Source organism: Mercenaria mercenaria, chromosome 5 (genome assembly GCF_021730395.1).
Source record: "Mercenaria mercenaria strain notata chromosome 5, MADL_Memer_1, whole genome shotgun sequence".
Lineage (NCBI taxonomy): Eukaryota > Metazoa > Mollusca > Bivalvia > Venerida > Veneridae > Mercenaria > Mercenaria mercenaria.
The window spans coordinates 69,313,486-69,457,664 of record NC_069365.1 but is presented as its reverse complement, the minus strand read 5'-3'; the positions used below and the strand labels follow the sequence as shown (position 1 = coordinate 69,457,664).

The window sequence follows — 144,179 nt, the reverse complement described above, 5'->3', positions numbered from 1 at the left end:
TGAATCAAAACTAACATGTGTAACAGTTCTTTGAAAATGGTGAGTTTTTGAAGGCGTTTGACTGCCCGGAAGTGGGTCCCATTTAGGAAGTCTTTTTTTCGGAATTCAATGTTTATTTTAGTATACTGACACTTGTTGTGTTGTTTTTGTAATGATATCGTGTATATTACTTATATTACTCTACAAAACAAGTGTCAGTATACTGATATAAGCATTGAATTCCGAAAAAAGAACTGTTTAAACAGGCCCCACTTCCAGACAGTCAAGCGCTTTTAAAAACTTACCATTTTCAAGGAACTGTTACACATGTTTGTTTTGATGCATTTGTAATAGCGTGCGAATGTTGAAATTTCACATAACTAGGTGGAACACAGTTTTCAGCGATTGTTTATTTTTATTTCTTTACAAATGGCATTCATTTTCAAAGGGGGACAACTTTTTCAGAATATTTTCAGTACGGGACAGTACGGCAGAACATGTAATGGTCAGGTAAAATATCGGTAACGATGTTATTCGTTTATAAAATATTTCTGTGTTTTGGTGATATACTCCTAAACCTTAAGTGTATTCATACATTGTTATATTCTTAAAATAAATTTTGCGTTAGTCACTGTGGGGAAACGGACACTGGATATAGCTAAGTAAATGATAAGTAAACAAACAAATGTGCAGTTGTTTTTCTTTACCAGAGGTAAGATCTTGCTGTATTAACGCTTATCTACCGTATCCACAAATGAAACCAGTGTTTGAACAAATAGCTGAATGCTAAATTTGGACTATGGTGTATTGTATAATGCTTACGATTTAGCAGTTAGCATACCATGAAAAATGTTACTTCAAATCTGAGATGATCACCTCGAAATTGACAGCATTTCGACAAATATTGTTATTTTTCAGATATACCCTTACAGATATTCACAATACTGTACTGGGGATAGGCGTATTATGTACTGAGGATAGTTTCCAAGTTGACAAAATGTGTATTGACGAAAGTATAAAAATTAGGACAAAAACCCTGTATTCTTATCGATAATAACACTGTCAAGTTATGTATAATATATGTTTATTTTGAACTTTTTCGTTTACTCCAGTCTTTAGAAATATTTAACATACGTAGGCTACGTCTAACACTAGTATCCAAATGGTGTGCAAGTTGTAAGCAAGACGTATCACCTTTTACCAGAGGCGGATAGGGCCAGGACAACAACCTTAATGCCATCTTTTTTACCAACTATTCGACTATTGATAAATTATCTACAAAATTACTTTACTTTCAAAATAACATCACACTGTATTCTAATTATGTTAATTTTTTTCGCAAAATGCCTTTTTTCATTGTGTAAAAATCGGGCAAAATCACAAGTTTGGGAAAAAGAAATTCGAGATCTACATTTTATACGGAAACGTTGCGTTTTTATGCACAGATATCCTGAAAGTTTCAAAACAATCTATTCATCAATAAAGTCATCGCTGTTCTTTAAAATTATATATAATATCAATGGTATAAAGAAATCAAGGCAAAACTTTATTACGGAAAAGATTGATAAACAGTAGTTTTTTTATTGCTGTATAGGTGATTAAGCAAACATTTCATATTGCTGGTACTTTCAGAGAAGTATCACTGAAGGATATAGTTTCTTTAAAAAGAAACAAATACAGGGAATCTCCCACAGAACGGGTTTACGGTGCATTTTTATTGTACAAAATGATTTCACTATTTTCCTTTTACTGAAATTATGAAGCTGAAACTGTTTACATATTCTGGCTAAAAGCACCTCGATTTTAAAAGAAATTACTGAGGAAAAACCGTAGTTCTACTTTAATTAACAATGACTTTGATCCATGCTCTCCAAAATCAACGTCTATATGCAAGCTGCTTAAATATCAAGGTTGGTTGCAATACATAATTTCTCTCTATAGTTAAAGAGTAGGGAGCATTTTTCTGTTCTAAGTAACAACATCGTCCCAAGAGACCAAAAACGTACAGCACGGTCTTAGAAAAAGCGTCACGTGTACGAATTTGGTCAGAAAAGCAGACGAAAAGACAGACGAACATACCGAGAGGTCAGAGTGAAACCTTTTTCAAGTACATGCAAATAAAAAAAAAAGCTCTCATCCCTCGAAATGAACAACAATGAAACCATATCCCACGACTTTACGTTGAGGTAAAAAGCCGTAATCATTATCACAGTCTCATTATTCAAAATACATCGTTACTATCCTCAGTCCACTTAATAGCTATCCTCTCTGCAGTTATTCATTTGCTTCGCCTATCCCCAGTACACTTTCAGGTCATCAAAAAGTATGAATATCTCCGTAACAACAAAACATATCGTATTGATATATTACACAATACTGGACGATGTAGTTACAATGAAATCGCTAGATTCAGTTTTTATTCTTATTTTCTATTTGTTGTTTTATGTTTGAAATCCTACCACATTACTAAACATTTCTGGGCAATCAGGCAACTTTCAGTGAGAATTGTGCCACTATATAAGAGGAGACATATTTCCATCATAGATGTATATTGCATAGGATCAAGCCATTCGAAACTCTTCGATTCTGATAAAAATATAACCATAAAATACAAAAAAAATGATGAAAAACTTACTGTGTGTCAGAATCAAACGTTTATTGATTTATCACTTTCTGAGCTATATCCGGTGTACGTTTCTCCACAGTGTTAGTACGGTGTTAGTGCTAAAATGTAAACTAAGTATTACTGTAGTGCAATATGTATAGGGCATTTGTCTGGTTGTAAAGAGTAAAATGGTTTGTAAATTGTTACACTCCGCTGTATTTTTATGTTTCGTCTTTGTTGCACTACTGCAAAAGTTGCAAAAGTTGTAACAAAAGTTGGTGAAATTGTTGGAACAAATGTGAAGTTAAACATAGATGGAGTTCCATACGAAGTTAACCAGTTTCTTGGAATACATTACGCTAAACCACCCGTGGGAGATCTCAGATTCCGGAAGCCGGAACCGTACGGAGAACTAAATTCTCCCTATCATGCTTCCAGCTATGGATATATTTGTTCACAGGTATACAACCCACTGGAACCGGTTTTCGGCACAGAGGATGAAGACTGTTTGCATCTGAATGTTTTTGTACCTGTAGGTCAAGAATCCGATGAAGCCAGTGGAAATGCGGTCATGGTCCGGATACATGGTGGAGCATTCATTCTTGGATCTTCGGAGGAGTTCGATCCAAAAGCGCTGTGTTCAGCTGGTAATGTAATTGTAGTAACATTCAACTACAGGCTTGGACCATTAGGTTTTCTCAGTACCAAGGATTCTAACTTGGTAAGTAATCTAGGACTTTGGGACCAGCATCTTGTGTTAAACTGGGTACGGGACAATATCGGGTCATTTGGCGGCGATACAAACAGAATTACCGTATTTGGTGAAGGCACGAGCGCTGTCAGTGCTGTTATACAAGGAACGTATCCCGGTAGTGTCGGACTGTTTCACAGAATTATTGCCGAGAGCGGATCACCCTCTGTGAGAGCAATGAACTGTTCAAGAAATTCTCGAGGCCAGGTGATGAATATAGCGGATCGATTGGGATGCACGTCAGACGACACCGCCAAAGTTCTTCAGTGTCTGCGAACCATACCATGGAGAAAATACATGGCTGAGGTGAATACAATGACCAAAAACTCCAAAAATATAGACAATATATCCTTTGATCCAGTTGTTGATGGGGATTTTTTAAAATATGATCCGAGAGAAATGACAAAAACACAAAATATATCAGAATTGGACGGCTTCAGATCATTTGATTTTCTTGGCGGGATGAACGCGTATGAGGGAGCCTCATCTGTCCCATATTTTGCTGAAACTGAAGATCCAGAACAATTTGAACCAACCCCTGACGATATGAAAAATTTATTATCGATCGCGACCGGACTGATGTACAACAAGACATTCCCAGACCCAGTTATGAAGATGATTGAATTTGAATATACTGACTGGTCCAATCCGTCAGACTTCCACAACATCCGGTTGCAGTATATGAGGATATTCGGAGACACAGCGATCGCCGTTCCAGCTGTGGAGTTTGGCCGTCTACATTCAACGTCTTTAAAATCCAAGACGTATATGTTCAAGTTCATGCCTGCTCCGACAAACCGGCATGTAATAACGCCAAGTTGGACTCCAGGTGCTGACCCCCGCGAGGAAACGAACTTTGTTTTCGGTGTGGAGGAATTACCTGATGTAACTGAATGGGAAAGGCAACTTTCGAAGCTTATGATGAAGTACTGGACCAACTTTGCAAAAACTGGGTAAATTTATCTATTCATATTTCAAAGTATTTTGTTTAAAATGTTCCGTCTTTCTTCTTTGATACTGAAGACTTTAAAGTCACAGAGACAGTGCAGTGTCATATATCGCTGATCCCATCATTAATACCAGAAGAACTTGGCTTCCGTGTGCTCCCACCTTTTGTTATAGACATGGGCGGGATCTTAGTGGAACCACCAGCTGGCGGCAACCAAGGTCAGCTGAATGGTCATCAGGATTATAGACACTGATTCTGGTATGCAAGGTATGTGGCCTATGGTTTGCGTATTGGCGGTAACGGGCCAATATACAAGACTGGACGATTGATAGACTTGCTTCTGTTTATCATAATAAGCTACTGTATAACTACTGTGCAGTAGTACATAGATTGCATGTGATATTTTTCACCTTTAGCAAACCAGTTCTCACCTTTATAAGTTTAGAAAGCCTGATTAAATAAGGGCTTAACAAAGTGATAAGATTCAACAGTATTTTTTAACAAATCAAGTTTTTTTTTTACAATTATATCTCATTTTTGCTGGATTTTTATAAAAAATAAAAGAAAATGCATTCAGGCACCTTTTAAAATTAATTAATAATTTTCAATAAAATGTATAATTGAATCATGTGTATTTTGAACAATTACACCTGTTTATTGTTGGATTTTATTATACTTGTCCAAATTTCTTTTTTATTTATCAAAAATGCAACAGAACGCTTCTTTAATTTCTAATAAAATCCAGCAATATGTGGCGTACGAGTGATTCGAAACCTGTACCCTTTTAGGAAGGACCGTCCTGATGAAAATCCCTTGGTCAGGTTTGTCTTGTGCAAACTTGTTATGAATCCCAATTCATTAGACATGTTTCATTGAACTAAGTTTAAAAGATAGTTTAAACATAAAGTCTTAACATATTTTCAGAAATCCAAACAGTCCTGTAAAGGCTGAGCCTGAATGGCCAGAGTATGAACTTGACACACAATACTACACATTACCAACTTTTAGTAACATCGATCTATTGGAAAATCGATAAATTTGCCTATATAAACAAAGAAGGAAAAAATCACTTAAACTTCAATAGAAAAAGTTCTATTTGGAAATCAAAAATTCGATACCCCACAAATTAAAGTTTAATTTATTCCGGATATTATGAATGTTTTTTTAAAAAATATTTTAATATTTGGTTGGTCCTTTTTGGCTTTAAATAGACCCAGCTCAGTTCATATAGACTCTGTAGGAAACGGATAAAAAAAATTAACTTTTTCAAATATAACAGATAAAATGAGATATTTTCCGCAAAAAATAAAAAATTCGATACCCCTAAAATGTAGAAAAATTATTAAATTTTCGTTATGTGTAATTTGTTTTAAATTTTATAATGGTTTGTTTGGTCCTTTTTGCATTTTAGTGTGTACAGTGAACATTTCTTAAAAAATTCCGGCATTTTCCGCCGTTATCCGTAAGTACTCGGAAGCTGTTACGGAAAATATTGTCGTCTGCTAGTCTGACTTTGGCGGTACAAAGTGTTATAGATTGTAGGCAACTTCACATTGACAAAAAAAAGAAGATTGTAATGAGAGAATTTAAAACAAAATAATTGTTGAACTCAGAAACGCCGAAACCTAGATCCGCTGTCGTTTAAAATAACACTATGGAGGATTTAGTCTTTAATTCGCAATTATAAATATACAAATGCTTTTTAATTTTCATCGCAAAATATACTTAAAGCAACTAATTCTCATGTGTTTCCGTAAAATATAGTCTGTCAGTAATTGAGTTTCAAAGCAGTCTTAAGAAATATATAACGATGATTAATTTATTAATTTCCAGATACCTATATTATTTTTTGCCGAACGATCTGGAGACTTTTTTATTGCCGTGGCGGTCCGGGTTCGATCTCCGACGCGGTCATCTTTTTTTCTTCATATGGGATTTTTTAATAATTTTTAAACAAAAAAAAAAAAAGAAGAAAGAAAAAAAGAAGTCATTTTCTATTATTCATAATATGACCAAACTTTAATTTGAAAGATAGCTTTGATGAACTGATAATTCTGCTTCTTTCCGAATTCTTTGTATATATTATTCTGTATTCTTAAATTAATGCATGTTTTTGGTACATTCTTTAATCATTCGTTTTAAAAAATTGCGATATCTATTATTTGATTTAATTGTAACAAATATCTTAAAATTACCCTTTGACTTTTATTGTGTATTACAATATTGCTTACGGGTAAACGATATCCGGTCAGTGTTGTTTCAAGGCGGGTCATAAAAGATATGTTACCCCACTTATTATAAGTGAGAGGTATTTTTATTGTTTTATGGGGTTTGCGTTGTAATATATGTTTTTCACTTTCTTCTGTCTTTATATAGTCTTTTCCCTTTCTTTCATGAAATTTGTTTTTACGATTTTTACCCTTATTTCATAAATCGTATGACAGTAGGAAGAATCAGTACAAATTTAGAATTCCCATCGTTAATAGGGTTGTTCCGTAAATATTTACTGAGTAAAGAACCTGGCCCAAATTTCACGAAAAATCTTAAGTTATTAATTAGTTAAGTCTGCTATTCTAAAATTGAGATATTGATGAAGTTATTGTTATTAAATGTTGTATTTTTTTTCTGTAACAATATATATTCAAGTTAAAGTATACTATGGTAGTAGTATTTTTCAGCAGTACTTATTCATGTCACGCAAATATGATATTTCTATTTAGGCACGAAATAAGAAACTAAATCCTTACCATGCTAAATTACAATAATGAACTTGTCTATCTTTCAATTTGGACATTACTATTAATTATGAAAAGGGTGCATACCAAAAAGTTACTGGCTGAATGGCAGACAGTGCAGATCATGATCAGTCTGCACGGATGTGCATGCTGATCATGGTCTACACTGATTTCAAAGGAAGAACCAATCGTGTTCAGCATGGTAAGGGTTAAGTATTTAGTTTTATTTCTATATTTCTTTTTCTTTAAAGCGACCGGCTTCCAGATCGTTCGACAATAAAATACTTTTTAGATGTCTTGAAAAAAAATGCTATATTTCTTATGAAGGCTTCAAAACTTAATTACTGACAAACGTTATGTTTTAGAAATACATGAGAATTTGCTGCTTTTACTACCTTTTGCGATGAAAATCGAAAAACGTTAGTGGTTTAGAATTTTGAAAATATTTTAGAATCAAAAGCTCATATTCTAATGTTCATAATGTGTGAAAGAAAGCGCGTATAGAGCAAAGAGCTATAAAAATAAATTGTATTTTATACCTCTTTGTATAGAGGAAGTATATACGATGTTTAGATAACATATTCATATTCTTGAATATTTATTTTATTTACAGACGGTTTCTTGTGCGTAAATATTTCTTTTCTGTACATAGGTATACGTTAGCATGATGTTTCCTGTATTAAAAAGAAAGTAAATCTATGTGTTCGATGTATAAAATGTAACGATTTCTAAATATTTTAGATAACATATTTATATTCTTAAATATTACTTTTATTTGACAATTTATAAAGTATTATATAATTTTTCGACTTCCGTATTTATAATACAAAGCTTAATCAACTTCATTTTGAAACAAAAAATATTATAACTGCTTAAATTCTAGCAAGGATATCCCAGAATCTGATCTGATTTCCACTTTAATAATTACCAAAACTTCATTCAATTCAAGTACATCATTTAGCAAACCGCCCGCCTGTAAATGCATCAGATAATGACCAAAGATGTTAATTATCGATTTTTCCCTCGTGTTACTACAACAACAACAATTAGTACGGAAATCAACGAATCCGTCCGATAGCGATGATATCGGATTATTGGTTTTATTGATTTTTATGATAGGTAGATCTGTCCCGCTTTATCGGTTACGAGATGTTACTAAAAGTTGGTAATGATGGCGTTAGACAAAGTAATGAATAACGACTCTGTGAAACAATTTCTGTACGCACGAGAATATGAGTTTTGGAACGAGGTACTTCCGGCTGTGGTGTCTTTATTCGATAAATCAAGCAAAGAGACTGCTTCAGAAGAAACACTCGAGAAACATGTACACGTAAGTTAACAAAACGCATGTAATCACTGGTAAACTGAACTCTGTAGCTGTATTCAGTTTCATAAAACAGCAGAAGAAGTTTCAATACAGATAACATTGTATAGGTCGGTCGTGAACATTTATTAGAGTAATTGAACCGTGACAACAATCGGAAATTTCCGCTGTATTACGTAATCTCCGTATGCGAGTTCGGCATTCTCCGGTATGAATGGAAAGCCAGGTGCCCGTATGACCTACATTATCTTCCGAAGAATGCCGAAACGCTGAACAAGGATACGTAATCACACGGAAATTACCGATTGGCATTACGGGTCCACTACCTTAATACGAAGAAAGTTGGCACATGCTGTGTTGAGAAGGAATTACAAATGACAGTGTGGGTTCGTGCCTATTAAACGAGATTGTACTGAATGATGTCCGAAAATACTATGACGTTGCATGTGCAAATACTGCTTTCCGGTTTAGCCAATGTGCTTGCACGTGCTTCAACTTTGAATGTAAATCATGTAATCTTAATTGCTTTCGTCTTTTAGGTTCATGATGACTTTTAGAACTGAACACAGAGAAGATATAATTCGATCAAGGAAGATATGGAAAGGAAGAAAAGTGTTATGACTATTTCTAGCTCGACTATTTCAAATTTTTAAATAGTAGAGCTTTTGTAATCACCCTTTCATCGGCGTCCGCGTCACAAAGTATTAACGTTTTGCAAGTTAGCAGGTTTCTCAGAAACTACTAGGCCAAATAGTTTCAATCTTCATACGTGTTTTCGGATTTATGAGATAACTTCCCAGAACAAGTTACATAATCCTAGCTTTTATTTTGTCAAAACTATGCTCCTTTTTAACTTAAAATTTCAAGTTAAGTTTTGCATGTAAGCAGTTTTTATACGCCCGTTTGTGGCGGGCGGTGTCCACGGACATTGTCCGGAGCATATCTTCTTCATGCATAGAGCGATTTTGATGAAACTTGGCACAGTTGTTCACCATCATGGGACGGAGTGTCGTGCGCAATAACCAGGTCGCTAGGTCTAAGGTCAAGGTCACACTTAGAGATCAAAGGTCAAATTCAAGAATGACTTTTTCTGGAGCATATCTTCTTCATGCATGGAGGGATTTTGATGTAACTTGGCATAATTGTTCACCATCATGAGACTGAGTGTCATGCGCAAGAACCAGGTCCCTAGGTCTAAGGTCAAGGTCATAGTTAGAGGTCAAAGGATACAAGAATGAAAACTTTGTCCGGAGCATTTCTTCTTCATGCATGGAGGGATTTTGATATAACTTGGCACAAATGTTCACCACCACAAGATGGAGTGTCATGCGCAAGAACCAGGTCCCTAGGTCTAAGGTCAAGGTCATAGTTAGAGGTCAAAGGATGCAAGAATGACTTTGTCAGGAGCATTTCTTCTTCATGCATGGAGGGATTTTGATGTAACTTGGCACAATTGTACACCATCATGAGATGAAGTGTCATACGCAGGTCCCTTCTTTAGAATTACTTCCCTTTGTTGTTACTATAAATAGCTTATATTGTAACATTTTCATTACTAGTCGTAGGGAAAAATCGAGACCACTTTTCTGTAGTACAACATGCATGTTACATCCAATTTTGAGGTGTATTTTGACCTATCTCTACCTGGTAAAGATTTTTATGTGGACTTTATTTTTTTGGGGCTCCAGACCACACTGCGCGGATTGTCTATTGAAATTAGAGAAACCATTAGCGAACAGCATGGATCCTGACCAGACTGTGCGGATGCGCAGGCTGGTCTGGATCCATGCTGGTCGCAAAACCACTATGTTGGTTTTCTCATGGCACGGCTCAAATTTAAAATCTAGAAGTACGTAATACAACGCTTTCTGCAAGAAAAGCTAGCATATTCGATGCTGCCATATGTACGTTCATTCAGAAATAATTCGAGACAGGGACACAGTAGGCGAATACTTTGCTGCTAACATTTATAATTTATACTAATTTATGTTAAGTCGATTGTGAAGCAAGTTCTAGCTCTTATATCAATCACTCCCGATACCTCATTCCTGATGGAATCTATCGCCACGACGGTATGAGAAAAGAGAAGCCAGTTGCGCCATTTAATGCTAAGCAAGGGAGCTACTGGTACCATTTTAACGTCTTTGGTATGACACGGCCGGGGATCGAATCTACGACCCCCCACATTCGAAGCGGACGTTCAACCACTTACTTTGTGACTTAAATGACTACTCAGATGTTAATAAATTTAAGCTTTGGTCAATTCCTGCTAATAATTGTACAGTCAAAGAACTGGGCGAAAATGAAATATACTTCTTTCAAAGTGGAGATTCTTTGAGAGCATGAAAATGCTAGTAGTGTTTTATTATTTTACTTAAATCTCTTCATTTCACGTGCATGAAGCATGCAATTGGTGTCATGTGTGACGAAAGTACGGTAGTCAAAATTGAAATCATATAGGTTTATATTTGCTCCAAATAGTCTCTTATTGATTCCAGTTTAAGTATAAATATAAAAACCACACCAAGAACATTTTTTGTGTGATTTGCTTTTTAGGCCGTAGGTACGAAAATACCCCAGTCTGTGCTTTCCGGTGTTGTATACATATAATGCATTTATGAATTGCGTTTCGGTGACTTTTTCGACCGACTATAGCTTTCTGTTAGAGTATTAAAGTGATGTTTATTGAAATATACTTTTATATTCATTGCAGTGTAGATTTAACAACAAAAGTATTGTAAATATAAATCAAAGTGCCACCTCATTCGGTATCGTACACACGGGAAAAATTGCTTGATTCATGTGAGCCGTGCCATGGGAAAACCAACAAGGAATATCTTTTGTGGTGCTGTTCCTCGTTGAAAATGAAACTATGCATCTGCAAAATATTTGAATATTTGAGCCGCGCCATGAGAAAACCAACATAGTGGCTTTGCGACCAGCATGGATCCAGACCAGCCTGCGCATCCGCGCAGTCTGGCCAGGATCCATGCTGTTCGCTAACGGTTTCTCTAATTGCAGTAGGCTTTAAAAGCGGACAGCATGGATCCTGACGAGACTGCGCAGGCTGGTCTGGATCCATGCTGGTCGCAAACACATTATGTTGGTTTTATCATGGCGCGGCTCATGTAACATTTCTGTTTGTTATTTCCTTGTCACTTAATGGATTTTAATAAAATAGAAAATGTCGAAGACAGAAAAACGAGTGCTTTCCTAGGTACGAAATGTCTGCTAGACATAGTCCATTCTGTCGTCGAACACTTCGCCCAACTTCAAGTGTGTAGATTACCTATACAGTTGGTCCATGAAAAAAAAAACATTTGGGCAAAGAGTTTGAGAAAAGTATTAAAAATGTATATCAAACATTTTGTGACGAAGAAGGCATCCGTTTTCTTGTCGCTGATGCTTTTTTTATTTTATTAAGATATGATAAGTAATAAGGAAATTACAAGCAAACATGTTACCTGAAACGAGCGATTTTCCTCGTGTATCCGATATCGAAAAGTCACTTGCGTTGGCCATCTTGTATTCTTACATTTTTTCTCGTTTTTTACTTGTTTAGATCAAAATGCACTATTCACGATAACTGGTAATTTATGAAACGAATTCTGCAATGAATATATCAAATATTTTGAATTATTAAATAAATAGATACATAAAACAGTAAAACGTGTTAAAGGCCATTTTTAAAGTTATTACAAAAGATACAATTTGTTTACATCATTTCTTAAATAAACAAAAACGATGCATAGCACGTAATACTTTTTCAAACAATAAATGAAGTAACATTACCAATTTTGACAAGCAATTCACCATCAATTTCACAAGCATACACCTGATTAACACTCACAATCTTCATTGCATTTGTTCATAGCTACAATTTCAAATTGCATCAACAATACTAATAATATACAGAACGTGCTATTTAAATTTACTTGAATGCATGGACAGCAGCCCATTAATACTAGTACTTACAATCCAGTGAACACTTCTCAGCGAACACTGCACATTGAGAAGTACCCACAGTACCATGAACAATACAGTTCCGTGAATACTACTCAGTGAGCTGTACTCACGGTACCGTGAACACTACTCAGTGAGCAGTACTCACAGTACTGTGAACACCACTCGGTGAGCAGTACTCACGGTAATGTGGACACTACTCAGTGATCAGTACTCACAGAACCGTGAACTCTACTCAGTGAGCAGTACACACGGTAATGTGAACACTCAGTGAGGAGTACTCGCAGAACCGTGAACTGTACTCAGTGTGCAGTACTCACAGAGCTGTGAACACTACTAGATGTAAAATGTTCTGTGAAAAGTACTCAGAGCTATGATCACTCCACACTGATCATTAGAAATGACCAGCGAGAAATTGTAACCCCAGCACACTAGAGTCCTTCCCACTGAACATTTCCCATCACACTAAAAAGGGACACCGTTGTAAAAAAAATTGTGACCGTGCGACCACATACACGCATCACAGGAGTGATGCCCCTTTCTCTAACAAAAAAGGGGCGACAGTTTTGTCAACCTACCAAATCCCTTTTAGGATAGGTTATCAGTCAACTATTTTTGAAACAAGGGGTTTGAAGAAATAGTTTATATATGGCATCTTTTTTTACGTTTAAGCAGGGTAGTACTGTCAATCTGATTTCAGTTTTGACACTTAAAACCGAATATGATTATATCATTTTTTTGCAAGTATAGCGTTGCTTATTTTTTCAACTTCTGTAAAAACTGTTTAATTAGACTTTTAATTATTTCAGTGACATCGTCGAAACGTTTTATAAACGTTTTATAATGTGTCTATCAAGGTGCATATATTGTATATACTCTATTTTTGTATGCAAATCTTTGCTTGAGGCAATACGCGCACAATAATTGAATAGCATTAAAAACCTATGTTTGGATAATACAACATTATCCGTATCCATGATAACAGATATAAATAAATGTACTAATAAGCGAAAGAAAAATAAGATGCTTGTAAGGCGTTTCGTTATTGCTCCCAAAGCATGTAAAGTAAATTTTTTAAAGAACCCTAGATCATACAAAAATTGTCCTATAGACATTATTAAACTTATTAAAGAAAAATGTGACTGGACACTCGATTAACTAAAACTACATATATTCTTGCAGAACTATACCAATTACTGTTGTCAATATTGTAGACCTGAGGACATAAGTTACTTCTTACAAGTGTTTAATTGGTTAGTAGTGCGTACTGGCTTTCCATAGTTTTTTTTTCTGCATATATACTGGTTTTCTTTTGTATCTTAACGATATTTGCATCATTCAGTGATTCTAATTTACATTGGAAATGAAAATAACTATTCACATGCATTTTATTTTGAAGCTGTAAAAAATCCAATCGCTTTAGCATTTACATTTTATGTAACGAAATATCTATAGAGATAGTGAAACTAAAGACTGAGAGAGAACGCGTGATCGTGCAATAATCTTAATATAAAAACAGTTAACTTACCCAGAAAAGAACAACAGCGTTCATTGTTTCAATGGTCAACTGTTGAAATTCCTTAAAATAGAAACATGAGTCGTCCAGCAGAGCGAGCAGCTTGTGCCAAAGCAAACTGTCGAGTAAAATTTTCTTTCATGCCATACCAGATTTATCTAAAATTCAGTCTTACCAGTTCTCCAGACCACAGCCCACTCGAATCATATACAAAATACAAGTAAGCTCTATCACGTGAAATCCGTGCAAAAGGTCCGCTATACTGAGCACGGATTTCTCGCATAGCACACTTTCAGATGCACTTTACAAGAGCAATTTTGTTTTATTTCTACACTTCTTGATCTTGTAAACTTAAAAAAGTCTTAATATGTAATTACTTCAGTAAGATAACCGATTTTGGAAGCTGGCCACTTTCAGTTTCCGAATAAACTGAATTTACTACAAAAATAAGAATAACGAGACTATTTCCTAGCAATCAATGTCTCCTGCTGGGGCAAGTTGTGTTGCTACAGCAACCACAATTTCAGATGTCACAAATTAATTGAATTGCAATGCAGATTCTCTATAATTGCTAAAAAAATGCATCTAAATAAAAGAACTTTCTTATTCTTCATAATATCCGCTATTTACGAAACATCCCAAGTCCATATTTTTGAATTCAAAGCAAGACTAACCAATGAACGACCGAAATATACGCTCCATATTTCCAAATACCTATGTACTAGGTTTCTTAAAAATATATCTGGTTTATTAAAAGATCTGACAGAATCCACATGTTGTGGCGAACGGATGGTCAGACAGACGGGATAACGGACATTAAAGAGGGCACAATAAAATGTGCATATTCTATATCATGCTTTATGAAAAGTCTCTTATACAAAGGGTCCAATTCAGTCATATTTTTAAACGTTCGTTGGTGTGCGAACTAGATTTTTCTGACATAGCAACAAAATAAAAAGGCGTGCAAAAATACCTGATGGCCTTTCATGATCGTACCAAATTCTATCAAAATACATTGAGTACTATTTTTATTTGATTAATTACAGGAATCGAACATTTTTTTTTTTGCCTACCTAGCGGGTAAAGTATACATTTGTCCGAGCACGCACAGGGAATGGATATTGGCTATGGCTAAATAGAGTTGGTGCGCCTGTGATATATAACAGACTCCGGTATATACCGGATTAAATATTGAAAGAAAACATCTTAAATGTATCTATTTTGTAACCATGGTGATACTAACCCTAACCTCTAGTCAGTATTTTATGCATTTGATACGCTAAATGCGTGCGGACATGCCAAAAAAAAGAGTAATTTTGCCGTACGTTCCAATGGATAATAATTCCGCGCCTGCGCTGAACGGCTGCACCAACTCTGCAGTGAGAAACATTCATAGATATTCCTGTCTTTCCTTAGGGAAAACCCTAGTCTAAAGTAGCGTGCACTAAGGTGACGTCACATAGTACTGGGACTAACTATATAGATAATGTCAGGAAATACCCAAATCTATTTGTCTCCAAGATCTATTTTGAACATGATAGGCAAGAAAAATGATCTAACATATCTGCCTGTTTTAAGACAGCTGTTTTCCCAACCCTCGGGACAGCTTGGATAAAAAACCTCGCTAACGCTCCGTTTTCCATTCCACACTGTCCCTCGGGTAGGGAAAACCCCGTCTTACACAGGCAGGCATGTAAGATCCTTATAATAAAGGATATTGTCCTATCTCAAGTAAATCTAAGGACCATGATAACGATAATATTTAAAAGGATTTGGTTATTTTTCGTCCTCTATTCCGTTTAGCAAATCTTCAATTCCCTTATGGAATAATCTTGAACTTGAAATTCTGAATTTACCCTCACTAAGCTGTTTTCAAAGTAGATTATAAAAGAAAAATAATTAACCACCGCCGGATTTTTTTTATCATCTTGCTGGTGAAAGACGTTATTCAGTATATCATGCAAGAATGTAGGGATAATGCATGTTTTTTCATGTTATAACATCTGCAGAATCCCGAGGGAATGGTTGGTACCCGAGCCCGTTGGGGCGAGGGTACCAACATTTCGCGAGGGATTCTGAAGATGTTACAACACGAAAAGAACATGCGCTAACGCTATTCTAGCATAAACGCGTAAAAATCAGGTAAATAAATATATACTCTTCAACGTCGTTAAATTTCCATGAATGCGCGGTAAAGACTACGTTGTTTTGTCACGTTGACGTCATTTCATTTTGAATTATCCGTTTTAGGCCCGTAATACGTTTACGGAACGTGCATATATAAAAAGGTTTTATAACAGCACGCGAGCGCGAGAATCTCTCTGTTAACACACGTTTTCTCTCCTGTTAAAACACCCCCGAAAAGTGACAATGTAGGGATAATACACGTTTTTTTGTGTGTGTGTATTAACGTCTGCAGAAGCCCGCAGGATTGTTTGTGACCGAGACCGAATATTTCACGACGATTTATGTATTGTTTTCATATGTGATGACTTGACGATTCCGGTACATTTTTTATTTACCATTCCTGTTGTTCTTGGAAACGGTAAACATGTTTTAAATATCCATATCCAGGGCCCGGAAATAAACAACACTATCAAAAGCACATCTTAAAGGTTTTTAACTAATTATTTTTTATCTCTCATTATTACAAACATAAAATTACCAATACAATTTGGTGGACTCGATCACAATTTCAAGAATAATAACTTTACATTCGAGTTACACTGAGTACGGACACGCAGTTGGAGTACGGAGGAGTACGAACGTAGTGTCAAGTTTCCAAGCTGTTTATATAAATTCTTGCATAAAAACTACTTTTTTCACTGGATCCGCCCATGTATTAACGGGAGAAAAATCGTGTGCAAACAAGGCAATTCACGTGCTGTTAATACCCGATTTTTTATATTTGAAATGCTTTGCCAGGGGTATATGTATGTATTTTTACGCACACTGATATTTGACATCTATGTCTTGTTTCTTCTTTAACAACCTCATCTTGTAGCATTATAGATACAATGTAATCCATAGTACGTTTAGCTGTATCTGTTTCCAACCCCAAACGTACTGCCCCCATCAATGTACGCACTAGCTTCTCTTAGAGTTCACTCCCTTGTTCGGTTATTGTAAAAAAAACTGTGAATAAATAAGTATCGCGTGTAACTTGTGCTGTTGTTCGTTTTTAGGTATTATATTTATGATTTTGGTAAGTATCAGTCGGTTTGTTTTTATCTAATTTCTCGAAGAATTTATATAAACAGCTTGGAAACTTGACACTATGTTCGTACTTATCCACTCTCTTGCACACCGGTTACATTAGCATTCACAACAAGGGAAGAAACGAGTACGAACAATGTTGGGGGCAGCGCATTTGCCGTTAGTTACTGATACAGTAAATCATTCTATGGTTTAGATTACATCTTTAATGCTTCAAGAAGAGATTTTTATGAAAGAAACAAGAAGCAGATACCAGATGTCAATCTGCGCAGAATTACTTATACGGCCCTGGGAAAGCATTTCAAAAATAAAAATCGGGTATTAACAGCACGTGAATTGCCTTGTTTGCACACGATTTTTCTCCCGTTAATTAATGGGCAGATCCAGTGAAAAAAAGTAGTTTTTATGCAAGAATAACAGCAGTTTTATGCTAGAATGACATCTGGTATCTGCTTCTTTTTTCTTTCATAAAAACCTCTTCTTGAAGCATAAAAGATGCAATCTAAACCATAGAATGATTTACTGTATCAGTAACTTACGTCAAATGCGCTGCCCCCAACATTGTTCGTACTCGTTTCTTCCCTTGTTTACTCCCCTTTTAGAACTCGGCGTCAATTCAGATTTTGTAGACAACCATGAATGTTAAAAAATCGCGTGTTTACCTGTGCGATTCTTTGTTTTTAGGTATCATATTTATGATTTTGGTAAGTATCAGTCCTTATGTTTTTCTCGAAGAATGTAGGGATAATACACGTTTTTTTTTGTGTATTAACGTCTGCAGAAGCCCGCGTGATTGTTTGTGACCGAGACCGAAGGTCGAGGTCACAAACATATCCCAAGGGCTTCTGCAGACGTTAATACACAAAACAAACGTGTATTGTCGCTATTCTTGCATAAAAACATATTTCACATATTTGCCGTTAGTTACTGATACAGTAAAACATTCTATGGTTTAGATTGCATCTTTAATGCTTCAAGAAGAGGTTTTTATGAAAGAAAAAAGAAGCAGATACCAGATGTCAATCTGCGCAGAATTACGTCCCTGGGAAAGCATTTCAAAAATAAAAATCGGGTATTAACAGCACGTGAATTGCCTTGTTTGCACACGATTTTTCTCCCGTTAATACATGGGCGGGTCCAGTGAAAAGGGTAGTTTTTATGCAAGAATGAAAATAATCACAAAATATTTTGACATTTTTTTTTTAATTATTTGATTGCACACAACTTTTATAGATCTTTGTTTGAATAGCTCATTGCGCTAAATAGATTTGGCATGCACACATCTTCGGTGTTGTCATAAATTAACAAATTTAACAAATATCAAATTCAGATCACAAAGTTTTCGTCAATGCACATTAAATTGGTTTTTTCTTTTCTTGTTTTTTTTTTTTTGAATATTTTATTTTTTTTTTTATTCAAAACATAATTTGTGGTTTTTTTGCATAGTCTGTAAAAGTGGTTTTGTTTTGGTTTTTTTTTTTTGTAATAAAAAATTATTTTTATTTCCGAGAGGGGAAATCCTTTTTTACATTTTTTTTTCACTTTTTATTTTTTTACAATTGAAAGTTTCAGTTAAAATACCCAAAGGTAGAAACTTTTTTTGGAAATATGTGAAATTTTACTAAAACGGGATAAAATTTGAACCATAGAAACAAATATGACAAAGTTCAGGAAAAAATAAAAAAAAACAGTCGTTGAAATTCTATGCTGACGGCTTTTCCCCTAATATTTTAAAAGAATTTCCAAAACTTAGACCATTTTTCTATAGAAATGACATTGCGAACCCAAAATTTTGCCCTTTAGTGGTTAGGTAAAAACCGTACACAATTAATCATTGTCTTCAATTTTTTTTAAAACTGATAATAGAAATAATCACTGAGTTAAAAGGGAAAAGGAGAAAAAAAAAAAGTCAACAAAAGGTAACAGAATCTAGTTTGTAAGACAATGTTGTCAGTTGTACTGTAATCTTGAAACACAATCAATAGGAGTACTCCAGGGAAAACAACAACAACAACCAAAAATAGAAAGGGAAAAGAAAATAAAAAGGGAAAGGGGGGATTAGCGCGTGAGTCTTTATCTGTGTGAGGGGGGTTTATTTGGAGGGTTGGGCAACCTATTTTTAAACCTGATACAAACAATATAGAAGCGATCTTTTGATATAAGAGCTTTAAAATAGAAAGAAAGAGCATTATTATAAATTGGTTAATAGTAATCACAATAATTTCTTTTCAAAGAATTTCTAATCTATAAAAGGGCGGAAATGTCTCCATTGACTTTCGAAATTTGTAACTTAAAAGTTTTAACTGCATTGTATTTATTTATTTAAATAAGTATTTAATACACTTTTTCCCGTCCTTCTAGGTTTGGCAAAGCATTTTTCATTTTCCCATGAATAAAATTTAAAATATGATTTACGTTGAAATTTTAGGACAGTGTTAAAAGGCATTTGGAAACGTCTGTTACCAAATAAAATATCAGTATTTGTCCATGTTTGCACCTATGTAATTTGATAACTTACTTGAATCCAATTTCTAACTTTTAACCAGAATGTGGTTTTAATTGGACATTCGTAAAACAGATGTAAAATTTTTCTGAAGCTCTATGAACAAAAGGGGCATTGGTTATTATGTAAAAATCCCATTTTGAAACAAAGATGGTTGGTTCCCCAAAGATTCTGAGATTGATTCAGTACTGAAACCACGGTAGTTTTGAAATCTGTTGTAACTTTAAAGGTAGACCATACATCTTTTGCATCAATTTAACAATATTTTTTTCACATTTTTTCCTTATTGCTGAGATATAACAATTATAATTTAAAACAAATTTATGTTAAGTCGATTGGGGAAGCAAGTTCTTTATATTAATCACTCTCGATACCTCTTTCCCTGATGGAATCTTTTCGCCAGCCCGGTATGAGAAAAGGAGCCAGTTGCGCCTTTTAAATGCTAAGAAAGGGGAGCTCGTACCATTTTAACGTCTTTGGGTATGACACGGCCGGGATGAATCTACGCCCCCCCCCCCCCCCCCCCCCCGCATTCGAAGCGGACTTTCAACCACTTACTTTGTGACTTAAATGACTACTCAGACGTTAACAAATTTAAGCTTTGATCAATTCCTGCTAATAAATGTACAGTCAAAGAACTGGACGAAAATGAAATATACTTCTTTCAAAGTGTAGATTCTTTCAGAGCATGAAAATGCTAGTAGTGTTTTATTATTTTACTATAATCTCTTCATTTCACGTGCATGAAGCATACAATTGGTGTCATGTGTGACGAAAGTACGATAGTCAAAATTGAAATCAAAAAATGGGTTTTTATTTTTGGGCCCAAATAGTCTCTAATTGGTTCCAGTTTAAGTTATATATAAAAACCACACCAAGAACATTTTTTTGTGGATTTGCTTTTTAGGCCGTGGGTACGAAAATACCCCAGTCTGTGCTTTCCGGTGTTATGCATTTATGAATTGCGTTTCGGTGACTTTTTCGACCGACTATAGCTTTCTGTTAGAGTATTAAAGTGAGGGGTATTGAAATATACTTTTATATTCATTGCAGTATAGATTTAAACAAAAGTATTGTAAATATAAATCAAAGTGGCACCCCCATTCGGTATCGTACACACGGGAAAAATTGCTGATTCCATGTGAGCCGTGCCAGGGGAAAAAAACCAAAAGGAATATCTTTTGTGGTGCTGTTCCTCGTTGAAAATGAAACTATGCATCTGCAAAATATTTGAATATCTAATTAAGCCGCACCTTGAGAACACCAACATAGTGGCTTTGCGACCAGCATGGATCCAGACCAGCCTGCGCATCCGCGCAGTCTGGTCAGGATCCATGCTGTTCGCTAACGGTTTCTCTAACTGCAGTAGGCTTTAAAAGCGGACAGCATGGATCCTGACCAGACTGCGCAGGCTGGTCTGGATCCATGCTGGTCGCAAACCCACTATGTTGGTTTTGTCATGGCGTGGCTCTTGTAACATTTCTGTTTGTTATTTAATAAAATAGAAAATGTCCAAGACAGAAAAACGAGTGCTTTCCTAGGTACGAAATGTCTGCTAGACATAGTCCTTTGGTCGTCGAAATTTCGCCCAACTTCAATTTGTGTAGATTACTTATACAGTTGGTCATGAAAAAAAAAACATTTTGGGCAAAGGTTTGAGAAAGTATTAAAAATGTAAAATCAAAACATTTTGTGCGAAGAAGGCACCCGTTTTTTTGTCTCTGATATTTTTTTTTATCTTATTAAGATATCATAAGTAATAAGGAAATTACAAGCAAACATGTTACCTGAAACGAGCGATTTTCCTCATGTGGGCCATATCGAAAAGTCACTTGCGTTGGCCATCTTGTATTCTTACATTTTTCTCGTTTTTTTTTTACTTGTTTAGATCAAAATGCGCTATTCACGATAACTGGTAATTTATGAAACGATTTCTGCAATGAATACATCAAATATTTTGAATTATTAAATAAATAGATACATATGTACATAAAACAAAAAAACGTGTAAAAGGCGATTCTTAAAGTTATTTCAAAAGATACAATTTGTTTACATCAGTTCTTAAAGAAACAAAAACGATGCATAGCACGTAATACATTTTTCAAACAATAAATAATGTAACATTACCAATTTTAACAAGCAATTCACCATCAATTTCACAAGCATACACTTGATTAACACTCACACCCTTCATTGCATTTGTTCATAGCTATAATTTCAAATCGCATCAACAATTCTAATAATGTACAGAACGTGTTATTTAAATTTACTTGAAACTGTATGCATGGACAGCAGCCTATTACTAGTACTTACAATCCAGTGAACACTTCTCAGCGAACACTGCACAATGAGCAGTATTCACAGTACTATGAACAATACTCACAGTTCCGTGAATACTACTCAGTGAGAGGTACTCAGACTAGTGAATACTAGTCAGTGAGCAGTACTCACAGTACCGTGAACACCACTCGGTGAGCAGTACTCACGGTAATGTGAACACCACTCAATGAGCAGTACTCACAGCAATGTGAACATCACTCAGTAAGCAGTACTCACAATACCGTGAACACTACTCAGTGAGCAGTACTCACAGTACCGTGAACATCACTCGGTGAGCAGTACTCACGGCAATGTGAACACCACTCAGTGAGCAGTACTCGCGGTAATGTGAACACTACTCAGTGAGGAGTACTCGCAGTACCGTGAACACCACTCAGTAAGCAGTACTCAAAGTGCTGTGAACACTACTAGATGTTCAATGTTCTGTGAAAAGTACTCAGAGCTATGATCACTCCACACTGATATTAAATGGACCAGCGAGAATTGTAACCCCAGACCACTAGAGTCCTTCCTACTGAACATTTCCACCACACTAAAAGGGGCCCCGTTGTAAAAAAAAATTGTGACCGTGGGGACCACATAACACGCATCACAGAGTGATGCCCCTTTCTCTAACGAAAAAGGGGCGACGTTTTGTCAACCTACCAAATCCCTTTTAGGATAGGTTATCAGTCAACTATTTTTAAAACAAGGGGTTTGAAGAAATAGTTTAAATATGGCATCTTTTTTACGTTTAAGCAGGGTAATAGTGTCAATCTGTTTTCAGTTTTGACATTTAAAACCGAATATGAGTATATCATTTTTTTGCAAGTATAGCGTTGCTTTATTTTTTCAACTTCCGTAAAACTGTTTAAATTTGACTTTTAATTATTTTTCAGTGACATCGTCGAAACGTTTTATAAACGTTTATAATGTGTTATCAAGGTGCTTTTATTGTAATACTCTATTTTTGTATGCAAATCTTTGCTTGAGGCCCAATACGCGCAAATAATTGAATAGCATTAAAAACCCATGTTTGGATAATACAACATTATCCGTATCCCTGATAAACAATATAAATAAATGTACTATAATAAACGAAAGAAAAATAAGATGCTTGTAAGGCGTTTCGTTATTGCTCCCAAAGCATGTAAAGTAAATTTAAAAAAACCCTAGATCATATAAAAATTGTCCTATAGATATTATTAAACTTATTAAAGAAAAATGTGACTGGACACATGATTAACTAAAACTACATATATTCTTGCAGAACTGGTTCCTTCTCCAAATACCAGTTACTACAATATTGTAGACCTGAGGACCTAAGTTACTTCTTACAAGTCTTTAATTGGTTAGTAGTGCGTACTGGCTTTCCGTAGTTTTTTTTCTGCATATATACTGGTTTTCTTTTGTATCTTAAGGGTATTTGCTCATTCAGTGATTCTAATTTACATTGGAAATGAAAATAACTATTCACTTTCATTTTATCTTGAAGCTGTAAAATCCAGTCGTTTGCATTTACATTTTTGTAACGAAATATTTTATAGAGTAGTGAAACGAAAGACTGAGAGAGAACGCTGTTCGTGCAATAAACTTAATATAAAAAACAGGTAACTTACCCAGAAAGAACAACAGCGTTCATTGATTTCAATGTTCAACTGTTGCAATTCCTTAAAATAGAAACATGAGTCGTCCAGCAGAGCGGCAGCTGTGCCAAAGCAAACCCGCGAGTAATTTTTCTTTCATGCCCTACCAGATTTATCTAAAATTCAGTCTTACCAGTTCTCCAGACCACAGCCCACTCGAATCATATAAAAAATACAAATAAGCTCTATCACGTGAAATCCGTGCAAAAGGTCCGTTATACTGAGCACGGATTTCACGCATAGCACACTTTCAGATGCACTTTACAAGAGCAATTTTGTTTTATTTCTACACTTCTTGATCTTGTAAACTTAAAAAAGTCTTAATATGTAATTATTTCAGTAAGATAACCGATTTTGGAAGCTGGACACTTTCAATTTCCGAATAAACTGAATTTACTACAAAAATAAGAAAAAATGAGACTATTTCCTAGCAATCAATGTCTCCTGCTGGGGCAAGTTGTGGTTGCTACAGCAACCACAATTTCAGATGTCACAAATTAATTGAATTGCCATGTAGATTCTCTATAATTCCTAAAAAATGCATCTAAATAAAAGAACTTTCTTATTCTTCATAATATCCGCTATTTACGAAACACCTCAAGTCTTTATTTTTGAATTTATAGCAAGACTAACCAATGGACGACCGAAATATACGCTCTATATTTCCAAATACCTATGTACTAGGTTTCATAAAAAAACATCTGGTTTATTAAAAGATCTGACAGAATCCACATGTTATGGCGAACAGATGGTCAGACAGACGGGATACGGACATTAAAGAGGGCACAATAAAATGTGCATATTCTATATCATGCTTTATGAAAAGTCTCTTATACAAAGGGTCCAATTCAGTCATATTTTTAAATGTTCGTTGACGTGCAAACTAGATTTTTCTGACATAGCAACAAAATAAAAAGGCGTGCAAAAATACCTGATGGTCCTTCATGATCATACCAAATTCTATCAAAATACATTGACTACTATTTTTATTTGATTAATTAGAGGGATCGGGCATTTTTTGTCATAGTTTAAAACTATTTTTTTTTTTTGCCAAAGAAAGCAATATTTAACATACTTTTCAACATTTCGCAAAATTAAGATTTTACAAACCGAACGAATATCAGACGGAGAGACAGAAAGCAAAGATGGATTTTACTTAGTCAACTGAATGAAACAGAAATGTTTTACTTGCATAATATGAAGACAATGTCCTGTCTCAAGTAAATCTAAGGACCATAGTTACGACAAGAAATATCTTTAAAAATGATGGTCGGCGAATTGTAATAAGAAAAGAAGTTAATGAATTTTTCATCTAACATTCATCTTTCATCTAACATTTTTCAAATTGCAAAACTAAACACCGCATTTTAACAATTTAAATGGTTCTCTTTTAATTTTTTGCAAAAGGTTTCGTAGGGTTGCAATTTTTTTCGTTTATCCTTAGACGAATAATTACAGCAGTAGTTTGCATAGGTAACGAATTCGTTTTTAGACGGCGTTCGCCGAATAATATTTAAAAGGACTTGGTTATTTTTCGGCGACGCCGTCTAAATTCGTTTTCGTTTACCTATGCCACGTGACTTCAGTTTGCCAATCAAACTACTTGATAACGCATTATAGATAATTTATCAAAATGGAAGATTTATGCAACACTCTGCATGATTGGACGAGAGTGTCAATTTCTTTCACTCTGTTGATTGTGCTACGCTGAGTGAAATGTAGACAAAGCGTTTATCCTAAATGACGCTGCTCACAGTTTTAAATTAACTTTGGCTCAGTATATTTAGCAAGAATATTGATATATCTCAAAATAATAAGTAAGTTTAATAAATATGATAAAAACCTGTTCAAATACCAACATATATCAAATTAAAGAAAGAGCTGAATACGGTCTGCGTATCACATGAATAAGGGTGTGATAAGAGTCTTTTATGTAGAGAAGTGCTTTTTAAAAGATTTTCCTTGTTACAATTGCCGTCTGTATATGAAAAGGTTTCTTGCTTTTGTGACTTATTCAGTTTGCATATTAAAATGAGTACTTGTTTGCTTTGATATATTTGTTACAAATTATTTAACTGATCTGTTATATATGAAGATTTTTCTTTAGTATGGTATGCAAATACTGAACTCAGTTGAAATCTGTTTCATTATATAAATGCTATATAATGACTGAATCTCATTACACTGAAATGAAGGTACGTTGCATACAGTTTATATATGAAATATTGAAATAATTACAATTGTATGTTTTGCTTGACCTTCACTTTTTATAGGTGTGACGTCATTGTCCAAAGATTCACGAATAGCGAATATGCATTTGTTGAAGCGGGATCAGTTGGCCTATTTCAGAAATAAATAAAATAATAAATAAAAAAAATCCTTTAATTGATTTTTTTCTCATGTATTCTAATCAAACTTGATTTGTAGCATCTTTATTAGGCCCGCAGCCAACTTTGTTCAGCTGGGACATTTGACCCCTTTTAGGGGCTGCTAGAGCTAAAACTAGAAATGCCTTTATACAGCGTCTCATGAACAGCTTGGTGGATCTTTGTCATACTTGGTCTGGAGCATCATTATAAGGTCCTCTTCCAAATTTATTTATATAGGAACTTGGGCCCTATTATGGACCACTATAGCTAAAAGTAGATATGCCTTTCTTCGCATTAACCACAAAAATATAATGGATTTTTATCAAACTCGATGTGTAACAATATCGTAAGGTCTCCTACTATTTTGTTACAAATGGGGATAGGGACCAATTTAGCTAAAAATACAAACACGTTTAATGACCTCTTCTCATGAACCGCTTCATGAATCTTCATCAAACTACCGCTGTAATTATTCGTCTAAGGATAAACGAAACAAAAATTGCAACCCTACGAAACTTTTGCGAAAAATTAAAAGAGAACCATTTAAATTGTTAAAGTGTGGTGTTTAGTTTTGCAATTTGAAAAATGTTAGATGAAAGATGAATGTTAGATGAAAAATTCAAAAACTTCTTTCCTTATTTCAATTCGCCGACCATCATTTTTAAAGATATTTCTTGTTTCGTCCTCTATTCCGTTTACTAGTATCCAATCTTCAATCTCCTTATGGAATAATCTTGAACTTGAAATTTAGAATTTACCCTCACTAAGCTATTTTCAAAATTAGATTAAAGAAAAAAAATTAACCGCTGCCAGTTTTTTTATCATCTTGCTGGTGAAAGCACATGTGTTTGAAGCTTAATCAATTAAAAGTTTAAAACATATGCAGGTTACATCTCTTGAAGAGATCGTAAATCTCTGAAAGTGATCTGTATTATTTCATAGTATATTAGGTGGGTGGGATATGATAATGCATATGAGCCGTGCCATGAGAAAACAAACATAGTGGCTTTGCGACCAGGATGGTTCCAGACCAGCCTGCCCTTCAGCGGAGTCTGGTCAGGATCCATGCTGTTCACTAACAGTTTCTCTAATTGCTATAGGCTTTGAAAGCGAACAGCATGGATCCTGACCAGATTGCGCGGATGCAAAGCCACTATGTTGGTTTTCTCATGGCACGGCTCATATATCTATTGAAACAGCTTCAAGCGCCAGTGGTGGAAGACTTTATTCAGTATATCATGCAAGAATAAGAATTTTCTAAATCATCTTCGTGAAAATTCAATATGACACTGTCACTGTGGAGCTGTATGCGAATATGCCGGGATTTTTTTTCAATGTCCAACTCACCAATCTATTTAGATCGAGACGACATTTTCATCCTTAAAACTTGGACTGTTTGTTATGAGAAAAAAAAGTGCTGTTACCAGAAGAAAATGAAGAACGATTTATCGAAGAGTCAAAATTGTATAAAACATACCAACCGTTTTGAACAGTGATTTGCATATGTATCATTTAATAGTCCTTAATTACATCCCTCTGAATCTTGTTCTTTATCTTTGTGGAAACTGACATCAGCCATTTCAATCTCTTCAAGCTAATTATTTTCTTCTTTTCTTATTAGGTTTTAAAGCAACCAAAACATAAATGTTGCTCACTTACATTGTATTTTGCTGCTTTAGGCTATTTGTCAGCAGATAAACTTTTATACGTTTTTCGGGAGTAGAGCATTCATTAATGTTGGAAGAACCTGTTGCCCAACCCTTTTTGCTTTGTTTCTTTATGCTGTGCATATGTTCTGTTATTGTAAATGTATGAACAGCAAATAAAATGCAAATGTATTTTTAAACAATTCCACCAGGGCATCCCTAGCTTCCGTTTCAAAAATAATTCTCTTCATTTTCTATGCTTACATTCTCACATATTTTAGAAAAAAAATCAACAAAATACAAATATGTCACTTAGGTCGAATTGTGCAGTGATATCATTTTATTCCTTGTCCGACCTCTATCTATCAAAAAAAAAGTCACACAAAAACAAAATGTTACTGAATAAATGAGTCATTTTCTTTTCCAATTCGTTTATAAATTCCAGACATTTATATGACATATCAGTATTATAACTCTACCACACTACCTTCCTAACGACCGTCTATCGTCCGCCTCTCTGTCTGTCAGTCTGTCAGTAATAATAATAATAATAATAATAATGATAATGATAATAACACCTTTATCTATAAATGGAAGCACATGAAGATATAGATCTGTTCAAAGTACAAATGATACATTAATTTTAAATGTGGCAAAAATAACCAAATACAATTTACACTATCACATTACCTAATTATTATCATAATCATCTTTATTAATACATTTGTATTACATTCATTTTTAGACCAAAACCCCTAAAAATAGATATTGCCTTTAAAGCAGTATGCCTCCAGATTTGGCTTAAAAATAATCTTTCTTTCAAATTGAAGTTTTTGTCATATTATGAACATTAGAGTATGAATTTTTGTTTCTAAAATATTTTAAAAATTCCAAATCAAGAAAAATAGATGACCGCGTCGGGAATCGAAGCCCGGACGGCCGTGGCAATAAAGACATTTTCTCGTCGTCGTAACCAATAGCGCTGAAGTAGTGAATAATGTTTTCGAAATATAGATATTTATAACCGAGACAGTTTACCTGAAGTAAAAGCGTGGCAAACGCTTTCGATTTTCATCGTAAAAGGTAGTAAAAACCACTGGCACCAGATCAGAAAGAAAATGCTTCCGTACGTGTTACACCCTACCCCTAGGTATTCTATAAGAACCATGGTCGTGAACGGGAAAATATACTAACCCATTTCAATCGCGTATTTCATATCTAAAACACGCAGTTCAGTAAATGTGTACTATTGATATTAAACAAGTGGTAATTTATCTTCCGTTGTGTACCGGTCACATTTCATCAGTAGTTCTTATCTTAGAAAAATAACGTGTAGTTTACAGTTTTTTCACAGGTACTCAAAAAACTTGCTTGAACTTCCCTGGTGAAGTTCCGTTCTAGTTTATAGACACACTCTGATTGGCTGATGTGAAAATGTATGTCAGTCGTCATTTTACTACAACGTGTACGCTAAAATGTTTATATGCAGCATAAATGTGCAAAATGAATTAAATAAACAGAATAGATGTATAACTATGTATGATTTCAAATTCAAAACCATATACAAGATGAATTTCATTCATCATTTCGAGTCTTATCGTAAAACTGTGAATATATTGCATTCTGTTTTTGTTTGTTTACATTTCGCTTAACATGTGCACACTGTCGTGACCTCTAGACCGGATGTTCATTAGGGAAGTTCACGCAAGTTTTTTCTGTAACGTTGACTAAAGCATAAAATATACGGAGCATCTCTGCAATATGGAATATTTAGGCAAGGTGACTGGTGCACGATTGAAGATAAATTATCGCTTGTTTAATATCAGTAGTACACATTTACTGACCTGCGTGTTTTAGGTATGAAATACGCGATTGAAATGGGTTAGTATATTTTCCCGTTCATGACCATGGTTCTTATAGAATACCTAGGGGTAGGGTATAACATGTACAGAGGCATTTCTTTCTGATCTGGCGCCAGTGGTAAAAACAGCAAATTCTCATGTGTTTCCGTAACATAAAGTTTGTCAGTAATTAAGTTTTAAAGCCTTCTTAACAAATATAGCATTTATTTCAAGATATCTAAAGAAAATTGTTGTCGAACGATCTGAGGCATGCCACTTTAAGTATGCATTTATACAGTTTCCATTTAGGCAATCATTTAGTTATAATGACCAATTATATTATGATGGCACAGTCATAATTCAGCTGATATAAACAAAGAGATTCAACTGTAAAATATACTTTTATATTTCTTTTTAAAAGATGATACAGAACACGTGGAGCGAATTTCATCTGTTATTGAATTTCAAACATTTGCACCATTGTAACAAAAGTGTTTTATTCTAAAGTATGCATAACTACTAGTATGTCATTATGAGCAGCAGATTATGACCATGATATTTAAAAGATTTCTTAGATATTACAGAATGAAGGAAAAAAATATAGACATTATAAAATAGAATTATTATAGCAGTAGCTCGATCTGGGATGCTGTATTCGGCTCGAGTGGATTTTGCCAGGGCGCGGAAGCGCCGAGTGTGATCCGACCATGCAAAATCCACGAAACCGAATACAAAATCCCAAATCTAGCTACTGTTATACTGACCTTTTCATTATATACCTATTTTTACAGAATTTATATAGGTATATAATAAAGTTATTTATTTAGATATAAAATACTTATATTGATTTATGAAATGAATCTTCGTTTGCCCTCAAGCAAAGATTTTCGCATTAATATCAATATATACAACAAAACACATTTTGACAATGCATTATAGAACGTTTTTAGAACGTTTTGATGACACCTTAGATATTATAAGTTTAAAAGTATCAGTTTTAAAAGTATCTAAAATTAATCAGCATCATATTTGACAAAAAACGATATAAATAGTTTTGATTTTTAATGACAAAACCGGAAACAAACTGTCGCTTTATACCTGCGCGAATTTGTAAAAGGTCTGATTTATAAACTAAGCCAAGATTCTCTATTAAACAGTGATTACCAATGACCAAACCCTTTTAATAGGGATTGGTAGGTTCTAATATATTTTATCCCCTTTTCGGTAGAGAACGGGACTTCCCCTGTGATGCGTGTATGTGGTCGCACGGTCACTTTTTTCTAGATGAAAGTCCTTTTTTTTTTAGGTGAAATATGTTCAGTGGGCAGGACTCGTAATACTGAGTGGGCATATCAAACTGACTATTGCTTAATTAGCAATATTCTGTGGTTATTGTTCACGGTGAGTACTTCTTCCTGAACGTTGCTCGTTTTGCAGTGTTCTCAGCACTATCAGAACAACTCACTGAACAGTGTTCATATTGCTGAGAGTAAAACTCACTGCTCATTGATAAGTATTCACGTCAGTGTGAGTACAAATCTCTGAGTACTAGTGAGTAGTGTTCACATCAGTGTGAGAAGTACTCACTGAGTAGTGTTCACGTCAATGTGAGAAGTACTCACTGAGTAGTGTTCACGTCAATGTGAGTAGTACTCACTGAGTAATGCTCACGTCAATGTGAGTAGCACTGAGTAGTGTTCACGTCAATGTGAGTTGTACTAACTGAGTAATGTTCACGTCAATGTGAGAAGTACTCACTGAGTAGTGTTCACGTCAATGTGAGTTGTACTCACTGAGTAATGCTCACGTCAATGTGAGTAGCACTGAGTAGTGTTCACGTCAATGTGAGTTGTACTCACTGAGTAATGTTCACGTCAATGTGAGTTGTACTCAGTGAAAAGTGTTCACATCAGTGTGAGTAGTACTCGCTGAGCAGTGTTCACGTCAGTGTTAGTACAACTCAGTAAGTAGTGTTCACGTCAGTGTGAGTAGTACTCAGTGAGTAGTGTTCACGGCAATGTGAGAAGTACTCAGTTCACAGTATTCACGTTAGTGTATGAGTACAACTCACCGAGTAGTTTTCATGTTTATGGGGTTAGTACTCAGAGAGTGGTGTTCACGTCAATGTGAGTAATATTCAGTGAGCAGTTTTCATGTCAGTGTGAGTACTACTCACTGAGAAGTGTTCACTGCAATGTACACACAGTGTAGTGTTCACGTCAATGTTAGTAGTACTCAGTGAGCAGTGTTCACAACACTGTGAGTACTAGTCATTGGGTAGTATTCACATCAGTACAATTCAGTGAGTAATCTTTACTCTTAGGTGTGAGTTACAATTTAGTGAACAGTACCCAGTGAGTAGTTTTCATGCTACTGTGAGTTACAACTTAATGAGCAGTACTCAGTGAGCATGCGCGGATCCAGAGGTGGGGACTGTGGGTCCAGACCCCCTCTGGAAAATCCTTAAAAAAGGAAAGAAGACAAGATGGAAAGAAAATATTTAAAAAAAAAAAAGCAGATAACATTAGGACCGCATTCAAAGTAGATCTATATGCGGTGGCTGCTACATACGACCCCGACATAATTCCTATTTATATTAATTATCTAAACGAAACTAAGAATTTTACCTATGAGAAATCTTGATTTTATCATTTTCCCAAATTTAACAGGTTAACCCATAAAACACTGAAAATAAGGGGTGTATTGTATATAGAATTGCAGTGAAAAGGTGTTCTTGAATGCTCCTAGAATGCCCCAGAATGCAGAAAATGAAGCGCTAAATTTCAAAATTTTCTGGGGGTGGGGGTGGAGTCGGACCCCCTTTGAAAAAATCGGCTGGATCTGCGCATGGTGAGTAGTGTTCATGGCCAGTTGAATACAACTCACAGAATAGTATTCACTGTGCTGAGGATCATTAAAAATAGTCGCAAAATATTTTGACATTTAAATGATTTTTTTTAAATAAAAAATTTACTTATTTTAATTGGACAAAATAGATGCGCCATACACACATCTTTGGTGTCGCTTATAAATTAACAAATATCAAATTCAGATCATGTAAGTTATTGCGACTTTCTTATGTCATACGCATTTCTAAATTTTTTGTGTTTTTCTGACAGTAGTCAAGCGTATTTTGTCAGATATTCAAGGTTCATGTGCGAACCAATGACAGAACATTAAGACGTCGATTGTGACTTTAAATAATATCACATATGAATGGAGTCAAGCATATTTCTGGTCGTTTTTCTTTTTTTAAATGAGCATGTTATAATGAAAATGAACAAGGCTTTCTTAACCATTGTTCAGATACTTGGGTATTTAACCATTCAGTCAAATGCTCTCGTGGTTTGGTTGCAATGCATCTGATCTTTAAATCATAGTAAATCAGATGATAAACAACGTGAAAACCATTAATATTAATATCCAGTTAAACAAAGAAGGAATTCAAGCTCTGTATATTCTGTGATAAACAACGGTTGATGCGCGGACTATTAAGATAGCATTATGATGTCAATTATGACGTTAAATTGCCGCATGACGTCCGATACATTACTCCTCGGGTAAATGAAGTCCAGCAGAATATTTATTAAAACATGTCAATGAGCATGTCAGAATGAAAACAATCAAGGCCCTCTTGTTATTTATCGTCTAATTTACCACTGTTCATCGTTCAGATGCTTCAGTATTTAATCGCTCGGGCTAACGCCCTCACGGTTTCATTCCTACGCATTTGAACTCTGAACCGTGGTAAACTAGACGATAAACCACTCGAAGGCCTAGATTATTTGTTAAATATGTAATGTCAAGAGATAGACATTTTCACTGATGTTCAGACATGAAAGTCATAAATAAAGTTTCTCCGAATGCAGCTGGACAACAGAACTTTTAGAATAAAATCAGCCCGCATAGCTACTTAGTAGCCTTACTCATTTGGCTTATCGGGATGATTTATTTCATGATCTGATATTTTATAGTTGTCATCCCTCTGGACGGGACAGCGACAGTCGAAAGATAGGCTATCACGCTGTCCTGAAACGACCTATTATTTGGATGAAAGTTAAAGTGATTTATTGATATTTTGATGAAAGAAAAGTTTAAAACTGTGCATGCCGTATTGTATTTACTTCTAACGTCACACTGATAGGTGTATATTATAAATGGTCTTTAACTTAGTGCAGCAATATAGTAATTTAGCAAGATATGTGACTCTGTAGAGAAAATCACAGTAATCACTTTTGTGTAACTTCCCTTGATACACTGACAATTATATTGATACTTGCAAAGTTGCGTCCCTTAGAATATAGCACGCCATTTATGTCAGAACGCACAAAGTTGTAGGAAGGTGTTCATTTTTTGCACACAATTTCAGACAAATATCTATAAAAGAGGTATTTGTTTGCCAAGTTAAACATTTGCAAACACGTCAAATGAATATAGAATCTAGTACGTGTTTTTTTTTGTCTTTAAACAGTGTTTAGCTTCTACACCATGATCAGGTCTAGGAAAGTGGAGTATTTACAGATTATCTGTAAATTTACAGATAGAGCGGGTGTGGGTATTTCCGAACAGTTAAGCAGTAATGTTGAATGTTCGGAAATGCCCACTTATATTGCCATTTAAAAACAACTTGTTTATAGAGTGATTCCAGCTGATTTAGCGTGTATAATTCCGAACTATATAAGAATACAGATATTGTCAGTAGAGTGTATTGAAGATATTACCTATTGGACGTGTATTTCCGAACAGAGGGGGTAATTCCGAACAACAGGGGGGCTAATTCCGAACAGTTCCAACTTGTTAAAAACAGAATGTTTGTTTGTTTACAATGATAAACAAAGACATTCTTTACGGTATTACTTGCATTTTTAACAAAGAAACTTTATAAAACAAAACACATAACTGGAATTTACAGAGCATCTGTATCTAAACCTAAATTTGCAGAGGCACAGCACAACATCTGTGACAACTTTCTTCATGATTAATGTCCGAAACATTTAATATGGTATTAACACCCTTATACATGATGCAGTGTGCAGTGTTAAAAATGTCTAAGTATCTGTGTTTAAATTAACAGTATTTGCATTCAAACGGAAGTTCGTCTGTATAGCCCAATAATTCATCTGCCACACATTTAGGGTGAAATCTGCATCCACAATTGGTGCATGTAGGGTTTTTTCACATGCATAGCAGTAACGTGGACCGTGCAGGGTTGTCTTGGCACCCAAAATTTGCTTGCAACTCTTGACAAGCTCATGCTATTGCTACATGAGTCGCCGCCTCCTCTACCAGAGTCGGATCATATTGCACATGTTTAAAACAAGCCAATATGAATGAAAGGAAGTTGAACTCATTTTACAAAGTAGTAGATTTATTTATTTGTTACTGTTTCTTTTTTATATATATATATATATTTATTTATCAACTTATTTATTTATCTATAATCTAGCTCTAGTTATTTGCTTCAAATATAGTATAAGTCTTTATATATACTTATTTTGGATAAACTGTTCCTCATACATTGATTGTTTGGAATTAGCCTCACATTAATTAACAAGTGTGTCTAATTCCGAACGGCTTCTTTGATCTTTCAACGTTTTCTATAATGAGAAATGCAGTGAACTCCCTTCCCACGGGACACTTGTGATGTAAGAATTCCATCAAAACATTGTCAGCGGTAAAAACCAATACTTTTAGATCCTTACATACTACTTACATCAAAATACGAAAACAGGTAAGAACGACATGCATGCAAGCTGTTGTATAAATTCTTGTCTGTTACTTTGAAAAGGAGCGCGACAAAACTTTGCATTCATTACAATATGATATGGAATTCGTTGTTATCATGTATGTGACGCCGTGGATTAGATTGGTGCCTTTCAAGAATACAAAAATGTCATTGGAAAAATGTGTTCGGAATTACCCCCTGTTCGGGATTACCCACACCCGCTCTAGATCTAATCTATAAATTTACAGATTTTTCAATCTGTAAATTTACAGATCAAGTGTTTGAAAACTGCTAAAATTATAGTTAGACACAAAATTGCAGCTTGAAATTAATTGATTTACGTATGGTATGTATAAATAAAGGTCAATTGTAACTTTCAGTCATTTCTGTTGACTTTGATTTTTCCAAAAATGCCAAAAACTGAAAGTCAACAAAAATGTCTGAAACCCACAAATGACCTTAATTTATGCATGCTGTAAATAAACCAATTAATTCCATGCTGCGGTTTTGAGGATAAATGTAATTTTATCAGTTTTCATACACACAATCTGTAAATTTACAGATTGAAAAATCTGTAAATTTACAGATAATCTGTAAATACTCCACTTTCCTAGACCTGCTGATTGGCGACTTACATTTCATAGATACTGTTAGACTGGCTCCTGTACCATGTTTGTTCTGTCATTTTTCTCATTAGGCAGTAGCTAGAGAACCGGAATCGGTTACATAGACAGCAAACTTATTCGTCCGGAACCGGTTCTCTAGCCAAAATACTGTACATAGGCTGTGGAACCGGAATTTTATTACTTTGCAATTTTATTCCTAGCCACTGCTTTCTCATTTTATGCCCTTTTCTCGTTATTCCGAGCCCCTAAGCCGGTTTTTCAGTGCTGGTCAGTAGAAGATTTAAGTTTCAAAAGAGTTTTTGCTATAGTTTGGTACTCCAACATCTAAACTTATAAAATCCCTATGAAGAAAAATTCTAAGGATTTTGGTAAATGAATAATCTAGGCTTTCACATGATGACCCTAACCCTCTGAAACAGCCAGATTCTTTCTCGTTAAAACCGAGACTTGCAATCATTAGTACTAGCTCTGAAAAATTAAGGCTTTTTTGAAAAAGTTCTTTGTTAAAATTAAGAACAGATATATTATTGTGTTAGAGGACAATTTTTTTTTTAAAATAAGTGCTTTCTGTTTTCTGTAAGAAGGTTATATATTACCCCAATGATTTTAGATAAGCAAATTTTGTGCCAAAATTTTCTGTTGTGTATATTTCTATTTTAATGCAAGTAATTCTATTTTCTTTTTATTTGTGTTTAACTGTCATATGATTTGCTACAACATACATAAAATTTAGAAACAGGAAATAGCTGCAAGTGCAAATTTTCCAAAGGCTCGGATCAATGAGAAGGCTCGGAATTACGAGAAAGAGGCATATATAAGTGTCTTCATTAACGGTTGAAGTAACTCCAGCAGGTAGTTTCTTATTGACATTTGTTACTGCCCCTGGTTCCGAACATAGGGACTGTATAATTTAGCAATCAGATAAAAATTTGCTATTTTAGAGGCTTATTGTTTAGTAATAAAATTTATGCAGTATTTATAAAGAAAATAAACATGCAGCCAGGGAGCCAGGCTAAGGTACAGTCTATATATGGGTATTCCGAACCAGTCTAAAATGTGGATCACTCTGATCCTTTTCTTTGTTCTTACAGCTGATGGTACTTAAAATTTACTTATTTTTTCATTTCACTGATACTGTCAAATTGTCCAGTGATGTATGCAGATAAATAATGTCTATATGGATGTATCACACAAAATTAAGTTTGAAATATTTGTGGTGAAAAAGTTGTTCATATCTAACAAAAATACAATAAATATGGGGTACTCTGAATCACCATACTTCTATTATGTACCATATATCACCATTAATTAATGATTTGTTCCTTAATTATCTTTCATCACACTTAAATATTTACCAAGTTTACCCTGTTCATTTGAAATGGACAGTCAGAGCTCCAGATAAGCTTTAGGTGCAATTGGGTATTTACCCATCACTCTTTGTTTTAATTGGGTATCGGAAATCTGCATGATTGGGTAAAAATAATATTATTACCCAGACTTTTCAGAAGTAATTGGGTATTTGCTAAAACCAATTGGGTTAACATTTAATGTTTTCTGGGATACTTTCGTTCCATCGTGTTTTTTTTTTTCACCTTTAATGCAGTCGGGCTCGGAGATCAATTCATCCACAATATCCCAAACGATGTGTTCACCGTAATACGTTCTCTCCCATAATATGTCGGCCAGTATTGGTGACACTATATCATCACAAACAGATAACTGTCTTTGTTGAACAACAAATTATCCTTCTATTTTGTTTGTTTGTGCTACAACAATGTTTTTTCTGTGAACTCCTAGTACTAGAAGTGGCTATTTTATCGGTGTAATCATTGTTTACAAAGCATCCAAATAACAACGATCAGACTGAATGGTCCTCACAGACCTATGATTTTTCTGATAAATAGCAACCTGTTCTGTCGTAACGTATAACCAGTCTGTTGTCTAGCGCTTAAGTCTCGTACACATTCTATAATACAGAAATGCGATTCACAAGCATTTTGTAATGAATTGGGTATTAGGAATTTTAATTGCGTATCACTATCAGTATGCACACTTTATGAATTCAGCTGGGTTTTCTGCAACTTTAATTGCGTAAATAGGCAAATACGCAGCTTATCTGGAGCTCTGGTCGGTAGTTAGTATGGACCATTTTACATGCGACTATGTGTTACATTGAATAACAGCTTGTATCAGTTTTGCAGTAATAACTTAGGGTTATTATAACAGTAAACAAGTTACAGCTTTCATTTATGGTCTTAGTTTTTAAACTAAACTTAATAGTTAACATAGCATTCTGAAGTCCATTTCACTTAACTAGTGTCCATAGACTGATATCTACTGGCAGAGATGAATAACAGCAATAGTGATTTGAATACCCGGAAATGACTACTAGTAGAAATAACCGAGTTCAACGAGGTCGTGAAACTTTGAATATAAGACAAAGTAAGCCACATTGCATAAGTCAGATATTATCTTTTTGTTGGCAATTCAATTCATGGATAATATATATAAAAACAAATTGTTCATGAAAAAGGCTTAGACCCATTTTAATTTTCTGAAAACTGGTTCGCAATACCCAAGTACACTGCATACTATCAGCAGGACAATGTCTGTCCACGTGATTGACCAATGTTGATACTATTTGAAATTCTTTACATAATTATGTAGTCACTATTAGTATTCCGCAGAGTACATGTATGTAGATCTTTCTCATTGCAAAGCTGGGCACAATCTACTTCCATTGTTATCCAAATACCTTTGTAATAGGATGTTTAGGGACAGCATGATAATTCTAACTTTCAACTGCACTACCTGACCTGGTTTAGAGGGATAGAAAATAAAATATAAGACCATATAATAAACCGGCTTGATTTATTATTTATTAAGCAAAATGAGTAAGGCTACTTCTGTTGATTGAAAAAATGGCACGAGAATTTTTATTATAGTTACGGAATTCTAAATATTTTAAAGAATTGTTTCAGTCGGAAGTTCTTGTTATTAATCGAAGGGTAAATGCGAAAAAGTTCTAAGTGCTTCTTTATTTATATGCACTTAGAACTCTTTCGCATTCACCCTCGATTTGGTGACCGTAATCTGAGCAGTTTGGGATTCAACTCGCAGAGTTGATGTGGCTGTCATAAAATAAACAGCATGTACCAGAAATGTTAGAAGGAACCTCAGGAAGTGTATACCCTCGATATAAGATCCATTTTAAAATTATTTGGTTCTTGTGCTAATCGTTTTTGCAGACTGAATTGATATGGTACACAAAGGCCATGGCAGATATTTTCTAGATTGAAACTTTTTGCTTGGAGTCGAAAGATGTCACAGACACATCATCTCTGCCACCTAGTCGGGAATCAGTATTGGCCAAGAGACCCATGTATCATCGAACTCAGCATGGATGACATCACATAAATTCAATTCAAGAGTTCAACAACTAAACTTATCAGCTCCAGGGGAACAACATACATAGTGACCTGCTGTTTCAAACACAAATACGGTTTGGACAAAAACAGGTTAAACAGAAAGGGCCCCAAAAAGACTGCATGCAAGTCAAATTCATATATCAAGTTGGCGAAGACAAGAAAACTGTTAAGGTATGAAACAGTTGTATTGTTGGCTAATGTTTGTTAAGGGGAACTATTTTCCCTTACTTCATTTATATCATTGCTTGAGTTTTGTCCCTTTGTATCAGAGTCCTTTGCTACATGTACTATTATTATGCTGACAACAGTTTGTACTGGTACAGAATCCAGGAAAACTGGTTGGGTTAACTGACCGCAGTTACATAACTGAAATACTTTTGAAGAGCAGTGTTAAACCCAAAACAAAACAAAAAATTTGAACCAAACGTGTATCAGACTTCTTGTGGTAAGTTCTTTGTTATTTTGCAAGATATGAATATAATATACATACATTTTCAAAACATGTCTATTGGTGGTAGTTGCAGTTGGATGGTGATGATAATTCAAATCATTAAAATTTCATGTTAAAAATTTAATAAAATATTGTTATAAGTATGATACACTTAGGATATTACTCAAATTTTTTATTGATCTTGAAACACATTGAGTCAATATTGCACATTAAAAAGAAATTATGGCCCAAAATGACTGAAATTTATCCAGTGAAAGTAGGAATTTGAAGATACATGTATCTTCAAAACTGCAGGAGATACTTGATTTTTTAGCTTGTTTGATTTTTGAGAAAAAAAATTGAGGTATTGACGTCACTTGATTGTCGGCATTGGTTAAGATTTTTGTTAAGGTCCATGTTTTCTCAAAAACTGTAAGAGCTACAGCTTTAAAACTTTGCACACTTGTTTATCATCATAAGGGGACTTTGTGGGCCATGAACCATAAAGCTGATATGCATTTTGTCGGAATTATGGCCCTTTTTGTAAGAAGAAAATCTGAAACTTTTTTCTTGCATATATTGTCCAGCATTTGCTGATGAGCAATGACACCAGCAGGAAGTGCTCTTGTTTCAAGTTACTATTACCAACCTTGAGGGTGTTTTAGATTGATATATATTAACAACATCATTTTCTAAATTTTAAAGAGCAATCAACAAAAAATTTCATTGTAGATTATTTGATTTTTTTCTTCCGAAGATCTGAAAATAAAGGTTTCCTTGTTATGACTATGAAACTTTGTCATGTTTGTAGCTGTATGAAGCAGGGAAGATGAGCAGCCATGGATTATACGACAGTAAAACTTGATATGAAAATTGTATGATTGTTTGCATGACGATTGTCCATCACGGTTCCGCTAGACGAGGGGATACTAGATACCTCAACAATATGACAATTATTTGAAATCCAACGAGGTAAGCGTTTCCAAGCAACTGCCTTTTGATAATAGAGCTAGCCAAAAGACACTTGTAAATTTTATCCTAAATTAGACGTCAGCCACAGAATGGCAGCTCGGGATCCAACCTTTGACCAAATGGCTTTATTGTTAAAAGTCCAATCAATAGGGGGATAAAGGAATCTCAATTATTATACCCTCTTCAGTATGCAAAAGGCGTAAATTAATTTTCTTCTGCAACCGCTCATATTAAGCCCCGCAAGTTTTATTTGTTTGACATTTGACATGCTTTCGATTGAATTAGTCCTGGAGAGAAGATAGGGGCTGTTTGATTAATATTTTATTTAAGACCGTTTAAAATAGGGTTATGAAAATAGATTAATGTTTTTTATGCATATTCGTGTTTTGCTAATAGCATCCAAATCCTGGTGTTATGGAATTTTTGTAATTGAACAATGATCATTCATTCAACTAGGACTGTTTGCAATTTGCATAAGTAAAAAAACGTAACGGCTTTTTTATCTGGCATATAAGGACAAAATTTAAGTGATATACAGTTGAAACTCGATATCCCATACATAAATGAGCCGCGCCATGAGAAAACAAACATAGTGCGTTTGCGACCAGCATGGATTCATGGATTCCACGCAGTCTGGTCAGGATCCATGCTGTTCGCTAATGGTTTCTCTAATTGCAGTAGGGTTTGAAAGCGAACAGCATGGATTCTGACCAGTCTGCGTGGATGCACAGGCTGGTCTGAATCCATGCTGGTCGCAAACGCACTATGTTTGTTTTCTCATGACGCGGCTCATTTATGTATGGGATATCGAGTTTCAACTGTATATCGCAGGCTGTTCTGGATCCGTGCTGGTCGCAAACACTCTATGTTGGTTTTCTCATGGTGCGGCTCATTTATCATAATATTCTGGCTATTTTGACTTTTCAAATCCTGTCCAAAAAATATGTGCCCAAAATATCATTTTTCAAATTTCAGTTCAGTGAAACACTTGATCCCTTGGAATTCAAAATACTGGTACCGATCGACTTTCAACTGAGCCGTGCCATGAGCAAACCAACATAGTGGCTTTGCGACCAGCATGGATCCAGACCAGACTACGCATCTGCGCAGTCTGGTCAGGTTCCATGCTGTTCGCTTTCAAAACCTATTGCAATTAGAGAAACCGTTACTGAACAGCATGGATCCTGACCAGACTGCGCAGATGCGCAGGCTGGTCTGGATCTATGCTGGTCGCAAACCCGCTATGTTGGTTTTCTCAAGGCGCTGCTCAAATACTGGTACCGATCGACTTTCGACTGTAGTTTGAATATCATTGCCAGTTCCAAGTCGTATTATGATAAAACACAGATATGTTCGCGAATTTGTCATTTCTGCAGGAAAGAAGCGTTTACCATAATGTCCAGTACTGGACAAAGTACTAAATAGAGTATTGCTGTATTAAATGGATGATTTTTCTCAACTTCTTTGTCTGACTGTAACGGGGTTTGTGAATGGGTCTGAACCCCGTTACAGTTATTAATTTTGCTGCCCAGTATTTTGTTCATCCATGGTAGGGACAGCTTTTTTTAATGACCTTTTGAATTTGCAGCTTCCTTGATAGAATTGAAATAAAGTAACTTAAATGTCCCTTGATATTTCGTAAAACAGTTTTGTACCAGTGTAAAAGAACTAAAAAAACTCATATAGAGGAGAGATCTGCTTTACAAATATGATTTAAAAACAGCATTACAACAAAAACGAACTTACTGTTTGTAGAAAAACATAACATACCATATTTAGTGTCATAGAGTTTAATGTCTACATTTCGTAGAGTTTAATGACTACATTTCATTTAAAAGGTACTACCCAAAGCTTTATCCTATTTCAGTATTAATTTCTAAAACAAACCCATAAATTTCAAGGCTTGTTATAAAATCAAAGTTCTTATATTTCTTTTTATTACAGATAGAAATCAGACCCCTGTGATTTCGATGATAAACGGAAAGCATGGGGGCGAAATAGTCGATGGAAAAGGAACACTGTAAATAATGAACCGAAACCAAGAAAGTAAAAAAAAAACTAGTGAAAGACCGTTTTTGATGGGGAAGCTGAAACTGGCTTATGATATTGAGTAAGAATTTATATCAGACTTTGACCCTTGTAAGAGACAGTCTATGGCTGTGCAACGAAAATTTGAACCGTAATTTCCTCCGTTCGTACCATTGTTGAATTACAGTAAATATTTGATTACTTTGATAATTAGTGCAGTTCGAAAACTGATATTAAATTTTATTTAAGATTGTATTTGAAGGTTAGGACTGACTATACTATTGAGTTAAGAGTAGATTTAATGTGGAGGATGAACTTTCTCCCCTGTGTTATAGATATATGAGCAATAGTTGCCATTTCGAATGAACTTTAAAACTGCGATTGCATGATCTGAGAAACGAAGGATATTTTCTTGATGGATCGGAGTGAGCAAAGAGTCAAATCATTTATCACAAATTTCATCTATACTGTATGAAATGTCATCTTACAATGTAAGATAATATTTGCTCTAGTTTACATCCTTTAGGTTTTTTGCTTTTTAATGTTTTCCCAGGATTATAGTAGTGTTTCAATCATTTAGTAAAGCTTTAAGTATTAAAGGGGCATGCCTGATGATTTATGTCAGTTTTGTATTTTGAAAAGTATTTTGTTTGTTAGCAGTTGTAAATAAAATAGAAAAAACAAAGTTATTATATAGTTTCTAGGAAGTGTTTATATATTTATCTAGAAATTGATGCAAAATAGAAGTAATTTGATTTTCATGTTTCATAGATATTAAAAATTTTAATGTACATCTGAAAGAATGCCACTTTAATTTCTATGTTTCAGTAAGCATCTTCCTTGCAGGTAAAACTTACAGGGCTTTCTTGGCTTGTGAGGTTGCCATCAGTTGGCTGGTTAAAGGTAGGTGGTTCCTCTTAGATGTAACAAGAAAAATATTGAGAACGGCACCTTGGGTGTTCATCCGTGGCTGAAGCTGGAAAGTTGTTAATGGAATATATAAACAAATGCTGCTTAACACGTAAGAAAAAGAAACAAACATGTAGCAGGTAAAAGCCAGATACAAAACGCTGATCACACCAATTCGCATGAGGATTAGCAAAATTGCTCCAGTTATCCCAGGTTTTGAGACATCCAAACACAGAGAATACAAAAAATAATGCAGGGGACTGCTTGCATTGCTTGAGCTAGTGTTGGTACCCGAGCTATGGGTGCTGGTACCTGAGCTATGGGTGCTTAAGGGATTGTTATTTCCCTGTACTACAATTTTCCTTGACCCAGAGGGATGGAGAATTAAGTACAGTGTATTTTCTAATGTAGTAGGGTAGTGTATAAGGGTGCACTTATACTTCCTTGCTATTGAGCTAGCTTTTATAGCGACGTGGTAGAGTGTCCGCCTTAGGTGTGAGAGGTCCCGGGTTCGATTCCCGGTCAGGCCTGAAGTATTTTCAGCCTGTTACATTTGGCGCCCAACGTAAATAACTCACGAGTAGATATGAATGGACACCTTGGAACGTCCCACAGAGGTTCAAACTCCTGAAATTCGAGCACGAATTCTAAAATGGAGGGGGTGTATGTAGTAGGGTAGTTTATAAGGGTGCACTTATACTTCCTTGCTATTGAGCTAGCTTTTATAGCGACGTGGTAGAGTGTCCGCCTTAGGTGTGAGAGGTCCCGGGTTCGATTCCCAGTCAGGCCTGAAGTATTTTCAGCCTGTTACACTAATTTCTGCAAATTTTCAGCCATTTGTGTCCATTATAAAAGTCACAAACTTCGAAAATACAGCAGCTTAACAAATCTTACACTTTTCCCGATAAAGAAGATTTTTCCAACAACGTAGGAACAGTTTAAAATGTGAAAAACTGTCTTTACTGTGAAACCTGAAATTTGTAGCACTTATTGTGGTTTGTTTAATTTACAACATTTTTAGCTCATCTGATTTTTTGAAAAAAAAATGATGAGTTAGTGTCATCACTTGAGCGGTTGTCGGCGTCGGCGTCTGCGTCGGCGTCTGCGTCGGCGTTGCCTGGTTAAGTTTTATGTTTAGGTCAGCTTTTCTCCTAAACTATCAAAGCTATTGCTTTGAAAATTGGAATACTTGTTCACCATCATAAGCTGACCCTGTATAGCAAGAAACATAACTCCATCTTGCTTTTTGCAAGATTTATGGCCCCTTTTGTACTTAGAAAATATCAGATTTCTTGGTTAAGTTTTATGTTTAGGTCAACTTTTCTCCAAAACTATCAAAGCTTTTGCTTTGAAACTTGGAATACTTGTTCACCATCATAAGCAGACCCTGTACATCAAGAAACATAACTCCATCTTGCTTTTTGCAAGAATTATTGCCCCTTTTGGACTTAGAAAATCAGTTTTCTTGGTTAAGTTTTATGTTTAGGTCAGCTTTTATCCTAAACTATCAAAGCTATTCCTTTAAAACTTGCAACACTTGTTCACCATCATAAGCTGACCCTGTACAGCAAGAAACATAATTCCATCCTGCTTTTTGCAAGATTTATGGCCCCTTTTGGACTTAGAAAATATCAGATTTCTTGGTTAAGTTTTATGTTTAGGTCAACTTTTTCTCTTAAACTATCAAAGCTATTGCTTTAAAACTTGCAACTCTTGTTCACCATCATAAGCTGACCCTGTACAGCAAGCAACATAACTCCATCCTGCTTTTTGCAATAATTATTGCCCCTTTTGGACTTAGAAAAATCATTTTCTTGGTTGAATATTATGTTTAAGTCAACTTTTCTCATAAACTATCAAAGCTATTGCTTTTAAACTTGCAACAGTTTTTCACCATCATAAGTGGACACTGTACATCAAGAAACATAACTCTATCCTGCTTTTTGCAAGAGTGATGGCCCTTTTTAGACTTAGAAAATCATGGGTAGGACAATATTTCTATTAGGCCACACCAAATTGATAAGTTGTTCATCGGATTTTTTTCTGAAAAAATTGAGGCGGCGAGCGAAAAAATAATTTAAATATTTTTTTAGGTTTTTGAGAAAATCAGGAGCGAGCGAAGGGTGAAGAAATATATTTGTCGTCATTTGGCTCTCGACTGACTAATAAAAACCTTAAAATAGAATGAATAGCCCTTTTAAATTAAAAAGTAAGTCCCCAGGGATTGAGAAAATCTGACCTGCAGACGCACAACAAAGCGAACTCGTGAAAAAAAAGTAATAACATTGTCATACAGTACACTGTAATCAAATAATGCATCCTTTTTAAAATGCTGTTAGAAAATATGTAGTAAACAACAATGCATAACCTTACACCATACTTATCGCATACGTACATATGTGACTTGAATATTTACTGCTATGAAAATGTAGCATTCTTAGCTGACTTTACAAAGTTTTTGATACATCAAATATCTATGAGAGTGTTACTAGATCTATTAAAGCTTCTGATTTGGAACTTAAAACAGTTATTTACTGTCAAAGTCTACACCTGGAGAAACAATACTCTTAAGTCTGAATCTAGATAGAGTTATGCCCCTTTTTAACATAGAATATTTTTAATTAAGTTTTATATAATGACCAATAGCTCTGTACTTTCAAAGCTTCTGACTATTGTGCCCCTTTTACTGGCAAAGCTCTGATTCAGAAAAGTCGAGCATGATGTCTTATGTACAGCTCTTTTTCTAACTTTAAACTTTCATAACATATTAAATTTGTTGAAACAAAGTCTCAATTAAAGTCTGAAATGGAGATACGTGCATTAACATTAGTCTGCTAAATGATTGGAAAATTTGAAAATCGAAACTGTTCTGAAAACAACTCATAATAAAATTTAAACTCCTTACCCCACCAACTTTCGTATGCAAATGCTGATCATTTGGACAGGACAAACAGAAAACAGATAAGTGACATGCATTAATAAGTATTTACACTTACCAAAATAATGTAGATTGGTAAACATTTGAAGAAAATGGCGTAACTGCATAAAAGGGAAACAACTTTAATGCAACTGAATATAAGTGTTATGATTTATTATAGACGATGTGTGCGTAGTATGTATTTATTTTGATTAAAATCCATTTGAGAACAATCTGGGACTGGAATTATAAGCATTTATACACTTTTACGTCCGTAAAAAGTAGCGCACCAAAAAAAATGGATTTTTTTTCAATGGGGCGAGCGCAAGCCAAAAACAAAAAAAAATATTTTTTTTGTGTTTCTGAAAATATACGAGCGGCAAATATGATGAACAACTTTTTAATTTGGTGAGGCCTTATACAAAAAAAATCAGATGAGCGTCAGCACCCGCAAGGCGGTGCTCTTGTTTACATTTATTCTGTTTAACTGTAAATCTTTGGTGATAAAAATGCTGTAAAAATAAGACGAAGCAAGTCTTTAATTGAATTTAATTGATCATAGCAATGATTAGAGGACATTTTATTAAAATCACTTCGCAGTCATATAATGTAGTAAAGGCTCTTTTTTAAAGTTGGTCCAATTTAATCGTAAGCCTTAGTTCTGAAAACAAAAAATAGCATTTTCATATACTTTGATACATTGCTAGGGCATTGATGACTGAAGCACAAGAGTTTTTTCAAGCAATCCAAGTGGTCTGTGGCCTTTTTTCAGTATTTTTTCTGTGCTGCAGTACCTTTAAGTAGTGTATCTAGCAGGTCTGCTGTTTTCTGATCTTGTTGGGAGTAGAGGATCACTGGTCTATACTGCAGTATTATTTTAGTCTTCTTTTGTCTTGTCTATAACTTTAATCTATTTAACTGTATTAAAATGTTACTGGAATTTCACAGAAATGTGAACACAGTTAATTTCCAAATGAATATCTAGATAAATACTTTATTAAAACTGCTTATTAAAATACTTTTGGGAAAAATTTAATCTCTAAACATGCCATATTTTCATATCTTAATTGAAAGTGTAATTTCCAAATATATTTTACTAATTAATGTTAAGAGGTCATGTCATTTTGGTTTAAACCTGATTGACGATTATAGTCTAGTTTTGCAAAAAAGGGATTTTGACATTAAAAGTTTCATTAATATAATCTCTAATCAGTGACAGGATCTTGAAATATATGAGCTGCGCCATGAGAAAACCAACATAGTGGTTTTGCGACCAGCATGGATCCAGACCAGCCTGCGCATCTGCGCAGTCGTCAGGATCCATGCTGTTCGCTAACGGTTTCTCTAATTGCAGTAGGCTTTGAAAGCGAACAGCATGGATCCTGACCAGTCTGCATGGATGCAAACCCACTATGTTGGTTTTCTCATGGCATGGCTCATATACTGACAGAAATCGAGAGTGTGGAGACCAAAAAACTTGGATTTTTCTACGTTGTCACTCTGACTCGGTTCAATATAAATTACAAAACATATTTTGGGTATCTTTTCTGTTTTGACAGTCTTTCATAATTGTTTCTTAAAAGTGAAATATGACATGTATTCAATTTATTTAATTGCTGTCATTTCATACATGAAAAAATTGTTTTAATTGTATAGGGAAATTGAAAGTTTAATGTTAATTGTTGAATTATTAGATTCAATTTTAAAATCACCCCACGAGACATGCTTTTAATTATCTATACAATTTTATTCAAGATTTTGTTCAGAGTGCCAGTGTTCTTTGTACTGACTGTACACGACTAGACATAAGATAGTGCATGGTTTGGCAATCATTGGTTCTGAAGTAATTTATTAAATAGTTTAAATAAGTGATTGTCAGTTTTGATAGTTAGATTTACTTACTGTATAGTTACATATAATGGAGTTTACATAATACTTAATTTCTTTACTTCTCATTTACTAAATTTTAGAAACTTTGCAACAAATTTAAATAGATCCTACTTTAACCGTCAGGACAAGAATACCAATGTGTATAGTATATCTCTTGCCAAGTCAGTAGGAAAGTTTTGACTACTTGGCAAGAAATAATTTCTTGTCATGATTTTATGATGGACGTCAAGTCTACTGTATTTATGAATTATATCAGGTTTATAGTGCATCTTGCAGTCAGAATCATGCCTTTTTAAGATGCAGTCTTGAGGATTACTAATCTTAAACTTCTTCCATTCTGGAAGCCAGCTAGTAGGTTTTTTCTCTCATGGTAGAATCTAACACCTGGTGAGATTTAAACCAACTGGTAATTTATTCAAGTTGTAAGTCATATTTTATCAACAACAGTTTCATGTATAAACTTACCAGGAATTTCAGAAGATTCAAGTAGAATACTTAGTATAGGGGATATGATATGGAATGCCTCGGCGATATATGACCATTTTGTGTCGATTCACTGTAAAACCCAACTCACTCACTCATGATATGGAATGCAATTTTGGAATGCTACGGAACAAGACTTTTGATGTGGTATCTAGAAGAAAATTTCAATGGTATATTTTAAGGTAGTGTAACTTGATAACAATTGCATGTTTTGGATTGAAACTTCACACAATTCTTCCCAGTCATTAGACCAACTAAAATAAACAAGTTAGGTAACTTTTGGTTGAATTTAATTGAAATTAACAGCTCGTTTTCTTCTGAGAAAATTTTGGTTAAAGTTTTTTATGCAACTATAACTGTCAATCTGTATACTGGACTGGACTCAGATCTGCTGAAATAATCAAGTAAGATACCTTCTGGGTGAATTTGTTTCAAATTACCGTAGATACCCGTGTATAATGCGCACCCGTGTATAATGCGCACCCCCGATCTTAGTCCAAAATCCTGGGAAAAAAAAAAAAAAAAAAAAAAAAAAATTTGGTCAATTTTGAGGTGGATGGAAAACGAAAGTAGAGTTTACATCGACACCGGTAATAAATTTTATCTCCACGGCGGAGAGCAGCATCGGTCTCACGGTACTATCGATTTTTGTTTTCTCGAAAATAAAACCAGTAAATTATTGTTATATTTGTTGTTTTACCTTTTTTAATTCACTATTTTGAATAAATAAATAGCAGCTGATTCAATATTTCGGAATGGTATCTTTCAAAATGACATGAGCTTCTCAATTTAAACTGATAACAAAAGGTGTGATAGTCTTTTTGTCACGATCATAAAGCCAGTAATTACCGGCAATCAACGTGTCACCTCGTGTCAATTATGTTGTTCACAGTTTGATCTCGGTTAAAGATAATTCTCGATCTTTAATTAGTAACATAATTTTTGTGATTTATAAACATTTCTTTCGTCAAAATACTTTTAAATTTATATGAAATTAATTTTGTTTGAAAGAAAAATAAACAATTCGATCTTTTACGGAACGTAACGGCAATCTTAGATTTTAGCGGAGACAGTAAGCGCGGGGAGTAGTTTCCCTTTACCAAAATGGCGAACATCGGTAACAAACTTGTTTTGAAGTTGGAAAATTGTCTATACCTGTGTATTATGCGCACCCACGATTCGGGGGTGGTCCCGGTGGTCAAAAAACTGCGCATTATACATGGGTATCTACGGTACGGCCATTTGTTTTACTTGGAAAATTTGGTTGTATAGTTTTACATGCAACTATCTCGGTAACAACAATATGTACTGGACTGTAACTTCAAATTATGACCTTCTTTTGGCATAGAAAATTTGGTTGTAGTTTGGCATACAACTATCAAGTTCTATCTTTAGTAACAACTAAGTGTATCAGACTGAAACTTCACACAATGTTTCCTACACATGGAATGATATTTAAACGCCAGATTTCTCTTCTCTGTGTGTGGTCCAGACTTTATTCTATCTCATCCAGATAAATAATGTTGCACAATGATCTTCATTTATTCAAAGATGTAGAACTACCTTAAACCTTTAGCCTGCTGGCAGCAAGTAATTCTGCCTTTGCGACCAGTGCAGACCAAGATCAGCCTGCACATCTGTGCAGGCTGATCATGGTCTGCACTGTTCGCTATTCAGTCAGTAAATTTTCCGTGAACACCCCTTAGAATAATAAATGGTACTGCCAAAATTGAATGATGGACAAATCCATTTTAGAAATTTAGCAGGCTCAAGGTAAAAACCAGCCCAAAATCCATTGAGTACTTCCTATACTGATATTGTCAGACTAAAGTTTATGTTATGAACATGATCATCCATACATACAGATATATAGTTGAAAATATATCCTAAACTCTTTCATGTAATCATATTTACAAACTGATGGAGAGGAACAAAGATATATAGCACAATAGCCCGATATTATCTGGGCACTCTAGAAAACCTGTTACATGACAATTTTAGCTAACCAGTGATATTTACAGCTGGTACATCCCAGTTTAGATTGTTATCTGTCATTGTATCACCGTACTCATCATAATTTTATGTTCAGCATTAATCATAATTTTATTTCTCGTGATTTTATTACGTTTTTCGAATATGAATATTTTACTGAGTTAATTATGTTATATTTATATTATATATATATATTTACCACTTTTGTGCTTAAAGGGTCTGTGCATCTTTTTTGTAGTTACGGAACATACTCACTTTTGAGTTACTTGCCCTGTACAGTTGTGGGCTCAAACCCTGCTTTGGCCATCATGTAAGGATGCCATCCAGCAGCCTTTCTAGAGATCCTCCCTGGTGCCTTTGCCAGTAATACTGCCTAAAGGGGCACCTGGGTCCTTCCTACACCATTCAAAGCTTGAAAATTGCCACCTGAGCTGAACTGAGTTAGTTTTATTTGAAACCAAACAAAAAAGAATTCTAGCATGACAGTTTAGGTTAATTGAAAAACAGTCTGAGCCCATATTGATCAACATTAAAATTCTGAAACTGAGACTCCAAAGGGGTCCTCTGTGGCCGAATGGTTATGGTCGCTGACTTCAAATCACTTGCCCCTCATCGATGTGGGTTCGAGCCTCACTCGGGGCGTTGAATTCTTCGTGGGAGGAAGCCATCCAGCTGGCTTATGGAAGGTCGGTGGTTCTACCCAGGAGCCCGCTAGTGATGAAATAATGCACGGAGGGGCACCTGGGGTCTTCCTCCACCATTAAATCTGGAAAGTCGCCATATGACCTATCATGTTTCAGTGCGACGTTAAAAAAGAGACTCCAAAATACAAAATTTTCTTTTTGCTTTATAAATTAACACAACCAGTAATGAAACATTGCATGAATATTCATTCTGTAGCTATTGACAGCTTTGCAAACTTTCATTAATTACAGATGTGATAAAAATAAAGTCATATTTGCCATTCTTTACTCTCATTTTCAGACTTTAAATTTCAATGAATATTTTCCAGGTGTCTCCAGTACAGAGTAGATAGCAGGTTCATCTCAGTTCTGACTTAAGTTTATATTTCATTTTTGCATCCGCAGAATCTATCCAGCGTACAGATTAAGTTACTTATATGAACATGACTTCATGGTCTCTCATGCAGCTTTGTGACCAGTCAATCAAGTATAAACCTGTTTCTGTATTTCAGTATATCCCAAGCCAGTTCCCTCTGCAGGAAGCAGGGGTCACTCCAGTGGCAAAGGAGGAGATATTACTAAGATTATATGTCTTTAGTCAATATGCAATGGTGATCAGGCACACAAGGGTTGATCGTAAAAGGTTAGGATCAGAACCATCACACAAGAGATATGCTTCATAGCAGATATATACATCACTTGATGAAAGTAGAACTGCAGAATTTCTGAAGCTGTAGGTGCCATATTTCTTTACAACGCATTTTTTCAGCATATAAATTAATTGTATGGAAACTGAGACATTTTAGCACATAGTAGAACCCCAAAGACCATTTGGAAACACTCTTCTTCTGTCCCAGATGGTCATAATCACAGATTTATATTTTTTTACCATGTGACATAAAACAGATTTGCAGTATTTCTTGAGGTACACTAAAAGGCTTTTGGAAAGCGGCATTATGACATTGTTCTAATGTAGGCAAAATTATGTTGAAATATAGGCAGAATCTCAAGCTTCCTGGATGCTGTAAATATGGGATAAATACATGAAGAGTCCTGTTTTGGGCTGTCATGTGAGGAAGCTATGTCATGTGAGGAAGCTATCTTTCTGACTTGAAGAAGGTCATTGGTTCTAACCAGGTGACTTCTACTGACTGAACTAATGTCCAGAGGGGCATGGGCACCGCGAGTCATTTAAAGTTGCCATATGATTTGAATTGTGTTGGTGTAAGTATAAAATAAAAGTGCAATAAGGAAACTAATAGAGTAGGTGTTGTGTTATACAGGATTGAGCATGTGGTAGGCATATGCAGTAAGGCAGGTGTCTCAAGCCTACAGAGCAACAGAATGACGAGTGTAACCCGACCTGCAATATATTGGTTGTGACAAGCGAGAGTGAATAAAAACTTTACAGCCAGCAACCAGGAGTCTGTGGGACGGTGAGTAGGAGTCTAGAAGATGAGGTGATGGTGTTTGAGGCCGGTTGTTGAACTTGTAATGTCATCTTTTCTGTCACCAAGTTGTTGCTGATGCAGACTATGGCTAAAGTGTTTCTTTTTTTGTTGCAATTAATGTCAGGCCATATTTTTGTTTTGAAAGACACCAAATGTATTTGGACAGAAAAAAGCTTGTAAATTTTGCTCATTAAACAATTTAGAGAGTAATGTGTGTGGTGGCCTTGTCTGTTCTTTTTTATATTAACTAGAAATTATTGTAAAGTTTTGATTTTTGTAGGACCCACTTGCAATGAATTTGACATATTTATCAAAATAGCTGTTAGCTGTATGTGTATTAGTGTAGTCTTGAAGGTCAAGGTCACTTTTTTTATGCCCCCGAAGGGAGGCATATAGTTTTTGAACCGTCTGTCAGTCTGTCCGCAATTTTCATGTCCGGTCCATATCTTTGTCATCCATGGATAGATTTTCAAATAACTTGGCATGAATGTGTACCACAGTAAGACGACGTGTCGCGCTCAAGACCAGGTCCGTAGCTCAAAGGTCAAGGTCACACTTAGACGTTAAAGGTCATTTTTCATGATAGTGCATTGATGGGTGTGTCCGGTCCATATCTTTGTCATCCATGGATGGATTTTCAAGTAACTACGCATAAATGTATGGCACAGTAAGACGACTTGTCGCACGCAAGACCCAGGTCTGTAGCTCAAAGGTCAAGGTCACACTTAGACATTAAAGGTCATATTTAATGATAGTGCATTGATGGGCGTGTCCGGTCCATATCTTTGTCATTCATGCATGGATTTTAAAATTATTGGGCATGAATGTGTACCACAGTAAGACGACATGTCGCACGCAAGACCCAGGTCCGTAGCTCAAAAGTCAAGGTCACACTTAGGCGTTAAAGGTCATATTTCATGATAGTGCAATGATGGGCAAGGCCGGTCCATATCTTTGTCATTCATGCATGGATTTTAAAATAACTACGCTTGAATGTGTGGCACAGTAAGACGACGTGTCGCGCGCAAGACCCAGGTCCGTAGGTCAAAGGTTCTAAACTCTAACATCGGCCATAACTATTCATTCAAAGTGCCATTGGGGGCATGTGTCATCCTATGGAGACAGCTCTTGTTTAGTTCAAGGTCTTGCTAGATCTTGTCCTAATGGTAACTTCATTATGCATGGAGCAAGGCAGAAGTATTTTCCACAAGATGGCTGCACTATAAGACATTTTCCCTATTTTAATGGACATACTCACACCAAATAGAATATCTAGTATTATATTAAAGTTTGATGAAAGCAAAAAACAGTGAGAGATGTCGGTAACAAGATTTATATTAGCTGCTGCTTATGTCTGCTTCTAATGTCATTTGCCGCAGTAGCCTAGTGATAGAGTGTCGGCTTCAAGTGCTGGAGGTCTTGGGTTCGCTCCCTTGCTGGGTCATAATTAAGGTATGAAAAACTGTAGTCATAGCTTCCTTGTTTGGCACTCGGCATTAAGAGGATAGTACTATAACATTCGTTTATACGACTGAAAAATTGTTGAAAAAGACTCTTAACCCAAAAACTCACACTCAGATGCTTCTAATGCTTTTTCCATTAAAAATGTTAAAGTTGTATATTTGTATCTGTGATTTACGGTGTTCCTTTTGGACCATTAAGATGTTTTACCTTGAAAGTCGAAGTCACAAAAATATGATGATGGATGTCGAAACCACGATGGTAATAGTTGAAATCACTATGGTGAAAAACTTGAAACTACAATGGTGAAAGTTGAAATCACGAAACCATGATTACGATAACATGAAGCCACTTCAGCATTGAACTTTCGACTTTCTACTTTCATCATCGTAGTTTTGACCTTCATCATCATGCTTTCAACTTTCGATGTTGAAAGTCAAAACCATGATGATGAAAGTCGTAACTAAGATGTTGAAAGTCGAAAGCATGATGATGAAACTACGATGGTGAAAATGCAAAATGATATTGCATTTTAGTTTTGACTTTCACCATAATATTTTCGACTTTCATAATCATAGTTTTGTGATTTTGACTTTCTAGATAGAGGGTTCGGAAATAAAAATATTGATGGTCCAAACGGAACACTGTACTGTTCTGCTGCTTTGATTTTCAGGATGGCACGTCTATCCCATGGTATTTATACTGGTATATTGGGATGATTGTTGAAAACCATGTTACTTTTGTCAAAGTAAGTAGTATTTAACATAGGACAAAAGTAATTTTACATATGAAGAGACACTCGCCTGAAAGTCGGTAGTTATTAATATTTTGTTGATAAAATTAAATGATTTTACAGTTAACCGTATTTTCTAAAAGTCTGTAAATAGAATTTTTTGTTGCTGGAGTAAGGTACTAAACATACAGGCCTTGTTTTGGCAGTCCAGGACCCAGTTACTGCTCCAGCTTTTAGGATTTGTTAATGGTTTAAATATATGATTAGTTGGTATCAAGAGTTTTGGTCCATTTGCAATGAATTGCATAATGTTGAGAAAATGATTTTTTTTTTTCAAAAAATAAATTTTACTTCAAAATCTTAAGCACGGTTGACTTATATGAAAAGTGTTTTGCTTAGATAAGTTTTATTTAGGAGTAAATACATATGACTGGCTGATGTCCAGACAGTTAAGTGCTCGATGTATTATTGGACAATTACAGTTGTCAGATAAATTTTGTCCATTACAGTTTTTGTGTCCGCTTTATTTGGGCTTAATAAAGCCTGTTTATCGTATATGATAAATATAATTCATTGCATATAGCTAGCGATATGACCCGAAACTGTCACTTTCTCCATTTACTATCATTAACTACCTTTAAGTCACATGACACCTTTGGCGGATTTGATTGGCTTGATTAATTTAATTGTCTCATTTGATTGGTTACAAAGTTTATGCAGATGCTGTTTCAATTAATTGGTATTGTAAAAGGTTTACAAGTACAAAACTGTATAGTAAATGTTTTTTAATTGATTTATTTATCGAAACTTTACAGATATTTTGTATAAGCAGTGATAAAAATTGCTGTTTAAATGTGTGGAAAAATTATTACATTTTAATGTAAGTAAAACATTTTTATTTATGAGAAAATTTAAAATTGGTTAAAATTTTCTGTTCAATTGCACAGGTAATGCATTTTGTCTTTCTGATGCGTCAAAATTATCTATTCAACAGATAATTTCAGACGTCGTAATTATTTCGAAACTGGTAGCGAGCGATTTAAATTTCAAAATTTATGTTTTTTTGTAAAACAACATTTCTTTGTGATTTAACATCTAAAAAGCTTTTGATAAATGGATTAAGTAATACGGTTATAAAAGACTTTTTTGGTGTTTTGAAGTATTATTTGTAATTAACAAAACTGAGTATGGCGACAAGATTATTACTGGCGACAAGATTATTTTGTCTATTTCATTTAGTATGTTTATGTCAGAAAATATACTTATCAGACTGTAATTAGATAGGAAGGGGTTAAAACATTAAAAGGATGGGAATGTGCACAAATAGGATGTGCATTGCATCACACTGAAAGATACTTTATGGGGGAAAAAAATTTATGTATTTTAGATTTTTCAGAGGGATGTGGTTTTTGAGATTGCGTTATATTTATTATTTTTGTGTTTTATGTTTTAGTACATGGCATTCTGAAAGTAACATATAAATTGAAGTTATTACTTTGTTCTCGTCTACTATTTCTATAAGGTACATTTTGTTGTGACATAGTTCATATTGTTTCCTTCAGCCTGTAATCATGGTAACTTTTCTTTATAACATTGAACTGCAGAGAGAGTATCTGATTGCATTTGGGTACCGATTTTTTATGAAATGAAACATGCTTTCTTGTATTTTTCACAGGGGTATGAAATACATGGAACTGTTTAATGTGTGTGGAGACCAAAGGCATACTTCAGAAACAACAATGTTTATCTTACCCCAATGTTATTCACTTGACATGTGATTCATACCTTAGATTAACAGTTTTGTTGCTCCCTGATCTATGTTTACCCTTATCATGCTGGGCACGACTGATCCTGCCTTTGCGATCAGTGTAGATCATGATCAGCTTGCACATCTATACAGTCTGGTCTTGATCTGCACTGTTTGCCATTCCATCAGTATCGTTTTAATAAGCACCCCTTTTAAGGAGGTAGGATACCTTGTTACCAGGGTAAATTCAAATAAGTTGAACCGCAGCAAATTTTTAGCTCGACTATTCGAAGAATAGTCTAGCTATTCTACTCACCCTGGCGTCGGCGTCGGCGTCGGCGTCACACCTTGGTTAAGTTTTTGCATGCAAGTACATACAGCCATCAATTAAAGGCATATAGCTTTGAAACTTATTTTTTCTTTTTCTAGGTCAATTACCAACCTCTCTGGGTCAAGTCCCATAACTCTGACATGTATTTTGAGCAAATTATGCCCCCTTTTGGACTTAGAAAATTTTGGTTAAAGTTTTACATGCAAGTTTCTATCTCCAAAACTAATGCAGATATTGATTTGAAACTTCACATGTGTCTTCGGGTTATAAAACTAGTTGATAGCAGCAAGTCCCATAACTCTGACTTTCATTTTGGCCAAATTATGCCCCTTTTGGACTTAGAAAATTCTGGTTAAAGTTTTGCGTGCAAGTACATACAGCTATTTCTAAAAGGCATATAGATTTGAAACTTATTTTTTCTTTTTCTAGATCAATTACCAACCTCACTGGGTCAAGACCCATAACTCTGACATGTATTTGAGCAAATTATGCCCCCTTTTAGACTTAGAAAATTTTGGTTAAAGTTTTACATGCAAGTTACTATCTCCAAAACTGATGCAGATATTGATTTGAAACTTCACATGTGTCTTCGGGTTATAAATCTAGTTGATAGCAGCAAGTCCCATAACTCTGACCTTCATTTTGGCCAAATTATGCCCCCTTTTGGACTTAGAAAATTCTGGTTAAAGTTTTGCGTGCAAGTACATACAGCTATTTCTAAAAGGCATATAGATTTGAAACTTATTTTTTCTTTTTCTAGATCAATTACCAACCTCACTGGGTCAAGTCCCATAACTCTGACATGTTTTTTTGAGCAAATTATGCCCCTTTTAGACTTAGAAAATTTTGGTTAAAGTTTACATGCAAGTTATTATCTCCAAAACTAATGCAGATATTGATTTGAAACTTCACATGTGTCTTCGGGGTTATAAAACTAGTTGATAGCAGCAAGTCCCATAACTCTGACCTTCATTTTGGCCAAATTATGTCCCCTTTTGGACTCAGCAAATTCTGGTTAAAGTTTTGCGTGCAAGTACATACAGCTATTACTAAAAGGCATATAGATTTGAAACTTATTTTTTCTTTTTCTAGATCAATTACTAACCTCACTGGATCAAGTCCCACAACTCTGGCATGAATTTTGGGCAAATTATGCCCCCTTTTGGACTTTGAAAATTCTGGTTAAAGTTTTACATGCAAGTTTCTATCTCCAAAACTAATGCAGATATTGAATTGAAACTATACATGTGCCTTCGGGTTTATAAAACTAGTTGATAGCAGCAAGTCCCATAACTGATATGCATTTTGGTCAAATTATTCCCCCTTTTGAACTTAAAACTCTTTTTGTATTTCGTGTAATATGATGTTTTTACTGCTACAATCTCAGTTTAGTTTATCTGTGTCCCTTCAAGTTCAGTTTTTAGCCAGGTTTGAAGAACATGACCCTCCAACAGTATTTTATATTGAAAGAAGAAGGAAAATACGGATATTTAACACTTTTCAGTGTATTTTAGTTTCACTGATATCTGTAGAAGTCTGCATAATTGATGATTTTACTTGTATGCGTGTTAAATTTCTATTATAAGCTTAAAATGTATATGTCGCGGGGCTCGTGTTTCCATGGTAACGCATTTTCTCTAATTTTTAAACAACTATGTATAAAAACGGGGTTTTTGACGGCTTCAGTGCAATTCTGTTCATGACCAACATGGAATATTTGGGTAATATTATTAGCAAAATACCAAGCACTTTACATGGTACCCTATTTTTCTTAAAGTTTAAAGTAACCATGGCAACAGAGATGTTTAAAATAGCTTATATCTTGCTCTTTGTCGCAATTTCTTATAAAAAATATTGAATAAAATTATTTTTCTTGTTTATGTAGCTTTAAAACATATTATTTCTAACGTAAGTTATATTTTCGTGTTATTTGCATTTACTTAAACAAATTTCACAGCTTAAAATACTTGCAGCAATACCCTTCGTCTGGCATTTTTCATGGAAAAATCGTTCAGCATGCTGCTATTATTCTCAGAGATATTGTTGAAATGAAAATTAAAAGCCGAAGCTGTGTTCCTTAAATAGACAAGTGTCAACGCTTTTGAATTTTACATTTAGATAATTGGTCACGGGCTTCGTTTCCATGGTAACATCAATTCAGTTCAAGAAACCACACTTTTGTACTGAAATTTGAACAATTTTAGAGCTTAGTTTTAGTATATATGTAACAAACTATCAAGGAAACTGAAAAATCGGTATTTCAATTCAAACTGCAAGTTTTTTATTTGAAAATGGCCGTGACAAGTAACCTTTCACCCAGCTATATTCCAAATTACATTGGTTACCATCATCCATTTTCTTACATTCCACATAACATTTCAATATAACTACATAAAAGAAGCAAAATATTGATTATAATTCAGTGCAAAAGACTCATAAAAATATTTCAGCAAAAAATGGCTGTTTGTAAATAGTTCAGATCAAGAAAATGCACAGAATTACGTACTTTCAAAATAAAAGCTATTGATTTTGGGTGGTAACTGACACGTAACTTCATGACGTCAGTGACGTAATTTTAAGAAAACATTGTTTTGAAGTGTTTCTGTGGCAATTTATTCATCATTTCTGCATTAGTAAACCATAAAGCATCAGATCGGAGACAGGTTCATGAATTGTTTTCAGAAAAATGGATATACAAACGCATTTAGTTTGTCGTAAACGTCGTCGTAAATCGTCACGTTGGCTTCCGGTTGGACATGCGCACATACAGATATTAAGGTAACCTACCTCCTTAACAGTTAATATAGTACTTTCTTGCCTACCTAGCAGGGAAAGTATACATTTATTCGAGCACGCGCCGGGTATAGATATTCCTGTCTTTCCCTAGGGAAAAACCTTGTCTAAAATAGCGTGCACTAAGGTGACGTCATAATGTCAGGAAATACCCAAACCTATTTTTCTCCACGATCTATTATGAACATGATAGGCAAGAAAAATGATCTAACATGTCTGCCTGTGTAAGACAGCTGTTTTCCCTGCCCTCCGGACTGCATAGATAAAAAACCTCGCTAACGCTCGGTTTTCCATTCCACACTGTCCCTCCGGTAGGGAAAACCCCGTCTTACACAGGCAGGCATGTAAAATCCTTATAGTCTAGATTGAAAGATGGACATTTTCCTTATAGAAATTTACCAAGATTATAAGGGTTAATTCTTAAGTAATAGACCTCTTATATGACGAAATCAGCCATAGATGACGGCTGTGTTGGAACTGTGGCCATTCTAAAATCACAGGAATATACTCTTTCTATGAGCAGTATAATGTGTTTAAATTAAAATAAGATCACTTCGATAAACTTTCTTAAAGGAAATGAGTTTGTATTGTAAATTTTGCACTTTGGATAGAGGAGAATGGATTCCAGTGGTGGCAGTGGAAGTTCTTATTAAAACACCTATTGGTCAGAATTGCAGAGGGGCGAGAAAAATGCTTGAATTGTCTGCTATTTTGACAGTCTTAATTTAGAAAATACTAGGAAAACATGATTGTAGGGAACACTAAAATTGCCGAGTTGGCCATTATGTTGAACAGTTGATGCTCAAGCGAGATTTCACTGTATTTTAAGCCGGATGATTTTTTATAACATGCGGATGTTTTATTTGCTGTGTACAGTTAAATGAGTTTCATATCTCATGAAAATCTGTGATTTTTTTTAATAACGTAAATCAGATATCATATCCTTGTTCAACAAAAGTAATAAAACATGTATAATATTTGATAAGCCCTACACAGCATGTTATAATTTCCTTTTTCAAAGTATGAAACCGTGTATATCTAATTTCCAGTAGTGATAGCCAATTTTCTCCTATCTTTAGTTACTAGTAAGTACAATTTATGGCGGTTTTATATTGATTTACCAAGGAACGGCTGCTGGATTCAAAATGATCATTCGTGTCTCGCTAACGGCAAACGTGACAGTTTTGTATTGGCAAAACAGTATTTCATATATATGTATTTTATTTGTAACAAAAGTGGGAATAGAAAGAAAGTACTGATTCTTGTTATTCGTTAAACTCTGCAGCTTCTTTGGGAATACTTTCTGTTGGATAGCTTTTCTTGTTTCTTAATGATGGTTCATATTTATTTACATAAGTATATATTATTTGACTGATACTTTATGTTACTTGATGGAAGAGGACTGATATTTCTGATATTCTGTCCTTATTAATTCTGTCTGCAAGGTAACTTGGAAAGTACTGACTTGCAGGAGAGATTTCGGTGAAATATGGAAGGTCAGATAAATAACAGTGGGAAGAAATATAGAACAAAAGAACCGTTAATAGCTACCTTGAATAGTTTTTAAAATTTTCTCCTGTTTTGTAATTATTTTTTTCTTGCCCTTAATACTGAAGACATTTAAATATGAATTACAAAATAGATGACAGTGAGAGGGAATGCAGGGCACAAGAACCGTAACTCTTTTACAAAAAGGTTTCAAATTATCTCCCTTTTTGTACTTTAAGATTAGTGTAATGTACAAATATATGGACAAATAATGTGATATTCCTTTATGACTTTTTAATGTTTGGTAGATTTACCTATCCTTTACAAATTTGATTTTGTGGTGTATGTCCGGAGGCAAGCCCCTTTAATAATTGGTAAAGTAAGTACAGTGTGTAACATTAGTTAGTAACATATGTAACAGGATTGGTTCAATTAAGATAAGAGATGTTTTTTGTAAGTGTCATTTTAATCTAGAATATATGTATCTTTATTGATGATTTATCAATCATAAAATCACTCGAACATAAATGTATTGGTTGTAACAGGAGGTTAATGTAACAATATCTCATTTGTCAAAATTTATGAAAAATTGTTTGCATTTCTTTTCCAGTATCTGTGTAACATCTTTTTTTTTTTAACAAGAAGATGTTATAGGTATAGTCATATATGATAAGAAGATTGAAATGAAATGAAGAAGTGTGTGAGTGCATTATTGAAAGGTTACATTTTGTAATATTAAATGATAATATTTTACTTCATTTGTAGATTTTCCTGTTACAACATCATTGTGTAATGACCAGCATCATTGTTATATGACTAGGAGTGTGTTTCAAAGTGTGCTTTTACAATGACACTGGCTTGATATAGTATTTAGACAGCATTGATACTCATAAATAGTTATGAAAACAAAGATCTTTATTTTATAAAATGTTACACAACACTTCTCTATAGTGAAGCTGCAGTATACTGCCTGGGCAGTGATATATACCGACTTCAGCAGATGACATGATAAAACTTTGTATAAGTGCCAAGTTTGTAGACTTGCATATGGATCTTTCTTCAAATGTTCTTGTTTAAGTTCAGTAGTCCAGAACCAACCCAGAAAGCTTAGTAGGGATCGAGTGCATGAATACAAATTTAGGGGTTATGGGTTTGATCCTTGCAGGACAGCTGTTCTCTGTGATGGATGGACAGAGAAAATACATCTGTTATAATCTTATTCTTAAACTTCTTGCAGAGAACTGGTTAGTTCTGGTACAGAATCAAGGCACTGAATTCAGTAGGTTAGTTGATTGTTGCTATGTTACTCATTTATATTGTTGAAAATATAATGTCAAAAAATATTTCAAGGAAGAAGCCTTCAGTATGCCAATATTCAGTCAAATGTAGTTGTGACCATTGCATGCTGAAGGGCAGTTTATCATCCTTTCAGTCAAGATAGTTGCCTATATTGACAAAGCTTAGCTTAATTAAATATCTGAGCAAAAATCACAGAAAATATCACGCAGCGTGTTGGATAACTATATTTTAGCTCACCTGTGCATAGTTTTCTCAAAGGGAAAGGATATGTCGTACTTTTGTTGTCTAGCATCAGTCTGGCATCCAACATCCATTGTCCATCATTCTGTTAACATTTTTTTCCATACAGCATCTTCTCTAGACTAGCTCCTAGACTATGATATATCTTTTTACATTTTTATGATTGAATGTAGTAAACTGAGCCAGTCTATATCCTATGTCCAATATCATAATTTTAACATCATTCCTCTGTGAAAATCTCTGAAATAGACTGGCTTTTGTCTCTATGAAACTGAATTAGACAAAAAGGTGGAAAATGTAGAAATATATATATTATCAGTCTAGTGGCTAGTCTACATCTTCTCTGAAACCATTTTTTTGAAGTTGATGAAATGTGTGTTCCTTGGATGGTCATCAAATGGTTCTGCTTTTCTGCACTTAGGGGAGCTTAAATTAAATATAGGGAAATTTTCTACTGATATCTCTTCAAAAAGTGCTAGTTTAGAAATGTTTTTTCATGGTCCTCTTCAAGTAATTCCAAATTGTCAAACATACACCAATAAGAAGACTACCGGTATTTTATTTTTCCATGTATGTATTTCCTGTGACCTTTAAATTGTTGTGTGTTTTTTTCAAAATCAGCTGTTCTATTTTGAAATAGTTTCACACAAATATTCCTTGAGTGACCCTCTACCAAAAATATTTAAGTAATCTTGATTTGTCAAAAAAGACCACCAAAAAAAACATGCCCCTTACCCTCTCCCCCACCCCCCTTAGCTGCCATTCTACCTTTATGGTTGTTTTGAAAACTGCTAGGTCTGTTCTGAATCTGGTGGCCCATGTTCAAAGGAATTTGCCAGAAATATTTCTTAGATGACTCTTCAGATAAGTTAGTTGTTTGAGCTGTGAAATTCAGGTGAGCGATCTAGAGCAATCATTGCCGTCTTGTTTAATTGACAGATCATTCCTCATGAAGACAGTGATGATGTTATCATAAAAGGACAATCAGGTATTTTTTATATGAAAGAGACCCACGATTTATGTTTATTATTTTATTTTATCAAAGAAAATCTTGCTATAAAAACTGCTATCTGGCAACACGAGAAGTCGAGAAAATATGTGACAAATCTTCCAATAAAATATCGAACCTTCAAACTTTAATCACTTTATGTAGTCAGTGCCAAAACTTTGTCAAATTAAAAATGAAAAAGTGCCCACCCATTAAGCTTAGGGCGAGTGGAGATCTCCAGATCACAGAGTAGTGAGTTCGCGCTCAGGGTAAGGTAAACATTGTATGATTTGATGAAAGACATTGTGTCTGAAATCATTTGTGCTCCACATCTGATTCATCAGGAGAAGTTGGAAGTAACTCGCATAGAACAGATTAGTACTGGTAAAGAACCTAGGAATTCTGGTTAGTTTAACTGTTGAAAAAACAGTGCTAAACTCAAAACACAAGACACTCACATCATGTATGTATGCACATCATCTCTTTGCTGGTCAATAACATACCAAAAGTAATGTTTCTGTAAGAAAAAGAATTTTTGTTTTTTTGCCTGCAGTTTGATCTGAATCTCATTTTAACGGGCAAAACATTAATTTTGTCTTCATTTATTGTACAGTCAGACTTGCTTAAGTGACCACATCTATAAAGAGATCACTTACATTAAGAGTGCACTTTTTAAGTTTCTTCGTGTGTTGTTAAAGAACATATTATGTTGTGTTAAGAGACAACTTTTCACCCTTCCTAATGCAAATTAAAGTGTCTATATGCAGTTGAACTTAGTTCTCTCAGACTTAGATAATTTTAACAGTCCATTCTTCGCCCGAACTCGTCATCTGGACCCTTTTAATATTATTCTCATATATTTAAAAGATTGTAAAAGCGTAATTAATGGCTGCCTATAAAATCTGTACCAAAGGAGCCAGTGTTAAAATTTTCATAGTACTTTTTTTATCTTTTTTATTTTAATGGTTTATATCCATGTAGTTCAGTCACCTTTTTTTTTAGTGAATCTAATGGCTACAAAGTGTGATTTCGATAGACTTCAGTTTAAAATCTTGTTGATAAAAATATATATTGCCACAGCAAAGAAAGCTCTAATGATACGCTGGTAGTAAAATTTTCACGTTAAAAGAAAAAAGGACATTAATATTATATTATAATTTTCACTTTCAGCATTGTGATAATTAAATGAGTGCAATAATTGTGAACAATAAAATGCTGAAAATATGTTGGGACTACAAAAAGTGCTTAACCCAACAGTTTTTATGGAAGGAAAATCATTTGTCCTTCAGGTTATTATCAGAAATATTTGTGAGGGATTCAGTTTTACTTATTAAGTAAGCCCGCCCGCTTAGCTCAATAGGGAGAGCGCAGATCTACGGATCTCAGGGTCACGAGTTCGATCCCCAGGCGGGGCGTATGTTCTCTGTGATGATTTGATAAAAGACATTGTGTCTGACATCATTCGTCCTCCACCTCTGTTTCATGTTGGGAAGTTGGCAGTTACTTGCGGAGAACAGGTTTGTACTGGTACAGAATCCAGGAACACGGTTAAGTTAACTGCCAGCCGTTACATAACTGAAATACTGTTGAAAAACGGCATTAAACCCAAAACAAACAAACAAACTTATTAAGGGTCGAAAATTTATTTTGCTTGTTAAAATTGATTAAACTGATGGCTTGTCTCAACTGAAGTATCCAGCAAGTTTGGTGTACATGTTAGTTGCTGTATTTTTACCAACATGATTACTGAAAAGGAGAAAATTGCTAATAAACGTTGATCAATATGTTGGTTTTTTTTGTTGTTATTTTGATTTTTTATATATATATTTACCTCTGGTTTGAACAAACATGCATGTAACATTTTGTGATATTTTAAATTTTTGTTTCTGAGAGAAAATAACCTTTGACTTTGATACTTACATGACTCATAGGGGTAGGAGCAGGGGCTGTGGGGTGGGGGGGGGGGGAGGGCACCAGCATATGGTATGGCCCCGCCAAGTTTTGACCCGAAAAAGTGATTGTTCTCAGAAAGAAAATAGTAGCTATAGGAAAAAAAGCCAATTTGGTAGAGCATTTGGATGTACTGATACGGATTTGATTTTTTTTTTGCCGAAACATTTTCAGGGAAAAGTCTGGGTAGGTTAGCTGGTCGACCCCCCTATCCCCCTGCCCAAACTTTGCTCCTATGCGACTTCATGTTTATTGTTGTTGTTTTTTTAATTTAACACTATAAATTAACATAAAGACACTAGCGACTAGAAAAATGAGATGCATTTATTTGAATATTAATAATCTTAATTAATTAAGTGGTCATAACTGCTTCAGCTTTTTGTTAGGTTGACTGCCCCTGTCTGTAAACGTCAGTTCCGCAGTATTCATGAATACAATAGTTCATTATATTTTGTGGCGGCAAAAATCAACCAATGACAGTGATAAACGCTGCCCCACGCTATCATCATAAAACAGCATAAAAATATGAAACGTTTCATATGTGTATACCAAATATGAATTTCTCTAACACGGAAATAAATTTATAGTTTATGTTGATACTCTTCTATTTACTACAGTTATTATTCTTGTGCCATTTAATAAATTAAGAGGGAACTCTGAATATATTTGGGACACATATTTCCATATCAGTTAACTTTGTCGTTCCGGTATTGTCAAAAAAATGTCTTATTTGAAATGTTATTTTCAAAAAAAGGAAGCTTTTGGCCTATATGACAGATAAAGTTGATTAATAGCCTACTTACATTAGATAAATGTCATTTAATCTTAATTTACCAGAAGAACATTTTCGGATGCCTAAATTTGGAGTAGTTGCAAATGTATACAATGTACATGGTACTTGTACTGTAAAATCATTAATATTCACGGGGGACTAATCTGTGAATTAAAGTCCCCGCTAAATGTTATTTTTTTATACACAAAATTTAATTCCAGTGAAATTAATTGATTTTACAGGATATGTGAGATATTCTTATCATTTCAAAATATGTCTGAGATATATCATAAATAAGAACATTGCAGCATTATAACCTTACACTTTCAGCCATACTTGTAAAACTATAGTTACAAGGTTTACAAGTTTAAAACCTGAAGATTTGCTCAATTATATTTGAGCTGTGCCATGGGAAAACCAACATAGTGGCTTTGCATCCGCGCAGTCTGGTCAGGATCCATGCTGTTTGCTAACGGTTTCTGTAATTGCTATAGGCTTTGAAAGCGAACAGCATGGATCCTGACCAGACTGCGCGGATGCGCAGGCTGGTCTGGATCCATGCTGGTCGCAATCCCACTATGTTAGTTTTCTCATGGCGCGGCTCATTTATAAGAAATTTGTGAGCCAATGCTCATTATTGTGTTATGAAATTTACTGCAAATACAAATATGGCATCACAACCTCTCTATTGCCACTATTTTATCAGTTTCTTTTTTCAGTTAGCTGTTTGTTGGAGAAGTTGAAAGGCTGAAAAATGCTTCCTCTTAAAAAATAGTTCATGCTCCATCTTTGGCTTAAAATAATTACATGTATGTATTTCAATGACTGATTACCAAGTTGCAAGTTTGTATTCAATGTACCTTTCCTCATGTCCGTTTATAAAAATTTCTTTAGTTAGTATTGCTTTGAAACTACTCTACCTTGTTTCATTCATAATTATTTCTTTCACAAAATGTAAGTTCAGTAACTCTCTTTTTTACATTTACAGAGTTATCTTTTCTTGTTTCTACAGGAGGTTAAAAATTGTATTGTATGCACAATGTTTGAGCTTCAGTATAATTATCAGCCTCATTATTCCCTGTGGTCAGGTTGACAATAAAATATGAACAAAAATATGTGTAAATATTTTCTGTCTTGGCCTGTCCTTACTAATGAAACAAACATGGTCAAAAAAACATTAGCTTATATCAGCGCTAAAGGACAGTCACATTTTTTACAGTAAACTTTGACATAAAAAAGCCAAATGTACCGAATCACTTGTTGTTTTCACAGCCTTCTAACTGGTATTTAACTGTATAAGTGTCTGTGGGGAGATACTAATTGACTGGTTTATGAGCAGCACGTCACCATGTCATATCCGTGTGACCATCAAAAGGAGGGAAAACTGACAGTTATATATACATCATGAAAACATATAAGCCTTGAAGATAATTGTCTTAGCCTTCTTTTAATTCAGAATATAGTCAAGGATTGTCTCATTGTTTTATGCTTCGTCATTCTCTGCAGAAGAAAAACAACAACAGTATTTAATATTGTGTCTCTTTGGTAAAACTATTTGTTTAGTAAATAATCATACACAACTAAGAGTGAGGTTGTTTTTTTATAAGCTTCTGATAAAAAATTGTTATTGAATGTGGCTCATTAGTATGCAAATTTTTATACAATGCTAAACTGTTTTTGTACAAATGGTTTTATTACATTGTATATATAAGGTTATAGGTCACTAATTAAAATCCTTTTATATTTCATGTATGTGAAAAGAGCCACTAGGGTGCTTATTTACCCAGATCTTTGGAGAAGATAATTATTTCCTACTTACCTACCTTCAAAACGTTTAACTGAAATTGTTAAAAAAAGAGAGAAAAAAAGATTGTTAAATAGTTCCTGGTGAAATGCTCTTCAGTGGTGGTCTGCAACCCTAAAAGAAGGGCATATTGGCTTTTGTCCTCAGATTTCAATATTTGATGTACACAACTTGCCATAGATGGAACATGAACTTTAAAGCAGTCACATTTCCTGCAGAATGTATTCTAACATTATAACATCTGTGCTGAAAGAAAATGTGGAAAAGAGAGAAAATGTGGGATCTGTTTCATTGGAACTACTTTTTTGACCGAATTACTAACAATAACAGTGCAAAACTTACAATAACAGTGCAAATTTTAATGCGTAGATGCTCATTATTAAATATCATGCGTGACAATGAATGTTCACTAAATATGAAATTTTAAGGTTTCTTGTCTGTAATAAAATTTTGATGTGTTGTCATGTAAGCAAAGATTTAGCCATTAAGTTTAATACCACTTTTCTGAAAAATAACTCTGATCATCAATTTCAGAAATGTATAAATTTATTATGAATCAGCAAAGAAAATTTAGGATTTAAGGTTTACCCCAGTTTTATAATGCTTTTTTTACAAAGAAAGCAAATGTTAGGGATTTTCTCTTCTACATATTCAAAGCAGGTAAATTTAATTGATATTTTTTACATATTTGACATTGTGGGAGTGAAATAAAAATAATTTCAACCATCATACTATTTTGTTGTAACAATTTTATAATAAAATTTTGACATTGACGTAATTTTAAGTGTAGGAGAAGTTAGTCGAACTGACTTTGTCATAGGTTGAGAAAGTTTTAGCAGGAAAAGCTGAAGTGTGATTAAAAGAGTATAAAATTTGTGTCTCACGGCATTGAATTCATCAAACTCAAGGGGGGTATTCGATCTACTCTTTACCTCCGAAACAAAATGGCGGCCAAAACTGAAAATGTGAGTTTTTCTTACTTTTTATCTTTTTTAAGGATTTCTAGACCATTACACATGGCTATCAACCTGCTCCACTGTTTTCTCTATCTATCGGTACCTTTAACTTTGGAAACAGTGCTGTAATTTGTCTGGAATGCTGGTCATGGGATTTGAATCGATGGAAAATCCTCCGTTAAACACGGGATAAGGAATAGTGCGATTAGCAAAAATGGTCTTTTTTCCTAATTATTCAAACAGCTGTGAGCTATTTTTTTTGATTAGAAGTAAAATATCAAAATATATTTCCTTCATGGTTAGTCTGGAGCCGATTAAAAGTCGTAATTTTAAATTACACAGTTTTTTGTCTGATGGTAAGGAACAGTGTACGAAAATAAGAGGATAAGGTGCAGTTCCACTTCTTCAAGCGACTTTTCCTTCGCTCTTTCAGAGACAATCAATAAAATTCTGTTAAAATAATATTTTGGTGATCATTTATAACTCTCTCTTGCTCAAGTAGTAAGATTTAAAAGGTATCCGCCTGTCTATCAGACACGTGATGAACTGAAAGCCAAAAGTTTAGCAAGTATTTAATATAGTATCCCTTGCCAACATTTAACTATATGTAAATTTCTTTTTGGTATAGGAGTGTTTACACTATGTGCTTTTACATTTGTGTTTTGGCAAGTGGTGCTTATGCTTCTAATGTTTTTGGAGTTCCCACTATGTGTTAAAGCATACATGTTAATTTCAGGGGTGAAAGCAGTATCATAAAATACGTTTAATCAACACATCTAGTTTCCATAAGCTTTATAAATAAACGAATCTAAATCTTACTATTATGATTTGAAAACACTACTGCTGACATCTATTTATGAAAAGGACTAAAACCTTATTTTCCAGAAGCCTTCTCCTAATGGTATATAATAATTCAAACATTTTAAAAGCTTTTTGGAGAAGTAATTCACCCAAAATTACAAATTAGGCGCATAATAGGTCGTAAAAAATCTGGAAAAAAAATGAGGTATACAAGTGAGGTGTTTTCATTTCCAAAATAAAAGATACCTAGATTAAACACACAAAAAAAAAACAACCATGAAAATTTTCTCTGAAGAAAGTTATGATACATTATAAAACATCACCATTTTTCCTTGAGGGTTTTCAAAATACATACGTGACTACACCATGTTTAAAAAACAAACTGTTTTTCGGAACAGTTGCGCGGTTGACTGTGTCGGTATGTTTAGTAGAATAGCTGAAAATATACCAGCATTTTAGCTACATACTGATTATACAAACTGCATTTATTTTTTCCGGCTTCGTATATCAAACTAACAAGATGAATTGAAATCAAATTTTATTTAAACATTCAGAGTGAACTAAACCAGTTTTTTCTTTTTTTCTATGTAATTTAAACGTAATACAAACAAAAGTTTTGTCTGAAGAAAAAGTCCTGAATATTTACAGTCATTCTAACAACTTTGAGAACATTCTATCATATTTTCATCATAAATAACACAAAATCGATGAGTATGCTCAAGGTAACGTATGTACCAGTTAAGTAAATTATGCATATACAATGTATTTACCGATACCACTTTTCGTTAATTCAATAAAATCTTTTATATGCCCTTTGAATATGTTTCGATCCACATTAAATTTTGTATTACTGTTTATGGGCAATAGTGTATTCTCATTTGAATTCAATCATCTATGATACTGCCCTGAAATTTATGTACGTCCTAAATTTCTAGTATATTGGTCCAAAACTATAATAAAGAAATGTTTTAAGATGTTTAATCACTATCAAGGCAGTTATGCATATCATGTGAATTGCAGAAAAGAAGAATAAACAATATCGCGATAACAAATAGCTTTTTTTCAAAGCAAATACATACGTTACTGCACAATTACACTGGCATGTAACCTCCTGCTGTACAAAAGTAAGAATCTGCGTTATGTAATTGTCAAAATTCTACGAAACGATATAATATCCATCCTGTACGACTGAATTGAAGCATTAGTATTGATGTAAATGAATTACAGATCAAATGGAATTTGAATTACATTGTCAAATCAACTTTGAGATAAATAATGGCACCCGTTTTTGAACATAAGCGAAAATACTTTCCTATCTATTCATATCCTGTATATTCCGAGCATGATATTCAAATTATTGTATTACTACATTACGAATGCCGCAAAAAAGAGATGTTTTTTTATTTGAAATTATACATACGTTACTATTGGATACGTATGTATCACTCGTAAACACTGTATCTTTACTTTTATATAAATTAATATACATGTAATGATTTCATTTGAAAATAATAAACATATTCTATATTTAAACATTATTAGATATGAAAATTTATTACGGTGTGATATTATTCTCTTATCATATCTATAGCATACAATTCTCAAAACTGAATTTGTTCACAATGTGTACGTGATAAAAGGTTATCAAAATTAAAAGTTGGCGACCTAAAAAGCTTGTAAACATGAAACCCTGCGTCACTGTTGACGTATGCTGACGTAGGAGTTAGTTTTAAATATTTCAGTAACGTATGTATCGATCACGTATGTATCATTTCCTTCTTTGATGCTCATAAAAAAATATTCATAGATAGATATTTGTTGCCTAAAGGTAATCAGCTAATCAGATATGACAATGATCTTCGTCTTTAAGAGCATTAAAAAATGAATTAAATTGTGATATTTCTACAATATGGTAACGGATGTATCAATCTGTTATATACGCTTTGGCAAGGTTTTCCACGCTGATATGGTATAAAATGTAACCCGAATTAATAGCATGAATGAGCAAGCGTAATAGTTATATAATTTACAAACAGACATGTGTGAATGTTATTCTACCCAGAAACGGCAAACACATTATCATATTCTTTGGCATCATTTTAAATGATGACTGATACCAAAGGAGTCCGAAAAATTTGTATCTATGTTGATTATAAAATAACTTCCTATGTTACTTCATAAAAATATGTGATTTCGTTGATTACTGATGAATTTTAACTACAAGAACGTTCATTAAACATAAAATGAGCTGGCGACAGTAACGTATGTATTGTTTACGTAGTTTGAAGCTTCATAAATTACTAACAGACAAAGGTAACAGTCAAAGATTCGGTATAAAAATCAAACAAGCTTAGTGCTATATGACATGGAGACGAATTACTCTTCTATTGATTTGTGAATAAGATAGTAAACAGTAACATACACATGCGCGTCACTAGTGATTTTGGGTGAATAATTCCTTTTGCATTTTAAATGAAGACTGAATCCGAGTCCCCATAATTATAGCCATGTTTATGAAAATGTTTACATTTTTCACTTTTTTCATGCAGGCTGATAACGAGACATCCTACTTGGAAGTCTTTCAAATGAGATTGGATTACCGTACTAGTATGTTTTAGCATACAGAATAGAGCATTGTCCTGTTCCGAATGCCTGGTTTATATATTTCAAAAGCACGACAACCAAATACTTATGCGGAAATATCATTCATTTTACACATGGAAAATGCACAGCAGCTGAAAATTGCTACCTAGTATTATACTACACGAATTACAGTAAGATGGTCAGAGTTTCACTTTAAATATGCAAATGAGATTGTGAAATAAAAAGCAACGGTTCTTGGCCGTCATGAATAATCATAAAAGTCTACCAAGGACCTAACCGATTTGTAATTTCCAGAAGAATCGTTCTTGTTTATATTTTGTGAAAAGCTTCTGAAGTGGAAATCAAACTTTGTAGTATATCTTCTGAAGGAAATTGGTTGCTTTGTATATTTAACCAATGGAAAAATCGGTTACATTTGCTCCCTACCTATTTAGCATTTGAATGGCCAAATATAAGTTCCTATAAAATGTTTGATTGGCCAAATATCTAGGCCAAAAGTGATATAAGACACCACGAAGAACAGAGAACAACAGTTTTGTTTAATCGACAATCACTGAAAAAGTCAAGTGTGCTTACCTACTGACATATCTTGTCTGGTAATATGTTCATTCGGGGATTATGTTACTGTTCTACTCCTCAATCCGACCCCTTCAGTTATTACATGGTAGAGAAATGTCAACTGGTTATCTCAGAAACGATGAAAGAAAACTGTAAAATCCGTTTGAAAAAATTGCACTGCACCTTATCCTCTGATTTCGCACACTGTTCCTTACCATCGACAAAAATTGTGTTTTTTTGAAAATACGAACTGTGATCTGCACAAAACGAACAGTATTAGATAAGTATGTGAAATATCCTCTAAGTCAGAAAAATAGCTTACAACCTGCGGTATATTAGGAAAAAAGACCATTTTTACTAATCGCACTATTCCTTATCCCGTGTTTAACGGAGGATTTTCCATCGATTCGAATCTCATGACCAGCATTCCAGACAAATTACAGCACTGTTTCCAAAGTGAAAGGTACCGGTTGATAGAGAAAACAGTGGAGCAGGTTGATAGACATGTGTTATTGTCTAGATATCCTTGAAAAAGAAAAAAAGTAAGAAAAACTCACATTTTCAGTTTTGGCCGCCATTTTGTTTCGGTGGTAAGGAGTAGATCGAATACCCCCCTTGAAACTTGTTTAATAAAAATGATAAAATGCTCACATTTTATAAATTTTATTGGATTTGTTTAATAAATTCAACGAAAGTGGCTCACATTAAATTGTCATTACAGTTTGTATTTCTGCATTGTCCTTTATCTAAGGTTATGCATGTTTTGTTTTATTACACACAATTTTACTTTCTTACTAATTGACATGACTTTAGAGTGAAGAATTTTTAACTTTCAAGTATGCAATAATTTGTATATAATGTACCAATAAAACGTATATGTAACAGTTCATTTATTTAGTCAATCTAGCATCTAGATTCAAAATGGCTTAACCCTTATCATGCTGGACACAATTGATTCTGCCTTTGCGACCAGTGTAGATCTTGATCAGCCTGCACATCTACAATGTTCGCTATTCAGTCAGTATCTTTTTGAAAAGTACCCCTTTTAACATTTAATGGTACTGTCCAAATTAAAAGATGGACAAGTTCATTATAGAAATTTAGGAGGGTAAGGGTTAAGACATAGTTTTTACGATGTCAGAAACCTTTAGTTTATTAACACTAAGTGGGGTATTTTTTGCTGACGATCCTCAGTCATTGCCTATAACCTAATTTCTGTGATCAAACAGAGCAAATTTTTTCACCATACGATTAGATCAACCCCGAAGTAAAATCTCATTTCCTAGGTTTACCGACTTCAATTTAATTTTTTCACGATGGTACGGGGACAACTAAAATATAATACAGCAGTACTATTTTATTAATGGAAAGATACATTACCTTACATATTTACTGTATTTCGTTATATATATATGATAATTAAAAAGAACATTTCAGTACAGTTGGGGTATAAAGGATTTTGAACCAAGATGTGTGCACACGTAAGGTCATAGATGGTAATTGAAAAATATTATCGTTATAGTCACCAACATTGTTTGAAGAAGAGAATCAATTAGAAAAGCTATTGCCTTTAGGCTAGAGATGATTTTGTATAAATTGTTTAATAAAGCTACAAATTAATGGCAATTTACGACAATTGTTTGTTTTTATTTCTTTGACTATGTACATTTTATTACTTTAATAAAGCATATTGGCGCTTCCAGCACTAAAGGTGGATAGATTCATTAGACTGAGGTTAAATATTTGTCTCTTTTGTTTTAATAGTAATGTCTATTATGAAAATATGGAGAGAAAAAAAATATTTTCAGCATTATTTTGTGTATTGTATGTAAGTTGTGTTGTCTTGTAAGCAATTAACATTTTGTATATTTTGTTTGGATGTATTTTTAGAATGAGGTAAGTGTAATTTGTCCGTTTAATCTTCTGTTAGCAGTATCAGACATTTAAAAGATCAAAGTTTTGACAAAATTAATGCTGAAATACTGAAAAAGCTGAAATTCTGAAAAAGGCCTAAGTACTGAAAAGGCTGAAGTACTGATAATGGCTGAAGAATTGAAAAAGGCTGATGTACAGAAAAAAGGCTTAAGGTCTTAATAAGGCTGAAGCATTGAAAAAGGCTTAAGTACTGAAACAGGCAGAAGTTCTGATAAGAGTTGTAGAAGAAATTACAAAGACTGAAAGACTGGCACAAGCTGAAGGACTGACTGGCAAAGATATAAGTACTGGGAGAGCTGGAAGACTGACTGGCAAAGATATATAAGTGCTGGGAGAGCTGGAGGACTGACTGGCAAAGATATTAGTACTGGGAGAGCTGGAGGACAGAGTTGCAATAGCATTATGTCTCTGTTGGTTTGAACTTTCAAGGCTGCTATGAAAATTGACATTCTAGTCACAAAGAAAATTCTGTTTATTCAGAAATGCTCTGCAAACTAGAGTCATAAAATTTAGGCAGAAACAATGGTTAATTATTATGTTAATGCATAAAATAAGAAGAGACAAACATCTTTGTCTGCTGCAGAAAAAACAGAAATGAAAACTTTGATGATTTAGAAACAATATTTCCATTTCTTCATAATTTTGTAGAAGTTATATTTTGAACAAGTATTATTAGCTTCATCTGATTGTTCAGCTGTCATTTTATATGTTTTCTGTCACTCAGTTGCGCTCATAAATTGGGATGTTTACCATCTTTGAATTAAGGGATACTGTTTTATCTGTTTTTGCTTATAGGTGTGTCTTTAAAATTGACTTTTTAATGTGGAATTTAATTACTGTTACCTTGAACATGAGACACGATGGAGATGTTTTAATGTTTAGAGAATTCATGCAAAATTAATAAAGTTTGAGGTATGAAATTATCTGGTCAAGGTTGATTTTTGTTAAGTCTTAAGATGTACTACAATAGACCTTTACCATAACTAAGTAACTTGTTGCATGCATGACATCCACACCACAAGCTAAAAGGTCAAGGTCACCCTTTGAGGTCATTCCTCAAAGGTCAAGATCACACTTAGAGGTCAAAGATGTAATGTCAATTTTAGCTCCACTATTTGAAGTTTTTCAAACCTTTCATCGGTGTCTGCGTCCATGTCACAAAAGTTTTGCATGTAAGCAGGGTTTTCAGAAAGTACTGGGCCAAATGCTTTCAAACTTAACACATGTCTTTGGTATCATGAAATGACCTCACAGGGCAAGTTACATAACTCTAGTTTTTATTAAAATTATGCCACTTTTTAACTTAGAAGTTTAGGTTGCGTGTTTCTCAAAAACTACTTATAGGCCAAAGTTTTATGCTTTTTCAGTATACAGTGTACATTTTCTGTTGCCAAAGTACTATTTCTATTGTCAAAGTTCTATGACAGGACATGCACATTTTTGTTGCCGGAAACCATAATTTTTTTATTATGTCCATATATTTTTTTTGGGTTGTGGGGTGAGTGGGGGGTGGGCGGGTGCATCCTTGTCCTATGGACATTTTTCTAGTCAATGTAAGGTTTTTGAATTTTTGGTCAGCAGCCCATCTGATTAAATTTCAGTTGTAATGTTAGAGTCAAAACAAAGTGAAACATCTTTCAGGCATTTTATCACCTTACTTCAAAGACATTTCTTTTGTTCATGAGATTTTTCTTTTTCAATCTTGAATGTAGATAGATATTGGTGATCAAATTTCAGTCACTTTGATCAATGTAACTGTTCACTAAGGGGATGTATGCACTTTTTGTTAAACACTTTCAATGTCTGCACTTTTTGTGAAATTTGAATTTTATTAAAAGATGGACAGGTTCACATAAGGATGGTCAGTCGCATCTGAGCAACATTTTGCAATATTTTTCATAATTTGTGTATGTTGTTAGTGATTTATTTTAGCGCACAAGTAAATCATGACCAAGAAATTAGATTCCAGTTAAAAATGTTTGGTTTATTTTTTTGAAGCATAATTCTGTAATTACGCCCTTTTAATATGCAAGTATTTATAAATCTGAGTTACAGTGTAACATGTAGTGGGGGAGATATATTGATTTACGCCGCACCATGAGAAAACCAACATAGTGCATTTGCGACCAGCATGGATCCAGACAAGCCTGCGCATCCGCGCAGTCAGGTCAGGATCCATGCTGGTCGCAAACACTTTATGTTGGTTTTCTCATGGTGCGGCTCAAATTTTTGTGCTGTCTGTCCGTGGTGTATGTCACAAAGTTTGGCCATGGGTGGATGGATCAGCCAGACTTCACAGGAGTGAGTAATGTAAAGTCTCATTGTGCATATTACCAGCATGTTTGGATTCAGTGATTTTCAGAGGAGTTATGTCCCTTTATTTGACTGGTTGTATGATATTATGGCTACTTCTCTTACACCATTGAGCAGATTTCCACCAAAGAGTCAGTGCCAAACCTGGTTATTATACATATCATCATTGACATGTTCTGGTTCATTGATTTTCAGAGGAGTTATGGCCCTTTATTTGTCAAATTGTATGATATTATGGCTACTTCTCTTACACCATTGAGCAAATTTCCACCAAAGAGTCAGTGTCAAGCCTCAGGTTATACATATCATAGACATGTTCCGGTTCATTGATTTTCAGAGGAGTTATGGCCCTTTTTTGTGAAGTTGTATGATAGTATGGCTCTTGCACCATTGAGCAGATTTCCACCAAACCTTACAAGAAATATCAGTGCCAAGCATAGTAATACGAATCATCGACATGTTCCAGTTCAGTGGTTTTCAGCAGAGTTATATCGTTTTACAGTGTTTACACTATTTGCTGTATACAATTCGGCTGAATTCACCAAACCTCACAACTGATGTTTAGTGTAGTTCTGCATATTAACATCATGTTCTGCAGTCATGACCCTTGATTTGTCGAATTCTGTGATCTGTGCTACTTCTCCCCCCAAAAAATACTACTGGTTGGAGTAAATAGGTGTTACCATTGCCAAACCTAGTTGTATATATAGTTGTCCAGTAGATTTAACCAAGTTGCATATTAATCGACTCTTAGATTAAGAAAGAAAAGCTCTGGTTTTCTGTGTACATTTTGATTATGTTCAGCTAAATTCTGTGAGAATTGTTATGTTCTGAATTATGATTAAGAGCGAAAACCAGTATAAGGGTACAAGTATTAAATCACAAGCTATTTATGAAGAAATAATTTAACACAGTGTTGAATTTAATATACATTTATCAGTTTAGTTTATATTTTCAGCAACTCTTAACGAGAAAGTGTTAAAACGCATGTCAATATTTTTCTCATCCATCATGTGCGTATCTCCTGTTCGATCAGTTTTTGTCATAATTTAAACATTAAAATAAGATCAGTTTTGTAGCGTCACATTCAACATCATCATTAAAATCGTTCTAATCCTTGTTAATGTTGTGGCTAATCTTTGTAATAGATCAACATTTCTACCAAGCACTGTCGTAAAGATAGAAACATTATCATCTAATCTGAAATGAAATGTCATCGAAATGTTTTTATGCGTGAAAACTCACTGAATGCATGTTATCTACACTGATGAAAATTGCACTTAAACCTTGTTATAAATGTTTTTTCTACGGTTATCACTTAAAAAAATAATCTGTAATGGAAATGTTATTAGAAATATTTAAAAAAAAACGAGAGTTTGTTTGATTTGAAAGTGGATAGTTTATTCCAAAATTGTTATAAATATATATATTATTGCAGCTTTAACGTTATCATCAAAAACAAGGTTATTTCTCCCTTCCAGTACGAAAACAAAGATGGACTTTGGGGAAAACTATTAACAATCTAATCTTTGATATGTGTCATGAATAAAATGACAGGAGTTTACCCTTTCGCTCTTCCATTATACGTCTCTTATATCTGCTTTAACAGTTAATCTGTTAAGTTAAAGTTGGATTTTCCCAATCTTTCAGATCTTAGAACACTTTATTTTTACAAAGAGTTTAAAAAGATATATTACAAAGAATGAAAATTTTTGTTTCTAAATAATTCTTTTTGATATATTTGTGTTACATAAAACTATGTTTAGCTATCAAGCTTCTCCTTGCAAGAACTAAAAACAGATAATAACAAAGTAACACATTTTCCGAAGTGCCCAATTAAGGGAAGATGGTGGGTATGATAAAGACTAAAAAGGATTTTTAAGCATGTGGTCTACACAATAAAACCGAAAATTTAATTCAGTTTTCACCTCATTACAGTTCGTAATTTCCACGCCAAGGGAGATGATCCATAAAGATAAAACTACAAACCCCTCGTTAATTAAAGCGCTGATCAATGCGATTTGATAATCTCCACGGGTCTTTTATCTATTGTTGTGGTTTGTTCTTTTTTTATGGCGAACCAAATAAAAAAGTTGAATATATTATGAAAAAGAAATGTCTATTCAAGTGTTCCTGCTATCTATTGGTGGTAAAATAAAATGAAATAAGTTGTTTGTTTTCTTGACCATAACATCACAAGCTTCACACACCAGACTGGCACATGAAACACTTGAAATATTTGCAGTCTTTCACCTTACGGAAGGCCACTTAGCTTTGCAAAAATAGTCTAGAACTGACCAAAAGTCTGGGCCAACATTTTTCAGAAAACGCCTACAATGTATGACTCTATTCAAAATTGTTTTATTTTAGTAATAGTCTGCATAAAGAGGTTGATTTTGAACATGTTGATATTTGCTTTCTGCATTTATTGCTCTTTGAACTCTCAACAACTCAGCTGAACTTTATTTGGCAACTGGCATCTGTATGCATACAGTAACAATACCATTGGCCAATGAAGGAAGGTCTAATTTGTCTGCATATATTTGAAAAACATTATGATAAAATTCTCTCTGTTAAAAAAAAAAATTCAAGGTGAATTATAATCGAGGATGGAAAAATCAAAATGGATGATGCAAAAGACAAAATCAAATGAATTTTTTTAATAAATATAACTGGTACCCAGTTTGCATGCATGATAAAGTGAAACAATAAAATATGACTGAAGAGTGTGACAAAAAAAAGTGCCATTTAGAGAATTATTGGATGTAGCTAAATTGGCTGCCAAGACTTCATAACCATAAAAGGTGGCAATCAAGTAATATTTGATGAAGCAAGCCTGGATCTATTTCCCTCCGCTAAATATTTAATCAGCTGCTACGTAATTGCCATTTAGCACTTTAAGTGTCGTAGCCTTTGTCTACATCAGGGTATTTGATTGTATTGATGTGCCTTGTTCACACCTTGTAGTCTGGTCATTTGTTTATATTCATAGTCGTTGTCTTTCCTTTAATTGCCTTATTTAACACATTTTGCATACTTGATTGCAATTAATATATGTGTGAAGTACAAGATAATGTTCTTCAATGCCTTGACCAGTAAAAACCTGTCTTTGTGCATTATTTCATTTTCAGAATTGTCACATTAAATACCAGTAGGTCATATTAGAAGTTCTAAGGGCTTGTTTCACAATAGCACAAGTTCTGTCAAGGATATGGACTTTTGTGTTAACTTGTATTTTGATATTGTATATTTCATATGTTTAACATCATTCTCCAAAATTTGGGGTAACATTTGAGCCTGCCATAAGAAACAAACTAGTGGCTTTGCGACCAGCAGGACCCAGACCAGCCTGCGCATCCCGCAGTCTGGTCAGATCCATGCTTTCGCTAACATTTTTCCTCTAATTGCAATAGACTTGAAAGCGAACAGCAGGGACCTGACCAACTTGCGGATGGGCAGCGGGTCTGGATCCATGCTGGTGCAAGCCACTTGTTGGTTTTTCTCATGGCCGGCTCATTTCATTTTTACTCACACTTTATCTTAGCCTCTTTGTGTAAAATCTCAAATTTTAAATTAAAACAGATGTATTAAATCAATTTGATATCTTCTTTGTTTACAAACATGCTTTTGCAATTGAGTGGTAAAATATATGATTTTGATGTCTGAATAACAAGTGATATTTACTTCTAAAGCCACAATATAATCAGTGTAAAAGTGTCTTGTTAGCTTCAAATGGGAAATGGTTGGTACTTGAAATTGCAGCTCTCTGATTGGTCACTTAGAATTCTGGATTTTATGTTAAAGTTATGATTTCCTAAACATTATCCATAAACTAACATTTAGAGTACATACCTAACATTTAACGATAAATAGATCCGTGGGCATATTTATGTAGTCCTGTGACATATTTATATGTTATTTTCAGGAAATGACTTCCATCTAAGTTTAAATTTTATCTTGAGTATGAAACAGGACTCAGAAGTTCAAAAGGTGATTTTTTAATTCAAATTGCCAAAACATTTCCGTCTGTCAATTGGCAGTATTTATATGTTTTCTTATTTCAGTTTTGTTGAACATTGTGGAAGCAAGTTGGAGTGACGGTGGTCTGCAACATTTTTAAGGTAATCTTTTTTTTTTTACATATTTCTTGATGGATTATTGAAATATTAGAGTGAAATGTGTGGTATTTACAAAGAGAAAATATATACAGGTACGGAAATGCAATTGAATGCGGAAGTATTTGACTTAAATAACCAAGAATTCTTATAAGAAAATGTGTTTCAGTAAAAGCAAAGAAATAAATAATTACTGCACAAACTTCAGAATTTATGCACTTTCAGATATAATATTAAAACCACGAAAGACATAAAAAAACATAAAATTTGTTTACAGTATATTACATGTAAGATTAAATTATCTTTCACTCCAGAAAACCTGATTTTACATTTTCATCTGTGGCTATGCCACTCATGAAAATATTGCATCAGATTTTGACTAAGTGAAAACTATCTTACTGAAACAGATCAACATCATCTGTTTTGAGAATTTCATTTTTTTACTTTTATCAGTTTGAATTTTGCAGTCCTTCCCTGACTCATTTTAAGAAGATCTTCAAAAGATTCTGGCTGACTTTAATAATGGTTTCTTTGACATTTTGTCCGCAAATATGTATTGCAAATTTACTATTGGGGATAAGTCAGTCACCCCATTCTGTTCATATCTGTTAAAAAAACATGAAAATTAAATTCCACATTAAGATATTTTATTCTTGACCCTAAACCATTATGTTTTACATTTTCTGGTCAAATGACCGGACTAATTTCACTTGCAACTCCTTTCAGGTCAAATTTGGGTGAATTTATGGCCCCAAATTGTGACTAAATCACATGTGATGAGAGATGGAGGTTAGATAACTAGGGGAGATAAGCAATAATTACTTAGGATAGTATATGGTGCACTTGTCACAGCGACTGATACTGTTGGTACAAAACTTCTAGTATATTAAAATCATTGTGGAGGGATATTTATGTACAACATGTTGCCCGCTTAGTCACTAATTGCTAACCATGATTGTCAGCCTCGTAAACAATGAAGACAGATGTATATATGAGCCGCGCCATGAGAAAACCAATATAGTGGGTTTGCGACTAGCATGGATCCAGACCAGCGCAGGCGCATCTGTTCAGACCATGCGGTTTCCCTTTCAAAGTCTATTGCAATTAGAGAAACTGTTAGCGAACAGCATGGATCCTGACCAACTGCGGCGGGTGGCGCAAAAACCCTTTGGTCTGGGAATAATAATGCTCGGTTTTGCAAAGGGCCACTATAGATTTTGGTTTTCTCAAGGCCGGCTTATATAGTGTATGGTTGAGATACAGTACAACTCCTCTAGAGCAAGCACCACTGAAACCACTGATATATGTTTGTTATTCAGAGGTTGTTGCTGTCTAGAGATTTTTTGTATGAAGGTTCTACTGTATTTAGTTGGAAGTCTGCCGGGAAAGAACCAGGGAGTCTCCTTTACCAATTGGTATAGTTCCTCACTTAGAATAATTTTTCCAGTACTATTGTAGGTTTGAACCTATCTTGGAACACAGGATAATTATCCATTTGACTGTAAGAAGGTTGTTGGTTCTATCCAGGTGTCCATGCTGTAGATAGTTCCAGGAGAGGTATCTGGTGTTCCTTCACCGCCAGAAGTTGAGAAAAAGGAGTCTGAAACTACATTAAGGATTTTGATGGAGGAGGTGCTTGGGGTCAAGCCATTATAGGGGCCTCATGGTTTGTAGACCATAATGAAATTGAATTGAAAGTAAGATGAAATGACATTTATTGTCCTGAACACTGTGGTTTCAATGACAGCCTCATTTGTAAGACTGCATTTAGTTTGAATATACGTATGTTGGTTAATATGATGCAGTTGCAATTAAAATTTCATTTAAATATTAATTGCACATTCCTCAAACTGCCATCTTGCAGCATTCTTCATTGATGACCACAATTTCACATACTACATGACGATTGTAGCAGATGTTGTCCAAGTGACAGTTCTGAAGATTACCTTGTTTTTTGTTCTTTTCTAGAAATAATTTAACTGTTTTTATCTTTTTTGTATTTTCATTTCCAACGTCTTCTCGCTGCAGCATTTTCAGTTTTGCCTAGGACTTGTAATTTTGTGGTTTTGGCCAAAGTGAGGACATGAAGATATTAAAATGAATGTGAATTTTTTTATTCACTGAAGGTTAGTGGATTGAAACAACCATGTAATTTGTGAAAATGTCCGGCAGGAATATTAATGACTTCACGATATTCTAAAACTTACCTGTGTAATATTATTCTTCATGACCATTCTGGTCATGGCAGGCGCAATGCCTAAATCAGATAACATGTTCCGTAACTCTGATTTTAATTAGCTTCCTAAATTAACTTACAAATACATTGTCCACTTTAGATGGTCAACATGATGGCAGAGACCTGTTGCGCTTGCCATTTGGTCAGTGATTGGTCAGTCCAAACATATGATAAATAACTTAATGGCGGTCTTGCTCGAAATGGACATCGGTATTGACAAAAGTAATGGAGAAATTAATGAGATTTTCTTTCAGTATGTGCAATCGTCACACTAATGTTTGATTTCACATGCTGATTAAGATCACCAATAATAATAGTTAAAGGTCACCCTGGTCTTGTAGTCATACAAGAGAGTAATTGAATTTCGGGGTTTTTTCATTGCACCTCCCATATGGGGTTTGAAGGGGTTTTGGAGACAGTTGCGATAGTTTCAAAAACAGCCATTGACTTTTTAATCAGACTGAAGAGTTCTTTATTCTTTGGCATGTTTTCGTTAATCAGGGGGATTAAGGAAATCTAATTTAACATGTATTGTGATGTTTGGTACACAAAGCAATACTTTAAGAATCTAATTTTCGGATTTAAACATCTGAAAGGGATTAGGGGTCACCTCTTAAAGCAGCCTTTGCAAATTCTGATTTTAGATATCTGAGGAACATTTCATCACTTGCCTTCGATGTTAAGAAATGTCTTTTATGTTAAAATGTAGTTTCTAATTAACTTTAGCTTGTGTTATATTGAAAGTATTGTGAAAGTTTTGGTTAGGCCTAAACTGATGCAAAACAAGGTCTTCAGTTTTGTATATATAAGATCCCTGGTGATCTTGGTGTATTTCTGGTTTATATGCTTGGGACCATGCAAAATTTCTGGTTTATATGCTTGGGACCATGCAAAATTTCTGGTTTATATGTTTGGGACCATGCAAAATTTCTGGTTTATATGTTTGGGACCATGCAAAATTTCTGGTTTATATGCTTGGGACCATGCAAAATTTGTTTCTTAAAGGATTCAGACCAATGGTCAGTTGTAACAGCCCAAGCAGTTTAAGCATATTGCCAGTTATTAATTTTTGAACATAATAACAGGCTTAACATATATACATGTATGTACATTAAGTTATACATATATTGAATATTATATCATACAGCATTTATTTTGCATCCTTTACGCTATACATTCTTATACAGTCAAACTTTGTTTGCTCAAACCGCCCTTCGCATCCTCTACAGTGCAGAGTTACCTGACCAGACAAAGCCTACCAGAAAAGAGAGAGAGAGTAAAATTTAGATACAAGCAAATTTAGCCTAGCACTTCATAAATAGCTAAAGGTTTTGCCACTAATGCACCATTTCATACCCATTACAGCACTTTCCTTATAGGCAATAAAGGTTCCTTTTGTATATGCTTACAACAAGCTATAAGTAGATTTTTAAAAAAAGTTTTCCAACTTTTATCAAGGCTCTGCCTACCACCTGTTTAACTGGGAATTTAATATCTTTTAAACCGGGAGTTGATAAAATGTATTTATGGTTATATACTCCTTTCTTGACCACTACATATGATATAGGTATTGTTTCCCGCTCTTTTGTCAAGTGCCCGCAACGGCAAACAATCGGTAAATGATCACTTGATTGATGGTATAAAATTTTATATTGACACATTTGACACAATATCTTCATATAAAAATTCACGAGTGACCGAAATTAACTGCCACGCTGTACAATTACGTACTAGTATTCTTTTCGTAAATGTTTGTTTCTCATGTGTTCCGACGACTAATTTATGTCTTTATATCAGGTGATTATAAAATTAGTCAGGATTTGTGCTGCTGTAAACACATTGATGAGTTTTGTCAGACATCAAAATATAGGGTGTTTCAAAAAAATGGCCAAAATTTTAATAGCAGTTTTAATGATTGAAAAAATTTTGTGGGTTAAAAAATATCTCTAAGATATCTTCATGCGAATCTTTTTAATGTTTGTAACAGAAGAATGCTTATTTTTTTGGTCTTATGTAAAATATTTAGAAAAAAATAAAAGCATTTGGATGAAGTTAAAAATTTTACGAATGTAATGTTTTGTTGAAACACCCGGTATATTGCAAATTATTGCACTATAACATGGAACTGACTCAATAAGATGCTATTTTATTGGATGTTTTTTGTAACATAATCCGCCTATTGTTTGATATTGAAACTGTACCGTTTTATTCTTGTCATGGTTGAAGAATCTATTTGTACAAATGTTTACAATCTGTGACTATAGGTTCGTGATGTTTTGTATGGTTCTTCTGTATCAGTTTGCCAATTTTAGTGTCTATTTTCATTGTGTTTTGTTACTTTGAGTTAGACGGATCATTGGCGGGATCATAAGATCACTTTATTTGTGGCCGCAACAAATTAAGAAAAATTAAACCTACACTTTAATGAAACTGGAGACAAAGGGCCTCTGGATGTCATCTTTTGTCAATCACTCCTTTGTACGATCAGATTCTATCGTCTTAAAGATGCTTTCAGTAATAGTAGAAGTACCTCTGTACTTTCAGATGTTTCTAAAATAAGAGAAAAAAAAATTCTAAACACCATATTGGAACCCGTATGTTGCATTTATTTCTTTTTAGCTCACCTGAGCTGAGTTTTTCTGATCGCTCGATGTCCGGCGTCTGTCGTCTGTCTGTCGTCTGTCAACATTTGGCTTGTGTATGCGATCGAGGCTGTATTTTTCAACTGATCTTCATGAATTTTGGTCAGAATGATAACCTTGATGAAATCTAGGCCGAGTTTGAAAATGGGTCATCTGGGGTCAAAAACTAGGTCACTAGCTCAAATGAAACAAAAACCTTGTGTATGCGATAGAGGCTGTATTTTTCAATTAATCTTCATGAATTTTGGTCAGAATGATAACCTTGATCAAATATAGGTCGAGTTCGAAAATGGGTCATCTGGGGTCAAAAACTAGGTCACTAGGTCAAATCAAAGAAAAAGCTTGTGTATGCGATAGAGGCTGTATTTTTCGATTGATCTTCCCGAAATTAAGTCAAAATAATAACCTTAATGAAATCTAGGCCGAGATTGAAAATGGGTCATTTTGGATCAAAAGTAGGTCACTAGGTCAAATCAAAGAAAAACCTTGTGTATGCGATAGATGCTGTATTTTTCAATTGATCTTCATGAAATTTGGTCAGAATAATTGCATTGATAAAATATTAGTCAAGTTTGAATATGGGTCATCAGGGGTCAAAAATTAGGTCACTAGGTCAAATCAAAGAAAAACTTTGTGTATGCAATAGAAGCTGTATTTTTCAATAAACCTTCAAAAAATTATGTGTGAATAATAGCCTTGATGAAATCTAGGTCAAGTTTGAATATGGGTCATCTTGGATCAAAAAGTAGGTCACTAGGTCAAATCAAAGAAAAAACTTGTGTACGCTATAGAGGCTGTATTTTTCAACTGATCTTCATGAAATTTGGTCGAAGTGATTGCCTTGATAAAATCTACGTTGAGTTTGATTATGAGTCATCTGGGGTAAGAAAGTAGGTCACTAGGTCAAATCAAAGAAACACCTTGTGTATGTGATAGAGGCTGTATTTTTCAACTGATCTTCATGAAATTTTTGTCAGAATGATAGCCTTGAAGAAATTTGGGTCAAGTTTGAATATGGATAAGCTGGGTTTAAAAACTAGGTCACTAGGTTAAATAATGGAAAAACCTTGTGTATGCAATAGGGCTGCATTTTACACTGGATTTCATAATATTTGTTCAGAATGGTTGCCTTGATGAAATCTAGGTCAAGTTCGAATATGGGTAGTCTGGGGTCAAAAACTAGGTCACTAGGTCAAATCAAAGAAACACCTTCTGTATGCGATAGAGGCTGTATTTTTCAATTAATCTTGAAATTTGGTCAGAATGATAGCCTTGATGAACTCTAGGTTAAGTTTGAATATGGGTCATCTGGGATCAAGAACTAGGTCACTAGGTCAGATCAAAGAAAATACTTGTTTATACTCTAGATTTTTTGCTCCAATTTTAATGATAATTGGTCAGAATATTTTTTCCATGAAATCATTAGGTCAAACATGTTTACACTGTTATGATGTGTTGTGGTGTGTTTCTCAGGTGAGCGACCTAGGGCCATCTTGGCCCTCTTGTTTCTTTTTACTAACAACCAAACACCACAGAAATGATAAAGAGAACAGAGATAATTAAGCCGCACCATGAGAAAACCAACATAGTGCGTTTGCGACCAGCATGGATCCAGACTAGCCTTCGCATCTGCACAGTCTGGTCAGGATCCATGCTGTTTGCTTTCAAAGCCTATTGCAGTTAGAGTAACTGTTAGCAAACAGCATGGATCCTGACCAGACTGCTGGTCGCAAAACCACTATGTTGGTTTTCTCATGGCGCGGCTCTCTTTAATTTGAAAGATGAGCATTGGATATAATTAAGTATATAAATTAAAACGTATTGTCTAAAAATATGAGTTGAAACAAAATGGCTGCCTCAGAAATTTCTCATTTATAAGGCTGTTTGAAATAGATGCCAACAAAAAGTAAAATGGACACCAGATCAAAGTTTAAAACTGGGTTTAGTGCTTAGTAGGTATTCCCTGAAAGCTGTTACCATTATTGAGTTATTGTATAAATTGTCAGCTCCTAAGTGGTTAGACTTAATAGATTGTTCTAGAATTGTCAGCCAGCATGAAACATTGATATCGCTTTGAAATTCTATACAGTTTAGAAGCACAGGAAGCTTTGTATCAGGTAAAGGGGTAGCCATGATTTATTAGAATCGAGATAATTTTCTGTCATTTATCATAACAGACATAATCTTGATGTCTTTGGCTGAAGTTCTGTGCTGATAGTTTTATCATCTGTTTTCAACCAGCCCACACACTTATTGATGGACTAGTTATGACATATTAAGACAGGAGGTCTGAGTTGATGTCATGTGTCTAAGTTTGTCAGAAAACAGTCACAGATTATGAGCTCCAGCCTGAAAGGCTTATTGAATAAGGAAAGATTTACCTGGTGAACCAAGCGTTTTTAGCTCACCTGAGCCAAAGACTCAGGGTGAGCTGTTGTGATTGTTCAATCCGGCATCCGTCTGTAAACTTTTACTTCAAACGACATCTCCTCATAAACCACTAGGCCAATTTCATCCAACTTCACAGGAATGTTCCTTGGGTGAAGCTCTACAAAAATTGTTCAAAGAATTGAATTCCATTGAGAACTCTGGTTGCCATGGCAACCGAAAGGAAAAACTTAAAAAATCTTGTTCTCAAAAACCACAAGCTCTAGAGCTTAGATATTTAGTGTGAAGCATTCCCTAGTGGACCTCTACCAAATTTGTTCAAATCATGACCCCGGGGTCAAAATTGACCCCGCCCCAGGGGTCATATGATTTTACATAGGAAAATCTTAAAAAATCTTCTTCTCAAAAACCAGAAGCCCTAGAGCTTAGATATTTGACATGTAGCATTGCCTAGTGAACCTCTACTAAAGTTGTTCAAATCATGACCCTGGGGTCAAAATCGACCCCTGCCCAAGGGGTCGCTTGATTTTACATAGATTTCTATAGGAAAATCTTCAAATTTTTTAAAAAAATAAACCAGAAAGCCTAGAGCTTAGATATTTGACATGTTGCATTGCCTAGTGGACCTCTACAAAATTTGTTCAAATCATGACCCCCGGGGTCAAAATTGACCCCGTCCCAGGGGTCATTTGATTTTACATAGGAAAATCTTCAAAATTTTCTTAAAATAAACCAGAAGGCCTAGAGCTTAGATATTTAACATGTAGCATTGCCTAGTGGACCTCTACAAAATTTATTCAAATCATGACCCCGGGGTCAAAATTGACCCCGCCCCAGGGGTCACTTGATTTTACATCGGAAAATCTTCAAAAATTTTCTAAAAATAAACTGGAAGGCCTAGAGCTTAGATATTTGACATGTAACATTGCCTAGTAGACTTCTGCAAAATTTGTTCAAATCATGACCCCGCCCCATGGGGTTACTTGATTGTACATAGAAAAATCTTCAAAATTTTCTAAAAATAAACCAGAAGGCCTAGAGCTTAGATATTTGACATGTAGCATTGCCTAGTGGACCTCTACAAAATTTGTTCAAATCTTGACCCCCCAGGGTCAAATTGACCCAGCCCCACGGGTTACTTGATTGTACATAGGGAAATCTTCATAAATTTGCTAAAAATAAACCAGAAGCCCTAGATCTTAGATATTTGATATGTAACATTGCCTAGTAGACTTCTACAAACTTTGTTCAAATCGTGACCCCTGGGGTAAAATTGGCCCCGCCCCAGGAGTTACTTGATTGTACGTCGGAAAATCTTCCAAAAAATTTCTAAAAATCATCAGTTCGACATTTGAAAGATGTAGCTCATATTACTCAGGTGAGAGATCCGGGGTCATCGTGACCCTCTTGTTTGTTAAATTCTCAAGAGTTTTTATGGTTATCAGCTCTAGTACCTGAGCTTGAAAAATAAAATATTGATACATTTATCAAACTTGAAAGAAAGAGCTGTTTGCTATACTTGCAGAGTATTAAAAAGTTGGTTCAGATACTACATACTCTTCCTGTACATTAAGACAGGGTAGATTATTGTGTTTTATTTTGCAATTTGACTGAATTACTTGTATTTACACTATGTAGCTGTAAGAGTTAATGATTTTGTTAAATTTGCATGTTGCTTTATTCACAAATATTCTTGAAAACATTAAAAAACAAAACGTCAAGAATATTATGTAATCTACTGTCATAATTTAAGGTTGAAGTTCTGCACATAGCCATTTATTATAACTCCCTGTGATGATTTGTAGACATTAAGGTTTCTTTTGTTTTTACTATTGTTGTGGTTGTAACAGAAGATAAATCATTTGCATATTATAAGATAAATTGGCTTTAATTAAATGAAAAAAAAGTTTTGCCGCTGTGCCTGTCTAATTTTTTTCTTGTCTCTCAGAAAGACATCGTCACAAACAGAGGTGTAATGATAATTTGTACAATGGGGGTACGCGTGTCAGCCGTAGGATAATGGAAGCTATTTGTTACCCAAGCAATTAGTGACACTGGGGTCTTCTCGAACAATAGTTGAGAGCTAATGTCACGAGTTTTTGTGTTTTAATACATCAATTCTCACCAGTAAATGAATCAGAGCTGCGGGAGGTGTAAAATCTCTTAGGCACCGAGCAAGTTTTAAAAGGGTATAATCAAATTTACTAAAGTTGATCAACACCAAAGTTCAGTTTTCCAGCCTTTTTTTTCCTTCAGAAAGAAATGAGAAATAGCGCTTGTTTTGTTCTCAGTGCTAATGTTTTCTTTTTTACATGTATGTTCTTTTTTCGATTTACAGTTCAATCCTATTTTTATCCTCAGAAATGTTTTGAAGTGTGTTTTATTGCTAACCTTGTTGGAAAGTAACCTATGTGGAGCAAAACTTCAGGAAAGACAGAAATTTTAAAATGGGCAGAATAAAAGCACAAAATCAGGGCAGGTTAAAATAAAAGCACAAAACCATTGCATCCACTTAAAATGGGCAAAAAAGCACAAAATCATTGCACTGCAGGGTAAAATAAAAGCACAAAATTAGTGCAGGGTAAGATAAGATCAGTGCAGGGTAAAATAAGTTAAATTATGGGCAAAAATAAAAGCACAAAATCAGGGCAGGTTTAAATAAAAGCACAAAACCATTGCATCCACTTAAAATAGGCAAAAAAGCACAAAATCAATGCAGGGTAAGATAAAGCACAAAATCAGTGCAGGGTAAGATAAAATCAGTGCAGGGTAAAATAAAATCAGTGCAGGATAAAATAAAAGTACAAAATCAGTGTAGGGTAAGATAAAATCTGTACAGGGTAAAATAAAAGCACAAAATCAGGCAGCTGCTTATGATGGGAGAGAGATAGCAAAAATTCAATGCATTCCCTTAAAATGGGCAAAATAAAGTGTATAGACTTAACAGATTTTCACCATCTTTGACAGACTGATGTCACTTCACAGCCTTAGGTTATAAACTAGGAAAGAACTTTTCTGGAGCTTTGAATTGAAAGTATTTTTCTGGAACTTTGAATTGATTGCATTTCTCCTCACATTAACCCTTACCCAGCTAAATTTCTATAATGAACTTGTCCATCTTTCAATTTGGACAGTACCAATCACTGTTAAAAAGGGTGCTTACCAAAAAGGTACTGACTGAATGGCGAACAGTGCAGACCGTGATCAGACTGCACGGATGTGCAGGCTGATCTTGGCCTGCACTGGTTGCAAAGACAAAGGAAGAATCAATTGCCGCCAGCAGGCTAAAGGTTAAAGTTCAGATTTGTTTCATATCTTAAGGTGAAACGTGATGACTTGGCAAAACCTTTTAGTAACATGAAGAGTCTTTTAACTATTTTCTTTGAATACATTGCCAAAGGTGTTTTGTTAAAAAGGAGAGAGAATAGATTAAATGAAAAGAACTTTGTTCTTTTTCCCAAAAGAAGAAATTGAGCCGCGCCATGAGAAAACAAACATAGTGGGTTTGCGACCAGCATGGATCCAGACCAGCCTGCGCATCTGCGCAGTCTGGTCAGGATCCATGCTGTTCGCTTTCAAAGGCTATTGCAATTATAGAAACTGTTAGCGAACAGCATGGATCCTGACAAGACTGCGTGGATGCGCAGGCTGGTCTGGATCCATGCTGGTCGCAAAGCCACTATGTTGGTTTTCCCATGGCACGGCTCAAACTGTAATCTTTCATTGGCAGGAAATCCTTTGGCTGATTATGAGATTTTCATGCAGTTTCCATTTGACTTAATTTCTCATTACTGAGGTTTAACGATTTCTTAAACATGGGAATCGAAATCAGTGGTTAACACTGTAGTTATAATGTTAATGTCATTCTTAAGTAAAAAAAAAAAAAAACATTTACATTTTCATTCAGCAATATAAGTTTGATAAAAGAAATCAGTCTTGAAAAAGTCCTTATTTGAGAAGTTATGAGAACAAGCACAACATCTGATAATGCCACATACAGTATATATATAACCCTGTATTAAATGACACCTCTTATGGGCGAATACCTGTCTACAACAGTTACTGCAAATATGCTCTTCCCAGCTGTGCTGCAGAAAGCGTAATTTACTATAAACCTTTCCTGTAAGAAAAAACATATTTGCCATAACAGAAGCTGGGTGGAAAAAAACTGTCATATCTCCTTCTTTATTCAATATGGGTTAAAAAGAGTTTTTCATTCAACCCTTGCATTGTGTGAAGTTATTCTGTAGAGTCCTTAAACACACCAATGGAGAATATATTCTTGTTGCTGTATTTTTAAGGAGAGTTTTGGCGCTTTGTTATGAAATTTATGATTTAGTTGAAGTGCTTTCAAAATAGATCTAACTCTTCCCTAATATCTCCTTCAGGTTTTGCATATGTCACAAGCAACATATTGTTGAAATAAATTGATTGAATATACTCCAGGCTGAAGCACGTGTTATTGATACTCAGTTACGCCCAGGGACAATGACTTTTCTGCAATTTAAAATCGCTAATAGCTGCGTTCAATTTAAACAGTTTCAATTGAAATCCTTCAAGAGTGATCTTGAGAATTTCAGGTACAGTTTAAGAGCTATAAAACACATTATTACGATCATCGCGAAATGTTTGATGTAATTTACGACAAATACGCCTCAACCAGGCACGGCATTGATCCCATTGTTAGGCCTGTATCGAAATAATTCAGGTCAAATACATTTTAGTTAATGCTGTTTCAATAGAATCTGAACTAACGTTTTTAGTTTTATGATAGGTTTTTATGTTGGTAGCTTTGTACCTGTCCTTGATTTAAATAAAAATGTTTTAAAGTTGTGTTTGAAAGCGTGTTTCGAGATTTTTTTGTCTATTTTGTTTTCTGTTTAATAGCATGCCCTGGTAATTGATGGTAAGTTTGGCCACTTCACTTTCAATGTCGGTTTTCAGTTTATTTGCATTTTAAAGATACATACAAATTAAGTGCTTGATAAAATTTTCTATTTATGAAATTGATTTCAAGCAAAAGTTAAATATTTGACTTTAAGAAGGGGGTTTATTTCCACTACTTGCAAAAAATCTACCCTTTAAGTCTTGTAAAACGTGAATAAGAATAAATTGTACCTTAAGTCTGTGACTCAATAATCTTTTCTTGCGGAGTGTGGGTGCCGCTGTGTACAAGTGATAAAGATTGCTGACTTTGAGTCAAATACCTCTTATATGAGTTCAGAACCTCACTTGGAGTGTAAACTTCTTTTATGCAGGGTATCCGTCTAATTGGCTTGCCAAAGGTCTATGGTTTAATCCAGGCGCTTAAGCCTGTGCCTGAAGTAATGTTAGAAGAAGCCGCCTTGACTTGTTTCCCACTATACAAGCCGGAAAGTTGTCATATGACCTTAGTTGTATTGCAGTGTCTTCAGATGCCAATGAAACAACTACACTGACGAGATAAAGAAACGCCTCATTCAAACTCGGTATACAATTTTCGTTAACCGTGATTCAAAATTAGAAAAGAACAATTCCATTCGCAAATTAGATGCTTTACAAGAATTTATGGTCAATAAGAAATCATTTCATTGTCGCATTATGCTTAAATCATGAATTTTAATAGCCCGGTCGGAGAAATGCATTAGAAAAATCAGTAGCGCGTGTGGCCATCTCTGCTAGCAACCACAGCAGCAAGGCGACGCCTCATAGAGCCGCACCAGTTGCGTAACAGATACCGTGGGATTCTGGCCCACTCCTGGTGCAGCGCTGCTACCATTTCCCGGACGTTTGCTGGCTGGGGTTGACGTTGGCGTAACCGCCGTCCGAGATAATCCCACGCGTGTTCAATCGGATTGCAGTCCGGTGAACACGCCGGCCAAGGTAAAACATTAATGTTTCTAGCCTGTAGAAAGTCCCTGGTGACGCGTGCAACGTGAGGTCGCGCGTTGTCGTGCTGATAGACTTATCCTTGACGTTGACGGAATAAAGGGACAACTACATGACGTAATATCTGGTCGATGTAACGCCTGGCTGTGAGATTACCTTGGCAAACGACGAGTTGGGACTTAAACCTATGGTTGATTGCTGCCCACACCATTACTCCACCTCCACCGTAACGATTGTGCTCCAAAACGCAATTGTTTGCGTAGCGTTCATGGCGTCGTCTGTAGACACGGATACGTCCGTCGGCGTTCCACAAGTTGAAATGCGACTCGTCCCTGAATACTACGTTCTGCCAATGCTGGCCGCGATGGTTGCGGGCCCAAATAAGACGTTGGTGACGGTGGCGTAACGTTAGAATTAGACCGCGGTAGGGCCTACGACAGGTAATTCCACGTTCTCTGAGTCGATTTCTCACTGTATGTCGACTAATTGGACGTCCACGGTTACCTACAACTATACGTGACGTAGATTGCGCCGTCACAAATCTGTCACGTAAATGACGTTGACGTATATAATTATCCTGTCATATTGACGTTACACGCGGTCTACCTGAACGTGGTCTATCGATAGACGTTCCCGTGTCTCTAACACGTCGAATAAGACACACAATTGTCGAACGAGAGACGTTAAAACGTCTAGCAACTTGTTCCTGCGTTCGCCCACATTCAAGCATAGCCAAAACCTGAGCCCCCTCTTCAGAATTCGGCCTCGGCATAACGGAAACTAATGTTTTTTTCAGAGAATAGCTGAAAATATGGTTGTGTGTCGTATTACACATGTACATGTGCAAAAATCGTTCAATCAAACCACATGGTTTACATGCACGGACTGCACGAGGAAATCATGACCAGGTACATGAAGTGAACAAATGGCTGAATGAAATCGCGCGAGTTTTTGTTCACTGTGTTTGTCGGTCAGAGTACATGTAGATTTACTACATTTCACAACAATTAAAAGCGTTAGGAAAAAAATAACGCCAAATTTCAATGAGGCGTTTCTTTATCTCGTCAGTATACATGGCAAAAACTTTTGCAATAAAGGCATTGGTGCAAAACAACTGAGATTTTCTCCTGCTTAAATCAACAGTGATGTAATTTTAGATTGTACATTTACACTGAACGGAATTTACTGTTGAGTGATGATTTTATTCACAAGCAATATGGTATCATCAGTAGAAGTTCCGTTTCTTCATTAAACATGATGGGTAACTGCATTATTATCATATATGACCTAATATGTGTTTTGTCTAGTGTGGTTCTGGGACAAATTGTGTCTGAAAATAATTGGACTAGTTTAGAATTGAGTCTTTCCATTGGTCAGTTTCAAGACTTTAGTTCAAAACCAACCAGTCAAATGCTGTTTTGACCTGATTTCCAAACTCTTGTTTTGAACTTAGTAAATAAGGAACATCAGTACTTGTTTTGTTTAGTTTTTTAATAATATTCATGATTACTTTTCTTAGGGAGTCTGTCTAGAACTAGACACCTGTCAGTCATAACTGTTTGGTTCAACCAACTTGCTCTTGGAGTGCTTGCTTTGGTCTACAAGAACGGGGAAAGTTGGGCGAAAATTGTAAAAAAAGTTTTATCTTCTTATTATTTTTGAATATTATTATATACATATGATATATTATTTACCCTTATCATGCTCAGGACACAATTGATTCTGCATTTGCGACCAGTGCAGATCATGATCAGCCTGCACATTCGAGCAGTCTGATCATGATCTGCACTGTTCGCCATTCAGTCAGTATCTTGCACCCCTTTTAACAGTTAATGGTACTGTCCAAATTGAAAAATGGACAAGTTCATTATAGAAATTTAGTAGGGTAAGGTGCTTTAAAAGATTCATGAGAAACAGTGCACTGAAGCAGTAAAATTCTATTTTTAGGAGTACATTTTTAGGAATACATAGAAGTTTGGCTTAATGCTTGACAGATTGACTTGAATTGCCGAGAAAGCGTGGCCCATCTGACATGTATCACCTATAATTTTCTGCTATGAAGCCCATGTCCCTTTGAGAAGGAAGTATTCTACTGTCAGATTTCATGTCTTCTAGTGTCATACATTTTGTAATAAATGACAACAATTTTGAAAACTTTGGGGGATACAAAAAATCTCTTTTCATAATATGTGTTTTTATGCGTTTTTAAAAAAATTAGATACTACATGCCTTTGAGTTATATATATTTTTTCCAATTAACCTAGTGCAAGAAGTAACTGATGCAAAAAATAAAAGTTGTCATAAAAAAGATCTTGTGCGATTCATCTTCGGTACAGCTTTTTGTAGTTTTATCTGCCGTGTCACATAAAGTTGTGTCACAATACTGACTGCAATTTATTACTGTCATCACAAGTTTTGATGGTGTCATTTATTCAAGGGTAACAGCAAAAACTGGATGAGGGATCGTAAAACATGGCTGCTTTATACATACTCGGGATTTCAATTTTTGTTGCAGTTTCAGTTAAAGCAATTTATTGTATATATATATATATACATGTATATTATGCACAAATTTTTGTAAACATTATTTTCTTTATTCACTTAAACATTTTGTTCTCTAGAATGTAGCGTCAGTTATGTTAAAATTATATGTAGTTTATTTGAATCTATTTGGTAGAAAATAGCTTCATTCTTACTGAATTTCTCTAGAATATTATTATATAATGTAATATGAAAGATAATTTTTAGGAAGAAATTATGCTGCAAGTTTCATTGTTTTCTGATTTTACTGATTTAAATTTACATCAAATATAAATTGCATGTTTTTAAACATGCAAATATTGTTGATTGTAGAGGTTCTTCGGCAAAAATGTTGTCACTTGATGTTTCCCACAATTTATTATTAGGTTACGTCATATTTGAAATGTTGTTTAATATTTACAGACAGAAGATATTATTTCCTATATAATGAAAAATTATAATATACCGCACAAGGAAATTTTATTTCATTTAAATAAAGCTTTATATAAATGTTATTGTTATAACACTCACTTCTTCAAGGCCAACAATTGCAATTTTATATGCAGTTCTAAATGCATGTTTTGAATTATATATTTTCCTTTTCTCCAACAACTTCAGACAAAGTCTAAGTATCTATGAAGACTGCTTTAACGATAAATGATGAAGACGCAGATTAAATAGCTGCAGGCGGTTTCAGTGATACCCATATGTTACATCGAGTATCAACATCGTTAAAATATACGGCCAACTTTTTGTTTGAGATTATGTTATTTTAGAGACCGAAAAGGAAAAACTAGATTTTTTTCCACTTGGGCGATTTTTGTTTTATGAAAACAGATCGTCGCTCCTGGAGAGATAACGTAAGGAAGATTTCGGCTTCTTTCAAATTTGATAAACAGCATCCTATTGATGGCGAGTGTATTAGTTGAAAGTTAAGTATGGGGTACTGTGGCGATATTACGTTATAGCCCTCTAGTGTTTGTTTAGTAAGTAATATATTATTCGGACCTTGACAGCATGGTACAGCGGGAGATTATTATCAAGAAAATATTAGCTAATAGTTGCGGAAATATTGAAAAACTTGATTTGTCACTTCAAGGTAGGGTTATTTTGTTAAATGAAAAAAGACGTTAATGTAGCTTCTTTTGAAATCATTTAGAGGTACTTTTAAATACGTGTAACAGAAATGAAAGTAGTTTAAAATAAAAAAAAAAGTTGTATAAATTCGCACATTTTTTCATGAAAATTTTTGAAAATAGGCAATAATATTATGACATTAGAATATGTTGATGGGATCATGGTTTAGCTAGAACCTTTCCAGAAGCTGTTACTGGCTGGAAACGTAGATGTGGTGTAAGAAATGTACCTTGTGACTAAAAGATTGTTTGTATTTGTGTAGAATTTCAATGATTTTTGAAGATGGTCATTCAAACTAACAATACTGAATGCTTCCCTTACCCTGCTAAATTTCTATAATGACCTTGTCCATCTTCCAGTTTTGACTTGTACCATTAACTGTTAAAAGGGGTACTTACCAAAATAATACTGGCTGAATAGTGAACAGTGCAGATCATGATCAGACTGCATGGATGTGCAGGCTGATCATGATCTACACTGGTCCCAAAGGCAGAATCAATTGTGTCCAGCATGTTAAGGGTTAAGGACACTGATTCTGGCGATTGTTCATTTCTTCTAAACCGTGCTGATGATCTTGAAGGTTTTAGTATGTTTCAGTTTAACAGTCATTGTATGATATTAAACAGAAGTAAAGTATCTGTTCAAGGATGATATGATATTGTTCAGCTTGTTAAAATTTCATAAATGTTATAGCGCAGCATTGTCTTCAACGAAATTTGATGCCTCGTAACATTATGCATTAATAATTTAGCTTGCTTAAAATCTTTATAATGAACTATTTATGTACCGGTTTTGTACGTAGGCTTTTCAGATGGTAAATTGGTACTTGAAACTGTATTCCTTTACAGCGTAGTTTCTCACTGGAATTGTTACAGATTTGATCGACAAAATTGGTAATTTAATTCTTCAGTGCAATAGATATCATTCATTTTGGATAAAATCTTAATGTGAATTGTTGTGTTTAAGTTTAAAACGAAAATGTCTCCTAGGCATGGAAATAAGATGTTATGATGTGTAAGTCCTCATTAGCAAGTGGGTAAATGGTAGGAATTAAAGAGATATTATTATATATTCTTGCTTAATTTGATTGTGCCTTAATGAAGTTCATCAAATCAGTTGCTATAAATTGGACAGAGAAAGGTAAATCGTGTTTTTTATATTCTTGCAGAGAATAAATAAGTCATAAGAGTGAAAATGTTATCGTGTCTTTTTAAGTAGTACATTGTGGCCTAAATAGCTGTATTTTCATTCTTATTTATGTATTAGTTTTTAACTCTCAAAGCAATTTTAGATTCTTCTTGTAATTTTTCTTTTCTTAATTCTGTCTAGTCAAAGTCTGTACAACCGTAAGGGAATCGTGACTGGCTTGACTGCAATCATGTTGTCAAAGTTCTTTTAGGAAGACAATTTCATCAGTGGATTGTTTTCACTACATGCCGAATGAAGAATTTTGAAGATATTTTTCTCTAGCTTTCTATGAAGAACAAAGAGGCCAGTTGCTTTTTTGGACCTTATTTCAGTAGTGGACAAGCACATAGGTTGAACATCCAAAGTAAGATTGAAACTTACTTTACACAGCCCAGGAAGGGCTTTCTCAAGTAAATGACTTTAACACATCCTGATGCTTTAACCCTACAGTGCTTTGAGGCTGGTGTTGCCAAAACAGGGACCCAAACCACTCAGCCATGGAGGTCCTTTGATTGAATCTGTCTTCAATGAAGAAAGTAATCCTGACTAATGTTACCTAGAAGTAAGATGTCATGTAGATGACAGGAACTGTCATTCAGATCCTAATTAAGTGCATGATTGACAGGTGATGGCCTTCCGTGAGAGTTGTGTATCCAAATATACCATGTATTTTCTTGTTAATTATGATATATAGTGACAGAAAGAATGTAAAATTGCATCTTTTCTGTTGTAGTAGCATCTGTGTGTGTGTTGCATCTGGGTGATGATGCTGTAATAATTGCATGATCCAGGAAGGTCACAATAGTCTTTGTTGTTGTATAGCCTTTGTCTGTTAATAATTATGATCCTTGTTTGGAAAGGAGTAGTGAAATAATAATTTTGAGCAGGTCCTAATTATAGAAATGTGTTTTAAAACTTAAAATTGATGGTAATCTAGAGTTGAAGATAATCTTGCACTAGAGGTGTGATATCAAAAAGCTTAATTTACATGGAAAATATGCATGTATTAATGCATTGAGAGCAATATCATTATTTCAGTGGCTGGAAAGAATGCTTGTGTGTCAGAATGAGAAGATCAGCTAAAGAAAAAATGATAGAAGTCACCTCTCCCTTCCCTGCTGCCTCTCTCCCCCAGCTGTAGCACTAGAAGGAATGGAAGTGTAAACTGAAATGTTCTTTTCTGATGTTGTTTTTTTTACACATAGGGTGTTCATGAGAATATTACTGGTGGAAATCCAGTTCTGTTGGTATTTCCAGTCTTTGGTTTAGAATTGCATTTGCATTCTGTGGTTTGTTTTTGTTGCTTAGAGGTATTGAATTTATTTAGCCATATGAAAATTGTATAGTCGACAACATAGTTTTAATAGGGATGAGTATATACAAATTTGTTTTTAGGACATGCAGATGAAGATTTTAGCCTTTATTTCTGATTCCTTGAGATAACTGACCTAACATTAACTAGAGACACTGTCTTTTAATTGATTTTGGCACATCATGAAAACAATTCTTTAGAACAAGTGTCAATTTTAAATCTTATTTTTTAAAATCTTGTCTCAAGGTATCAAAATATTTTCTGAGACAAGTGCTGAAGAGATAATTAATGATTTTAGGTGATTATGATCATTTAGGTCATTATTTTTGAAAACAATACTAAAGATAATATAAACATTTTGACAAGGGGATTTTCCGACTAATTAATCATGAACATCTCGTAGTGTCCGGAGATGACCGGCAACATTTGTTTTCGTCATGCTGGTTTTTGTCTACATCTATTCGAGGGTGACAATTTACAATGTCCGAGACCAGTCCAGTGTGTCAAATTGACTGGTTCTGATTTATAATTGTCTGAAGATTGCTTCAGGGGACAATTACTTAACACAGTCTACTGGGACTCGTTGACAGCTCCTGGGGTAAACAGGATCAGATAGAGGTGATCGCAAGAAGATATCAACATGCTTTTGTCTTGAAAAATAGCCTCTACCCAGTTAAATTCAATGTACTTTTATTTTACTTAGAGATTACAAAAAAATGAACTTGAGATTTAGGTCAATCAGACTCTGATGACAAGATAATATTTTTTGTTTAAATGGATTACGATCTGATAAAAAAGGAAGGTGACAGTCGTCTCTAGTTTATAAGTTGTAAATTTGTGAAAGTAATCATTTTCTTTATCAGATAAGTGAAGATTTACTCATAAGAAATACTTACTGGAAAGTGGATTGTATATTTTGCTCATTTGTGATCCTCAGTGTTAAGGTTTACAGTCATAAAATTTCTTTTAGAGGATTTATCTACATCAGGGACTTTTAAAGGCAGGTATAAACTTTTATCAAGTTTTCTTCTGGTAGGTTTCAGTTGGATCATGTCAAGAATTGCTCATAAATAATACTACTAATAATAATAATAAATAAAAAGCCATAGTCTTATGAAAATATTTCATATACTGGCTTTTAGAAATAAAAACGTGTTTACATATTTGAAAGTTCTGTTATATATAAGTTTCTTAATTTGTTTATGTTTTTCAAGTTGTGTCTAATAATACTGAAAAATAAATCTCAAATATGTGTGAAGAATTATTGCTGGTATTATCTTTATTAAATATTTTTTTAATCTAATAGTAACAATCTTTCAAACGTTACCATTTGAATTTATTAGTGTAATTAAAGGAACTAACATTTTTCTCAAAAAGAAAAAGAAAATCTAAAAATAAAATAAACATTGAATTTGTTTAACAATATTTTGTATTATAATAATAAGTTATGAAAGTTGCATATTTTTTGTAAGATTTCAGTGGTCTTCAGCAAAAAGAATAGCTATGAAATTGTTCTTTAAATATTTTTTTTTTTGTAATGTGGCTTTCTTCAGTTTAATAAATGTTTCATGAGCCATGTTTTTATATGCCCGAAGGGACGTATTATGTTATATGGGTGTCCGTCAGTCCGTCCGTTTCTTAAAGTGGCTTTCTTCGGTTTGATAAAAGTTTTATGAGTCATGTTTTTATACACCTGAAGGGATGTACTAAGTTATACCCCCAGTATCTGTCTGTCCGTCTGTCCGTTAGCAATTTCGTGTCAGCTCTGAAACTCTTGAACCCCTAAAAGGATTTCAAAGAAACTTGGCACAAATGTTCACCACACTGAGACAATGTGCAGAGCACGTGTTTCGGATGACTCGCTTCAAGGTCAAGGTCACACTTAGGGGTCAAAGGTCATATATGACTTTGTTGTGTGTATATTGCTCTGCATTGCAGTGCTCTTGTTTTTATTTGGCAGATCCTTTTTTTGTTCGCTTACAATAACTTCCCTATTATGTTACTATAAATAGCTTATTTTTAAACTTTTTTTATTATTGGCCGTAAGGAAAAACCGAGACCACTTTTCTGTGGTACAACATGGATGGTACCTTTAAATTTTGCTCCAAACCTCTGATGTAACCCTTTTGGCGTATATTGCCCTGCTTGGCAGAACTCTTGTTGTCCTTTGAAAAAATGGCTTATAAGGAAGTCTGTATTTAGCATCCAGCCATAGGAACGTCCTAATCAAGCTGACTAACCCTTAGCCTGCTGGCGGCAAGTGATTCTGCCTTTGCGACCAAAGCAGACCAAGATCAGCCAGCACTTCGGTGCAGTCTGATCATGGTCTGCACTGTTCGCCATTAAGTCAGTATCTTTTTGGTAAGCACTCCTTAACTGTTTATGGTACTGTCCAAATTGAAAGATGGACAAGTTCATTATAGAAATTTAGTAGAGTAAGGATTAATATCAATTTAGGAACTTAGCTAATTGACTGCTTAATACAGGGGCCACTGACTGTACACATGTGAAAGTGAATTAAGTATACCCCACATATCATTGCACTAAGTACAGTTAAAACACGATCCCTTGAACTCACTTATCTCAAAATTCCGTCTATCTCCAAAACATTTTCAAGTCCCCTCCCCAAAACGTGGCAAAATATCATTATAAGTTGAATTTCAGTTATCTCTGATTAAACCGATCGATCCCTCGGTGGTCAAGATACCGAGTTTCAACTGTACATGGGTTTAATTACATCATAATTAGTTTGTACTACATTTTTTAATCATTATATAGTAATTTAATTAAATGTGCCAGATATTATTGGCAGTATGTGGCATCTGAATTAAATCTTAAAGGTTTTTTTTGAGGAAAAATTACTTTTTAAGGTAAAACATCATTTAAGGTGAAAAGGATTTTAATCCATTGCATCAGTGCTGTGTCCTTAAAATTAAAATACTTCAGTTTTAAACAGGATCTAAAACATTTCAAGTTTTAGCTCGTAATGTGTATTTTTGTTCGCTTTTGATTTATTATCTACTAAAACTTTGCAAACATAACACAGTCATATATGTGTGATTTAAAACAAAAGTACAGGAAATGAATTCTTTGATGCATTTTCTTCCATTAAATAAACTGTGGATGATATGGCTGTAAAATTTAGTTTCATTAATTTGAGTTTTATGTCTAATATATTTCAAGTTTTAGCTTGATACACTCTTCTTCTTTAAAAAAAAAAAAAAAATTATTTACTTAAAGTTTGCATAGGCTTGAGATATATTTGTGAAAATAGAAGGAAATTTACTTTTTAGTAGATTTTACTTCTAATAAATATACTATACAATAAACTGTGCAATATTTGTAAATATTTTTCTGACATCTTTATATTCGACAATTAAACAAATACCAACAAATCAATTTCTGTCCTTAAGCCTCATTAACTTTATTGCTTTCCAAATTCTGCACTAAAATCAACACATTATTCATTCAATGGCCATGAAATACCATAAATGCAAGAATTTTTAATGTTACTAGACACATAAAATATTTTCCCATTCTGTATAGAATATTGAACAATATCCTATAAAAATTTGTCCAGCCTATTATTAAATATTGCAATTATGATTTTCCCGCTGGTCAACTTCGATGATTTTCTGTACCTGATTAAAGTCTCCGCTGACCTTTCCGATCTCGGCCAAAAAGTTTAGCCTGATTATTACTATTTGTAATGTTATTTGAAAAAAAACAAAAAACATTCAAAACCGGATTTACTGTAGAATATATTAATGTTATTACGTTAACTTTGTTGTTCAAGTGAGGTGTTATCGGTATACAATTACAGACATTTTAGCTGTGCAATATGATGTGATCTGTGCAATATGATGTGATCTGTGCAATATGATGTGATATGCATCAGAAAAATTAATATTGATCAGGTGCTACATCACAGCATATTGAACGGATGAAAAGTCTTTCTATATTATATAAATTATTATTATATTTACTACATGTACTCATTTGTCATACTGATTGGCATTAAGTTTAATAACTGTGTAATATCATAATTTTGTACAATAGCTTTTTGGATTTTTTAGGAAAACTACTGAAATTTGAGTGTTTTGATAAATTCTTGAAAATTCGTTGTCACATTTTAAGTACAGACTGACAATGTGTCTGGTCATGTTTGTGTCATCTTCTCCATGTCTCGGGACAACGGTCTAAAACACCATAAACTTGTCGAGTCATTAACCCAGCTGTGATCATAAAGGTTTGAAATAACATCAATAGTTTTAATTGGTCAGTATGCCAATTTCAGATAGTCACTGGTTGCCTGCTTTACCATTGCCTGCGTGGTAAAGCTTGCCTTAATGATCTTTGGAATTAAATTGTGTTGAGAAATTTGTTGAAATTTTACAAGTTTTCTAATCCATCAGTAGGTTCTATTCAGCAATAGCCATGAATGGACAGAAACTTTTACATAAGATCTGATATGAGATACTATTATCAAGTTTGTACTATTAGACAGGATTTTGAAAAATTTCATGAATTTTTTATTTCGCAATTCTGTTCCATTATCAAAAATGATGACTTGTGGTCAGTGGCCGCAATTAGCCAATTCATAATTTTAACATGTCCAGAACATTGTGGAATGATACTAATTTCACTTGGGTATTGATTACATTTTACTCGGACTTTATCATAGACTGCCTGTGTAAAATCTCAAACTTTTAACTAAAATAAAGGTATTAAATCGATATAATAATTCAGTGAAACTTCAAAGTTTGGTTGTTTGTAGCATCATCTGGGGCATGTGCAGTGAAAAATCTTATTTTGATTTCTAAATTAGTGTGATATTTATTTCTAAAGTCACTATATGTTCATTGTAAATATACTTGATAATACCCAAGTGGAAACTGGCAGGTACTCGAAAATGCAGCTCTCTGATTGGTCAATTAGAACCCCTAATGTACTGTGATGTCATGATAAAGTTATGAATATTCTATTTATTGGTTTTCATTAAGTTTATAGATGGTAAATAAGATATGGATTCCCACCTTTTGGTACAATTGGAGAATAATTTAAATTTCATGGATTTTTGAAAAGTTGTATTGTGAAGTTCTTGATTAATGGATTAATATTTGAAGAGACATTAATTGAATTAATTGTGAGCAGTTCGTTTGGCTCTTTGGATTGGACAGCTGACATTGATTCCGTTTCCGCAAAATATTGTACCGGAATGACATTTTGGATATGATTTTTAATTCACCATGAAGCTTTGATCTACGAATGACCAGGAGTGCAAAGTGCTTCTTTTGTGTTGTAACTTTTGTTTCTTATAAATAGGATAAGCTTTGATCGTTCATGGAAAAGATTGGACATGATTGCATCGATAATACGGCATGAAATGTAATTTCGAAATATAATATAATTTGTCTTGAAAGTATCAGGTGAGCTTTAATTATCATCCTGTAAACATATTTTGTTATAAATCTGAATTGTGGAGACTTTTGCTGCAGTATTGATGATACAAATTCGGAATGATCTCGCAGTGACCATATATGGAAATTTTCAATTTGAATACTCTTCGTAAGGACATAAATCATCTTGTCATATTTATTTGTGTTCTGTTTCTATGGCACCGTCAATGTCAAGTTTTCAATATGGATTTTGAGGTTGTCTGGTTTTATGTACATGTAATATCAAGTTTATCCTTTTCCAAGGTAAGTTAATGAAATAAAAGTCCCTTAGGAAATCAATTACTCGTTTCTCAATTTCAGATACTTTGGGTTTATTTATTCTTTAACCAGTCTGTGTTTGTTTTCCGTCTGCTTGAAAACCTCTTGACATTCTGCTTGTATATTTTTATAATGTTCTATAAATTATTTTCTTGCAATCTTGTTTATTTTATCATTTTAGAAAACAATAAAATGATACTGTTTTATTGACTTTGTCAATATCTTGACCAAGCATTGCATTTGCTGTTCTTGGTTGAAGTTTTGGCTTTAGTGATGTAAACATTTTGAAATAATGTTTTCTTGTTAGTGTAAGCCCACGGTAAATATTGACCTCTGCTTAAAAGACAGTGGACAAACAGTGAAATAAAAAATCTGCACAAATTGAATTCTTCTTGACAGTTTTAAGGTTTATCCATTTGTAAACAACACTTGACTGGTTCACTGTTGACTTTTGACTGGTTGTTACATCAACCACAGGAAGTTGCTCCATTTGTCTGATTCTAAAGTTTCTGTTGGATTAATTTGAAGGAAAATTGAATCTCTAGGTGGTTAAAATTTAAGCAGAGATTTATTCTTTATATTTTAATCATTCTGCATGTGTCCTGTATGTGTTTTCTCTGATGGGAATATGAAACACTTTATTCAATGGTAAACATTAAATTTGATTTCAGACAAAAATACGGATATTATAAGTGCTGTGATTATGCTTGGTGGTATAGTAATTTAGTAAATTATGTAACGCAATTAAATGTAACTTTGTAATGTAGAAGTTTACTTGTCTCCATATTGTAATACAGTGTTAGAATATTCAAAATAGTGTTAGAATATTCTTGCCTCTGTAAAGTAATACAGTGTTAGAATATTCAAAATAGTGTTAGAATAATTTCTTGCCTCTGTAAAGTAATACAATGTTAGAATATGCAGTATAGTGCTAGAATAAAGTTGTACAGTGTTAGAATATACAGTTTAGTGTTAGAATGTTCTTGCCTCTGTAAAGTAATACAGTGTTAGAATATGCAATATAGTGCTAGAATATTCTTAATTATATGCAGTCAGTATAGTGCTACAGAACATTTACCTTTATAAAGTAGTACAGTGTTAGAATATGTAATAAAATGTTATATTATTCTTACCTCTGTGAAGTAATACAGTGTTAGAGTATAGTTTTAGAATGTTCTTACCTCTTTAAAGTGTTAGAATAGGCAATATAGTGTAAGGATATTCTCTATGAAGTAATAAAGTGTTATACTTAGACTATATAGAGTAAATATAGTTTTAAAATACTCTTGCCTCTATAAAGTAATACAGTGTTAGAATATACAGAATATAGTGCTAGAGTATTCTTACCTCTGTAAAGTAATTTTAATATAGTGTTAGAATTTGCACATACTTTTTGGAAAGTAATAGACTGAATTAATTTTCTTTACCTCAGTCACATAATGTTAAAAATGATAGTAATTATAAGCATTAGAACTCAGTCACATAATCTTAAAAAGTGATAGTAATAAGCACTAGAATGTATTTACCTATTTAAAGTAATCATACTATAGCATAAGAATGTTTTTGGTTGTTTTTTTTTTTTTTCGATGTGAAAGTAATTATCTATAGTAGTAAAGTGTTACTTCTGTGAAAGTCCTTGATTAAAAAAAAAATAGTGCCTGTGAAAGTAATGTAGTGTAGAAATATACTTTGGTCAGTGTTAGAATATACTTTCCTCTATGAAAGTAATATAGTGTTTTATAACATTAGTATAAACTACCTGTTTGAAACTTACTTAGTATTAGAATATAATTACCTTTATTAGCTCGACTATTCGAAGAATAGTCTAGCTATTCTACTCACCCTGGCGTCGGCGTCGGCGTCGGCGTCGGCATCGGCGTCGGCGTCGGCGTCACACCTTGGTTAAGTTTTTGCATGCAAGTACATACAGCTATCATTTAAAGGCATATAGCTTTGAAACTTATTTATTCTTTTTCTAGGTCAATTACCAACCTCTCTGGGTCAAGTCCCATAACTCTGACATGTATTTTGAGCAAATTATGCCCCCTTTTGGACTTAGAAAATTTTGGTTAAAGTTTTACATGCAAGTTACTATCTCCAAAACTAATGCAGATATTGAATTGAAACTTCACATGTGTCTTCGGGGTTATAAAACTAGTTGATAGCACCAAGTCCCATAACTCTGACCTTCATTTTGGCCAAATTATGCCCCCTTTTGGACTTAGAAAATTCTGGTTAAAGTTTTGCGTGCAAGTACATACAGCTATTACTAAAAGGCATATAGATTTGAAACTTATTTTTTCTTTTTCTAGATCAATTACCTACCTCACTGGGTCAAGCCCCATAACTCTGACATGTATTTTGGCCAAATTATGCCCCTTTTGGACTTAGAAAATTCTGGTTAAAGTTTTGCGTGCAAGTACATACAGCTATTACTAAAAGGCATATAGATTTGAAACTTATTTTTTCTTTTTCTAGATCAATTACCTACCTCACTGGGTCAAGTCCCTTAACTCTGACATGTATTTTGAGCAAATTATGCCCCCTTTTGGACTTAGAAAATTCTGGTTAAAGTTTTACATGCAAGTTACTATCTCCAAAACTAATGCAGATATTGAATTGAAACTTCACATGTGTCTTCGGGTTATAAAACTAGTTGATAGCACCAAGTCCCATAACTCTGACCTTCATTTTGGCCAAATTATGCCCCCTTTTGGACTTAGAAAATTCTGGTTAAAGTTTTGCGTGCAAGTACATACAGCTATTACTAAAAGGCATATAGCTTTGAAACTTATTTATTCTTTTTCAAGGTCAATTACCAACCTCACTGGGTCAAGTTCCATAACTCTTAACATGTATTTTGAGCAAATTATGCCCCCTTTTGGACTTAGAAAATTCTGGTTAAAGTTTAACATGCAAGTTACTATCCCCAAAACTAATGCAGATATTGAATTGAAACTTAACATGTTTCTTCGGGGTTATAAAACTAGTTGATAACATCAAGTCCCATAACTCTGATATGTATTTTGGTCAAATTATGTCCCCTTTCGAACTTAAAACTCTTTTGATATTTAACATTTTGGGTAATAATTTCCTGCTTCTGTGACAATATTTCGAATAGTCGAGCTTGGCTGTCTTACGGACAGCTCTTGTTTTAGTATTATAACTTAAAAGAAGCAGAAATAATTGCTGGTTTTATGCAAAGCTACCTATAGTGTGCAGACTTTCCTAATGAGAAAAAAAAGAGCCGCGCCATGAGAAAACCAACATAGTGCGTTTGCGACCAGCATGGATCCAGACCAGCCTGCGCATCTGCACAGTCTGGTCAGGATCCTTGCTGTTCGCTTTCAAACCTATTGCAGTTAGAGAAACCGTTAGCGAACAGTATGGATCCTGACCAGACTGCGTGGATGCGCAAAGTTGGTTTTCTCATGGTGCGGCTCAAAAGGTTTTAAGTCTCATCATGGCTAATAAAGTACCATATTGCATGATTCAAATTTGAGACAATATTAAAGTTTAATCAGGCATTTTAATTACCGTCTGCAATATTTCTTTAGTTCTTCTTTTTCTATTTCCAGGAACAGGAAGTAGCGCCATAGAGAACTGATTAGCAGACGACACTTCAAATCTACCAAGGATTTATATTTGTGATGCACGCCTGAATTTAATGCAGGTTTGTTAAGTGTTTGCGATATAAACGATTTAAATTTTGAATGTGAGCCATTAAGACGAAAACTGATCTATTTCGCTAAAATTCTTTTTAACATTCTCTCTGATTACCATGGTAGCGATGGTATCAAATTTTATATAGTACATAAACTTCAACGAGATTATCTTTATCCACCTTATTATGATACATGTGAGATTCTAGTGTTATTTTTGTCAGATCACCGTGAGATATTATCATATAAATAGGCATTTTTTATGTATTTTTTATTCAAATTGGCTCTTTTTTTCTCCCATACATCTTCGAGAATGTCCACCATTTGAATATATAATAACTGGTATCAGTTCTATCAGGACTATTATACTTAAAACACGTGTAGTGTATTTTGTATCAAAGTGTCTGAATTACAAGCATTATGATGATGTATGCATTATAATACAGATGCAGATTCGAATATAAGTGGACACTTTTGCCATTTTTGTCATAAATCTCAAAACTATCTTTACAACAGTATGGCATCCATTGCATTGATAAAATGTTAATATTTTGACCATTTATTAGTCACAAGTGTAAATTGTTATAAAAAATGATGGGTTTGTGGCGCGCTGCAGTATGCAAATGAATGACTTAATTTGGCAATGGTTGTCACATTTCTCGTAAATCTTTGACCATTTCTTGTTTCCACTTCTGAAGAGTAGCAAAGATTGCCTGGCTTTGATGTGGACAAATGCAAATAACAGCGTAATGAGTGAATTAATATAAACTATGCGGGCAGTAAATAGCCTGACCAGATGCTGTCCCAGTGAAACAATTAGGCACTTCATGCGGCTGCATTTCTGAATTGTTGGTCAAATTAAGTGACAGAGCGGGGAGCCAGGGCATTTCCATTTAAAGTTGCAGACCATGATTAGTAGTGAATATGATTTGTTGATTGATTAAAGTGTGGTCAGTTCCGTCAGATTGTGTGGTCACTTTACAGATTCAGTATAAATGACAAAATATAATGACAAAGATTTCATATTTTTGCCTTTAATTACAAAAATACTTATACATAGCAAAAGCCTTAGGCATGCCATACTCACCTGATTTGTCAAGTAATTATCCATATATTAAGATTAAATTAGAAACCTTTTAGCCAAAGACAGACAAAATTCAGAATATACTGAATTTAAGGTGGCGGACATGTAAAGACAACTGCAGTTTCTGTACTAATACACATTCTAGTCTGCAATTCAATCATGCCGAAAGAAAAAACCCTGTTAATTGCCGAAATTTAAATTGTTAATTGACATTTTGGGTCCTATTCCAAAAACTAATTAAGTTTCAACTCTTACAATCTTGAAATATGTTTTAAGTGACTGGAGGTACATTTGCAAATTACACATATAAAGAGTCATTTCAAACATGTTATATGATTTTAAATTAATTGTCATGGGAACTCTCAGGCTAGGTATTTCTTATATAAAAAATATAGATTGACACATTATAAATGCAATAAAAGTTAGTGCAATGATGATTTGAAAAAATATGATAGAGCATAAAAACACGGAATAAAAAATGTCGCATCCATAACTGTCAATAGACAATCAGTCTATATGTTGTCATCTTCAGTACCTTGATTAAGATATGATATTACAGACTGAATTAATCAAATGTACCTGATTTGATAAAAACCTGTTGATCTAGCTTAATGATCTAAACAAGTCTCGTCAAAAGATGTTGTAAAAAGCGCTATTTGATTTGTTTTGTAATTTACTAGTGCATTAAATTGTGTTTTTAAAAAAATCCAACAAGATTTTTAAGTGTCATTAAATTGATATAGTTATTGCTTTATATCTTATGCAGAGAGAAGAGAATCTGTTTTAATACTGATTACAATATTCTAATTACCAGTAACATTTTATTGAGGAGGAAAATTAAAGTGATTAGACACACCACACACACATACATTCAAAATTCAAAAAAACATTAATTAGATGACAAATTTTATGTTGTGAAAATTGCAGTAATCCTGATAAAAGTTATGTAAATTACAATTATCTTGTAAAAAGTTATGTAAATTACAATGATTTGAGATAAAATTAAAGAATACATTATTTTATCTGTAAAGTCTATGAATATTACAAAGATTTTTGTTTTTCTGTTTACATTAATGTTACCATAGAATTTTATCAGGTGTTGAAATCAGCCATTAGCTTTATCACCTTGATTACTATTGGAAATAAAATTGCTTGAAGCAAAAGTCATGTATGTTACAATTATTGTACATACAGAAATGACAATCTATATTTTGTTAGTTCCAAAATATTATGTTAGTGACTGATAATCAGAAATGGGTTTGGTAGATATTAAACTTTACATTGTCCCCAAAAATTCTGGAGGCCTCGGCTCAAGCACTGCTGAAGTTAAAACTGTGCATTTTCTATGGTTCATGGCTGTATGAGATCAGGTTAAAAAATCTTACAACTGATTGGCTTCAGTCTCGAAATTGACCTATGACATTGTTGTATTTTAGACTGGTCTCAAACGCAAACTCAAACCTTGGAATCAGACTGTTTTTATTTTTTTCAAGGAAGCAAACTTGAGAGTGATTAAATCAGCTTTAATTTTTTCTGCTGTATTATTAGCTAAAATGAATTAGTGTAAGGAAATAATTAAATAACATAAGATTATAAAACGTTTTCAGACAGCATTATTGCAAGTTCATTAAGGAAGAAGAAAGTATACTTTTAACAGTTTACCAAGATTTTCGTCACTGTTCTGTCGGTAAATAGTGAGATAGAATGTTTTTGCATCAAACTGTATTGACTTCTAATGAGAAACAAACAAATGATCAATAGGTCTTTGAAAATGGTACAAGATCACACCTTTGATGTATACATTATTGTCTACCATTGTCCAATAGTGGACAGTAATATGTCCTATAGGCAAGAGATGACCATCTCCCCAGTGTCTGTTATGTGCCGACAATATTGGTTTGAAATTCAATTCGTGTACAGTTAACTGTTATAGGCGCTTTTCTTTTATAAGATTTGAAGATACTTGATGATAAAGCTTAATATAATTAAGAGAAAAGTTTTGACCCCCTTTCTTGCAGAATGTCATTTGAGTATTTAAAATTGTAATAAAAGAAGTTTTTACCCCTCCCCCCCACCCCGCCCCCCTCCCTTCTTGTAGTGTTAGTACATAAAAAAATATATATATATATAAGTTAAAAGATTTTGTGTAATATGTGCAAAGTGGTTTCAATATAACACATGTTAGAATCGAATACAAAAAATCAGCAACAGTATGTCGTAATATTAAGTAACCATTTTTGGAACTTTTTGGCCAAGCAGTCAAGACTTCCTCGTCACAGCTGTTTTGAAACCCAGAAAATGATGTGGAATTGTTTGTGAAAGGGTCATCCTGTTTGTATAGGGAAGGGCGTTACTCTGCTGAGATGACTTACCATGTTGGAAATGTTACTCAGAGGGGCACCTGTGGTCTGCCTTGACAACTTCTAAAGCATAAATATATATTTGCACTAAAATAAAAGACCTGATTCAATCAATAAACATATTGGATAAGTAAGGGTTTTTTTTTTAGAAAAAGAATGTAAGCTATTACATAAATTTAACCCTAGGGAATTTAATAAAATTAAAGAAATTACATTAATTGTATTATATTTAGTAAATTTTCAAATGCTATTATAAATTAGGCAGATGAAAGCAAATAGATAAGAGATTGTGTGATTTTAACACAAGAAGATGAATAAACCTATTTATTAAATTGTCTCTAAAGTGCAAAGCCTATAAGTCACAAATTGCTGTTACGACAATGGGGCAAAAATGAAGTGTTATGCCCTTTTGTAGAGAGGCGTGATGCAAGGCACTGATTCTGATCTGTACCCTCACCTCTCTTTTACTAGTTCACAAAATTGAAGCCTTTTTGAGAGTGAGTGAAAATTGGACAAGATATTGAAAGATAAGTGTAATGTTGTGTACTATTGAGTAATGTAACTGTTTGTCAATGGAACAAATCAGGGTTCAAGTAGGGTTGGAATTTAGTTATTATTGGGAACCTGGTTGGAAACAGTTAGACAAGGGAATCGCTTTCACGCCAGTGGAGTTTTGGGGATTTTCGGTAGATTAGGTGTATTCAGATGTCATATTTTAGATGTCATAATGTAGTGTTTGTGACATTAAGTCTTCTAACAGACAAAGTCATTTTGATATAATTAATGGATTTATACAGTGTTGAAGGCTTTATATGAACAGAAATGTGCATTTGAAAGGGACATTATTACCTTATGTGTGGTTATTATATCTCGGAAATTAAAGGAATTGGATACATTATAGAAGGTTCCAGTACTTTCAAGTTGTTTTAAATCTTGGTAATTCTCGTCTATTTTGTAACTTTATTTTTTTTTTAAATATACCTTATTCATCTGAATTGATATCTAGAATTAACAACAGGAATGTATGAAATTTTACTGACTTTTTAAATGATTTTTAGTTGTTTCATTTTTTTTTAAAGTTTTCAGTAGTATCAAATTCTATACTTGCAATAAAATTAATAACTATAATATTTTGCTGACTTTGAACATAAATCCCCTATCATTTAACTGATTTTTTTTTTTTATATAATTCTGTATAATTAGAGAATGATAATCGTATTGAAGGATCATAATGGTTTCGGTTATAATGTGACTGCCGTATTTTTTTGTGATAAATATATAGTAACTATGTCAGTTCCGTGTTATTTTTTATTTTCAGAAATTTTTATCTTATTACATGTCATAAGTTTGAACATATTGATTAATATAGTTGGAAGTATTACCAAATCCATTATTTTTTTACCTCCCTTTTTGGCTCTGAAAGTATATCTTCACATGCAACAATGAAATTTGTGCTTTTCTAACCATGCCTGTACTTACGCATATTCTCTATTTGAACAGTTGCATGATCTGTTTTTAACATAAAATTTATAGCACTAAGGAACTTTTAGGAGATGCATATAAAAACACTAGATCTAATTTAGAGTATAATTATATATTATAATTGTTACCAAGTCAGCATTTGTTGATGTTAAAAATGTTCACTGATGGTCATGTTATGAACCATGATTCATGGTTTGTGGACTTCACAGTTAATTAGCATATATTGTGAGCTATTCTTAAGTACAAAAAAAACAACAAAAGAACAAAAACTGTTTGCAGATTATAAGCCATACACATAAAGATTTAGGACGCTGAAGTTCAATGATGAACTATTTCTTAACAGTAAACTTTCCATTTTTATGAAGCTTTTTATGATAACGATCTTTGATTAGTCATTTAAAATTCAGTTTTTAAACGTTAAAGAAATCCAGTATAAATTGGTGTTGACATTTCACTGTTCGACCATTATTGCCATAATCTGATAAACCCGGAGTCAAGGGGTGACGGCATTGAGAACCAAAGCCCGCTAAAATGTACTTGCGTGGTTTAAACCCAGCATGCATCCCGCTAATTTCTTTACCAACACATAAGTGTCAGTAGATATTTAAGGACAACAAAACATACGTAAAGCGTGTAGACAAGTGTCTATATCATATGGTGTTGATCATAGGTTTCAGTTTTGCTGACAAATTTCTTAAGATTCCTTTAAAATCCCCAATGGCCTGTTTATAACAAGTACCGAGATGTGATGCAAACTTTTTTGGTCAACTATCACCTTGGTTCAAGATTTTTCTATTAAAGACATTCTGTGTTTGTAACTTGTTGACATAATTTTTTGATTTTGTGGTATTTTTTGTTGATGATGTGTTCAAATTATATTGATTGTTTTTCTTTGGCTGAAAAATTTCTCGGCTTGCAAAGCAGCTACATCCTGGGCCATATTCAGACTTTGGAAAAAGAAAATTGTGAGAATAATTTTAGAAAACAAAGCTTATTTTGGATATATTCTAAATAAGGTAAGACATCTGCAAAATGATTTTTATGGTGTAAACTTAAATTTTTTCTCATTAATTTGCATAATTATGTAAGCATTGAGTTACATAAACATACATATAGTAAGGGAGTGAATTTAAATTGTCAAAATGGGTATAGACGCTTAAAAAAATAAATATAACATTTTGGAATACCAAGGAGTTAAGTGATCAATGGCTTCAACTAATTTTTACCAGATGGTCCAGATCATGCCATATAGGGAAATTAAACAATATAAGAACCCTTTAATGTGTTATTTAAGGGCTTAAAGGGGATTTGTATCTATTTGTCTTTAATGGTTTACATGATAAAGATGATAATAAGGTGTCAAAACGGCCAGATAAAAGGATTATCTGTAAAGGGACCTAGATGAAACTAATCCCTTGACAAACTCCCACTAGAATGTCAAAAGATGTAAAGTCCTTTTTCCTTATTTTTCAAACAGCAGATTTTTGTTGGATATTTATATATAAGAAGGTCAGTAAAAATAAGGTCTAACAACTAAAACTGAAAATAAGTAAGTTGCTATGATGTTTTAAAGTAGAGATTTGCATCTTTGCTATATTGAAAATTGTTTTTAAATATTTTGGTCTTTTTATCAAGGACTTAAATTGAGCTTGATTTTATGGCAGTTTTATATTTCATGGTATTAATAATGATAATTGACATATATAAGGATGGAAATTATCATGAACATAGACGATGATGATGATGACTGTTAATGGTATTGATGATGATGATGATATTGATGATGATGATGCTCATTAATAAGTATAATGATGATGGTGATGATGTTGACCACAAACACTAAACCTTAATTCATGATATTATATGGTATGATTAATTGCTACTAATGTTCGGATAGTTTTCGGACAAATCTCATGAATGCTGTATTACTTAATATGTAACATCATCATACCATGAAATGATTACAAATTTAATTAGTGAATCATTAAATACAATTGAAAAGCCACAAATGGTGCAGGTATTTGTGTGTATTATCTCAAATCTATTGCTGTTTTATACAGGTTCAAAATTTCTTTAGAAAGGGGTCAAACTGTTTCGTGATAGACCGCAACTTTTTCTATTATTTTACCAGATCGGTTACCATGGACACCAAATTTTCATATCGGATACTTATATTTTGTGTGTTTTTCCTTTGAAGATGGCTACTGTTTCAAGACATAATACATTAAGATAAAAATGATTGTATTTAATCTTTCCATTATCTGAATACTAAATCAGGAGAGATGTCCCCATTTTGAATCGTTTCGAAGTTCCGTTTTCAAAATTATCATGTATGTTTCCTGTTATTTCTGTAGACGATAGATTGACAGCCAGTTTTCATAATTGACCAAAATTAATGCACTTTTGACTTGTTTACCATCGCTTAATATGTAAATTATGGAACAATATGCGAGAATAGATTCAGTGTCCAGTGGCAGTCGCCACCGTAGGTGCGTGTTGCATTTAATGAGACAAAATCAATGAATAAATTTTGGATTTTGATGAAATTTTGACAATTGACTGACACGTATGAGATATGTACATTAACACCAGATTATCAAAATATTATCTGATTTGAAAGTAAGTATTAATAATATCATAATCTGATGGTCTGTCATTTCAGAATCCTTCAGACATCAGACTTAATTAAGCAGGTTATGATTTACAAAAATGAAAACGTTTGACTGGGCCATTCTTTCAAATAATATATATATATTTTTCGCTCCATGGACAAGTTTAAATGTACACCACCTACAGAAGGTGACTTTTGTGTAATGTTGATTTTTCAAGCAGTTGATTCTGATCGGTAGTGGACACTTTAGCTGGCCACAAGCGCTAAAATTTAAGGTAGCGGTTATAATATTTCACTTCATAAATCTGTATTACAAATATTTAAACAAATGGTATTTGGTTGCACATTTTTATAAATCAAGATTTCTTAATTCAATAAACAAGTGGTTAACCTACTGTTATATTTAAATAAAAGATTTATTTTTAACTTAGGTTTAAGACCATTAGGTTTCTAATTGTAGGCGTTTTACCAAAGGATAGTGTGTAAAATAGTTCTATGTAAAATAGTGCATAAAAATTTGGTACTGTCATCCTATGTAATAGGTCAAGTAGAAAAATATTTAATTACATGACATTGGTTACTGATGTAGCCTGGACACTGGTCAAATTTGAAACCATTAGGTAATGTTTTATAACTTCTCATCAGAGGTGAAGTATTATTGTTATTTTTGTAAATATTTGAAGCAATGTCATATTCTGAAAAATATTTGGATTGAAACCGATACATCTCAGGTCATGGTCATATTTTGTTTGTAGGATTGTTTGTTGATGCTCAATACTTCAGATTCATGATCTTGTAGACCAGTCTATAAACTCCTGCACCTGATTGGTTGATTTTTAGCTCAGTTTGAAATTGACCAATGACAGTGCAGCATTTTGCGACTGGTTTTTTTCTGCAGGTAAAAAAAAAACTTGCAAATCATTCCCTTTAGAAAAAGTTGAAAAGAAAATTGACGCAATTGCACCTTTACGAGTGCATAAGATAGCTGAGAGAATTTTACGGTTTCGTAAGTTTTGCCGATATGTTATATCATGATTATATGTTTGCAAAGTTTGCACAGCTCTAATCTGTAATCTGTATACAAGATGACAAACATGTATGTCACAGAAAACTGTAGGGGTACCAGGCTGATTCCCTCAGTCTTGAGTGTTACAGTTTTGTCTCCTGGCTCGAGATGAAGCAATTTATATTCACAATAAGCACTGTAATATGCATTGTGGCAGTCATATGAAATTTTACCTGGTCTATTCATGTGATGTCAATAAAAAGATAATGTTTGTTTGTTATATATAATTAACAATTTTTTTTCTAGTAAAAATGAATTTTTTTTCTTTTATTTCAGTAAAACTTAAAAAAATATTTTAAATTTTATACCGGTACTGGAAAACCTTTCAAAATCATTTTTAAAGGAATGATTAAAAATGTATTTCTTTTGTAAAGTTTCCTTATAAGTCTGAAAAGCAAACTTACAGAAGCTGAAAATTTACAAATTCAATTGAACTTTTGGTATTAATTTCTGTATGGCCTTGTGTGTAAGGACATTTATTTACATATTAATAAACTGTCGTGAAAGGATTCAAAATATTGTGAAGTGCATGCATTGATATTATAAACTTTGCGCTATTCAGTTTTTAATGATATTTTCGTAACAGATTTTTCACGAATTTGGTGTGTATAATTCCGTGCCTGCTTGGTGTCCTATGAAGTCTATTTACATTATTGATTAAAAGGCTGTTCCTCTAAAAACAGATTTTAAATTGATCGCTGATCTGTTTTGATCAAAGCGGGTCTATCGTCTTAAATACATTAGAGAGTATCAAAAATCGTAAATATATTCATCTTGTGACGATGATTATTAAGACGAAAGGGTTCATCTGATAAAAAAATACTATGATTGGTATAAAAGCTTCTTCAGTATCCGAATCGTCCAATCAGGGAACAGGGTTTTGTCATGGGTGTATAGCTCAGTTCACCGTGTTGGGTAAAAGCCGGTATTGAAAGTTTACAAGATTTTTAGTGAAGTTTACGATACAAATCATATACTGGTGATAATTAATGTAAATTGGATATTACTGCCGTGATAAGGTCTGAATCTCTAATGGATTTGTATGGTTTTACAATATACTTGTTTATATGGGGTGATATTTCTGGCACTTAGTTGGCAGGCATCTTCACGTCCCCTCAAACTGATATGCAGTTTTTGTGATTTCATAAAATTTTAACAACAAAATGTGACTTTGGTTTAAAAAAAATGGAATTAACATTTTGGAGATTTAACTGAATAAATTGGGTAAGCGTACATATTTTATTATTTCCTATTTTCACGCATTCTGGTATTAACTTCTGATATAGAATTCTGCAGATATATGAAAAATAATTTTATAGTCAAAATTTTCATGGAATAATTGTTTTGACTTCTGTCCTAAGGTTACTTTTATTCATAATTCATTAGGGAAAAAATTAGAAACAGAAAAAAATATCAGCGCCTTTTATTTCTGTTTACAGAAAGGGATGTATTATTGCACAAATGATATGTTTTATTTATTATTTTGTCGGTGTAATATACATATAAATTAAGACATAAACAATAATACAAGTGAATTTTATGTTCCAAAATAGTAGTACAACTGATAAAATGAAAATAGACTGCCTTCAAAATTATTAAAAAAGAAAGAAATAGAAAGAAAAACAACAAAAACAAAATGTAGTCTATAATTGTTATGTATTTATGTTTTGTTGTAAAAGTGCTTAGGTTTTGTTTTTTCTGTATTTACTGAAAAATTTATAAAAAAGATGAGAACTTAAACAAGGCAATCATGCAGTTTGGGAATGTTTAAAAGAAACTCGGCAAAGTTTTGAACACTTTTAAAATGCCAGCAGGGGATATAAACCAGGTGCATACACACTATAAAACCAAAACTGGTGTTTTATGAAACAATTCTCTTTCAAAATGTTCATTCAATGACAATGTTTATTTTTTACCATCTTTATGTGACTCCCCTATATTGAAACACAGGCTATGAGATGGTTACAGCATGAAACATCCTGGTTTTCAAATCCTTATGAAACTATAGCTTAAAAAAATTTCTATAGGTAGGATCTGTTTTAAATAATCAGGATCTTTTTATTTAAGCAACAGTACAGGACTAAAATGGAATTATTTACTTCCAAAATTCATTCAGTCAGTTTCCAGTAGGAAAAGCAAAACTGAGAAATGTTCCAAGAGGTTGCAGGTTTGATCCAAGCTGGTCACAGAGTATGTTCTCTGTGACAGTTTGACAGAGGACAGTATGTCTGATTGAGTGAGAGTTGTATAGAAAAGTTGTTACTTGAAGAGAACTTGAAAGTCAGTTCTGATGAAGAATCTAGGAACCCTGGATAGGTAGTACTATCTGCCTTTTTACAACTGAAATATTGTTGATTAACATAATTAAATGACCGTTTTGTGTCGATTCGCAGTAAAACCCAACTCACTCACTCACTTATCCTGGTTGAATGTTTTTTATGATCAGTTATATACTTGTAACCTATACAAATTTTGTGTGAAACCCTGATCGGAAAATGTCATATTTCCACCTCATTCATACTAATGACACAGAGATGGGACCCATAAAGAACCCCTGTAGTTTACATATTACATTGTGAACTACGTTAAAGTCATTCAAATTGTACCACAGTCTTGTATCTGAATTTTGCATAAATTAACCAAGATGCAAAATGCATAACTGGCATCTGTCCAGGTGATTGTTGTCAAAACAGCTCTCACCCATCCTGTAAAACATCTGAGCCATGCCATGAGAAAACCAACATAGTGGCTTTGTGACCAGCATGGATCCAGACCGCTGCCTGCGCATCTGCGCAGTCCAGTCAGGATCCATGCTGTTCACTAAGGGTTTCTCTAATTGTAATAGACTTTGAAAGTCAACAGCATGGATCCTGAGCAGACTGCGCGGATGGGCCAGCTGGTCTGGATCCATGCTGGTCGCAAAGCCACTGTGTTGGTTTTCTCATGGCGCGGCTCATTATTCTGATTCTTTGTATCTAGTAAAATGTTTTTTGCCAGTCTGGAAATAAATTATATATGACTACAAATGACGTTACAAGACAATGAAACTGTTTTGAGGTTTAAGTTACTCTTCCCTGATTATTTAGAACTTGTGTTTTTTTAAAGTAAAAAAAGTCTCTATTTTAGACCTTTATTATTTATAAGACCAGTTTTTCTTGACTTTAAATGTCCATAACTCTCATGTTTCACATTTGAATGAAAAAATTATTTGAAATTCTCAGACAAGCTCTGTTTAACAGATTGTCATATATAAGGAAAATCGTCTCTAAAGCATGTATGCTTGTCCAAGTTTTAGATTTATAATTCAAGAATTATACAAAATAAAAATTTCATATCAGGACTATAACTGCCATTTTTAACAAAGATTATTGTTGTTTATGGATGTTACAGTCCCCCGATTGTTGTCAAAAAACGTGATGGTACAAAAAATATATGTGGATATGAAAAATGACATTAGCTTTTCAGATGTTGTCATATTACATTACCATATGAAAGATCTGTGAACTTTGTAATGTTGTTCAGCAAGTGTAACCAAGGTTTTCTACCTACTTCGTCGCAAAATGATATATATGTGCCGGGAAAGATAGAAAATATCAAAATAAGGAAGGCTTTTTGCCAGTTTTTTCCTATTTTCACTCATGTATGTTGTATTTACGGAACATTTTAAGGTAATTTTAGCTTCTGTATCATGTTTCCAACTTTAAGGGCTACTTTGCCAGTGTGAAACTGTTAAATTATAAAAAAAAAACAACTCAAAATCAGTCTCATCCGCTGCTTTCTGTGAAATCAAGCTTCTGTTGACAGTTAAAGGTAGTGGACCTGTAAAGACATTTCAACAATTTAAGTATTTTCTTTACGCGATTTTGGCATTCTCCGGTCTTTACGGAGAGTCTTGTGAGTGTTCATGCAGCTACGTTGATATATGAAGTTTGCTGAATCTGGTAATGCAAGTGTACAATATTATATATCGAAATAATACTTCTGTCAACTGTTGAACTGAATTCTGCTGTTGACAGTTTAACAGAATTCTTTTGTTGACAGTTTACCAAAACATCTGCTGAAGATTTTAGTTTGTTTTCTGGCACAGATCTTAGCATTTAACATACCTGGTAACTACTTATTTTGGAAAATAACTTGTTCTCCTCAAGTAGATAGCAACTTCCTCTTGTGAAACTGTGGTAGAAGATGAAGAACTTAAGGAATTATCAAAATTAGTCAGAATATCAAAGAGAACAGTGACCTTGTGTGTAATTCAAACTTGTAACCTTTACAGTTGAAGAAATGTGTTCTGCAAGCAGGCTGGCAAGCTGCTTGGTCTGTGAAGGTTTGTCTGAAGAGAAGATTTTCCTATGAAAAGATTATGCATGTAAATATTGTACTCAGCATTCTATTAATTAAAAAAATTATCAAAAATTTACCTGTACCAAATATGACATTATTTCCAATGTCATTTTGCATCTTTTTTCTTTATTTGAAAGGCCATATCGTTTTTAGGTCACCATTTGAATAATATCACAAAATGTTTTCTTTTCTCATATAAAATATTACCAAAATGTTAAAAAAAACCAACAACATATATTTTATCATGTTTTGCGTTAATTTGTTTGTCCTTTTCACAGAAAACACTGCACAAATTGTTTTCAGTAGCAAAAATCAATTTTTGATATATATATTCTATCCCAGATTAAACATGACTGGAGGTTTAGACTTGGCTGGGATTGTAATTTCATTTAATAGTGGACTACAAGCCTGCATTTAAGGAATCAAGTGTCTATGTATTGATGTATTAATATGATGTTTTACTCTGGTATTAATTAATATTCTACTGGCGTAGCTCTTTATATCGAGGTATTATATTAAAAACTGGTAACAGGAACAACTCGGCGGGAATCTTTGTGGTAGTAAATTAGAAATAGCGATATTGCGACACTGTTTACATGAATTTACATATTCTGAGTGTATATCATTTTTGTTAGTGGATTATAGTGTTTTGTTACGTTAAAATTATTGTACGTAAAACTGTATCGTTGCGGAGGATGTTATTGTATGAAGTGCGTTAAAAAGTGTAATTTTTGAAAAAGCTCTTGAGGATAAAGATGATACATTTTGTATATCCTTTTAAATGATGATGTATGTGTTACACTCGGAAAGATCTTTTTCCGATTAAGAAGATTAATTTTCAAAATTTTAGACTTAATGGTGACACACATTACTGCACTGCTAAATCGTTTACTTAAAATATAAAATTATGTATATATTCATCTTGAAAAAGGAAAATAGGGTATATCGTTTAACATGGAGTTTGAATATTTATGCGAGTTAAGTGACAGATGAGGCTTAAGATATCTGGTAAGTAGCTATTTTTTTACGACATTGATGGTGGGTTTTGTAAATTATTCCAACTACATACCATGAAATGACAATTTCATGGCATGATAACATGGTACATTTTAAAATGTGTATTTGAGTGTAGTTTGAAAATGCAACAAAATTTCTTTTGTAGATTTTATGGTTTTGAACTATAAAAGCAAATTTGGCATAACTGAAATATACCTGTTGAAAGCTTACTGCTTTTTGTACTGAATTAACTCCTGTTTATATTTTTTTGAAAATTTATATAATTCATTGTTTTCATGATATTTCAGAGAAATGTTTACATTTAAAACACACACTTCTGACATTTTGAATTCATCAAAATTCAATTTAAACACTTTTACGGTCAGTATATGATTGACGTTCAGTTTGAAAACTGCCGTCCAGTCCCTTATTAACACCTGCTTAAAGTATGACTAATTAATTAAGATAAATGGCGGAAACAATACAAACGTTGTCTTATCATGGACTTTAAATCTTACGGTATTTTCATCACGTTTGATAGTATCGTAGGAAGCCTTTTAGGGATAAGTCAAACGTATAATCTTTTAAAGCTTTATCAGATAGATTGCGGATTTAGATAATGCCGTATCTTATTTAGATCACAATAGATGTTTTGTTTAATGTTTAAACCATTTAGCGATCTCAGTGTCATCAAAACAATGATCTACAGAGAATGCTCGCTTGATTTTGTACTGGTAATAGACACCTCTTTAATTTAGCGTATTTTTGGATGAGCAAATTGTAAACAGAGAACAGAGGGATTTATATAAAATTATTAATAGTTGAAAAAATATAAAAAAATAAGAACTGTTGGATGAAAAATTTTAATGGCCACAGTTATGACCTGAAGTTAGAAAGATAATAAGAAATGTGTTTAATTAATTAACATATATAAGGGATCAGTCACAGTTATACATGGAATTAAAACATTTGGATGGATTTTTTAAGTGGTATATTTATATATAATTTTTTGTTACAGTGTAATAAATTTCTTATTGTATAAATGCCAACACGTTAGTATTGCCATGATACAATTTTGTACTTGTCAGTTTATCGTTTGAAAATTGTTATCATTATATAGAAATACGTTTTTGTCGGAATTTTGAGATTTTTCTATTTAGATAATTTCTTGTTTCCCAAATATTTCGGTAAATTCACTGAAAAACTTGTAATAAAGCTGACTCTTTCTAATTTATCTGTATTTTTAGCTTGTCTGATTTTTGAAGAAAAAAAAGCTACAAGGTATTGTCGTCACTTGATCGTTGGTGTCAGCTTCGGCGTTGGCGTTGGTTAAAATTTTTGTTTAGGTCCACCTTTTCTCAAAAACTATAAGAGCTACAGCTTTGAAACTTCTTGCACACTTGTTTATCATCATTAGGTGACTTTGAAGGCCAATAACCATAACTCTGCTATGCATTTTGCTAAAATTATGGCTCTTTTTGTACTTAGAAAATTTGAGTTTCTTGGTTTAAATTTTTGTTTAGGTCTGCCTTTTTTTAAAGAACTATAAAAGCTACAGCTTTGAAACTTTGCGCACTTGTTTATCATCATTATTTGGCTACGTAGGCCAAGAACCATAACTCTGATATGTATTTTGTCAGAATTATGGCCCTTTTTGTACTTAGAAATTCTGAACTATAACTCTTTTCGTACATACTGTCCAGCACTTGAAGACATGATACTAGATGGTAAAGGGGCTGGTAAATTGTCATAAATATTTCAATGATATCAAAGATTTTACTTGATTGTATTGATTATAGGGAAAATATAGGACAAACTGTTTCATTATCTTGTCTTGTATAATAGGATGTCACCTTGCAAAATCAATAGATTGTTAGAGTAATCTTTCCGCAGTCTGCATTGATATTGTATTCCAGAATTGCAAAACTCATTTACACGGCTACTAAACGCTAGCGCCACCACCAAATTGTGGTGATAAGGAAAAGAGCTATCGACATTTCCGTGGTGCAGCTATCGCCCGTTTCTAAATGTAAGCACGTAAGCAAAATTTATATTTTATCTTATATTTTTATTGATAGAACTTTTTTCGAAAATCGGAGAATGTAGTTCCGTGTAACAACACTTTTGCTACAGGTTGGCTGTGATTTCATTACAATAATATGCAAATTGTGGTGTCAGGAGCTTTTCTCCTGAATCTGACAGTGGCACATTTTCATATCGGCCAGTATTCGAACAACATTCCGATGAATAGACACACTGTAAGAACATACCTGCGCATGCAAATGGTGTAGAAATGATAAATAAATATATACGCACACACCATGAATAATAGAATCTCGGGTTAGAAGAAATATACCAGGATTTTTAAAAGTGGTGGCGCTATAACTCTAGTGATGGCGCTATACAGTAGTGGTGGCGCTGTTACGGCATTCAATAATACGAACTGCTGACGCATCGGAACAAAACAAACACCAATATTCTCTAATAAATAATTTTCCTGCAAGGAATTATGTTATTAAAGAAAGAAAAACACGATCATAGTTTATTTACATTTACGAAACTTTCTCTATCCAAGAAAAAAAAGAACAAAATACTCACAGACCCTTGGGACTCTTGTAGTCAAAGTAAATATTTTCCTTTGTTTAAATGTTAATGTAGAATTATTTCTAACCTTTAAATATTCTACTTAAATACAAACGTAAGTTTACTTTAAAATTCAGGTCAAGAAAAATAGTAGCAATACTTTTATTTCAAACAAAGATTTGTGTCCAGGAAATAATTGAAGATAGTGTGGAATTTATTTGTTATATTAAGATTCTGAAAATTACTTTCCTTTGTTTTTATACATCGTTTGCATGTCATTGTAAACAAAAGACCTTACTTTCACAATTCTTTCTGAAAAGCGAGTACAGTACATTTTCAGTTCCAATCGATTAAATATGATTAATCAATAAAGCTTAGATATACAATCTCAATCCATATACATGTAGATTATTTTGCGATCATGTAGAGGTTACTACATGTATTTTGTTGAGTAACGTAATTTTGGTGTAGTGTGGGATAGGTTGATAACATCGATTATTGTAGAAATTTCCGTGGCTTGTAGACAGACATTTTCATATATTAAAATTGAATATATCAGCCACTAATCATATACAACAGCGCCACCACTACTGTATAGCGCCACCACTTGAGTGATAGCGCCACCACTTTCAAAAGTAGTCGTGTTTTAACTTTTTACTGTGTTTTTCATAATTCTTTGATGTATGGGAATACGTGTAATTCATTTCTACACCATTTGCATGCGAAGGTATGTTCTTACAGTGTGTCTAATCATCGGAATAGTGTTCGAATGCTGGCCGATATGAAAATATGCCACTGTCAAATTCGGGAGAAAAGCTCCTGGCACCACAATTTGCATAATATTTTAATGAAATCACAGCCAACCTGTAGTAAAAGTGTTATTACACGGAACTACATTCTCCGATTTTCGAAACAAGTTCTATCAATGAAAATATAAGATAAAATATAAATTTTACTCACGTGTTTACAAGTAGAAACGGGCGATAGCTGCACCACGGAAATGTCGATAGCTCTTTTCCTTATCACCACAATTTGGTGGTGGCGCTAGCGTTTAGTAGCCGTGATTTATATAAGATATAAATCAACTGTTCTACCTTGCTGAGAAAAACATGTGTCTGAGTGATTTTGCGAATATAAGACAAACTCCCATTTTGAATTTATTCCATTTCTATCTATTTTTAATAGAATGTAGTATGGTGAAAAAATACTCTGCAGGAAAGAAAAATTAAAATAAAATAAAATACCCAACTTTTCTGTCTGTGATATGAGAGTGTGGGCTATTGTCTGTGTACATTTGAAACCATTTAAAAAAAAAAAATTTTTGGAAGAATTTTTTTTTTGTTTCATTTGAAAATAAACTGGACACAATGTGTGGAATTTGAATGGATGCTGTTATGATATTTTTGTTGTGACAAGAGATAATCCTCCACCTGTCACTAACAATGGCAATACCCCATCCCCTAGTGGACACTGGTCATCCTCTTTTCTTCACACCTGTCCTAGGACATCATTAATTAGTGTGACAACTTTATCATATTATAAACAAGAGAGGAATTCTGATCATGAAGCCACTTTTGACACCTTATCTTTATTAGGGGGCCTTTGTTTTTACAGCAATAAGTTGGGCCCCATAAATAGTACTTGGCAATATTTGCCAACCTCACATATCATAATATACCATAATTCTACTGTTCTTCAAGTGTGGACCTAAAATTTACAGTTGGAATAAATGTTTGTAAGCAAAAATTTTTTTCAGTGTTAGAGTATTTTCAGTGAGATAAAGCAGAAAATTATTAGGTGCATATTTTTTTCCATTTCAGGATTAAATGTTTGAATTTATGATTTTGTTATAATGATATTAAAAGCTTTGTGATCAGAAATAAGGATACGCTTTTTTTGTTGTTTTATCATTGGATTATTTTCACGTATATTTTTAAGAGGATAGGTTCTTTAAAAAAAATCAGAACTTAACTAAGTTTTGGACTTAAGTTGTAGCCGTTTTTGTCTGAACAATGTAAAGGAATTACAAATAGTTAAAAGTGAATTGTTCACACTTTCTGAAAAGTGAAAAAAAAAATGAAATCTACAAAATGTTGGTAGGGCAGAAATGCGTGTTGGTACAAACTAAATATTGCATAAGGTAACGTTTTAAGCAACAAAACATTTTATGCAGAAGGAAGTATACCTTTATCGTTAAACCACGTACCTTATCAGAGAATAAAATTCACTGTACCCTATAGTTATCTTGTCGACCAAAAGAAAGAAAAATCTATCATATATAAAATAGATCACAGGGGGTCCCAATCGAAGACTTAGCGCCAAAATTTATGTCAACAAATCACCGTGATTGGATTATCCTTCAAATTGTACAAGACTTAACTCTTAATCTACTATAGGTGTTAAAGTTGTCACTAATTAGAAATATTTGAGTTGTCGACAATAATGTCGATACAAAGAAAGTGGAAAAATAATCTCACGTATTATTAGCCGTTTATTTGTCGTGCTCTTCACTGTAATAAAGTTTGTATCGAAAGTATTCTAGCTTTAATAGCAGATGCCTTGACAAACATCTTAAGGCCTTTATAGGACTCAAAATATCCATATTGTGTACACAAAACTTACACTACTTTCACTGTTCTTGGTCCATTCTTATGCAGGAAGCGTCGTCATATTGGGGTAATTTTAACATTTCAGTAATGTTTGCACTTCTGATAAGATTTCAAGAGTTCAAGATGGGATTTCCAGACATAATCCAGATTCAAACATTTGCTGAAAAGCTTTGGATATTGTTACTTTTTTAATGAAATAATTTTTTATTTATATTTAGTTTTTTTTATTTCCTGTTATTAAAAAAATGTAAGAAGTATTGGTTTAAGATTTCCACGTTTTTACATTACATTTTTACAAAATTGTACCCGCTTTTCAGCCTAACATTTTTTTTGGTTGAGTTTTGTATTATAAGCCGTCATATCTCAGTACTCACTAATAGGAATGGATTGAAAATTCACACACTTGTGCACAATAATGTACTGACATGCATTGTAAAGGTTCCATAAGTCTGTTCTGCATTTTTATCAAATCGCCCCCCACCCAACCCCCATTTTCGACTTAAATTTATTCAGTTGACAAGGTTGTTCAGAATAGTCAAGCATTACTGTCCTCAAACAACTCTTGTTATTGTTGTTGTTTTTTTTAGAAATTTATTTATTAATGGAAAATGTATATAAATCATCTAATTCAATTTTTTATTCTGTATTTCCAGGACCAAACTATGAGTGTCTGAATTGAAATTAATATTCATCACCATGGAAACATCCATCACCACCATTATAGTGACCTTGACCCTGGTGGCCATTACCTTTACTCAGGAGAGTACTCCATCAATTACCTTTACCGTCATTGATGAGCAAGAAATCGGCTTCAGAATTGGCAGTGTTGCAAATGTAACTTTGAACGTTCCGGAAGGCGAGAGGGATACTTTACGTTTCAGTTTTTTAATGAATCCATATGCTCAGTATATCAATATTAAAAGTGAAACAGGTGAACTCTTTACAATGGTGAAAATGGATCGCGAATCCATTTGTCGTACATTTACAACAGCAAAATGTGAGCTAGATTTTAAGGTGGCTGCAAACACCGACGGACAGTTTTATCAAACAATTAATGTGAAAGTCATTATTGAGGATATAAATGATAATGCTCCAATGTTTACCAATGATAGATTTGAATTAAAAATTTCAGAAGGGGTTACTGTTGATACTAGGTTTCCAATTCCAAGTGCTGATGATCCGGACACAGGTGGTAGCAATGGAATCCAAAGTTATGAAATCAACCCACCTAGTGACACATTTGAGTTAATAAGTGAAAAGAAACTTGACGGATTATTTAAGGTTGAACTGGCTGTGAAAAAGGCTTTGGACAGAGAAGTTAAGGCTTCTTACAAGTTCAAGATCATAGCTAGAGATGGTGGAAATCCGCAGAAAATTGGAGTTCTAAATGTGGACATTATTGTTTCTGATATGAATGATAATAAACCAGTTTTTGATCCGACTGTTTATAATGTTACGGTTGAAGAGGGTACGAAAAGAGGTTCTACAGTTTTAACTGTTCATGCTGTCGATCACGACAGCGGGGCAAATGGAATTGTTTCGTATAGAATCAATGAAAGATCATCTGCTCAGGTCCTTAATGACTTCGAAATTGATAAGACCACTGGGGAAATAAAAGTTAAAAGAGAAAAACTTGTGTTTCAATCAGATTTTCATTATAGTTTCATTGTTGAAGCGTTTGATGGTGGTGACCAGCCTCAGGTATCACAGGTCTATGTGTATATATATGTTACAGATACTGGAAATAATCCTCCTAAAGTTACCCTCAGCCTTCTTTCACCCGGAAATATTGGATTTGTTAACGTTTCGGAAAATTCCAAAATTGGATATTTTGTAGCTCATGTTACTGTTGAAGATTCGGACACTGGCGCTAATGGACAAGTTACTTGTACTGTTCCAAATAGTTTCTTCAATGTGGTGAAGCTTGATGAGGAAGCTTATAAAGTCGTTGTCGCAAACACTTTAAATCGGGAAGTTCTTAATTTGCATAATGTAACCGTCATATGTTCCGATCAGGGAAATCCTCCCCTTAATTCCTCGGTTAGTTTTCTTGTACGTGTAACTGACTATAACGACAACAAACCCGAGTTTGTACAGAAGAACTATAAGGCAAAGATTTCAGAAAATACAATGACAGATAAAGTAATACTGAAGGTTGCTGCCACTGATGAAGACATAGGAGATAATAAGAAAATACACTATGAGATTCGAAATCAGGACAAAATTTTTGTGAATGCCGTCACAGGAGTTATTACAGCTAAACCGTTTTTCGATCGTGAAATTGACCCAGTAGTTATATTTGAAGTGTTAGCCATTGATGCTGGAGAAACTCCTCTCACCGGAACAGCAACTGTGACCTTGACCATAGAAGATGTGAATGACAATGCCCCAAAATTCAGTCAAACAAGTTTCACATTTGAAATTTTAGAAAATTTGAATTCTGGAACTTATGTTAATGAAGTAGTGGCCTCAGACCGAGATACTGGTGCAAATGGAATATTTACTTTTTCGCTTTCGGACAGTTTTCTTGACAGTAAAATTCCTTTTCATATATTTACCGATGGAGTAATTCAGTCGAATCGCGCTCTGGATCGAGAAGTGCAGAGTAGATATGTTTTTGACATTACAGTCACAGATCAGGGTAGCCCTGCTTTGAGTAGTACCGTTCCAGTAACGATAGTTGTAAATGATGTGAACGATAATAAACCAAACATAACATTTCCCACTAAAGGAAATGAAAATAGGACTGTTACAATGTACTATCCTACAGATGATGTTGAAATTGTTACGCAGATTCAAGCGCATGATATTGATGCTGGAGAAAATAGTACCCTTAAATATGGTATTACCAAAGGAAACGAGTTAGGACTTTTTAAAATTGATGAAAGTACGGGAATTATCACTGTTGCGGACAAAACGGTACAGATAGATCAGGATATTTCTATAGCACTGTTGATAGAAGTGCGTGACAGCGGTGCAATAAGTCTTTCGTCTACTGCCGAACTTATTGTTAACGTCATCTACACTAACGCCACCTATGAAGGAGTGACAAGTGAAAGTAGTAAATTTGTTGTTATTGTTGTAGTCGTGGTTATTGTGACAATTTTACTTTCGGCAGTCATTATCGGAGTTATCTTCCTTCTTAGAACGATGGATCGCAAGAAAAAGCTTACTGAAAATAAAAACAAAGTAGAAGAAAGTCATTACTCAAATAAACAGACAGTTTATATCATGAATAATACTGGCGAATCCAGCACAGACTATGTTATGTCAGGTTCTGATGGCGGAAGGAAGAAAAAAGAAGTGAGTTTTTCGCTGGACGACCACGATTCCATAAACAACTACCAACACATTGACCTCCAGGTCAGCATGGCACCAAACCCCATTCACTACTCCCCAGAAAAGGTAATTACATGATACTATACTTTATAAGATAAAACAAATGCATAGAGACACTTTGCAGAATGCGCCTTTTTAGCTCACCTGTCACAAAGTGACAAGGTGAGCTTTTGTGATCGCGCGGTGTCCGTCGTCCGTCCGTCAGTCCGTGCGTGCGTCCCTCCGTCCGTCCGTAAACTTTTGCTTGTGACCACTCTAGAGGTCACATTTTTCATGGGATCTTTATGAAAATTGGTCAGAATGTTCATCTTGATGATATCTAGGTCAAGTTCGAAACTGGGTCACGTGCGGTCAAAAACTAGGTCAGTAGGTCTAAAAATAGAAAAACCTTGTGACCACTCTAGAGGTCACATTTTTCATGGGATCTTCATGAAAGTTAATCAGAATGTTCATCTTGATGATATCTAGGTCAAGTTCGAAACTGGGTCACGTGCGGTCAAAAACTAGGTCAGTAGGTCTAAAAATAGAAAAACCTTGTGACCACTCTAGAGGTCACATTTTTCATGGGATCTTCATGAAAGTTAATCAGAATGTTCATCTTGATGATATCTAGGTCAAGTTCGAAACTGGGTCACGTGCAGTCAAAAACTAGGTCAGTAGGTCTAAAAATAGAAAAACCTTGTGACCACTCTAGAGGTCACATTTTTCATGGGATCTTTATGAAAGTTGGTCAGAATGTTCATCTTGATGATATCTAGGTCAAGTTCGAAACTGGGTCACGTGCCTTCAAAAACTAGGTCAGTAGGTCTAAAAATAGAAAAACCTTGTGACCTCTCTAGAGGCCATATATTTCACAAGATCTTCATGAAAATTGGTTAGAACCTTCACCTTGATGATATCTAGGTCAAGTTCGAAACTCGGTCACGTGCCGTCAAAAACTAGGTCAGTAGGTCAAATAATAGAAAAACCTTGTGACCTCTCTAAAGGCCATATTTTTCATGGGATCTGTATGAAAGTTGGTCTGAATGTTCATCTTGATGATATCTAGGTCAAGTTCGAAACTCGGTCACGTGCCATCAAAAACTAGGTCAGTAGGTCAAATAATAGAAAAACCTTGTGACCACTCTAGAGGTCACATTTTTCATGGGATCTTCATGAAAGTTAATCAGAATGTTCATTTTGATGATATCTAGGTCAAGTTCGAAACTGGGTCACGTGCCTTCAAAAACTAGGTCAGTAGGTCTAAAAATAGAAAAACCTTGTGACCTCTCTAGAGGCCATATATTTCACAAGATCTTCATGAAAATTGGTCAGAACGTTCACCTTGATGATATCTAGGTCAAGTTCGAAACTGGGTCACGTGCCATCAAAAACTAGGTCAGTAGGTCAAATAATAGAAAAACCTTGTGACCTCTCTAAAGGCCATATTTTTCATGGGATCTGTATGAAAGTTGGTCTGAATGTTCATCTTGATGATATCTAGGTCAAGTTCGAAACTGGGTCGCGTGCTTTTAAAAACTAGGTCAGTAGGTCTAAAAATAGAAAAACCTTGTGACCTCTCTAGAGGCCATATATTTCATGACATCTTCATGAAAATTGGTCAGAACGTTCACCTTGATGATATCTAGGTCAAGTTCGAAAGTGGGTCACGTGCCATCAAAAACTAAGTCAGTAGGTCAAATAATAGAAAAACCTTGTGACCTCTCTAAAGGCCATATTTTTCATTGGATCTGTATGAAAATTGGTCTGAATGTTCATCTTGATGATATCTAGGTCAAGTTCGAAACAGGGTCATGTGCGGTCAAAAACTAGGTCAGTAGGTCTAAAAATAGAAAAACCTTGTGACCTCTCTAGAGGCCATACTTGTGAATAGATCTCCATAAAAATTGGTCAGAATGTTCACCTTGATGATATCTAGGTCAAGTTTGAAACTGGGTCACGTGCCATAAAAAACTCGAAACTGGGTCATGTGCGGTCAAAAACTAGGCCAGTAGGTATAAAAATAGAAAAACCTTGTGACCTCTCTAGAGGCCATATTTTTCATGAGATCTTCATGAAAATTAGTGAGAATGTTCACCTTGATGATATCTAGGTAAAGTTAAAAACAGGGTCACGTACCTTCGAAAACTAGGTCAATAGGTCAAATAATAGAAAAACCTAGAGACCATATTTTTCAATGGATCTTCATGAAAATTGGTCAGAATTTTTATCTTGATAATATCTAGGTCAAGTTCAAAACTGGGTCACATGAGCTCAAAAACTAGGTCACATGAGCTCAAAAACTAGGTCACTATATCAAATAATAGAAAAAACGATGTCATACTCAAAACTGGGTCATGTGGGAAGAGGTGAGCGATTCAGGACCATCATGGTCCTCTTGTTTATCAAGGATTTATGTACTTTGCAGATGTATTTATTAAATGCATAGGGGAAATAGGACCTGTTTTCTAGTAAGAAATTGAGGCATAAGAGTCTTCTGCAATTAGCTTGATCAAAATACTCCTAATGTATAAAGAGCTAAATTAGCTCTCAGATCCTTGAATATTTTGCTAGTGTCACAAGGTATAAAATTATGTGATAGATTTAAATCTTGACACAATTTCCTGAAGCTTAATTGAAGAATTTCACATATATAAATATATTAAAATCCCTTTTGAATGGGTTGCAAGTTTGAAAAAAGAGAATATTTCAAAACTTGAAATACTGAGCATGTAATTCCTATTTTTGAATTAAAACACTTTCCTTATAGTGAAGAACTTCATTTTCTGCAGGCATTTGAGAAGGGACTCCATATTGTTACACCCTGTAACATAAATTGATATGCTTTAAAAAAAAAGTTGCATCTATTTAACAAGGATGTTTTGACTTTTCAGCCCCCTCGTCTTGAGAAGAGTGATAGTACCCAGGATCTCTATGACAAAGTGTCAACACGACTCGAGAATCTTAAAATCCAGCGCATGTTACAGATCGCCAAACAACAACAACAGACAGCACACGCAAACCCAGACGACAGTCGCAGTGAAACATCTGGCGAAACTAGTAGCGGAGATAGTGGTCGAGGGGCGAGTGAGGAGGAAGTAACAAGTGCCTCTCCATCACATGGTAAGTGTTTTGAAACAAAGTCTGTATAAGTGGTTAAGAAAGCGATGTGGAAATATAAGCGCATAATTCGGAACGGACAAAAGTCATTAATATATATGGTGTAAAAAAACAGCTGACAATATAACATGTATGTACATTATATACATAGCAGAATTAGTGCATATTAAGCATTGACTATTTGAACAAAATCTTTTATTTCTGTACTCTGTCTCTGTCTTTACTTATTTGAGCGATTAAAGCACTAGAATATGTGGATTTAATCAGCATTTTTAACATCAGATAATGACATATGCAAGACAATTGATTCTAAAGACATACTGTTTTCATGCAACTAGGAAAATTGGGAAAACGCTAATATTTCTCCATGCTAAATCACTAGAATTACAAATTCGCTAACCCGCGGAAATATCCACTTATACAGTATATCCTTGTCTGAGAAAAATTTTATAGTCAAAGTGACCGTGATAATTATAAAGTCTGTTGTGAAGAATTCAGTCATACTCATTAAAACGCAATATAAAACTAGCGTGATATCCAAGTATAAAATCAAAATTTCTGTCCGGTAGTTTTAAGAAGCGTCTGACAAACATTTCTCTTAAGTAGAAAAAAATAAAATAAAGAAATATTGCAGACAGAAATTAAAATGCCTGATTAAACTTCACTAATGTCATACATTTGATCATGCAATAAGGTACTCAATCAAATCTGTAAGAATTAAACTTCCTTCTGATACTGTGTTTTTCAAAAATCTACAAAGTCTTGATTTGGACTGGTGAAAAAAATTGTAACACATGCTTTATTGTTTCAGTGTGTTTTCTACATTAAGATACTGTGAAATCATTAATATTCGTGGGGGACTAATTTTCGTGGATTTCGTGGTTGAGTCAATCCACGAAATTTAATCCCAACGAACAAGTAAAATTCCCATTCAATTTATATTCAAAAGTTGAAATCCACGAATTCATATCCCCACGAAATTGCCGTTTTGACCAAAACCAGGAAATTCCATGCCCATGAAATTAAATGATTTTACAGTAGTATGTAAATAGATGGATTCCGGTTTAATGTGTGACCGCTTTATAAATACAGTACATGTAATACATGTAAAACTAAATTCATTTATTATATACCTATATAAATTCCGTCAAAATATGGCTTGGTAAATACAAATAGGCAGAAAAAATTCCAAATTGTACCTTTTTGTATTTGTATATTGCAGGACTACTTTCATTTAATATGCATGATTTGACACAGTTCCATAAATAGAACACAAAAAGTACAGTAACTGTTTTTATTTTAACATCGATAAACATTGAAGATTTCATTTGATAACAAAACCCCAAACAAAATGGTGGAGGTATAAAATAAAAGGGTCATTATTACAATAGCTAGATCTGGGATTTTGTATTCATCTCTCGTGGATTCTGCAAGTTCTGATCACATGAGGCATGCAGTGATTTAATTTTGTGGATTGACATATCCAGGAAAATTAGTCCCTCAAGAATATTGTTGATTTCACAGTATTTAGTAAAGGATATTATATGAGCCACGCCGTGAGAAAACCAACATAGTGGGTTTGCTACCAGCATGGATCCAGACCAGCCTGCGCATCCGCACAGTCTGGTCAGGATCCATGCTGTTCGCTTTCAAAGCCTATTGGTATTAGAGATCCATGCTGGTTGCAAAGCCACTATGGTGGTATTCCCATGGCACGTCTCATATATAGATTCATAAATCATGTATAAAATCATATGAATTTGTTGAATTTCAGATGACCAGAAGATGTTTGACTATTCTGTTCCTGTAAAAATACCATCGTCATCTGTACCAAGTCGTTTAGTGCAATCATCAAGGGCAGGCAACTACAGTGCTGTTCCTCCGCCCATCCCGTGTCGAACGTACAAACCTTATGGATCATTTAACAATAACCAGAGCTATTCACCAAATAACAGACAATATCAAAGTGCGCCATTACATTTAAATACTGACCTTTCTGTCCTTGACCCTAGTGCATTGTCATGGCAACATACTCAGCCTCATTCCAATCATCCAATCAAATCGAACAGTTTAATTGCTCAGAATGATTTAGCATATTTTATGGCACGAGATGCACACTGTCGTAAACATTCGCAAGATGACGACGATTGCTCAACGACAACATCAGGGAGTTACACGCTACATTCTGTAGAAGATCTCTTGTGATTGGACACACGTGAACACATTGTTTGATTAATATGTGACAAGCTCAAAATGTTTTTCAAATCTGTATGAATTTGCCATATCTGTGATAAGAACAGCCGTTACATAATTTATGAGATCTCAGTTATATGAATATAGAAAGATGTTATAATAATAGATCAGTGATAAGGACACTGTATAGAATCAACAAGAGCATGCCTAAAATGGAGCAGTAACGACCTGTTTCCCCGATACCAGTGAGCACCCCAGAGATGTTAACGGCAGGACACAAATCACATTTTAGGTAAGCTCAACATATACATCAGTTATATAGCTTTCCCCCCCCCACAAATTTAATGGAAGCTGGCTTTTCTTTGAAACGGTATCAAACACAGCATTGTGAATGTGACTGTATCCAAGGTTCAACAGCATTTATAAATAATTCAAACCATACAAGTTTTTTTCTTTAAAAAGGCAAAATAATAACTAAAAAAATACTGTGAAATCTTTCAAGTTTTAGGGTGTGAACTTTCTTGGTTTTTGCTATTTTATTTCATTGGGATAAGAATTTCTGGATTTCAACTTTTGAAGATAAAAAGAATGGAAACTTCACATGTTCGTGGGTATTTGATTTAGTGTCACAGAAGCCACTCAAAATATTCCCCTATATATATAGGACAATGATTTCACTGTCTCTAAATATATAATGATTGTAACAAAGTTATAAAATTATTTAGGTAGGAAACCTTCCTGAAGATTTTACAAAATTTTAACATGTAAAAATAATTTTGATGATTGCTTCTTTCAGGCTGCATAAAAAGACTGGGTACAGAGGGCGCTAAACTGTCGACTCACCTGGTAGTCAAGTCATATCTTATCAAGGTCATACTGTGGAAAAATCACATGGAATATTGAAGGGAGGGAAGAAATTAAAGCTTATCCATGACATTGACTTTTCAAATTACATTAGTGAATGGACTTAACATTAGCTATATAAACTTACAGGTCTGCAACATGCTTTGCAGGTCAAATTTATGAATGTTTTGAGATGTTGTGATTTCTTATTTATATGTTTATGTGTAGATTTTCCTACATTATATAGATAAGCAAATGAGGTGCAGAAATTCGGAACATTTTAAATTCTTACAAAAATTTAAACATACACATTCAAAATGTACTTAATAAAACCTCTGTCAGAAGTATTAAACGAGTTCCAAGCAACTTGGCTAATCAATTGAATCAGTTTTAGTACACACTCTGGCCTGTTACTTTGTGTACAGGTTTTATACACATATGCATATAAGTACGAAATGGTAATACCTATTATCCAGAATTATTAAAATGGCATTACAATTTTTGTTGGTTAAATGAGGGTGCTATGCATGACGAGACACAAACTACGTATTCTTTGTTAATAATTTATATTTTATTCTGTGTATTTTCTACTATACTGTCTTATCACATAATGTGTTTCTGTTACTTTGTTTAGAAGACGGGTCCATATTTTTTATTGTGTTCATTTTAAACATACAGACTAAATGCATAATTCAGCTGGTTCAAAGCTTTAATGTTCGCTTACATTGTTATATTCACTTTAAAAAAGTTATCATTATTTTCTCCTTTAATGAACACAGTAGTTCACATTATTCTTCACATACTGTAAAATCAGAAATTTTCGGAAGGGATTTGTATTCACATTGTTCGCATATTGACTGAAATCGCAAATATAAATGCTCACAAATGTTGTGTTTCTTTTTGTTATAAACAGTCATGTATATTTCACAAAAAGGTAAAGAAATGATCATTGATAATTCATCCGCAATGTTCATGAATGGGACTATTTTGTGTAGCACATGAACATCCTTTGGAAGTGATTTGGAATAAAATAATGATGCTATATGATTGTCAGAATTACACTTGTAACTTTGGTTCAACAAAAAATTGATATAAAGATTTCCAAAATGCATTATATATATCATGTTCATGTATATCTTGGAAAAAAGGTCAGAATGTTTAGGTCTCCCAATAGTATTATATGAAATATGGTGTAGAATTTTAAATGTGATGTACCAGGTATTCAAATTAAGCAGTTTGAATTATCTACTGAAAGTGTGTGAAAATTTTAATATTCTCAATTTTCGCATTATGAATATGTTAATGATGAAAAGATTTTAATTTGAGATTACAAACATTTTCATTTTCAGCCAAACAAAATATTGAAATATTAGACAAAAAACTTTGTCTATCTTCTACTCTTGTATCATAAGTACAATTCAGACTACCGTTAATGAGTTTACCACAGAATATATTAAAGAATAACATTTGTGGGTTGATGTACTAGAAAGGACCATAGGTTTAGTTGACTTGCATTAGAAAGGACTTGTAACGGGTTTAGTTAGCAAAATTTCAAACTGGAAATATTTTCTTGAAATACTGTACATTTAGTTTCTGAGCATGAAAATATATATATGTCTTGGTCAATTCCTAGTTAGAATTTTAAAAAGGGAAATAAATGTTCCTAAAATACTGATGAACTCTGATGTTCATTTCTCAGTAAAATGAAAATGTGATATTGTCCATTTTAACCTAAATGTACATTTTTAAGAGCTTTAGCTTTTGATGTTTTCATGATATACTTGCAGTAATGTTTAAATTCTGCTTTTTCAAGTTTGAGTTCAAATTTTGTATGTGAATATAACACTGCATGTTTTTCCTTAAACAGTTTATATGACAAAATGCCATGACACAATATAAAATTTATTATCATTTATGCTATAGTTTGTACAAAATGCTGTCATAATTTTCTTGTTACATACCAAAGTTAGTTTTGTACAAAGTAAATGTTGAAACTAATAAAATTACAAAAATATGAAAATGATGAAATAGTTTGTTTTTGCTTCTTGTTTGGTTATTTTCTGCAGCTATTGCAGTGGGAAGGAGATGATGCAGAAGAAACATGCAAGCTGAAAAAGTCAGCAGATATATGAGCCGCACCATGGGAAAACCAACATAGTGGCTTTGCGACCAGCATGGATCCAGACCAGCCTGCGCATCCGCACAGTCTGGTCAGGATCCATGCTGTTCGCTAACAGTAGTCTGGTCAGGATCCATGCTGTTCGCTAACAGTTTCTCTAATAGCAATAGGCTTTGAAAGCGAAAAGCATGGATCCTGACCAGACTGCGCGGATGCGCAGGCTGGTCTGGATCCATGCTGGTCGCAAAGCCACTATGTTGGTTTTCTCATGGCACGGCTCACTGAGAAAAGCAATTTTGTTGGAAATGATAATTTAAGATCAAATTATTAAATCTCTGCATTTATTAATACAGAAAGCTTAAAAAACCAAACCTATTTTATATATATCTACCAGATATAACCAGCTAGGCCAGGAATCGGAATGTGTACTCCCACACGCTTTGAACCTATATATATAATTTATAAAACGTATATTAAGTTAAAACTGTTTTGCCCTTCACATTCTTGAATAATAGGAACACTCAAAAAATAGAATTATATTCTAATTTATGTTGAGTTATTGCCCTTTGGAAGTGGGTAATTCAGCACTATTGTCAACTGCTATCAATGGAATTGATTTCTGTAAGGTTCTTCTTTACCTTGAGCACGAAGATGTGCCTACATATACCTATATAAACACGTAACCAGACTATATGATGAAAATTAAAATCAGTAATTTGCTTTCTCATATACCACTCTTACTGAAAACCGATCTCGAACTATAACCTTGCAATTGAGCTAGCTCTCAAGGAAAACTGCAGCTTTCTAGTCGCAGATAATTGATAAAAGAGGGTTTTGCAAAAATCTTAATCTGAAGAACGAACTTTGAAGTTGTGCCAGGACACAACTAGTCAGATGTTGGAGGTTTATGACTTGAGTATTATTGGTAACTGCTGCTATTATTTTGTTTTGTTGCATTCTGTGCTAACACTACAGTAGATCAGATAGAGAGTGGACCTATCGTATAGCCGACAACTGAAAATGCAGTGATGAATCACAGAATCAAAGAGTCTGATTGGTTGCAGCATTCTTTGGCTGTAACTTTAAAACCAGTACAAATACAAGAAATGAGCTTTGCTTATACACTTTGACAGGAACATGGTGAGCGCACTGAATGTAAAGGTTAAAGGTCAGTAATTCAATTCCTTCTTTGTTTCATATAAAAAACGACAACTTCAGGTCGTCTTTACGTATCTTTAGAGAACATCACTTTTTCCTACACCTATTTTTCATGGAAGTTCTATCACAAATTAACGAAAAAATGAAAAGAAAATAGGGGGTTATGTAGTTCCTAGTGAAATGCCAGTCAGTTGTGGTCTGCTACCCTAAAAATGGCGCATATTTGCTCTCGTCCGCGCAATAAACACCTACTACCGGTTTCGATCTGCAAAACTTGCCATGTGGGGTGTATGAACATGAAAGCCGTCTCATTTCATGCAGAATGTATTCAAGTAGTGAAAAATGGTGATTAAAGCACTCGTTCTACACGAATTTGCGCAAAAAATGGGAAAATTAGGATCTATTTATTATGGACTTCTTTCGATACACCACGGAAGCACATTTTCGACCGAATTACTGACCTTATTCCTAAAGGCCGAAGACTTTGGACTTTGCACTATAAAATGCATTCAAAAACAGATCTTTACCATTTTCTACAGTTTTGCTGAAATAAATATAAGGCTAATTAATCGTCGCCAACAAGTTTGTTGCACGTGAATCTCGTGACTCATGTCTTAAAGAATTGATGTTCATGTAATGAGAACATGCAATACATGCAGTGTATCAAATGACGGTAACATTAGGCCAGTATTGTAATCTGATCAGGCATGTGCCCTACACACGTGGGTAATTAGTATTAAACCTTGGATGAAATTATAAATTTAAAACGTGCCATCTGTTTTAATCCAAAATAAACCAAAAACTAAAAGAATAAATATGGTTAAATGTATGATTAATTTTAGTATACATTCACCGAACACTAATATAGAAAAAAAGTAAGGTGAAATATACGACCCCAAATACTAGAGCTGTCTTGGAAGTCCTTTAATTCAGATCAACTTTAGATGAAAATGGGCAACACTTATCATCCTTACGTATTAATTCTCATCATATGGCCGATGTTGTTGCCTTCTGGTTGTAATAACCTATCATTTTGACTCCATCCAACTGCAGTCAACTTGTGCTACAGAACACCTGTCAGCAGAGACCACTTCACTCTAACGACCATTAGTTTAACTCCCGTTTTAAGGTGTACGTTGTAGCTTAAACTGTAAGTATTGAACACCTGCAAATAAAAGATACGTTATCGTTCTCAACATGACCAGATTGACTTTATTTCCAAAATGCAAAGTCTAATGGCAGTGCTGTTTAAAATTAAAGTTTTTTTTATATGTATAAATGGTCTTTCAAATGCACTAGATGGAAATGGATCAGCGTAAAATTTCTTGTTTAAACCAAATGCAGATATCGGGTGCGTGCGAGAGCTTGTTTATTTATAGTCGCAAACGATAACTCATATGGGCGACTCTTCCAGAAGTCTGCTACTGCGCCAAGTTACTGTATTTGTCATTAATGTAGATCTATTTGCTAAAAAAAATGTTAAAGGCACTTCAGGGTAACTTCCCTACATATATTTTATCAGTTGTGTCATATGAGCCGTGCCACGAAAAAACCAACATAGCGGGTTTGCGACCAGCATGGATCCGGACCAGCCTGCGCATCCGCGCAGTCTGGTCAGGATCCATGCTGTTCGCTAATGGTTTCTCTAATTACAATAGTCTTTGAAAGCGAACCCCACTATGTTGGTTTTCTCATGGCGCGGCTCATATAATGATGAAGATGCTCATGCAAATTCTCGGAGTCCATTGTTGTCGCACACAGCTAGATGTTATGTCTCCTTGTCCAATAAAGCCCACGGGAAACATTATTTTTCAAACATTTAACAAATACCGAACAGTTTAG

The 144,179-nt window shown here is 34.1% G+C and overlaps 2 protein-coding genes and 1 long non-coding RNA gene across 8 annotated transcripts; all 3 read left to right on the top strand.

Moving 5' to 3' along the window:
- The first annotated feature begins 2,807 nt into the window (after positions 1-2,807).
- On the top strand, positions 2,808-3,717 carry LOC128557359 (bile salt-activated lipase-like). The gene is made up of 2 exons (XM_053544670.1): positions 2,808-3,641; positions 3,697-3,717. The coding sequence occupies exons 1-2, from the start codon at positions 2,808-2,810 to the stop codon at positions 3,715-3,717; spliced, it is 855 nt and encodes a 284-aa protein (XP_053400645.1).
- Positions 3,718-38,772: 35,055 nt separating this feature from the next.
- On the top strand, positions 38,773-55,002 carry LOC123557530 (uncharacterized). Its single transcript, XR_006687669.2, has 6 exons — positions 38,773-39,312; positions 40,383-40,543; positions 42,488-42,653; positions 43,418-43,474; positions 51,958-52,178; positions 52,729-55,002. It is a non-coding gene; the product is annotated as an uncharacterized LOC123557530 (long non-coding RNA).
- Positions 55,003-55,865: 863 nt separating this feature from the next.
- Positions 55,866-141,082, top strand: LOC123558501 (protocadherin-9-like). 6 transcript variants are annotated; one of them, XM_053543849.1, is made up of 7 exons: positions 55,866-55,970; positions 81,734-81,790; positions 110,371-110,465; positions 130,240-132,991; positions 135,799-136,027; positions 137,799-138,509; positions 139,014-141,082. In XM_053543849.1, the coding sequence occupies exons 4-6, from the start codon at positions 130,283-130,285 to the stop codon at positions 138,227-138,229; spliced, it is 3,369 nt and encodes a 1,122-aa protein (XP_053399824.1). In that variant the 5' UTR covers positions 55,866-55,970; positions 81,734-81,790; positions 110,371-110,465; positions 130,240-130,282; the 3' UTR covers positions 138,230-138,509; positions 139,014-141,082. The 6 variants fall into 6 exon arrangements, with proteins under 6 accessions (XP_053399824.1, XP_053399825.1, XP_053399827.1 ...); XM_053543850.1 differs by lacking the exons at positions 55,866-55,970; positions 81,734-81,790 and adding an exon at positions 98,399-98,537; XM_053543852.1 differs by lacking the exons at positions 55,866-55,970; positions 81,734-81,790; positions 110,371-110,465 and adding an exon at positions 119,945-120,076.
- Positions 141,083-144,179: the final 3,097 nt, after the last annotated feature.

Coding starts and splice junctions, on each gene's coding strand:
- LOC128557359 (XM_053544670.1), top strand. CDS start 2,808: ATGTTTCGTCTTTGTTGCACTACTGCAAAAGTTGCAAAAGTTGTAACA. Junction 3,642..3,696: donor GGAGAAAATACATGGCTGAG/GTGAATACAATG, acceptor CCTTTGATCCAG/TTGTTGATGGGGATTTTTTA.
- LOC123558501 (XM_053543849.1), top strand. CDS start 130,283: ATGGAAACATCCATCACCACCATTATAGTGACCTTGACCCTGGTGGCC. Junction 132,992..135,798: donor TTCACTACTCCCCAGAAAAG/GTAATTACATGA, acceptor TTGACTTTTCAG/CCCCCTCGTCTTGAGAAGAG. Junction 136,028..137,798: donor AAGTGCCTCTCCATCACATG/GTAAGTGTTTTG, acceptor GTTGAATTTCAG/ATGACCAGAAGATGTTTGAC.